Source organism: Hevea brasiliensis, chromosome 15, assembly GCF_030052815.1.
Source record: "Hevea brasiliensis isolate MT/VB/25A 57/8 chromosome 15, ASM3005281v1, whole genome shotgun sequence".
Lineage (NCBI taxonomy): Eukaryota > Viridiplantae > Streptophyta > Magnoliopsida > Malpighiales > Euphorbiaceae > Hevea > Hevea brasiliensis.
This window is the reverse complement of record NC_079507.1, coordinates 71,507,054-71,651,232: the sequence shown is the minus strand read 5'-3', so window position 1 is coordinate 71,651,232 and position 144,179 is coordinate 71,507,054. Positions and strand designations below refer to the sequence as shown.

General features: G+C 34.7%; 9 protein-coding genes, 2 long non-coding RNA genes and 1 pseudogene across 18 annotated transcripts in view; 4 read left to right on the top strand and 8 right to left on the bottom strand.

Moving 5' to 3' along the window:
- Positions 1-12,719: 12,719 nt before the first annotated feature.
- Positions 12,720-14,420, bottom strand: LOC131173888 (uncharacterized). 2 transcript variants are annotated; one of them, XR_009144193.1, is made up of 3 exons: positions 13,943-14,420; positions 13,437-13,494; positions 12,720-12,861 (listed from the first exon to the last, which is right to left on the bottom strand). It is a non-coding gene; the product is annotated as an uncharacterized LOC131173888 (long non-coding RNA). The 2 variants fall into 2 exon arrangements; XR_009144192.1 differs by lacking the exon at positions 13,943-14,420 and having other exon boundaries at positions 13,437-13,706.
- Positions 14,421-48,902: 34,482 nt separating this feature from the next.
- LOC110636268 (early nodule-specific protein 2) lies at positions 48,903-49,886 on the bottom strand. The gene has a single exon (XM_021785918.2). It carries the CDS (start codon positions 49,884-49,886, stop codon positions 48,903-48,905), a length of 984 nt encoding a protein of 327 aa, XP_021641610.2.
- A 1,796-nt stretch (positions 49,887-51,682) lies between these two features.
- LOC110635531 (uncharacterized) lies at positions 51,683-54,845 on the bottom strand. 2 transcript variants are annotated; one of them, XM_021784909.2, is made up of 6 exons: positions 54,580-54,845; positions 53,458-53,601; positions 52,836-52,903; positions 52,674-52,724; positions 52,480-52,539; positions 51,683-52,368 (listed from the first exon to the last, which is right to left on the bottom strand). In XM_021784909.2, the coding sequence occupies exons 1-6, from the start codon at positions 54,701-54,703 to the stop codon at positions 52,060-52,062; spliced, it is 756 nt and encodes a 251-aa protein (XP_021640601.2). In that variant the 5' UTR covers positions 54,704-54,845; the 3' UTR covers positions 51,683-52,059. The 2 variants fall into 2 exon arrangements, with proteins under 2 accessions (XP_021640601.2, XP_021640610.2); XM_021784918.2 differs by having other exon boundaries at positions 53,458-53,580.
- A 1,384-nt stretch (positions 54,846-56,229) lies between these two features.
- LOC110635518 (serine/threonine-protein phosphatase PP1) lies at positions 56,230-60,759 on the top strand. 3 transcript variants are annotated; one of them, XR_009144268.1, is made up of 4 exons: positions 56,231-56,976; positions 58,361-58,920; positions 59,043-59,249; positions 60,509-60,759. XR_009144268.1 is itself a non-coding variant. In XM_058136790.1 (3 exons), the coding sequence occupies exons 1-3, from the start codon at positions 56,802-56,804 to the stop codon at positions 59,196-59,198; spliced, it is 891 nt and encodes a 296-aa protein (XP_057992773.1). In that variant the 5' UTR covers positions 56,230-56,801; the 3' UTR covers positions 59,199-60,255. The 3 variants fall into 3 exon arrangements, 1 of the variants encoding a protein (XP_057992773.1); XR_009144267.1 differs by having other exon boundaries at positions 56,232-56,976; positions 60,506-60,759; XM_058136790.1 differs by lacking the exon at positions 60,509-60,759 and having other exon boundaries at positions 56,230-56,976; positions 59,043-60,255.
- A 16,764-nt stretch (positions 60,760-77,523) lies between these two features.
- LOC110635511 (probable inorganic phosphate transporter 1-3) lies at positions 77,524-81,161 on the top strand. The gene is made up of 2 exons (XM_021784878.2): positions 77,524-77,665; positions 79,305-81,161. The coding sequence occupies exon 2, from the start codon at positions 79,340-79,342 to the stop codon at positions 80,951-80,953; it is 1,614 nt and encodes a 537-aa protein (XP_021640570.2). The 5' UTR covers positions 77,524-77,665; positions 79,305-79,339; the 3' UTR covers positions 80,954-81,161.
- A 4,677-nt stretch (positions 81,162-85,838) lies between these two features.
- Positions 85,839-88,306, top strand: LOC110635503 (inorganic phosphate transporter 1-4-like; annotated as a pseudogene).
- A 1,649-nt stretch (positions 88,307-89,955) lies between these two features.
- LOC110636345 (phosphoenolpyruvate carboxylase kinase 1) lies at positions 89,956-91,190 on the bottom strand. Its single transcript, XM_021786006.2, has 2 exons — positions 90,399-91,190; positions 89,956-90,201 (listed from the first exon to the last, which is right to left on the bottom strand). Exons 1-2 carry the CDS (start codon positions 91,180-91,182, stop codon positions 90,155-90,157), a joined length of 831 nt encoding a protein of 276 aa, XP_021641698.2. The 5' UTR covers positions 91,183-91,190; the 3' UTR covers positions 89,956-90,154.
- A 1,572-nt stretch (positions 91,191-92,762) lies between these two features.
- Positions 92,763-99,578, bottom strand: LOC110635484 (cryptochrome-1). Of its 3 annotated transcripts, none has more exons than XM_021784840.2 (6): positions 98,848-99,578; positions 98,364-98,733; positions 96,886-97,107; positions 95,929-96,635; positions 94,445-95,123; positions 92,763-93,107 (listed from the first exon to the last, which is right to left on the bottom strand). In XM_021784840.2, exons 2-6 carry the CDS (start codon positions 98,671-98,673, stop codon positions 93,091-93,093), a joined length of 1,935 nt encoding a protein of 644 aa, XP_021640532.1. In that variant the 5' UTR covers positions 98,674-98,733; positions 98,848-99,578; the 3' UTR covers positions 92,763-93,090. The 3 variants fall into 3 exon arrangements, with proteins under 3 accessions (XP_021640532.1, XP_021640541.1, XP_021640547.1); XM_021784849.2 differs by having other exon boundaries at positions 98,364-99,200; positions 99,398-99,578; XM_021784855.2 differs by having other exon boundaries at positions 99,398-99,578.
- Positions 99,579-100,677: 1,099 nt separating this feature from the next.
- On the bottom strand, positions 100,678-103,948 carry LOC110635477 (actin-depolymerizing factor). The gene is made up of 3 exons (XM_021784829.2): positions 103,784-103,948; positions 102,187-102,452; positions 100,678-101,061 (listed from the first exon to the last, which is right to left on the bottom strand). The coding sequence occupies exons 1-3, from the start codon at positions 103,796-103,798 to the stop codon at positions 100,911-100,913; spliced, it is 432 nt and encodes a 143-aa protein (XP_021640521.2). The 5' UTR covers positions 103,799-103,948; the 3' UTR covers positions 100,678-100,910.
- Positions 103,949-112,754: 8,806 nt separating this feature from the next.
- LOC110635469 (transcription factor MYB30) lies at positions 112,755-114,564 on the top strand. The gene is made up of 3 exons (XM_021784822.2): positions 112,755-113,097; positions 113,326-113,455; positions 113,679-114,564. Exons 1-3 carry the CDS (start codon positions 112,965-112,967, stop codon positions 114,205-114,207), a joined length of 792 nt encoding a protein of 263 aa, XP_021640514.2. The 5' UTR covers positions 112,755-112,964; the 3' UTR covers positions 114,208-114,564.
- Positions 114,565-119,601: 5,037 nt separating this feature from the next.
- Positions 119,602-126,319, bottom strand: LOC131173995 (uncharacterized). 2 transcript variants are annotated; one of them, XR_009144345.1, is made up of 4 exons: positions 126,245-126,319; positions 125,739-125,796; positions 120,336-120,393; positions 119,602-119,758 (listed from the first exon to the last, which is right to left on the bottom strand). It is a non-coding gene; the product is annotated as an uncharacterized LOC131173995 (long non-coding RNA). The 2 variants fall into 2 exon arrangements; XR_009144344.1 differs by lacking the exons at positions 125,739-125,796; positions 126,245-126,319 and adding an exon at positions 120,841-121,158.
- Positions 126,320-140,921: 14,602 nt separating this feature from the next.
- LOC110635465 (malate dehydrogenase) overlaps positions 140,922-144,179 on the bottom strand; it is a 3,862-nt gene continuing 604 nt past the window's right edge. The window contains exons 2-7 of the mRNA XM_021784808.2: positions 143,341-143,499; positions 143,026-143,201; positions 142,029-142,306; positions 141,802-141,937; positions 141,604-141,715; positions 140,922-141,232 (exon numbers count right to left, since the gene is read on the bottom strand). Coding sequence (XP_021640500.1) covers positions 141,138-141,232; positions 141,604-141,715; positions 141,802-141,937; positions 142,029-142,306; positions 143,026-143,201; positions 143,341-143,499 — 956 coding nt within the window. The 3' untranslated portion in view covers positions 140,922-141,137. The remainder of the gene's footprint in view (positions 141,233-141,603; positions 141,716-141,801; positions 141,938-142,028; positions 142,307-143,025; positions 143,202-143,340; positions 143,500-144,179) is intronic.

Sequence of the window (144,179 nt, the reverse complement as noted above, 5' to 3'; positions counted from 1 at the left end):
GTAATGACACACCATTTGTATTTGACCAAGAGTGTTTGGATGCCTTTTGCAGGTTGAAGCAAGCTCTTATCACTGCACCAATCATGCAACCACCTGATTGGAGCCTACCTTTTGAAATTATGTGTGATGCTAGCAACTATGCAATTGGGGCTGTTCTTGGTCAAAGAAAGGACAAAAAGGCTTATGCTATTTATTATGCTAGTAGAACACTGGATGAGGCTCAAACAAATTATGCAACAACTGAAAAGGAATTTTTAGCAATTGTCTTTGCATTGGAAAAATTCAGACCTTACATTATTGACTCAAAGGTGGTTATATTTTCAGATCACGCAGCCATTAGGTATTTGCTCCATAAAAAGGAGGCTAAACCTAGACTCATTAGGTGGATTCTGATGTTACAAGAGTTTGATTTGGAGATTAGAGATAAGAAGGGAGCTGAAAATGTAGTTGCTGATAATCTTAGTAGGTTGAAATTGAATGATGAAGAATTGGATGAAATCCCTATTGATGAGTTTTTCTTGGATGAACAACTTTTCTCTCTTGTTGCTAAACTACCTTGGTATGCAGACTTTGTGAATTATCTATCTTGTGGAGTTTTACCCCTAGGTATGACATGGCAACAAAAGAAAAAGTTTTTGCATGAGGTGAAGTTTTATAGATGGGATGACCCTTTACTCTTTAGGAGATGCTGTGATGGTCTAATTAGAAGATGTATTCCTGATGAAGAGACACAGAGTATTATACATCATTGCCATGCTTCTGATTATGGAGGACATTTTGGAATCTCTAAAACAGCTAGTAAAATTTTGCAAGCTGGTTTCTTTTGGCCAAATCTTTTTAAGGATGTGAGGAAATTTGTGTTGGAATGTGATAAATGTCAAAGGAGTGGAAACTTGTCAAAAAGAGATCAAATGCCCCTAAATGGTATTCTTGAAGTAGAATTATTTGATGTCTGGGGAATAGATTTTATGGGGCCATTTCCTCCTTCATATGGTAATAGATACATCTTAGTTGGGGTTGACTATGTGTCAAAGTGGGTGGAAGCTATTGCAACTACAACTAATGATGCTAGAGTGGTAGTGAAATTCTTGAAGAAATTTGTCTTGAGTAGATTTGGAGCTCCTAGGGCTATAATTAGTGATGGGGGTTCTCATTTTTGCAATAAGCAATTTGAGAGCTTAATGAGGAAGTATGGTGTAGTGCACAAGATAGCTACCCCATACCACCCTCAAACTTCAGGACAAGTTGAAATTTCTAACAGAGAGCTTAAGCATATTTTGGAGAAAACAGTGAACAATTCTCGGAAAGATTGGTCTATCAAACTAGATGATGCTTTATGGGCATATAGGACTGCCTACAAAACCCCTATAGGAACTACTCCCTTTAGGTTGGTGTATGGTAAGTCTTGTCATTTACCTATGGAGCTAGAACATAGAGCATATTGGGCCATTCAGACCTTGAATTTTGATCTTAAGCAAGCTGGTGAGAAAAGGTTATTACAACTTAATGAGCTTGAGGAATTGAGGATGGATGCTTATGAAAGTGCCCGTATTTACAAAGAAAGAACTAAAGTTTGGCATGATAAGCACCTTAGGAAAAAGGAATTTAAAGAAGGTGACTCAGTTTTGTTGTTCAACTCAAGATTGAAATTGTTCCCTGGAAAACTCAAGTCAAGGTGGACTGGTCAATATAGAGTTTCTAAGGTTTTCCCTTATGGACCAATTGAAATTTGGAGTGAAAAATCTGGAAATTTTAAGGTCAATGGGCATAGATTGAAGCATTACATAACTGGAGACCCAATAAAGGGAGCAAGCTGTTACAAGCTCTCCAATCCCTTACCTCTTTTCAGTGAAATTCATGAAGAGTCCAGCCAAGGACTATAAATTAGCCCTCTTGGGAGGCATCCCAAGTCCTTTTATTTTGCTTTTGCTAATTTACTTTTATTTTCATTGCTTTAGTTTTTATCTTAAATCTCCCCAAATTCAATTTTTGACATTGTTAAATCTTGTCCCTTGTAGATGTATTTCAATGAAGAAAGGCTGGTGAACTGTTGGGGGAGTGACCCTTAACTTGAAAATTTTGTCCTTCAAACTCTCCCAAAAACTGATAAGTTTTTGCTGCATAATCTGTGCAGGAGCTGCAATCTGGTTTATGCAGAGGAAAAATGAAATTTGCAGCAAAGAGGGTGTCTGCAGTAGATGGCTTATGTTCTTGGTGAGGTTGGGTGTGTGACTTTTAAGTATATATGATTATAATGTTAATATGGTGGTAAGTGAATCATTTTTGCAGTTTTGAGCTTCTTTGGGTTGTAGGATTCAAGGTAGGTATGGTGCATTTTCTTGGCAAAACTTGGAGACTTCATTTCATCATTTGTGAATAGATGCAACCTTATGCAGATTTTATTGAGTTTTAATGTGCTAAATGTTGATTTGCTCAATTTGAGTCAAAATGGCATAGTTCTCAAAGGTCTTTTATGTAGGATCCATATCTACATGCTTGTGTGATGCATTTTTGATGAACTTTGTATATATTGATGTGTTTTTGGTGAAAATTCTCATGGTTTATGCTTCATAGAATTATATTTCCTCATTTTAGGGTATTTTTCACAGTTGCAATTCATGTTCCATTGCAATCTTAATCTTGTTGAATTGTGCATAAGCAACTGCATAGCTTATGCAATCCTGCATAACCACAATTCTTGCCATTTTTCACCTTTATTGCAAGTGCATAAGGAGAGTGCATAGCTTATGCAACTCTGCATAGCCTAATTTTGTCAAATTTCACATCTTTAGAAACTTACATAAGCAGAGTGCATGACCTATGCACATTTGCATAACTTCAATTCTTCATTTTCTCTCTCTGCCGAAGTTTGCATAAGGGGAGTGCATAACTTATGCACTCCCGCATGACCAAAAACTCTGAATCTCCAAACCTGCCGAGGGGTGCATAAGCAGAGTGCATGACTTATGCACTTCTGCATAACCAAAAACCCAAAAATTCCAAACCTGCCGAGGGGTGCATAAGCAGAGTGCATGACTTATGCACTTCTGCATGACCAGAAATCCGAAAATTCCAAAAGCTGCCGAGACATGCATAAGCAATGTGCATAGCTTATGCACTTCTGCATAACCTCACACTCTGAATCTCAAAACCCACCGAAGAGTGCATAAGCAGAGTGCATAGCTTATGCACATCTGCATGACCACCAACCCAAATTTCAAAAGTTGCCGAAATCTGCATGGGCAGAGTGCATGACCCATGCACTTCTGCATGACCCGATTCTCTGAAAAGCCAAATCCGCCGAGAGGTGCATAAGGGGAGTGCATAACTTATGCACTCCCGCAAGACTTCACTCCCCAAATTTCAAAAGTTGCCGAGACCTACATAAGCAGCGTGCATGGCCTATGCACTTCTGCATGACATATTTTTCTGAACTTCAAAATAGGGCAACACTTGCATAAGCTGGTGCATAAGCTATGCACATGCACTTTCCCCTTATGCAGTCTTTTACAAAACCCGTTTAAATCAAATTTTTTCCTTTCGGCAAAAATTTTTTCTTTCCCACCTTCACCCCGATAAACCCTATTCACTGTCCTTCTTCTCTCACAATACTCATTCCCGCATATCCCTTCCTCTCCCCTTCTTCTCCACTAGCATTTCCACCGCATAAACCCTAAACTTCACCCTGCATTTTCATTTCCACCCTTATCTCTCCATCCTCACCATCGGCAATGGAGTCGCCTCCCCATTCCCGTCTAGCTTCTCCTCTCGAAGTCTCGCCATTGTCAATGATACCGCCCACTCCCGATTCTCCTCCACAAGCGACACCCCCACCACCTCCCCCAACCACGTACAAACGAAAAATCTGGTCAAAATCTGTGTGACCCATGTCCTCTGCCCCTCCTCTATCCAAACGCAAAGAACCACCCACCCCATTGTCGGAACCACCACCCAAAAAGCCAAAAGCTCCAGCCTCTACACCCTCTTCCAGCAAAAAGACAATTTCGGTAGCTTCACATGTATCAAAGCTACCTTGGCCTCTTCCTGATACAATTCAAAAAGCAGCTTTTAAGTGACTCAAGGATAGGAGGGTACAACCCACTAGGTATATATCTGCTGATTCTCTACAATCTCTTGGTTTATTTGACAATGTAGTTACATATCTTGATGGTATGGGTTGGATGGAATTTGTGCATAAGCAGGAGATAGTTTATCCAACTCTAGTTTTAGAGTTTATTTCTTCATTCTCTGCTACCCTCAAATTGCATGATGTAGACCATAAGCCACTTATGAAATTTAGATGCTTGGGGCAAAATAGAGAGCTATCATTGGACCAATTTCATAGCATTTTTGGTTTTGCAATTGATGGGTTGTTTCGAGTGCCACATACTGGAGTAGAGGTAGCCAACAAGGGTATTTGGAATGCTGCCCAATTTTGGAGAATCATCACAAACCAACCTCAAACTTTCTCTGCTAGAAGATCAAAAACCTCCCAAATACTTGACCCTGCACTTAGGTTTATTCATAGGCTGATTGCTAGCACCATATTGGGCAGAGGGACTAGTTCTGGTGCTGTGGGGAAATATGAACTATTTATGTTATGGTGTGCATTTCACAAAGTTAAGGTTTCTCCTGGTTATTTCTTTTGTGAGCATGTGCTGCATATTGCCACCAAATCCATAGGTGACATTGTTTTGGGTGGGCTCATAACTGTCATAGACAAGCATTTTGGTTTTAATCCTGCAGAGCACTCAATACCAGCACTTGTTGTCACGACCCAACCTATGGGCCAGACCGGCACTAGGACCTGGGCCAGCCTAAAGCCCCTGATGCCCGTAGTAAGCCTTAACTATTCATTTACCCAACTCTAAGGCCCATTTGGGCCCAATTTCAAGAAAACAAACGGACAGAGTCCGGCCATAAAATGGACTTACCAACGGGGAGTTTTCGACTCACCCGACCTATAAACACAATATATAGTCAATTGGGGAGCTCAGCTCACCCTCCACATACTCATCAACATAATAATAAATGGGAGCTCAGCTCCCTCATCCAATCCATCAAACATGCATATCATTATACGTTTACAGGTCCAACATGATAATAATATTACAGACCATAATCAAATAAATACTTCTAACACATGCGGAAATTCTAGGAGTAAATAAAATTACACAAATATTGATAAACAACCTGCGAAGGAGAAAAGCAGGTTAACCAAAATAAAATCCTCCTGTGCTTTGAAAAATATTGAACAGGAGTGAGCGTTCGACTCAGAGAGTAAAATATCAATTTTAACCATAATCTCTATAACTATCTAAAACTAATGCACCCTGTAGAGTGAAATGCAACATCCACATCATTTTCACATCATAACATCAAAAAATTAATTTTGAGCACTCACGCACCCTGTAGCATCAATCATAACATATGGGAGCTGATCCCCTATACAGCTCTCTTAAATCCAACCTGGTGCCAGCGAAGAACTCAAGCCGGACTTTCGCTTAATAAGCCAAATCGAGGGTCCCAGCGAAGAACTCAAGCCGTGACTACCCCTCGAAGGATCGGGTCCCAGCGAAGAACTCAAGCCGTGACTACCCGTCCTATCCATAGTCCACACCACATCACACGCACGCCAACGCACGCACACTGCTCCAAATTACCACAACAACATCATGGCACTTTAACATTTATCAATGCATCATAAATCGTGCCTAGAGTTTAACTACATAAATATATGCATATAAGTGATGCATGGGCATGTTGAACATATAATAATATTGAAATTACAATTAAAATTAATATTTTACTCACAGACTTGACGACAATCACTGTGGCGGCTGGGCGGAGGAAGAAGGCTGTCCCGGCTCACTTGACAATTATATTACAATTATTTAATACAATCTGACTCAATACAAACAAAGAAAAAGACCAATTACGTCCTAAGTCGTGCCGAAAATCCCGTGAGTCTCCCCTATACCTAGGACCTACCCAACCTGCAAAAGGGTTCAAAACACACTTCTATACTCACAATCCATATATCCACAACTCAATCACATCACACAGCCCCTCCTGGGCCCATCAAATCAGTCATCCATCACAATATGCAAAATTTCAATTTTGTCCTTATTATTGATCATTTTTGCAAAAACTGCCCAAACAAGCTCTAAAAATTATAAAACTTTGCCCCGCGGTCCTTAGCAATATTACTAAGCTATTGCAAAAAGAATCGTAATTTTCTAAGCTACCACGAATATTTTACGGATTTTTAACCCTATTTAAGCACTAGAAAATTATGTAAAAACAAGGTTCGGGTTTACCTTTGCCGATTCCGACTTCGGGGACGCACTCGGGACGTCTGACAATGGGGGGGGTAGCCAAAACCTCGGTCCAATTCGAAGACTTTTCCGTGCAGTGCATGCGGCGAAATTTGCGAACTTGGCCAATCGTCGAATTTCCGCGAATCGAGGATACCTATACGAAGCCCATAACACGGGGGTTAGTACATAAATTTTTCAGAATTTTCTAAGCTCATTAAATGCTCGGAAAAACACTGCGAAGTTCCATGGGACCCACCGAAAAATGGTGTCGAAAAAATTTGAAATTTATGTCGTTGCGAAGCTCTCGACGAGTGGAGCGTGCTGGTAGCCTCGGTTTTCTCGTGGGATTCACGGTTTTCGAGAAATCTAGCCCAAAAGTCGAAATGGGCTAAAATCTTCCCGAGCAAAAATCGGACAAACCGCTCAATGGATTTCGGCGTTCTTGGTGTCTATGGAAAGCTCTCGCCGAGTAGATGATTTTAGACACAAGACCCAGTCCAATTGGTGGCCGGATCGGCCGGATTTGGCCGGGGAAGCTGAATCGACGCGCGCGCAGGGGGGGCGTTTCGCGCGCGTTTTTCAGGCCGTTCAGGCGTGGCCGGTAGGGGAGGCTGGGTGGCGCGGCCGTCGGGGTGGGCGGTGGTGGCCGTGGTGGGGAGGAGAGAGAAAACGCGAGGAAGAGAGAAGGAGGAAGGAACACGCGCGGGAGGAAGAAAAAGAGAAGAAGACCGGTCTGATTTGACCGGTCCGATCCGGTCCGGTTCAATTTGGCCGGTTCGATTCGAAATACAAAATTTTTGAATTTTTACTCTGCCTCGGGACCGAAAATGAGGTCCAAAAATTCCGAAAAAATTCCAGAAAACTCAGAAAAATACGTAGACTCCAAATATATTTTTAGTTTTGCCACGTGGTCTTTAAATTAATTTTTAAAAATCATCAAAGTTTATATTTTCGAAAAATCGAACCCGATTTTTAAAATCCGAAAAATCTCAAAAAAATTCCTAAAATTTAAATAAAATTAAAATACAAAAAATGCTCATAAATTTAATATTTTTGGGGTGTTACATTCTTCCCCCCTTACAGAAAATTCGTCCTCGAATTTTACACAAGGCAGAATAAAGCACATGATTATACATTGAACAAATAAGGGTACTTGCTACGCATGTCCCGTTCTGACTCCCAGGTGCACTCTTCCACTGACTGACTCCTCCACAAAACCTTAACCATAGGGATCTGTTTTGATCTCAGCTGTCTTACTTGGTAGTCCACTATGGCTACAGGCTGCTCCTCAAATGTCAAGTTCTCTTTTAGCTCTATCACATCCGGCTGCAGTACATGAGAAGGATCGGGAATATATTTCCTGAGCATGGAGATGTGAAACACGGGATGAACGTGAGAGAGGTTGGGTGGTAGCTCCAACCGGTAGGCAACTGCTCCAATTCTATCAGTAACCTCAAAAGGTCCGATATACCGAGGTGCCAACTTGCCCTTCTTTCCAAATCTCATGACTCCCTTCATTGGAGAAACCTTCAGGAATACATAGTCGCCCACTGCAAACTCCACATCCCTCCGTCTGGGGTCTGCATAACTCTTCTGTCTACTGAAAGCTGTCCTCAGTCGTTCCCTGATTAAAGGAACTACCTCTGAAGTGTACTGCACTAGGTCTACATCATGCACCTTCGCTTCCCCCATTTCTGTCCAACACAGAGGAGACCTACACTTTCTTCCATATAATGCCTCATAGGGTGCCATCCCTATGCTGGAGTGATAACTATTATTGTAGGCAAACTCCACCAAAGCTAGCTGCTCATCCCATTGACCTCTAAAATCCAAGACACTCATGCAAAGCATGTCTTCCAGTGTTTGGATTGTCCTTTCAATTTGTCCGTGCATGCGAGGGTGGAAAGGCATCAAGTTCAATCAGGTGCCAAGTGCCTCCTGCAACTTTCTCCAAAATCGAGAAGTGAATGGGCCCTCTGTCGGATATTATGGGCCAGGAACTCCATGCAATCGACTATTTCTCAAATGTAGAGCGGGCATCTTGTGCCACGAGTATGTAGTCTTCTGAGTAAGAAGTGAGCTGATTTGGTCAAGCGATCTACAATTACCCATATCGAATCATATCCTCACGTGGTACGAGGCAACCTATCCACAAAATCCATAGTGATCATTTCCCACTTCCATTCGGGATAGGGAGCTCTTGCAGCTTCACGACGGTCTCAGTGTTCAAACTTCACCTTCTGACAAGTCAAGCACTTGGACACAAAGTCTGCTATGTCTCTCTTCATGCCATTCCACTAATAGCTATCCTTCACATCATGGTACATCTTGGTGGAACCTGGGTGGACACTGTACAGTGTGTAGTGTGCCTCTCGCATGATTTCATTCCTGAGGTTGTCTACATCGGGCACACATATCCTAGAACCTTGTACTAGGGCGCCATCATTGGCAAATCCAAACTCACCACCTTCACCTTGTTGTACTCTCTCTATAATCTTCATCAATTGTTGGTCTCTGTGCTGGGAAACTCTAACTCTGTCCCTCAAGTCTGGCCTCACTGAAAAGTGAGCCAACAATACCCCCTCATCTGAAAGATCTAGGATTAAACCTTGATCCATCAACTCATGTACCTCTGAATCGGTGGTCTCTTCTCTCTTTGAAATGTGCCAAAGCGCGGAAGATTTTCTGCTCAAGGCATCTGCCACAACATTGGCCTTTCTAGGGTGGTACTGGATGGTGCAATCATAGTCTTTCAGAAGCTCCATCCATCTCCTTTGTCTCAAGTTCAAGTCCCTCTGCTGGAAGATGTACTTCAAACTCTTATGGTCGGTGTATATCTCGCACACTTCACCATACAGGTAGTGTCTCCAGATTTTTAGTGCAAAGACTACAGCCGCCATTTCCAAATCATGGGTGGGATAGTTCTGCTCATGCCTCTTCAGCTGCCTTGAAGCATAAGCCACTACCTTTCCATTCTGCATCAAGACACACCCTAGGCCAACTCTGGAGACGTCACAATACACGGTGTATCCTTCACCACTCACAGGTAGTGTCAACACAGGGGCAGTGGTTAGACACTCCTTAAGCTTCTGGAAACTCACCTCATAGTCATCTGTCCAAATGAATGGAACATTCTTCCTGGTCAACTTAGTTAGGGGAGTTGCTATCCTGGAGAAATCTTGTACAAAACGCCTATAGTAGCCAGCTAAACCCAGAAAACTTCGCACCTCAGTGACTGTTGTAGGCCTAAGCCAATCAGTTACAGTTTCAATTTTCTTGGAATCCACTTGAATGCCGTCACTAGAAACCACGTGTCCCAAGAATGAGATGCTTTCTAGCCAAAATTCACATTTTGAAAATTTGGCATATAGCTGGTGCTCCCTCAACGTCTGCAACACCATCATCAAGTGCCACACGTGTTCTTCCTCGGTCCGAGAGTATACCAGAATGTCATCTATGAATACGATGACAAAACGGTCCAAAAATGGCTTGAACACCCTGTTCATCAAGTCCATGAAGGTTGCTGGTGCATTAGTGAGTCCAAAAGACATCACCAAGAACTCATAATGACCATATCTTGTCCTGAAAGCCGTTTTGGACACGTCCTCATTCCTGATTCTCAACTGATGGTAGCCTGATCGCAGGTCTATCTTGGAAAAGAATCTAGCTCCTTGGGTGATCAAATAAATCATCGATCCGAGGAAGTGGATACTTGTTCTTCACAGTCACCTTGTTCGGTATGCGTAGTCAATACACAACCTCAATGACCCATCTTTCTTTCTTACAAATAGCACAGGAGCGCCCCAGGGTGAAGTGCTCGGGCGTATGAAACCCTTGTCCAAAAGCTCCTGTAGTTGCTCCTTCAGCTCTTTCAATTCTGCTGGTGCCATCCTATAAGGTGGCATCGATATGGGGTTTGTACCCGGCACAACATCAATGCAAAACTCTATTTCCCTTCCTGGTGGCAACCACAGAAGCTCCTGCAGGAAGACATCCATAAATTCTCGACAACAGAACATTTTCCATGCTGACACCTTCTACAGATGTATCTCTCACCAATGCCAAATACCCTTGGCATCCACGCCTCAACATTTTTCTAGCACTAATTGCTGACACTAAGTTATATGGAGCCACGCTCCTGTCACCATCAAAGCTAAACTCTTCCACACCAGGTATGTGGAAATACACCTTTTTGTTCCTGCAGTCTAAAGTGGCATAAGGAGTTGCCAACTAATCCATTCCCAAAATTACATCAAAATCCATTACTGGTAGAGGAACCACGTCTGCTAGGAGGATCTTTCCATCCACTAGTACTGGGCTACCGGAAAAATCATATCTACATCTATGTTATCACTAAGCGGGGTAGCTACAGACAAAGGACAGCCTAAAGTTGTAGGGTTCCTACCCAATCTCATGGCAAACACTGGGGAGATAAATGAGTGCGTAGCACTCGGATCTATTAAACCACGAGCCTCATAGAGCAGACTGGAAGAATACCGCCATAATCGTATTGGAAGCTTCGAGCATCCTGGTGGGTCGGGGTGAAAACCGAGCTTGACCCTACTGAGTGGCGTAACCACGATCGACTTCTACCTCCTGATCTGCCTCCAAATCCACGTCCCCCTTGTCCTCGGCCCTGTTGGACACTGAACTGAATGCCTGACATGTTGGAAGTAACCGGATACAACTGGCGAGGAACAATTGCAATGAGAACCACTGTGACCCCATCGTGGCTCATCAAAGCAGGGCATTCTCTAGCAAAGTGATCGGGTTGGCCACACCTGAAGCATACTCCTGATCCCATCAAATAAGGTCCTGAATGTCCTCTTCCACACTGTGCACAAGGTGCCAAGGAGGATCTGAACTGGACCAGGCTGCTGTACCACTGAGCTGTGACCCTTCTTTGGATCCGTACCACAGTGCAGATCCTCGTGGTGCGTCTAAAACCACTCTTCTTGTTCCTACTTCTTCCTCTATAATTACTCGCCACCAGCATGCGGAGTACCCATGGAAGGGACACACGAGGAACCCTGCTCTGCTTTTTCTTGGCTCTCCATTGTCATCCATGCATAGCTGATCTCTATCTGTCTAGCTCGATCAACTACCACGTCAAAAGACTGATCAGACATCATGGCTAGGTTCGCATACCTCCTGTCAAGCCCCCTTAGGAATCTCTTCACCTTCATAGTTTCTGTAGCTACTGCTGCAGGGGCATATCTGCTCAATTCGAAGTGCAGCATATTCTTCTCTGGACACTGCCATTCTATCTTAAGGACTCAAAGGCCCACTGCTTCTAATCTCTGAAGCTTTCTGGCACAAACCGATTGATAAAAAGTTCCACAAACTGAGCCCATGTCAAACCCTCCATCCGGGGTAACACGTAGTCATTCATCCATTGTCTAGGCATAGGCCCCATGACATGCTGCATACACTCTATCAATCTTCTATCAGTCAATTGTAATTCTGTTCCTGCCTGTCTGTAGGAATCCAAAAACCGATATGCATCGTCTGACACATCATAGGTACCAGGCACCAACTTCTTGAAATTTATGATCTGTTTGTAAGATTCCTCTCTTGGTGCGGTGGATCGCTGCTGTGGAGGGTGGACCATATACTGCGCCATCATGTCGATGGTTCTCTGCAGACCAGCTAGAGTAGCTGCCATGGGGTCCATGGGACCCTGTGCCATAAAGGACTGATCCTGTACTGGGGGTGGCTGCTCCTCTACTTGAGTAGCTCTAGGCCTCCTACCCTGCCTCCTCGGGGCAGGCGCCTCATCCTGTGCCGACACCTCGTCGGGCACATCTGTTACAGTGCGATGGCGGCTCTCACCTTCTATGCATTTTCTGAAATTCAAAGACATTAGCCCACAGAAATTCAAAACTGCTCATTACACAGCTCTATAGACTCATATTTATACATAACATATGGAGCAGAAACTAGAAGCAAAAATGACAATGCAAGACGAATGTGGACCCTATATTTCTGCATGTGACTCCTAGTAGACTCTTTCCAACACTTTAGACAACATTTCCTAAGAATCTGGAGCCTAAGCTCTGATACCACATTTGTCACGACCCAACCTATGGGCCGGACCGGCACTAGGACCTGGGCCAGCCTAAAGCCCCCGAGGCCCGTAGTAAGCCTTAACTATTCATTTACCCAACTCTAAGGCCCATTTGGGCCCAATTTCAAGAAAACAAACGGACAGAGTCCGGCCATAAAATGGACTTACCAACGGGCGGTTTTCGACTCACCCGACCTGCAAACACAATATATAGTCAATTGGGGAGCTCAGCTCACCCTCCACATACTCATCAACATAATAATAAATGGGAGCTCAGCTCCCTCATCCAATCCATCAAACATGCATATCATTATACGTTTACAGGTCCAACATGATAATAATATTACAGACCATAATCAAATAAATACTTCTAACACATGCGGAAATTCTAGGAGTAAATAAAATTACACAAATATTGATAAACAACCTGCGAAGGAGAAAAGCAGGTTAACCAAAATAAAATCCTCCTGTAGCCTGAAAAAATATTGAACAGGAGTGAGCGTTCGACTCAGAGAGTAAAATATCAATTTTAACCATAATCTCTATAACTATCTAAAACTAATGCACCAGCTAGAGTGAAATGCAACATCCACATCATTTTCACATCATAACATCAAAAAGGTAATTTGGAGCACTCACGCACCCTGTAGCATCAATCATAACATATGGGAGCTGATCCCCTATACAGCTCTCTTAAATCCAACCTGGTGCCAGCGAAGAACTCAAGCCGGACTTTCGCTTAATAAGCCAAATCGAGGGTCCCAGCGAAGAACTCAAGCCGTGACTACCCCTCGAAGGATCGGGTCCCAGCGAAGAACTCAAGCCGTGACTACCCGTCCTATCCATAGTCCACACCACATCACACGCACGCCAACGCACGCACACTGCTCCAAATTACCACAACAACATCATGGCACTTTAACATTTATCAATGCATCATAAATCGTGCCTAGAGTTTAACTACATAAATATATGCATATAAGTGATGCATGGGCATGTTGAACATATAATAATATCGAAATTACAATTAAAATTAATATTTTACTCACAGACTTGACGACAATCACTGTGGCGGCTGGGCGGAGGAAGAAGGCTGTCCCGGCTCACCTGAAAATTATATTACAATTATTTAATACAATCTGACTCAATACAAACAAAGAAAAAGACCAATTACGTCCTAAGTCGTGCCGAAAATCCGGCAGAGTCTCCCCTATACCTAGGACCTACCCAACCTGCAAAAGGGTTCAAAACACACTTCTATACTCACAATCCATATATCCACAACTCAATCACATCACACAGCCCCTCCTGGGCCCATCAAATCAGTCATCCATCACAATATGCAAAATTTCAATTTAGTCCTTATTATTGATCATTTTTGCAAAAACTGCCCAAACAAGCTCTAAAAATTATAAAACTTTGCCCCGCGGTCCTTAGCATATTACTAAGCTATTGCAAAAAGAATCGTAATTTTCTAAGCTACCACGAATATTTTACGGATTTTTAACCCTATTTAAGCACTAGAAAATTATGTAAAAACAAGGTTCGGATTTACCTTTGCCGATTCCGACTTCGGGGACGCACTCGGGACGTCTGACAATGGGGGGTAGCCAAAACCTCGGTCCAATTCGGAGACTTTTCCGATAACGGGTCTGTCTGGCCCGAAATTTGCAGATTCGGTCAACTGTCGAATTTCCGCGAATCGAGGATACCTACACGAAGCCCATAACACGGGGGTTAGTACATAAATTTTTCAGAATTTTCTAAGCTCATTAAATGCTCGGAAAAACACTGCGAAGTTCCGTGGGACCCATCGAAAAACGATGTCGGAAAAATTCGAAATTTATGTCGTTGCGAAGCTCTCGACGAGTGGAGCGTGCTGGTAGCCTCGGTTTTCTCGTGGGATTTACGGTTTTCGAGAAATCTAGCCCAAAAGTCGAAATGGGCTAAAATCTTCCCAAGCAAAAATCGGACAAACCGCTCGATGGATTTCGGCGTTCTTGGTGTCTATGGAAAGCTCTCGCCGAGTAGATGATTTTAGACACAAGACCCGGTTCAATTGGTGGCCGGATCGGCCGGATTTGGCCGGGGAAGCTGAATCGACGCAGCAGGGGCGTTGCGCGTTTTCGGCCGTTTGGGCGGTAGCTAGGAGAGGGTGGCGCGCCGTCGGTGAGGCTGGGCGGTGGTGGCGGGAGGTGGGTGGGAGAGAAAACGCGAGGAAGAGAGAAGGAGGAAGGAACGCGCGCGGGAGGAAGAAAAAGAGAAGAAGACCGGTCCGATTCGACCGGTCCGATCCGGTCCAGTTCGGTTCGGCCGGTTCGATTCGAAATACAAAATTTTTGAATTTTTACTCTGCCTCGGGACCGAAAACGAGGTCCAAAAATTTCGAAAAAATTCCAGAAAACTCAGAAAAATACGTAGACTCCAAATATATTTTTAGTTTTGCCACGTGGTCTTTAAATTAATTTTTAAAAATCATCAAAGTTTATATTTTCGGAAAATCGAACCTGATTTTTAAAATCCGAAAAATCTCAAAAAAATTCCTAAAATTTAAATAAAATTAAAATACCAAAAATGCTCATAAGTTTAATATTTTTGGGGTGTTACACTTGTGGACACTTTATATTTTGATACTGCACACTTAACCAAAACAGGGTTCAATTTGTCATATTTTGATACTGCCCAACCTGCAGCAGAAACTGAGCCCATTGCACAACCAGAAACCCAACCTTTCCCATCAGTCCCACAGCACCCTACTACACCTACCCCACCCCCTCAGCCTGCACAGGACACCCCAGCAGCCTCTGCTCAGCCCATACCTCCTACAGCTGAACCTTCCTCATCCACAGCCCCTCCTGCATTCAACACTAAAGCCTTATTCACCTATCTTGACAGGCTTAGTGATGATATATACTTTGTGGATAGGAAGCTCGACACTGGTCTTGATACACTCAAGGATCGTCATGATCACCTATTTGACCTTGTCATGGAAACCAGGGACAAGCAGAAAGAATTGAAGGAGATGGTGAAGCAACTCATGATCTTTCTGGGCATGCCACCCCCACCTCCATCACCTCCTCCAGCACCATCATTTCGACAGCCGGCAGCAGCCACCAGCCCCTTAGCAACATCTTTGGACAAGGGCAAAACAATAGAACTAGATTAGCTTCTGTTTTACTTTTGTTCAATCTTGTAGGACCTTTTCTTTGTAAATATGTTCATACATTTATAGTTTGCTTTGAATTATGTTTCTTTTGAATTAGTTTGTTTTAAATTCTGTTTTTCTTGAAGTTTTATTGGATAGCTATTACATTAGTCTTCTTTGATTTTCATTGCACTTATTACCCTTTTGTACATATTTGCCCATACTCTGTATATATTTTAATGCTTCTACTGCTGGTTGTACATTTCCCCTTGCCAATCCTCATGCAGCAACTTTTGTATACACTGCACAGGCTATGAATTTCCTTATGCAACTGTTTTGCATAGCCTGTGCAACCCTTTCTGCTACTTATGCAGAACTGCACAGGTTGTATTCCCCTTATGCAACTGTCCTGCATAGCCTATGCAACTCATATTGTCACTCATGCAGAACCGCACGGCTTATGCACCCTACTTATGCACTTGATGCGATAAGCTACTCTGCATAACCTATGCAGCTTCTTATGCATCCCTTTATATCTTGAATTCTCCTCTGCTCCATACCAGGTAACTCTTTCTTTTTGCTCTTAATTTTTACAATTCCTGGTCAATATTATTTGCTTTGAGTTTTGGTTATCCACTACTTGAGACATTGAGGACAATGTCCAATTTTGAGTTTGGGGGTGCACATTTTGATTTTTGGCTTTAATTTTTCACATTTTGAGTATAGAGCATCTCATCCCATTCCATCTACATATATTGTAAATATTTTACATATACATCCATACATACATATACATAACACATTTACACACACATTATACATCACTTAGAAATTGTACACATTGCATATAAATAGACTTCCTCCATTTAGTTAATGCATTACTCATTTTAGGAATCATGCATCATGCATTAAAATCTTTTGCCAAATCCCTTGAGTATTGAAAAGCTGCCTATGAGAGTGATTTGACTCACCTTTTAGTTGGGTTTGTGGATTGAAAGTTTCCTAAGAGGTGCAAGGTTTTGAAATGTCTATCCCTTGCCTATATCTTCTTAGCCAAAAAGCCACCCAATTAGTCCTTTAGAGATTGGAGTGTTTAGAGGGAGTTATTGGATATAAGGTAGTCAAATGATGTCTCACCAATCCTAGAACAAATTTTCTAAACCTTTCAAGGCGAAATACCAGCTTGTACTTGAAAAGAGAGATGATTAGGCATTCTTTGATTTAAACCTTCTCCTTTTAAACCTTTGGCCCTTTTCCTAATTAAAATTGACCATTGCAAACCCCTTTGAGCCTTTTTACCCCTAATTTTTCTTGAAATCCTTATTGCTATCTAGCCAATGAACCAAACACTCCAACCCTTTTCATGAGAATAATATTGAATATTAGGTACACTTTCTAAAAAAAAAAATAAATAAAAAAAAATTAAAATAAAAAAAATTCAATAAAAGGGAGAAGAAGTGCTTGTCATCTTGTAAAAGTGCTAGTATATGTGCTTTTTACCATTGTCATTCAAAATGAAAGAAATTCACCCAAAGTATTAAAAGAAATGAGTTTGGGGGTGGCATTTTTAGGGACAATCATCAAAAGAAAATGCAAGATACAAGTTTAAAGTATCAAAATGTCCCTCCATTTTTGTGTGTTTTGTAAACTATGCTAGCACTTGACAATTCGCATTGTGTATTTCTCTCCTCCATATATAAAAAAAGAGAAAAAGAAAAAAAATATATAATAAAGTGTACCTTATGTTTCAAAATTGAAAATATTCTCATGCTTTGAAGCCTTTTTACCCCTTTTTCTTCTTAGCCTCATTTTGAACCCCATGGCCCCATTACATCCCTAAAAAGACCTTTGATCTCTAGATAGTACTTGCTACATTAGTGGAGATAGGAGTAGGGAATTTGCCTATGGGATTGGAAAACTATTCATTCACTCATTCAATTCCATCATTCCATATAGAGACACTTTGACTATTGATTGTTCTAGAATTCCTTTTGAGCATGACTCTCTCTCTTGATTGGTTGGTTTGGGGATTTTGAATGATAATTGACTTGATGGCTAAGCGGTGAAAGCTTGGATAAGCATTAAATTCTTTGCATTTTGAAGGATGGGTATATGGATTGCTGGTATGGCTAAAAGAGTGTTAAGTTACCTTAATGGGTGATTTTCATAACTCTTTGGATAAGGCACCCCTAAAATTTTTGCATCACATTTTAAAGTTTGCTTGAGGACAAGCAAAAGCTTGAGTTTGGGGGTATTTGATGCATACATTTTGCATAATTATTTAGGTTTAATTTTATAGCCATTTTATTTGATTATTAGTCATTTTTAGCTAATTTCATTAGTTAATTAGTTAGTTTTTCATAATTGTCGATTTTGGATTAATTTATAATTTTTACTTTGTTTTGTAGGAAAAATGGTGTTTTTGAAGGACTGAAGAGAAATTTGGCCACTGAGGAGTGACTTCTACAGCCAAAGATGTCAAAAACAAGTTTTCAAGCTGAAATATGCATTGACCAAATTGTGCATAACTTGCCGCATAAGCTATGCAGATCTGCATAAGGAGAAAAATCACTGTTCCAATACCTGCCGAAATGTGCGTAAGGAGACTGCATAGCTTATGCACATTCTCGCCTCCCTTATGCACCTTCACGGAATTGTGCATAGCCTATGCACCAAGTCATGCAGTTTCGCATAAGTGAACCAGAATCAGCCGAAAACTGCATAAGGGACTGCATAACTTATGCAGTCCACTTATGCAGTCCCATAAAGAGTTCATTAATGAGCTGGCAGAAGATTCCCTCAGATAATTCCTCCTAGAACATACCATTTTAGGGCTCCATGTCAGAAAAATGCTATAAATAATCTCATTTTCCCATTTTAGAGGGAGAGCAAAAAAAGGAGCAGAAAAGGAAAGGAGAAGAGAGGCAGAATTTGAAGAGTCACTTTCACCTTCCACACCATTTTCAACCAAGATTTGCAGATTTCTTTCTTTCCTTACAATTTTTTTACATTTCTAGTGTTTAATTTCTTATTCCTTAGCTTAGATTAAAGCTTTATTTCCATTTAAACTCATTATATCTTGTAAGCATTATGGATAGTGAGTAGTTTTACTTTTGATTCTGGAGTAAGGGTTGTAATATTTGAGATATTTTGTGGATTTTGATTGGGTAATCCATATTTTGTGGTCTTAATGAGTTTTATTCATTTCTTGTGTGCTTAATGACATGCTTAGTGTAGGATCCCATTAAGTGATGTTCTTAATCCATGGTTGAAGCACCGAAAGGAGAAGGCCCTGTGATAGATAATCAAGAAATTGGACTTAATTAACTTAGACCTAGAAATAGGCTAAGGATTAAGAGGATTCACAGATTAATTAAAGAACTTAATGGGTCTTAATTAACTCTAAGTCCACGAAAGTAGGATTAGATTGATTAAGGCACTCTTTGTCTCACTCGAAAGGGAATTCAAAGGATTTAAGAATTAATCTCCTTAAAACCCATAAGTTTCATGAGATTGGATAACCAATTTAAAATCTCAAAATAGCTCGAATATAAAATCCTGAACTCCGGAATCACCTTTTTACCATTGCTAATTTTCAATTGAATTTAATTGCTTGCCATTTTAAAATCTTACCATATTTCAACTTGCTTCTTTCAATTTGATGCAATTTTAGTTTAATTAACACATTGTTGGATAGATTATTAATTTTGATCATATAGATTTCATACTCAAATACCCATCAATTTGTTACCTTAATTTCAAGAATAGTTCAATTTAGTCAACTTTTTATATCAAAAATTCAATCATTAACACAACTCCTCGTGGGAACGATATCTTTACTGTATTACTTGTACGACCCGTGCACTTGCGGTTGGGCCACATCAGATAGATACCAAGCACGTAAATTTGTGAACAAATCAGATTTACTTAATGCATTTTAGGTTGTATAAGTTATTTTCCTATCCATTCCAACCAACTGGAATTTCCATAACTCATCATATAGATCAAACTTGAAAGAGCAGAAACACATTGATATAGAAAGTAACGCGTATTCCAAATAATGACTACAAGTAGCATTCACTGCTTTCCACAAGGATAAATATAAGGACGTGCCCATTGGCTACCACTGAGTGCACAAGTACTATAGTTATAAGTTCCATGGATGGAAGGCATGATTACTTATGAGCTCTTATTTCTAGTTGCTGTTAAACTCTCTGCATCAGTACTAACTCAGTAGTCAGTAGGCATGGACTAGCGGGGGTGCCCTGTGGTGTGGACTAGATGGCTTCCTACGTGGAATGGGGGGAGGCATCAACTCCCGGGGGGGCTTGTGAGGACCTTCGCCACTCCCCATTGGGAGGTGTGCTTGAAAGTGACCATAAGCTGGAAATGGCTTATGGATTGGTGGCTTGCGTCCTACTTTAGGAGGTTCAGCTGGGCTAAAGGGCTTATGCTCTGGTCCTGGCTTTTCCTTTCTAGGAGGTTTATGGGCTGGTTTTGGCGGTTTGTGTTGTGGGACTGGCTTCTCTAGCTTAGGAGAAGGTTTGTGAACTGGGGAGCGGAAATTGTTGAAATAAAGGAATGGGACTGAAGTTATCAAGAGACATGTTAGGGCACAATCCAAGAGAGGTAAGCATCAAAGTTGATGGGTTTTATGAGGCATCAAGTCAAGCCTGGTGAGGTAATACTTGAGATGTCAGAAAAATGGTCAATGAATAATTAAGAGATAAGAGCCCATTTAGTAAGAGATAATGACAATTAGAACACTACAATAGAATTAGAGAATAGTGAAATGTGATCTATATTATGCGAAGAGTTTGAAGATTAAAATGTTTCAACCATCTCTGCAGAGCTAGAGGAGTAAATGCCTGCATCTATCCCAATATTCTTTTTTTTTTTATTCTAGTTTTGCTTGAAAATTCGAAGATGAATTTTTTTTAAGGGGGAAGAATGCAACAACCTGATTTTTTCTTAAATTATATTTTCTTAAATTCAAATATTTTTTTAATAAGATATTTTAATTGGAACATTATTTTAACCAAATTACTATTTTTTTTAGAAATTTAAATTAATGTTAAGGATTTAATTATAAACATTTCCAAGAATTTATTTAAATATATTATTATTATTATTATTATTAATAAAAAAAAGGAGGAGTTAAAATTTTTCAGGAATGAATCTAGAAAAACCAAAAAGGGAAAGAAAACGCAGTAGCATTTGTCTCCCCCTCCCCCTCATCTTCTTCTTCCTTCTCCCACTTCCCTCTCTCTCTCTCTCTCTTTTTCTGGCAACCACCCACCACTACCGCCGGCAAGGAGCCTCCCCCACCATGGGTGAAACTAGCGATTGGTCTGCTAGCTGGAGCAATGCCAGCAGCGGCGCAAATGGAGGAATTTTCTCCGAAAACGCACACACAGGTGGTCTAACTTCCAGACGCGATTTCGGCTTTATCCGACGTCCGATCGAGGCAATTCAAGTGGCGTTGGAAAGCTTGTTCTGAGAGCTTTCTTTTGATATCAATTTTGTGGCAAATGGAGGTCGGATGAGTGAGATATAGAGGAGAGAAATTTCTAGTTTTTTAAGTTTTCCAGTCCGATCTAGGACGATCCGATTGTTGGATCGACGATCCCAAACCACCTATGGACTCAGGAGGAGGAGAGGAATATTTTAGTGTGACTAGTTCTGGCAGATGTCATTAATGACTGGCGGCCAGCCACTGTACGTGCGCGATGGTTCCGGTGAGTTTTGGGGATGATTCAACTTTCAGAGGCGCCTTTTGGTGGAAAAACCCGAAAAGTTGAAAGAACTACGGGGTTAAGCGTACTCGCTTGAGAGTAATCCTAGAATAGGTGACCGGAAGTTCTCCATTACACCTATGGGACAAAACTGTGAAGCTCAAGATGAAATGAGCCAAAAGCGGACAATTTCTCTAGTGGTTGGAGTAGAGCCCTTACATATTCAATATATATATATATATATATATATATATATATATATATATATATATATATATATATATATATAAGTGATTCTTGCTTTTTCGTTTCATAAAATAAATAGAAAATTGGTGTTTACGTCGATTTCTTTCCCATAAAGACTGATAACTTGGTGTTGCTATGGTGCTATGGTAGACGACTGGCATATGAAAAACATGTGATACTTTGAAAGATTATTCAATGGAATAAGGTTCAATTTGTCCTCTGTAATTGTTGGAGAGGTTTAATTTAGCCAATTTTTAAATTTTGGTCTAATTTAACCCATAAATTTTGATTTATGCTTAAATTAGCTCAATTGATAAAAATGTGCAATTATTTAATTATTTTTTTAAATATTAAAATTTTATTTTTATATTATATAATTAATTAATAAAAATAAAAATATTATTTTTATTATTCAATATTATTAATTAAACTGAAAATATAAAAAAAATATTTTTATATTTTCATATAATTAATTAAAATTAAAAATTATTACTATTCCAATTAATAATATTGAATAATAAAAATAATATTTTTATTTAATTAATTATACAAGACAGAATACATGCATTGCAAGTTCAGTGAAGGCCAAACTGGTGATAAGGAATGAGTTAGTTTGAATGGAATGGTACTGTTCCAAAGTAATCACTTTAAATTTCTAGGCTCAGTCCTTCAAGTAGATGGGGGATGTGAGGAGGATGTTAGTCATAGGATTAAAGCCGGATGGTTGAAGTGGAGAGTGCCACCGGAGTTTTATGTGATCGTAAGATTCCAAATAAATTAAAAGGAAAATTTTACCGTACAGCCATACGACCGGCTATGTTATATGGTAGTGAGTACTAGACTAGATAAAGTCCGTAATGAAAGTATTAGAGAAAAGGTAGGAGTGGTGCCAATTGAAGATAAGTTGAGAGAAGGGAGATTAAGGTGGTTTGGTCATGTGAAGCGTAGACATACGGAGGCTCCAGTTAGACAAGTAGAGCACATTAGGTTAGAGGATAGAAAGAAAAAAAGGGGTAGACCTAAATTGACTTGGAGGAGAGTAGTACAACATGACTTAGAAGTATTATACATTTCTGAGGATTTAACCCAAAATAGTTCAGAGTGGAAAAAGCGAATCCATATAGCCGACCCCAAATTTTTGGGATAAAGGCTTAATTGAGTTGAGTTGAGTTGAGTATACAATATAAAAAATAATATTTTAATATTAAAAATAATTAAATATTAAATAATTTATTTAAATAAATTATTTGATATATAAACAAATTAATTAATTAATTATACAATATAAAAATAATATTTTAATATATTAAAATATTATTTTTATATTGTATAATTTGTATAATTAAAATATTAAATAAATTATTATTATATTATATTTTAATATTAAAAAATGATATTTTTGTTAATCAAGCTAATTTGAGCATAAATAAAAATTTATTGATTAAATTGAATCAAAAGTTAAAAATAGACTAAATTGAACCTCCCCAATAAGTATAAGGGGCAAATTGAATCTTATTCCGTTATTCAATACACTCATATTCTTTCATTCACATAAAAACAATATTCTCTTTATCATTTTATAAATTATTTATTTTAAAAAATAAATCTTATGTAATTATTAAAAAAAGATATACATACATAAAAAATATTAAATAATTTTCCTATCACATAAATATATAGAGCAATAAAACTGTTTAAAAAAATTTGACTTTATTTTCAAAATTTTTTACAGAAGATTTTAATGAAATTTTAATTCAGTGAATAAAAATTTAATTTTTAATTATACAATTATATTAATTAATCCCTTTTCTTCATCAATTGCCGATCTGATGCTGAAAGATGTGCATAAGGTTTTTGAATAAATTCTCATTTTGGTAGTAACGCACAATTTACATGGTATTTATACATGATGAAGTTGGTATGAAATAAAATTTATTATATAGTAATCCTCTAATAATAAACTCTATTATTAGTAATACTCAATTTTAAAAATGCCCCCCTTCCTTCTGAATTTTTATAATGTAATAAATTTAAGAATGTTAAATACTTAAATTAAAAGCTTGACCTTTACCCAAAAATTCTATTGGTACTTGTACAGGAGGCACATCGAAACAAATTTTTTATTTCATTACAAAAGATTTTGACGTTCTCTTTGACAGTTCAAAAAAATTTAGGCTTTAATTTAAAAAAAAAATTATTTCCAAAATTTTTTACATAAAGATTTTAATAAAATTTAATTTGGTGATTGAAAAAAAAAATATTTTTTTAATTATACAACTATAATAATCCCTTTCTCTATCAATCGTCGGTCTCATGCAGAAAATTGTGCAAAAAGTTTTTGAATAAATTCTCATGGCAGAAGCAACACACAATTTACATGTTGCTAGCTTTTACTATGAACAAATTTAATAAAAATTCACTTTTTTATTTAATTTAAATTTTAATATTTTACTTTTATTAAAATATTTTTAATTTAATTATTAAAATTTACAGCATATAATTATAATATTCTCTTTTAGTACTTTATTTTTAATAATTATACATTCAACTTAAATTTTTTAACAAAATTATATTTTTTTAACTTTTATAATTTAATTTCTATAAAAAAATTAATTAACACAAAAATTAAAATATATCATCATTTATAAAAAAAAATTGAAAAAAAAAAATCATAACAATTAGTAGATAAATAATAAAGACAAGATTTTAAAAAATAAAAATAAAAGGAAATATATGCAAGTCCAAAATTGAAAGCTATTTTTGTACATTTGCTTGCTATTATTATTATTATTATTATTATTATTATTATTATTATTATTATTATTATTATTATTATTATTATTATTATTATTATTATTATTATTATTATTATTATTATTATTTTATTTTTGTAGTTGGTGTTACTTGATATATTAGTTTTAGAATCATCGGTTGCTTTCTAATATCATAGCAAATTAGGAGTTAGCAGAAATGTAAATAAATTTTAAGAATTCAATAAAACTTGATACTTGTTATTTATAGGCAACATGTGAGGAAAATTTAAAATAAATTTAATTCAATTACCAAACAATTTTAATTGAAAAATTAATGTAATAACATTGATTAGCAATTCAAGTTCTCCTTAAATGTTCCATGGCAATTTCTAGAAAAAATTTAGTCTATTTTATAATATAAATAGAATACGTAAGATGTAAAAAAAAATTTAAGTTTAATTTAATTATCAAACAATTTTAATTAAAAAATTAATGTAATAATATTAAATAGCAGGCCAAACTTTCTTTAGATAGTGCCATGTTACAGTTTTTTTAAAAAATTTAGCATGCTTTATAATATAAAATTTATATATGATGAGTTTAATATGAAAGTTAATTTTAATAAAATATAAATTAATGTCCTTACTAAACACTTTTCAATATATAATCAGAACTTTTTCACATCTCTTTTGATTCCAAGCACCGACATAGCATTATCGTTAATTAATATTTAATTGTATTTTTTCCACTTTTTTTGTGTAACTTCTACTGATTACGTTTTAACATAATTAAATTTATTTAATTAATCTTGACAAACTCAGTGGCAAAGTTAGATATTAAATTTTGAGTGAGCTAAATATTGATTTATTATATGTGTAAAATATTTTAAAATATATATAAATAAGTAAAAACAATATTTTATTAATTTTTTAAAATAAATTTAAATAGTATTCATCAAATAATTATCTTATTGATGTACATATTCAATAAATATTATCTTAAATTTAAAATAAATTTCATTAGATAATTATTATTTTAATCCATGCATAAAAAGAAGCATAAAATCAATAATAGAAAGATATTTTTCAAGGTGAATAATGAAAGGCTTTTAATGTAATATATATATAAATTTATTTAAATTTTTAAATAAATTAATGTAAAAAACTTATAAATTGAAAAAAAAAAAAATCATCTATATTTTTCTCCTCCTTTCAAAGTGGGACATATATGCGAAGGATCAGTACCCATTTGGCCATTAAATCCATCTGTTTGATGTTGTTATTAGAATTATTACTAAGAAAAATATTTTTTTAAATATATTAATTCAAAATGTTAAAATTTAATTTAAAAATAAATTTAATAATCATAAAAATAATAAAATAATGTTTTATAATTTTTTAAACTGCATTTAAAATATTCTTTTTTCCTAAGAGGTGTTTTTTCTCACTAAAACTCAATCCTAAACGACCACTAGATGTAACTTTATTGAATTCGATCAAATTCCAAAGCCCCAACTTCTAAATATAAGTGGATCACGTTATGCAAATCTAATTGATGCGCTATTACAATATTAATTAATAATTTAGGGACTAATGTAATAAAAATTAATTTATGGATTAAAGTGTAATTTAATTTAAAATTAAAAATATAATTGCAGTTAAAATATAATTTTTTTATTTTATAATAAAAACTAAAGTAAATTAGAATCATTAATAAATAATGTGATAGATATTAATGAATTTTAATTTAATTAAATTAAAATCATTTTTAATTATTTGAAATTTAATTTAAATTCAAACTCTAATTTTAGTGAAATTAATAAAAAAATATAATTTAAATTACATATCTGAAATTTAAGTAATAAAGTGGATTTTAAAATAAAGGTTAAGAAATAGTTTTTTTTTTTTTTTGTTTTTATCACAATAAGAATTTTCTTTTTCATTTAACTCAAAATATAAGTATCAAAATTTTATTTCAATTATTTTCCATATTGTGGTAAAAATTTTACAGGTCAATTTTTAGATATATTATATTAAATTCATTTTTTCAACGTAAATCATTTACACCAAAATTATAAAATTTATAAAAGAGAACAGTACTTTCCCTATGATCTTGTGATGATTAACATCATTAGTGATAAGGCGTCCTATAGTTGTCACGAACCAACCTATGGGCCGGAGTGGCACTAGGACCTGGGCCAGCCTAAAGCCCCCGAAGCCCGTAGTAAGCTTAACTATTCCTTAACCCAACTCTAAAGTTCATTTGGGCCCAATTTCAAAAATTCAACCGGACAGAGTCCGGCCATAAAATGGACCTTTCAACGAGGAGTTTTTGACTCACCCGACCTGTAAGCACAATATATAATCAATTGGGGAGCTCAGCTCACCCTCCACATACTCAGATGTCATAAAAATAAATGGGAGCTCAGCTCTCTCATCCAGTCCATCAACATGCATAAAATAATAAGTTTACAGGTCCAAAATAACAATTTATATTACAGACCCAAATCAAATAATTATTTCTAGCACATGCGGAAATTCTAGAAGTTTATAGAATTACACAAACATGAATAGACGACCTGCGAGGGAGAAAAGCAGGTTAACTTCAAAAATATCCTCCTGTGGCCTGGAAAAATATTGAACAGGAGTGAGCGTTCGACTCAGAGAGTAAATTATCAATTTTAACCATAATCTCTATAACTATCTAAAACTAATGCACCATGTAGAGTGGAATGCAACATCAGCAATATTTTCACATCATAACAGCAAAAAGGTAATTTGGAGCACTCACACACCCAGTAGTATCAATCATAATATATGGGAGCTGATCCCTTATACAGCTCTCTTAAATCCAACTCAGAATAAATGAAGAACTCAGCTCGGACTTTCACTTAATAACCAAATCGGGGTCCCAGCGAAGAACTCAAGCCGTGTCTACCCCGAAGGACAGGGTCCCAGCGAAGATCTCAAGCCGTGTCTACCCGTCCTAGCCATAGTCAACACCACATCACACGCATACCAACGCATGCACACTGCTCCAAATGACCACAACAACATCCATGGCACTTTAACAGTTATGAATGAAACATAAAACGTGCCTAGAGTTTAACTACATAGATACATACATATAAGTGCTGCATGGGCATATTTAAACATATAATAATATCGAAATTACAATTAAAATTAATATTTTACTCACAGACTTGACAGCAATCACTGTGACGGCTGGGCGGAGGAAGAAGGCTGTCCTTGCTCACTTGACAATTTTATTACAATAATTTAATAAATTTGACTTAATACAAACTAAGAAAAGACCAAATACGTCCTAAGTCGTGCCGACAATCTGGCATAGTCTCCCCTATACCAAGGACCTACCCAACCTGCAAAAGGGCTCAAAACGCACTTCTATATTCACCAACCATACACCCACAACTCAATCATATCACACAGCCCCTCCTAGGCCTATCCAAACAGTCATCAATCACAATACGTAAATTTATAGTTTAGTCCTTATAATTGATCATTTTTGTAAAAATTGCCCAAATAAGCTCTAAAAATTCTAAAACTTTGCCCCGTGGTCCTTAGCAATATTATTAGGCTATTGCAAAAAGAATCATAATTTTCTGAGCTACCACGAATATTTTATGGATTTTTAATCCCATTTAAGTACTAAAAAATTACGAAAAAGTAAGGTTCAGGTTTACCTATGCCGATTCCAACTTCGGGGACGCGCTCGGGACATCTGACAATGGTGGGGTAGCCAAAACCTCGATCCAATTCGGAGACTTTTTCGGTAGCCGGTCTATCTGGCTGGAAATTCACAGACCCGGATAACTGTCGAATTTTTACAAATTGAGGATACCTACACGAAGCCCACAATACGGGGGTTAGCACATAAATTTTACGAAATTTTCTAAGCTCATTTAATGCTCGAAAAAATACTACGAAGTTTCATGGGACCCATCAAAAAACGGTGTCGAAAAAATTTGAAATTTATATCGCCGCAAAGCTCTCGACGAGTGGAGCGCTTTGGTACTCTCGGTTTTCTCATGGGGTTCACGGTTTGGGAAAAATCTAGCCCAAAAGTCAAAATGGGCTAAAACTTCCTTGGCAAAAATTGGACAAACCGCTCAATAGATCTCGGTGTTCTTGGTGTCTATGGAAAGCTCTCGACTAGTAGATGGGTTTAGACACAAAACTCGGCCCAAATGGTGGCCGGATCAGCAGGGAAGACGAAGCGGCCCGCTTGCGCTTCGCGTCGCTTTGTGGGACGCTTGTCGTGGCTCCGTGCGGCCGGCGAGTCAAGGGCGGTGGGAGGTACGCCGGCGGCTGGGTGGCGCGGAGGCGCGGGTGGCCGGGTGGGAGGAGAGAGAAAACGGGAGAGAGAGAGAGAGGAAGGTCGGGACACGCGCTGGAGAGGAGAAGAAGAAGAAAAAGGAGCCGGATCGATTCGGCCGGTCCGATCCGGTCTAGTTCGATTCGATCGGTTCGATTCTGGATACAAAATTTTAAATTTTTACTCTACCTTGGGACCGAAAACAAGGTTCAAAAATTTCAGAAAAATTCCAGAAAACTCAGAAAAATTCATAGACTCTAAATATATTTTTAGTTTTGCCACGTGGTCTTTAAATTAATTTTTAAAAATCATCAAAGTTTTATATTTTTGGAAAATCAAACCCGATTTCGAAAATTCGAAAAATTTCAAATAATTTCCTAAAATTTTAATAAAATTAAAACATCAATATTTGCCTATAAATAATAAATTTAAAAATTAGGGGTGTTACATTCTTCCCCCCTTACAAAAAATTCGTCCTCGAATTTTACACAAGGCAGAATAAAGTACAGAATTATACATTGAACAGATAAGAGTACTCGCTACGCATGTCCCGTTCTGACTCCCAGGTGCACTCTTCCATTGACTGGCTCCTCCACAAAACCTTAACCATAGGGATTTGTTTTGATCTTAACTGCCTCACTTGATAGTCCACTATGGCTACTGGTTGCTCTTCAAACGTCAAGTTTTCTTTCAGCTCTGCTACATCCGGTTGTAGCACATGAGAAGGATCAAGAATGTATTTCCTTAGCATGGAGATGTGAAACACAGGATGAACGTGAGAAAGGTTGGGTGGTAACTCCAACCGGTAGGCAATTGCTCCAACTCTATCAGTAACCTCAAAAGGTCCAATATACCGAGGTGCCAACTTGCCCTTCTTTCCAAATCTCATGACTTTCTTCATTGGAGAAACCTTCAGGAATACATAGTCGCCAACTGCAAACTCCACATCCCTTCGTATGGGGTCTGTATAACTCTTCTGCCTACTGAAAGCTGTTTTCAATCGTTCCCTGATTAAAGGAACTATCTCTGAAGTGTACTGCACTAGGTCTACATCATGCACCTTCGCTTCTGCCATTTTCGTCCAACACAGAGAAGACCTACACTTTCTTCCATATAGTGCCTCATAGGGTGCCATCCCTATGTTGGAATGGTAACTGTTGTTGTAGGCAAACTCCACCAAAGCTAGCTGATCATCCCATTGACCTCTAAAATCCAAAACACTCATGCAAAGCATGTCTTTCAGTGTTTGGATTGTCCTTTCCGACTGTCCGTCTGTCTGAGGGTGAAAAGCAGTACTAAAGTTCAACTGTGTGCCAAGTGCCTCCTGCAACTTCCTCCAAAATCGAGAAGTGAACTGGGGTCCTCTGTCAGATATTATGAAAGCAGAAACTCCATGCAATCTGAATATTTCTCGAATGTAGAGCCGGGCGTACTGTGCAACAAAATATGTAGTCTTTACAGGCAAGAAATGAGCTGATTTAGTTAGGCGGTCTACAATTACCCATATCGAATCATATCCTTGCGTGGTACGGGGTAACCCAATCACAAAATCCATAGTAATCATCTCCCACTTCCATTCTGAGATAGGGAGCTATTGCAGCTTCCCTGACGGCCTCTGATGTTCAAACTTCACCTTCTGATAAGTCAAACACTTGGACACAAAGTCTGCTATGTCTCTCTTCATGCCATTCCACCAATAGCTATCTTTCACATCATGATACATCTTGGTGGAACCTGGGTGGACACTGTACAGTGTATAGTGTGCCTCTCGCATGATTTCATTTCTGAGATTGTCCACATCGGGCACACATATCTTAGAACCTTGCATAAGAGCACCGTTATTGGCAAATCCAAACTCACCACCTTCACCATGCTGTACTCTTTCTATGATCTTCATCAATTGTTGGTCTCTGTGCTGGGAAACTCTAACTTTATCTCGCAAGTCTGGCCTCACTGAAAAATGAGCCAATAATACCCCCTCATCTGAAAGATCTAGGATTAAACCTTGATCCATCAACTCATGTACTTCCTGAATCAACGGTCTCTTCTTTGCTGAAATATACACCAAGCTGCTAGAAGATTTTCTGCTCAAAGCATCTGCTACTACATTGGCCTTCCTAGGGTGGTACTTGATAGTGCAATCATAGTCTTTCAGAAGCTCCATCTATCTCCTCTTTCTCAAGTTTAAATCCCTCTGTTGGAAGATGTACTTCAAACTCTTGTGGTCGGTGTATATCTCGCACACTTCACCATACAGGTAGTGTCTCCAGATTTTTAGTGCAAAGACTACAACCGCCATTTCCAAATCATGGGTGGGGTAGTTCTGCTCATGCCTCTTCAGTTGCCTTGAAGCATAAGCCACTACTTTTCCATTCTGCATCAAAACGCACCCTAAGCCAACTCTGGAGGCGTCACAATACACGGTATATCCTTCACCACTCATCGGTAGTATCAACACCGGAGTGGTGGTTAGACACTCCTTAAGCTTCTGGAAACTCTCCTCACAGTCATCTGTCCAAATGAATGGAACATTCTTCCGAGTCAACTTAGTTAAGGAAGCTGCTATCCTGGAAAAATCCTGCACAAAATGCCTATAGTAGCCAGCTAGGCCCAGAAAACTTCGCACCTCAGTGACTGTTGTAGGCCTAAGCCAATTAGTTACAGCTTCAATTTCTTGGGATCTACTTGAATGCCTTCACTTGAAACACGTGTCCTAAGAATGAGATGCTTTGTAGCCAAAATTCACATTTTGAAAATTTGGCACATAGCTGGTGCTCCCTCAAAGTCTGCAACACCATCCTCAAGTGCCACACGTGTTCTTCCTCGGTCCGAGAGTATACCAAAATGTCATCTATGAATATGATGACAAAACGGTCCAAAAATGGCTTGAACACCCGGTTCATCAAGTCCATGAAGGCTGCTGGTGCATTAGTGAGTCCAAAAGACATCACCAAGAACTCATAATGACCATATCTTATCCTGAATGCCGTTTTGGACACGTCCTCATTCCTGATTCTCAACTGATGGTAGCCTGATCGCAGATCTATCTTGGAAAAGAATCTAGCCCCTTAGAGCTGATCAAACAGGTCATCGATCTGAGGAAGTGGATACTTGTTCTTCACAGTCACCTTGTTCAGCTGTCTATAGTCAATACACAATCTCAATGACCCATCTTTCTTTCTTACAAATAGCACAGGAGCACCCTAGGGTGAAGTGCTTGGACGTATAAAACCCTTGTCCAAAAGCTCATGTAGTTGCTCCTTTAGCTCTTTCAATTCTGCTGGTGCCATTCTGTAAGGCGACATTGATATGGGGTTTGTACCCGGCAAAACGTCAATGCAAAACTCTATTTCCCTTCCTAGTGGCAACCCTGGAAGCTCCTCAGGGAAGATATCCATGAATTCTCCAACAACAGAAACATTTTTCATGTTGACACCTTCTACAAATGTATCTCTCACCAATGCCAAATACCCTTGGCATCCACGCCTCAACATTTTTCTAGCACTAATTACTGACACCAAATTATATGGAGCCACGCTCCTGTCACTATCAAAACTAAACTCTTTCAGACCAGGTATGTGAAAATACACTTTTTGTTCCTGCAGTCTAAAGTGGCATAATGAGTTGCCAACCAATTCATTCCCAAGATTACATCGAAATTTATTACTGGTAGGGGAACCAAGTCTGCTGGGAGGATCTTCCCATCCACTACTACTGGGCTACCCGGAAAAATCATATCTACATCTATGCTGTCACTAAGTGGGGTAGCTACAAACAAAGGGCATTCTAAAGTTGTAGGGTTTCTACCCAATCTCATGGCAAACACAGGGGAGACAAATGAGTGTGTAGCACCCGGATCTATCAAAAAATGAGCCTCATAGGAACAGACTAGAAGAATACCTGCCACAACTGCATTGGAAGCCTGAGCATCCTGGTGGGTCAGGGTGAAAACCCAAGCTTGACCCCTACCCTGAGTGGCAGAACCCTGATACTGACTACTACCTCCTGATCTGCCTCCAAATCCATATCCCCCTTTTCCTCGGCCCTGTTGACCACTGAACTGACTGCTTGCCATGCTGGAAGCACCAGGATACAACTGACGAGGAACATTTGCAACAGAACCCTGTGATCCCATCTGTGACTCATTGAACGCGGGGCATTCCCTAGCAAAGTGACCTGGTTGGCCACACCTGAAGCATACTCCTGAACCCATCATACAAGGTCCTGAATGTCCTCTTCCACACTGTGCACAAGGTGCCAAGGAGGATCCTGAACCAGACTGAATCTGTTGTACCGAATCGTGACCCTTCTTTGGATCCGTACTCAGTGCGAACCCTCGAGATTTGTGTTTAAAACCACTCCTATTATTCCTGCTTCTTCCTCTATAATTAGTTTGGTCACCACTATCCGTAGTATCCATGTGGGGAACACCTGAAGAACCCTCTGCTCTGTTTTACTTTGCCCTTCCACTGTCATCCACAGCATAGCTAATCTCAATCTGTCTGGCTCGATCAACCACCACATCAAAATACTGATCCGACATCATGGCCAGGTTTGCATACCTCCTGTCAAGCCCCTTTAGGAATCTCTTCACCTTCATAGTTTCTGTAGCTACTACTGTAGGGGCATTCCTTCTCAATTCCAGAAATTCTGTAGCATATTCATCTACAGACTTGTCATTCTATCTTAAGGCCTCAAAGGCCCACTGCTTTTGATCTCTGAAGCTTTCTGGCACAAACCGATTGATGAACAGTTCCACAAACAGAGTCCACGACAAACCCTCCATCCGAGGTAATACGTAGTCATTCATCCATTGTCTAGGCATAGGTCCCATGACATGTTGCATACACTCTATAAGTCTTCTATCAGTCAACTGCAATTCTGTTCCTGCCTGTCTACAGGAATCCAAAAACTGATATGCATCGTCTGACATATCATAAGTACCAGGCACCAACTTCTTGAAATTGATGATCTGTTTGTAAAGTTCCCCTCTTGGTGCAGTAGACTGCTGCTGCTGTGGAGGGTGGACCATATACTACGCCATCATGTCAATGGTTCTTTGCAACCCAACTAGAGTAGCTGCCATTGGGTCGATGGGACCCTGTGCCATAAAAGACTGTTCCTGAACTGGTGGTGGCTGCTCCTCTACTTGAGCAGCTCTAGGCCTCCTACCCTGCCTCCTCAGGGCAAGCGCCTCATCCTGTGCCGACACCTCGTCAGGCACATCTGGTTCGGTGCAGTGGCAGCTCTCCTGCTTCTACGCATTTTCCTGAAATTCAGCAGCATTAGCCCACAACATTCAAAACAGCATGTTATACAACTCTATAGACTCATATTTACACACACTATATAAAGCAGAAACTAGAAGCAGAGATGACAATACAAGACGAATGTGGACCCTATTTTCTGCATGTGACTCCTAGTAGACTCTTCCCAATACTGTGGACATTTATTCCCTAAGAATCTGGAGCCTAAGCTCTGATACCACATTTGTCATGATACAACCTATGGGCCGGACCGGCACTAGGACCTAGGCCAGCCTAAAGCCCCCGAGGCCCATAGTAAGCCTAATTATTTCTTAACCCAACTCTAAGGCCCATTAGGGCCTAATTTCAAGAATTCAACCGGACAGAGTCCGGCCATAAAATGGACCTTTCAACAGGGAGTTTTTGACTCACTCGACCTGTAAGCACGATATATAATCAATTAGGGAGCTCAGCTCACCCTCTACATACTCAGATGTCATAAAAATAAATGGGAGCTCAGCTCCCTCATCCAGTCCATCAACATGCATAAAATAATAAGTTTATAAGTCCAAAATAACAATTTATATTACAGACCCAAATCAAATAATTATTTCTAACACATGCAGAAATTCTAGAAGAATTTCTAGAAGTTTATAGAATTACACAAACATGAATAGACGACCTGCGAGGGAGAAAAGCAGGTTAACCTCAAAAATATCCTCCTGTGGCCTGGAAAAATATTGAACAGGAGTGAGCGTTCGACTCAGAGAGTAAAATATCAATTTTAACCATAATCTCTATAACTATCTAAAACTAATGCACCCTAGAGAGTGGAATGCAACATCAGCAATATTTTCACATCATAACAGCAAAAAGGTAATTTGGAGCACTCACACACCCAGTAGTATCAATCATAATATATGGGAGCTGATCCCTTATACAGCTCTCTTAAATCCAACCTGTGCCAGCGAAGAACTCAGCTCGGACTTTCACTTAATAACCAAATCGGGGTCCCAGCGAAGAACTCAAGCCGTGTCTACCCCGAAGGACAGGGTCCCAGCGAAGATCTCAAGCCGTGTCTACCCATCCTATCCATAATCAACACCACATCACACGCATACCAACGCATGCACAATGCTCCAAATTACCACAACGACATCCATGGCACTTTAACAATTATGAATGCAACATAAAATGTACCTAGAGTTTAACTACATAGATACATACATATAAGTGCTGCATGGGCATATTTAAACATATAATAATATCGAAATTACAATTAAAATTAATATTTTACTCACAGACTTGACAGCAATCACTGTGGCGGCTGGGCGGAGGAAGAAGGCTGTCCTTGCTCACTTGACAATTTTATTACAATCATTTAATAAATTTGACTCAATACAAACTAAGAAAAGACCAAATACGTCCTAAGTCGTGTCGAAAATCCGGCAGAGTCTCCCCTATACCAAGGACCTATCCAACCTGCAAAAGGGCTCAAAACGCACTTCTATATTCACCAACATACACCCACAACTCAATCATATCACACAGCCCCTCCTAGGCCCATCCAAACAGTCATCAATCACAATACGTAAATTTACAGTTTAGTCCTTATAATTGATTATTTTTGCAAAAATTGCCCAAATAAGCTCTAAAAATTCTAAAACTTTGCCCCGTGGTCCTTAGCAATATTATTAGGCTATTGCAAAAAGAATCATAATTTTCTGAGCTACCACGAATATTTTATGGATTTTTAATCCCATTTAAGTACTAAAAAATTACAAAAAAGTAAGGTTCGGGTTTACCTATGACGATTCCAACTTCGGGGACGCGCTCGTGACGTCTGACAATAGTGGAGTAGCCAAAACCTCGATCCAATTCAGAGACTATTTCGGTAGCCGGTTTGTCTGGCCGGAAATTCACAGACCCGGATAACTATCGAATTTTTACAAATTGAGGATACCTACACGAAGCCCACAACACGGGGGTTAGTACATAAATTTTACGAAATTTTCTAAGCTCATTTAATGCTCGGAAAAATACTACGAAGTTCCATGGGACCCATCGAAAAATGATGTCGAAAAAATTTGAAATTTATATCGCCGCGAAGCTCTCGACGAGTAGAGCGCTTTGGTACTCTTGGTTTTCTCGTGAGGTTCACGGTTTGGGAAAAATCTAGCCCAAAAGTCAAAATGGGCTAAAACTTCCTTGGCAAAAATTGGACAAACCGCTCAATGGATCTCGGTGTTCTTGGTGTCTATGAAAAGCTATCGACGAGTAGATGGGTTTAGACACAAAACTCGGCCCAATGATGGCCGGATCGGCCGGGAAGACGAAGCAGCGCACTTGCGTTTCGCGTCGCTTCGTGGGACGCTTGCCGGCGCTCCAGGCGGTGGCCGGCGAGCTGGGGCAGCTGGGGAGGTGCGCCGGCGGGCTGGGGTGGCGGGGGAGGCGGCTGGCCGGCTGGCTGGGGTGGGAGGAGAGAGAAAATGGGTGAGAGAGAGAGGAAGGTCGGGACGCGCGCCGGAGAGGAGAAGAAGAAGATCTCAAGCTGGACTTTCGCTTAATAAATCAAATACGGGGTCCCAGCGAAGAACTCAAGTCGTGTCTACCATGAAGGATCGAGTCCCAGCGAAGATCTCAAGCCCTTTCTACCCGTCCTGTCCATATCCAACACTATACCACACGCACGCCAACGCACGCACACTGCTCCAAATTACCACAATGACATCCATGGCACTTTAACAGTTATGAATACAACATAAAATGTGCCTAGAGTTTAACTACATAAATACATACATATAAGTGATGCATGGGCATACTTAAACATATAATAATATCGAAATTACAATTAAAATTAATATTTTACTCACAGACTTGACAGCAATCACTGTGGTGGCTGGGCGGAGGAAGAAGGCTGTCCCTGCTCACCTGACAATTTTATTATAATCATTTAATAAATTTAACTCAATACAAACTAAGAAAAGACTAAATACGTCCTAAGTCGTGCCGAAAATCCGACAGAGTCTCCCCTATACCTAGGACCTACCCAACCTGCAAAAGGGCTCAAAAAGCACTTCTATATTCACCAACCATACACCCACAACTCAATCATATCACATAGCCCCTCCTGGGCCCATCCAAACAGTCATTAATTACAATACATAAATTTACATTTTAGTCCTTATAATTGATTATTTTTGCAAAAATTGCCCAAGTAAGCTCTAAAAATTCTAAAACTTTACCCCGCGGTCCTTAGCAATATTATTAGGCTATTGCAAAAAGAATCATAATTTTCTGAGCTACCATGAATATTTTATGGATTTTTAATCCCATTTAAGTACTAGAAAATTACGAAAAAATAAGGTTCGGGTTTACCTATGCTGATTCCGACTTCGGGGACGCGCTCGGGACGTCTGACAATGGTTGGGTAGCTAAAACCTCGATCCAATTTGGAGACTTTTTTGATAGCCAGTCTATTTGGCCGGAAATTAACAGACCCTGACAACTGTCGAATTTCCACGAATTGAGGATACCTACACGAAGCCCACAACACGGGGGTTAGTACATAAATTTTACGAAATTTTCTAAGCTCATTTAATGCTCAGAAAAATACTACGAAGTTCAGTGGGACCCACAGAAAAACGGTGTCGAAAAAATTTGAAATTTATATCGCCGCGAAGCTCTCGACGAGTGGAGCGCTCTGGTACTCTCGGTTTTCTTGTGGGGTTCACGATTTGCGAGAAATCTAGCCCAAAAATCAAAATAGTCTAAAACTTTCCGGGCAAAAATTGGACAAACCGCTCACTGGATCTCGGTGTTCTTTGTGTCTATGGAAAGCTCTCGACGAGTAGATGGGTTTAGACACAAGACTCGGCCCAAATGGTGACCGGATCGGCCGGATTTCGGCCGGGAAGACGAAGCGGCGCGCTTGCACGTCATGTTGCTTCGTGCGACGCTTGCCGGCGCTCCAGGTGGCAGCCGACGAGCTGGGGCAGCTGAAGAGGTGCACCAGCGGGTTGGGGTGGCGGGGGAGGCGGCTGGCGGGTGGGCTGGGGTGGGAGGAGAGAGAAAACGGGAGAGAGAGAGAGGAAGGTCGGGACGCGCGCAGGAGAGGAGAAGAAGAAGAAAATGAGCCGGCCCGATTCAACCGGTTCGATCCGATTCGATTCAATTCGATTCGGCCGGTTCGATTCAGGATACAAAATTTTGAATTTTTACTCTACTTTGGGACAAAAAACGAAGTCCAAAAATTTTGAAAAAATTCCAGAAAACTCAAAAAAATTCGTAGACTCTAAATATATTTTTAGTTTTGCCATGTGGTCTTTAAATTAATTTTTAAAAATCATCAAATTTTTATATTTTCGAGAAATCAAACCCGATTTCGAAAATTCAAAAAATTTCAAATAATTTCCTAAAATTTTAATAAAATTAAAACATCAATATTTGCCCATAAATAATAAATTTAAAAATTAGGGTTGTTACAATAGTAACATATAAAATAATATTTTTTTATAAAAAAATTTAAAATACATCGAAAATATTAAAAAATAATACCCTTTACAAAAAAAAAAATTCCTGAATTTTAAAAAGTAAGCTTCAGATATTTTATGAGAGAGGGAGTATGAACTCCTATTACACTCAATAATTTCTAAAAAAAAAAAAAGTTGTAATAATAGTGTTGAACCTTCTGCTGCGTCCGCCAATTAATGTCAATTTCATTCTCTATTTCCATGCAGTGAAATTGCTAGATGGTGTTTGTGTCTTATAAAGATAAAATCAAATCAAGAAAGATCAAGTACGAAGATGGCATCGAATATATATATCGCAGTAATTTACATAGAAGAACAACCAACTATACAGGCTGGTGTTACTTTAATACAATCCAAAACACAAACACTACAATGAGCCACAATGAAAACAATACCGAAGACAAAACTTCTATTTCTTATTTCATAACCATTTATCTAAATAAACCAGGCTAGCTTGTTATCGGCATAGAGAAAACAGAGAATGCAAAATGAAAGAAAATACTCTCTTCTTCTATTGACGGTTACTAAATTGTTTATATACAGATTACATGTAGCTAACACTCGAAACAATCATGCTTAACAACTTGCGCCAGCTCAGCTACTTTCCTAACTAAAAACAAAACTGTTCCCACCAATAAGTTACAGTTACTCTACATCCCCCCTCAAGATGGAGATGAATCCAAAGAAACCAATCCCATCTTGGACAAAGTGCGATGAAACAGATGTGTTGTGATAGGTTTAGGGGGTGTTTAGTTTACAGCTAATAGCTGATAGACACCCAAATAGGTAAATTGTCGTGTTTCGTAAGTTAAAAAAATAGAGCTGATAGCTGATGGGCAACTGATATGATACCCATCAGCTGCAGTTTGTATAAGCTCTATTTTTAGAGCTGTTTCTCATCGGCTGATAGCTGATCTGGTTTTATTTTTTATTTTGACCATATTATCCTTTTTTATTTAACTTGAAAATTAATATTATTAATATTTTTATTTTTTTATTTGTAATTTTAATATTTTAATTAATGTATTTCAACTTTGTTAAAATATTTTTTATTAATAACATAAAATATAAAATATTTATTTATATCCAAAAACTTAAAATTAATTATAAATTTTTCTATTAACAATAATAATTATTTTATTATTTTATCTATATTTTTAAAATTATTTAATTATCTTAAAAAATAATTATTTTCTTATTTCAATAATAAAATAAATGATATAATATAAAAGATTAATAATTATATATTTATTTAAATAAAATAATATATTAATTTAATAATTATATATTTAATTTGATAATAAAATAAATAATATAATATAATAAATTTATAATTTTATATTTATTTAAATAATAAAATAACTTATATGATATATACTCTTATTAGTCATTTCACATATTAACAACAACAGCTAAATATAATTTTACCAAACACTTAATATAAAACAGCTATAATCAGTTATCAGTTATCAGCTATAATCAATTATATCAGCTATCAGCTATCAGTTGTATTCAACGGTTAATCCAAACAGCCCTTTAGTAAGAATATCTGCAAGTTGCTCCTTCGTTGCGACATGGGAAGTAACGATGAACTTATCAAGGACTTTTTGATGAACAATGTGGCAATCAATATCCAGGTGTTTCATTCGTTCATGAAACACTGGATTTTCCGAGATGTGTATAGCAGCTTTGTTGTCGCAAGGTAGAGGATCTGTCAGCAATATTTGGTTTTTTACGTGGTCATATTCCTCGCCCAGTCCCATCAGAAATTGAATTAGTTTGTCATCTTCATCAAAATCTGCAATTGCCCTTGATGCACCACATGTACATACACATGTACAAACTGGAAATGGTTTCAAACAATACAATTCATCCCACATCTTCGCTTGGTGAAATACACCATCAATGACATACTACCTTGAGAAAAAGAACCAATCTCACGTTTGATATTATATAACAGAGGCCCATTACTTTCACCAAAACGTTGTTATAATTCATTCCACAAATCTTTTGCAGTAGTCACATATAGAAAAGCATTTGCTAATTCTTTTGAAATAGAATTTATTATCCAAGAGATCACCATGTAATCTACTCATCTCCATTTCTCAAATAAAGGTGAATTAGCAGCAGGTTCTTCGACCTTACCGGTGATGAATCAAGTTTGTCTTTGGCACACAAAGCAATGATCATTGCGCGGCTCCACGTCAAATAGTTCTTGCCATTTAATGGCGCACTCACAAGAATCATCCCTGGGCTATCCGAATTTTGTAGACGAAGGCCTTCTTCCATCACTTGATCCGTTGAGACTCTTCCTTCACTCGAGTTTTCATACTCCATTATTCTGTCAGTTGTTGTTTCAGTAATCAATTCAACAGATCTGGATCTTAGTCTTTTCCTAATCAATTTGATGAATAAACGAGAATTGCAGTTTCAAAAAAAAAGCAAAAAAAAAAATTATCTACCCAGGAGCATGCTCTTATACCATGTTATCAGCATCGAAAAAACAGAAAATGCAAAATGAAAGAAAATACTCTCTTCTTCTATTGACGGTTACTAAATTGTTTATATACAGATTGCATGTAGCTAACACTCAAAACAATCACGCTTAACAACTTGCTCCAGCTCAGCTACTTTCCTAACTAAAAACAAAACTGTTCCCTCCAATAAGTTACAGTTACTCTACATAGCTAGCCAGATTCAGTTGGCTGGTCGACGCTTGTAAGGTGGCTTCTCTCCCTTTTCTTTGTGTGAGTCATTTATCCTCAACTAAAAGAAGTCCATGTGGTGGCTTATGTTGTGGAGGCAGCTTCTTTCCCTTTCGTTTGTGTGAGTCCTCGACTATTTCTTCCTCAGCCAAAAGATGTCCGTGTGGTGTCCTGTGTTTTGAAGGTGGCTTCTCTTCCTTTCCTTTGTGTGAGTCCTTGACTACTTCTTCCATAGCCAGAATATATCCATGTGGGGGCCTGTGTTTTGGAGGTGGCTTCTCTCCCTTTCCTTTGTGTGAGTCCTTGACTACCTCTTCCTCAGCCAGAAGATGTCTGTGTGGTGGCTTCTGTTTTAGAGGAGGCTTCTCTTCCTTTTCTTTGTGTGAGTCCTCAACTATCTAAAAGATGTCGGTGTGGTGGCTTTCGTTTTGGAGGTGGTTTCTCTCCCTTTCCTTTGGGTGAGTCCTCAACCACTTCCTCAACCAGAAAATGTCCGTGTGCTGGCTTATATCGCTTACCCTTATGCAAGTCCTCCACGAAATCCTCTGCTGAAAGGCGTCTATATCCTAGCAGAGGCTTATGTAGTGGAAACTTGTCTCCCTTTCCTCTAGGAGGTTTAAAAGAATCCCTTACATCCTCAACTAGAAGGTGTCCATGTGGGGTTTGATGTTTAGGTGGTGTTTTCTCGCCCTAACCCTTTGGAGGTCCCTAAAAGTCTTCTACATTCTCACTTAAAAGGTGACTATGTGATGGCTTGTATTTTGGAGTTGGTTTCTCATTTTACCTTTAGGAGGTTCTAGGCGATCAGCCAGTGCTATGGGGGTAGTGGAGAGAATCACTGCCACTCCGAGCAGGAATAATACTAGCAAGCATTTGTGAAAAGACATATTTGTTTTGGTTTTTGCTCGAGGTGCAAAACTGAGAAAGATTGGTATGCATTTTATAGTGCTACATGGGTTAGACCTAAGTCGTCACCACCCATGTCACACAGCACTTGGCGTTTACCACCCAGTGCGCAAGTATATTTTCAATTTTGGCTCGTGGGAAATTTTCGTTCGGGAGGGAGGTAATGGGTCCGAATTTGAGTTGAAAAGTTTGACAAATTAGCCAAGGTTGCTCTCTCCCCAACATAGATCGATCTTCTCATATTTATAAATTAAGTACAAATTTGGAACTAAAGCCATTGCCTGTAAGTCTTAAACTCAATAAGCTTCTTTTTCTCTAGGCAAGACTACTGTTTCCCACCTTCTTTTGTAGAAAATTTGATATCTTGACACTATAAATTCGAAGTCCAGGTAGAATTTTTTTTTTCTCAGTAGTAATTATTGTGATTAATCTGTACTGTAAAGTGTATATATATATATATATATATATATATATATATATATATCATTTTTAGTGATAATAAGTGGATAAAAAAAATTAATTTTTATATTTTCTTTGAATCCTGTGGTTATGAAATCCGTTAACTTCAGATGTTTCAACGGGTGCTAGTGTTGTTCCTGTGCGGACAGGCTGATATAGTTTTTCTATTGAATTTAATTACCCATTTACGCGATGAAATAATTTCTTCATTTCCCATTTAGGACGGTGATTTTCATTGTGTGTTTACAAGCAATAAAAAACAATTATATGTATCCATGATGGGAACATTCCACACTGACCTGAAATTTTGGGCAATATGGCAACTGGCAAGGTAGCACTAGAACATAGCAGAACCTGGGGCGGGTAAGTTAGAAAGCATCGTCACCTCATGGTTCATAGCTCATTGCATTTGAGTTTGGTTTTTATCCATTTTCCATTTGCTTAATTAGATCTTTTACTATTATATAAGATGCAAAGATAGGCAGTGGACAAAAGTTCTAATCTCTTGGTCAACGGTGATTTGAGGTTTTTCTTCTTATTCTTTGAAACATGATACCAATAGCAGATTTTGTTCTAGAAAAAAAAAAAAAAAAAAAAAAAATATATATATATATATATATATATATATATATATATAAGGCAGTGTTGATGGTACTCTCTGAATGAAGATTGTTTTGTGTTTTAAATTCAAGTTGCTAACAACGTTTTTTCTCTGATTCCCACACAAGATTTTGACCTTAAGAAAAAGAACCGAACTAAAAAACTTTAAAATTCAGGAAAAAAAAAGTAATAGAATACATTCAATTAAAGTCAAGTTAAGAGATTTATTCAAAGTACTGAAACTAAGACGTGTTTAGTATAGCATAATCAAAGTTGTAATATAATCGTGATTACATTATATATTTAATTGTATTATTTTATAACATAATAAAATTTGATGTAATGAAATGACAATTGTATAACGTAATTAATTATACTTAAAGTAATGTAATGAGCATTACATATAAAAATAGATATAATTATAATTATTTATTTTGATTTTTTTAATTTATTATCAATACTATCACTACCATTATTACTACCATTATCACTATTATTACTTTGTCACTACTACCTGGCTACTATCACCATCACTACCTCACTTTACTACAGTCACGGTCACAACCACCACCACGTTAGATGTTGTCACTATCACCTTCACCACTTAACCACCACTATCACTTGACTATTAATTACAACAACCATCACCACTTATTATTAATATTATAAATAAATTAAATATTAAAATAAAAATTACCATTACATTAAATTACTTATATTTTTATTTTACAATCAAACAGAGAAATATAATAATAACTATATTACATTACATCACAATTTTAATTACATTATATAATTTGATTATATTTTATTATATTATGTTCTCCTAAATGTAACCTAAAATTTATAATATACGTGTAACATCATCACTGTAGTAATTCTGTACATTCTACTGTTCTGGTGATCAGTGTCGGTCTGGACAGCTAGAACGTCTGGAAAAATATTTAGACTAGAGTGAGGAGTCATAAATAACTCAAATAAGTGTAAGAAAAATTAAGAAAAAATTTTAGAAATAAAATACACCCAAGTTAAATGAGCTGGTGTCCTAGCGATGGGTGACTGCACGGGAAAGTATCGTTACAGACAATTACCGACCCCAGACCCGTGAGAAAATTCATGAAATAATTTTTGGGACTCCAGAGAAGAGTCATTGAGGTTTCTATGGTATTATAATGCAAAAAAAATGTTTAGAAAAATTTTTCAATCGGTACAGACAATTTTAGTCTATTAAGCCAAACAGAGGGCATTTTGGTCATTTCGTCTTCAGAGATGATTTTTGGCGAATTTGTCCAGTTAAATAAATAATTATTATGATCTAAAATATGAATAAATATTGCTACAAATTAAATTGAAATTGAGTAGAAAAGAAAAGAAAAGAAAATGAAATTTAATTAAGATTATGACATCATGCACATGTGAGCATGATGTAATAAAAATTTGTTAGCCAATCACTATTTAACAAGCATTCATAAAAAGGCTAAAATGAGATAAAAAAAAACTCAAAATTCTCTCATCTTCTTCCATTTTCTAGAGTTGGCAGAACCATTCCTTAAAGAAAGCTCCATAGTTATTCTTTTTTCAAGCTCTATTTCTCTTAATTTCCTCCATAAATCTTCATACTCCCTTCACAAAAAATTCATTTCTAGTCTTGGGAAAGCTATTGGTAGTAACAAAGAGAAGAAATATTGAAGTTTTGGAAAGCTTAAATTGATCTCAAAGAGGTTAGTGCACTAATTTATTTCTATTTCTTTTCTAAGTATGACAAGCTTACTAAATTAAGTTAGATTGATATAAAATTAAAAGAAATTTGTAGGGATAGCAAATTACTAAATTTCAGCAGCCATTATATGAGTTGTGGTTTGATGGTTTTGAGGAAATTGTTTGTGTTTATTAGTGATATTGATGAGTAATTGTGATGAACAAATTGATTGGCATGTGATTACATGAATTGAAGAATTGTGAGTTAGGGTTTTTGACCTAACTTTGAGGAAATTGATGTGTGTCTTGAAATGGATGATGTTGAGATGATTTAATGACCATTAGAAGTGCTATATATGTCAAATGAAGTTTGTGGAGTTGGGAGAATTGAGTTTGGGAGTGTTGATTCTTATGCAGGAAAATCGGACCTTTGAGTCTAGTGCATTTTTTGAGTTATAACTGGAGTTGTGTTGCTCCAATTGGTGTGAGGCCAATTGGAGATGAAACCTAGGACAAAATGCCCCATTTTTCATGAAGAAACCATGCCCAAATTCTGTCCATAAGTTGACCAATTTACTATCCCAATCCGGATGTCCAAACCTTAAACCCAGAAAATTGACCAAATGAGTTCATTTGGCCATAACTTCTTTTAGATAAGTCTAAATGACCTGAATTTTAACCAGTGGAAAGATTAGACCTAGGACTACAACTTTCATTGAGAACACCAAGCCCAGAAATGCCTATAACCAAATGAAATTGTTGACTCAAGTTAGGACACCAAGCTGACCTGCACCATTCTGCCCAGAATTCTCTGGACTAAAGCTCACCCGACCAGTTTTGGCAAAATGGCCATAACTTGGTCTATAAAAATCCAAATGCAATGAAACAAATGGCAAAAGTTTTATAAGACATAGATATACAATATTGATCTTTTAACCAAAACCCAGAAACCTAGGGAACTAGGTCAATTGATTAGGTTAACATATAAATTCTAGAAATTTTCGAAAGAACCATTTGACCTTAGAACACACATTTAGCTATATCTCTTACTAGAAAACTTTAATTAGGTTGGGCCATACAGATCTGGAACCCTAAGAAATAGGGCTCCAACTTTGTTTTAGACTTGGTTCTCAAATTATGAACATAAGAATCCTAAAATGGGAGTCAAATTTTCTGATCTAAACATGAGTCCTAGTAGAACAGGGTACATGAGTCCAGGCTAGTGATTTGGCCATAATTAATTCTACAAAACTTGAAAAATTATAATAAAAATTTCTGAGTGACTATAAGACATAAAGAAACAAATTCTATGAGTCCTAGTAGAACAGGGTATATGAGTCCAGGCTAGTGATTTGGCCATAATTAATTCTACAAAACTTGAAAAATTATAATAAAAATTTCTGAGTGACTATAAGACATAAAGAAACAAATTCTATGAAGGGACTGTGGCCAAACAGTGGCCACATCCTAGTCAATCTGCTATGTAAATACAGTGCACCAAATCTAAACCTAAAGAAAAGTCCATAAAACAATTAGGCATATGAGATGAAATGAATTAGAATAAATTGTTAAGCATAAAAATAACATGAATTAATGAAATTATAAATACTTAATAATATTATTCTGTCCAAAGTACACCTAGACTCATTTATATAGCTTGGATCGATTGGTATACTAATTAGGGACTATATATTGCAGTACTGCCCACAGAGATAATCATTGACAGACAACATATGTCTAAGATGATTGTTCTACTGGCTTTATGCTTGCTTGATGGCCATAGTGCCAATTTTTATTATTACTGGCTTATGCCTGCCCGCTGGCCTTGTGCCTGATATGACCGTTGTATACTTGATAGACATACGGCTGTCTAACTTGTATACTCCCGTGTATCCAGTCTTTATAGTCTGTCATAGGTTACTTGGGCACAGAAATGAGTAGAAATCCTTAATTGAAATAAATATATGAGAAGATTGTTAAGGTGAACTTCATTGAATTAAACATAAGATACATGATAAAAAGACTCCGATTAATTTATTTTGTCCAAAGTTCTATAAACATGTAAAAGATCTAGAAATTCATAAAATTTTATATTTCTTTATAAGAATACACGTACAATAATTATTTCAGTTATTTGTTTATTTTTATTTTAACATATGCACCACTAAGCATGACGCTTAGCGCGTTGGTTCTTACCACGCGTAGGTACAGGAGAGCCACAACAGTAGCAGCAGCAGTAGCAGTAGCAGTAGCAGTAGAGCCTAGACAGGACTTGAGCAGATCTGCTACAATGTAGATTGTCACCTCACCAGTTCTTTTTGGTAGGGCTCATGTATAGTTAGATTTTGTATTTTGGTTATTGTATGTAATAAATCAGATTGAGATATGCAACTAAATTTTGGATTATATATAAAATTGTATATTATTGTGAGTAATGTTATATGAATAAAATGCAAGTTTATTTTATTTTATTTGAAAATTTTATGAGTAATGTTATGATATGGTACATGAACAATTAACATGAGAAATGATGTGATAGAATGAGATAAAAAAAAATTTTTTTACACATAATATAATATAATTGAATTAATATTGTACATGACAAGACAGAATAGGGTGCTCCAGCACCGAATGTAGCACACTTTGCTCGGCTACACTATAGACCGGGTAAGGGGTATTATAATACGCGTATACTTTTTCAACAGGAACAAATATATCATTTCATTTTTTTAATTGAAATTTAGATAAATTACCAAAATTCGTTGTATTCTTCAAGTAACAATGTGAATGGTATTAATAAGAAAAAGGAAAAAAGAATACAATATTCGTTGTCTTTGGTCTGCACATAGAAAAATATTCGATGTTGTTTTGGTTGCAATGTTCTGGTCTGCTGCTGGTGGTTCTGTTTTTTCTTATGTACTGGTTCTGTTTTATACGCAGCAGAACCTTGGTTCGGCACGACCTAGAAGTTTCGAAACATGTTCTGGAAATTTGACTTTTTTTTTGGCTAGTAACGGAGAGAAAAACAAAACAAAAGATTTTGACTTTCTCTTTCACAGTTTAAAAAGAAGTTGACTTTAATTACAAAAAAAAATGTCATTTCCAATATTTTTTTACGAATGATTTAATAAAATTTTAATTCGGCGACTAAAATTTATTATATAGTAATAATTAAATTTTGGTATATAACTTTATATTAAAATCATGTATATATTTTTGCCTGATGCTCTAGTATAATTTTTTTGTCTCATATTCTTTAAGGATGTAATTTATAGCGAATGAATAAACGTAATTTACTCTTAGGAAAAGTTTGAGACCCAAAAGTGAATGAACATAAGCAAATTTCTCATATAAACAAACATAAGAAAGCTACTTTTTAATGAATGTCATTTTCTTTTAACAATTCCAACAATTAAATGCAGTTTTGTTCGACAATTAATAAAATATGTCATTTTGGATCTCTTTGTAGTTTTAATGGCTAGTTTTGAGGGGCTCTTTCTATTTGGCTGGTATCTTAAGGTTGGATTCATTGACGATCAAGTGGTTGCTAGTCTTTAATCCCCATAGTTTATAAGAGACAAAGAAGCCTGAGCACTGCCCACCTCTTTTTGGCTTGTTCGGCACCTCCACGGTACTAGCTTTCCTCTCCATTAGCTGCTTGCCTCTCAGCTTGCCAGTTAATAGGGCGAACACAGTGGTTAAGAGAAGCTCTATTTTATTCGGGGATGGTTTCAAAAGCCATGCACAGATCACCAGAAATGGCTTTACTTCCCTCGATAGATAATTTCTCTCGTTAAAATGCCAAAATAAAAAATATATATCCTTGTGCAAATAGTTTTGAACCTTTTGTCATGTCCACCAATTAATGATAATTGCATTGTCTATTTGCACACAACGAAATCTTATAAAGATATAATCAAAATAAGAGAGAGATATAATCAAAATAAGAAAGATCAAGTACAAAGATGATATCGAATATATAATATGTAATAGTAATCCAAATAGAAGAACAGCCAGCTATACAACAGTGTTACACTACTACAATCCGATGCACAAACATTAAAAATGAGCCACAGGGAAACAGTACAGAAGATAAAACTTCTGTTTCTTATTTCATAACTATTTGTCTAAATACACCTAGCTAGCTAGCTAGATTCAGTTGGTTGGTGGACGCTTATGAGGTGGCTTCTCTTTCTTTCCTTTGCGTGAGTCCTCAACTACTTCTTCCTCAGCCAGAAGATGTCCGTGTGGTGGCTTGGATTTTGGAGGTGGCTTCTCTCCCTTTCCTTTGTGTGAATCCTCAACTACTTCTTTCTCAGCCAGAAGATGTCCGTGTGGTGGCTTGTGTTTTGGAGGTGGCTTCTCTCCCTTTCCTTTGTGTGAGTCCTCCACTACTTCTTCCTCAGCTAGAAGATGTCCGTGTGGTGGCTTGTGTTTTGGAGGTGGCTTCTGTTCCTTTCCCTTGTGTGAGTGCTCGACTACTTCTTCCTCAACTAAAAGATGTCCATGTGGTGGCTTCTGCTTTGGAGGTGGCTTCTCTCCCTTTCCTTTGTGTGAGTCCTCCACTACTTCTTCCTCGGCTAAAAGATGTCCGTGTGGTGGCTTATATCCCTTACCCTTATGCGAGTCCTCCACGACATCCTCTGCCAAAAGATGTCCATGTGGTGGCTTCTGCTTTGGAGGTGGCTTCTCTCCCTTTCCTTTGTGTGAGTCCTCCACTACTTCTTCCTCGGCTAAAAGATGTCCGTGTGGTGGCTTATATCCCTTACCCTTATGCGAGTCCTCCACGACATCCTCTGCCAAAAGGCGTCTATATCCTGGCAGAGGATTTTGTGATGGAAACTTCTCTCCCTTACTCTTAGGAGGTTTAAAAGAATCCTCTTCATCCTCAACTAGAAGGTGTCCATGTGGGGGTTGGTGTTTAGGTGGTGTTTTCTCACCCTTATCCTTTGGAGGTCCATGAAAGTCCCCTACATTCTCACTTAAAAGGTGAACCCGTGGGGGCTTATGGTTTAGGGGTGGTTTCTCGCCTTTACCTTTAGGAGGTTCTAGGCGATTAGCCAGTGATGTGGGGGTAGCAGAGAGAATCACTACTACTCCGAGCAGGAATAACTCTAACAAGCATTTAGGAGAAGACATCTTTGTTTTGATTTTTGTTCGAGGTGCGAAACTCAGAAGGATTGGTTTGCCTTTTATAGTACTACATGGTTAGACCTATGCCGTCACCACCCATGTCACACAGCATTTGGCGTTTACAATCCAGTAGGCGAGTTCATTTTCAACTTTGGCTCGTGGGAAATTTTCGTTAGGGAGAGAGGTAATGGGTCCGAATTTGAGTTGAAAACTTTGACAGATTCGCCAAGGTTGCTCTCTCCCCAACATAAATCTTCTCATACTTATAAATTAAGTACAATTTTGGAACTAAAGCCATTCCCTGTAATTCTTAACCTCAAGCTTCATTGTCTCTAGGCAAGACTACTATTTCCCACCTTCTTTTGTAGAAATTTGACATCTTGACACCATAAATTAGAAGTCCAGATAGAATTTTTTTTTTCTCAGTAGTAATTAATGTGATTAATAGGTGGATAAAAAAATTAATTTTTATATTTTCTTTGAATCATGAAATCCGTTAAATTTAGATGTTTCAGTGCTTGCTAGAGTTGTTCCGGACAGGCTGATATAGCTTTTCTATTGAAATTATTACCAATTTAAACGATGAAATAATTTCTTCATTTCACATTTAGGACAGTGATTTTTATTAGATGTTTACGAGCACTAATTAACAAACAATTAAATAAATCCATGATGGGAACACTCCACACTGAGCTGAAATTTTGGGCAATAACGCAACTGGCAAGGTAGCACTAGGATATAGCAGAACCTGGGGCTGGTAAATTGGAAAGCTTTATTGTCACCTCATGGTTCATTGCTCATTGCATTTGAATTTGGTTTCTTATCCATTTTCCATTTACTTAATTAGACATTTTAATGTGATATTTAGATATAATATTATATAAGATGCAAATTAAGATAGGTAGTGGACAAAAAGTTCTGATCTTGGTCAATGGTGATTTGAGGTTTTTCTACTCACCCTTTGAAACATGGTACCACTAGCAGATTTCTATGAATGAAGATTGTTTTATGGTTTAAATTCAAATTGCTAACAACGTTTTTTCTCTGATTCCCACATATGATTATGACCTTGAGAGAGGGACCGGACTGAAGACTTTTTTTTTTTTTAATAGAATAAAAACTTTTTTATTATAAAAAAAATTAGGGAAAATTTTATCAGAATAGATTTAGTCAGCAAACCGAGCCCAAAACACTCAAAGATCTATTGTAGTGACACTTGATACTTTGACAGCGCGTGATTTGTATATACACAAACATGTATATACCTTCCCAATCGGTACAAGTATATCTTTGAACTCTTTTTTCTGAAGAACAATTCACTCTGATTGGATTGATAATTTGATCGAACCATTGAAGTAATCATTAAAAAAGCAATTATTCTTAAAAAAGGAATTATTCAGTACAATTAGTGCACGTGCTCTCACTTTCGTAGAAGCGAAATCTATTCTCCTTATTTCATGGGAAACTCACTTTTATGTGGATGAAAGAATACTGAATTTATGTGCTCTCAATGTAATGTACAATTTTCCTTATTTAAATAATATTTTCATTTTTAATTGAAATTTTGATAAATTACAAAAATTAGTTGGATTTTTGGCAAAATTTACAATCGGATTCTTCAAGTAACATGAAATTTTTCAATGTGAATGGTATTAATAAGAAACCGAAACAAAGAATATAATATTCGATTTTTTTTGTCTGCCCATAGAAAAATATAACACATGAAAAATAAAAATTTAAACCGTTCGTCCAGTTGTAGGCATGGCAGATCAAATTTCTGGGATTTTAGAGCACCCTCCACATAAAAAAAGCCAAATCCTGCCACTTAATTTATGCATTGTTTCAAGCATCACATAATAACAAGTACATTCCATGAGTAACAACTTGTGCTTCAACAAAATCTGGTGAAGTCTAACACTAACAGTGAGATCCCAAGGATGCTCCAGTATTACCTTGCTCAATTTACAAGCAAATCATGTCAATAGATGCACCATTTAGATATATTCCAAGCACATTCCATGAGTTGATAGTCTCTTCTAAGTTCCAACCTGTATCCTCGCTTAGTATCATTTCTCAAGTCTAATGATTGTTCTATAATTACTGTTAAAAGTATTCACAATGCACTTTACTACTCTGCGCCTCTTGTTACAAGCCAAAAGTTCCTATTGATTTTCCCAAATTACTCATTACCTAGCATCTCTTCCTTAATTTTGTTTCTCGTTCTAGTCGAAACAGGCATATCTTCTTCTTGGATTGCTGAGTATCGGAAACTCCTCTTTTTTGAGAACTGTGCAGCAGCTGCCTGCGAGCCAGCTATAGCAGCATCAAGACTCCGTGATTCAGCCACTTTGGTTATTTTGGAACAATCATGATTAGAGGCAAGAAACCCTGGCTTCAAAGATAATGGATCTTGTGGATCTGGGAGTGGAAACTTAACTGGTGATGGTGCTTCAATTGGACAAAGACCTCTAACTGCCTCCTCATATATCTACAACAATTACAAATGGCACTACTGAAAGAAAAAGATATATATATATATATATATATATCCCTAATTAAATACTGAAATAAGGATACAAAGTCAAGTCTATATTTGTACCTTTCTTTCAAGGTTATAGATACGTTGGTACCCGCGCATCTCAATTGGCACTACCAGTTTCTGCATTGAATATAGAGATATGCTTCCATTAACATGTTCAATAAGCAGAATGCAGATACAGAAAGTTCACCCATCTTGACCATTAAGTTGCAATCTACAGATGTAATGTATTGCTGGGTCAATTAAAATTATACCCGTGGTTCTTCACAAAGCCAGCAAAAATCTGTTTGCCCTTCAAGTTTCACCTATAAAAGAGGATTCAGGTTATGCATCACTTGTGCTGAACAAAGTGCAAGCATACTCCATTAAATACAAAATAAAATGGATATAGTAAATAGAGGGTGCTGGGTGCCCACCCCTTCAGGTAAACCCTCCCAGCATACCAGCTCTTCACATTTTATGCAGCCAACAAGTTCAACACAACCTGCTATATGACCATTATATTCAGCTTTCACATAAGTTCCCTATCAATTTTACGTAAGATATTGAATGTAATCTCAAAGCACACAAATATCAGAACAGGGGAAATTCATATAAAAAATGATGATGATGACGAAGATGAAAATATTAATAGCAAATATAGTGCAAATAGACATCAGATTCTTTTAGCAGCCTCCACTTTATGAATATTTATGGCTCTTGTAAATTCCAAACTGAAAATACAAGTCCCTACTGAAGTAACTGCTTTGAAATTCTCTCTGTACTAATATTTATTGACCAGTGACAAATTTGGCACAACAAATCAAGCAGTGGGCAAGTTCATTAACAACTAAGGACACCACTCGGTTATCTAGCTCCTTCAATGCCTTCAATTTCCCCCCTGTATCTCTCAAACATATGTTAGGTTCAGATGTCAGGGAAATCACATACCCTAGTAAATCTTTATGAATCAATTTGTTAAGATTATGGTTGAAATATCCCTTGATAAAAGAGAGGATGAGGGCGCAAGTTCCAGATAACAAAGAAAATCAGCACGACCTAGAAGTTTCGAGACTGGGTAATGTTCTGGAAATTTGAGGTCTGATATCCCATCAACAGCATATATTTCCCTGTAAAAGTCCTCCATTGCTTTGATTGTGGCTGTATCTGGGACCTTACTAGCTGCATGAATCCAAAGTCGGCCTTCAATGAAAACAAAAGTTATGCATTAAGAACTAATCTGTCTATGCAAGAACCCATACAATTCAAGTTGGAGATTTGAGAGACAAAGCAAGTTAAACAAGTTAAAAATATTAATGTTAAATGTCCATGACAAAAGTATCTAAAACTGTAAGTCAATTACATTTGACAACCAGAGAAAAATCTTAACCATTTTAATCTGAAACCAATGAGTGCGAGCATTTACGTGACATGTGAAAATGCAAGACAAAGACAACATCTCTAATTACCAACATCTTCTTTCTTTTTTGAGATAATAATACCCAAGTCATTAAAATAGACTGATTCATGAAATTAGATCGAAGTGTGTTTAAGAGATGTGCAAGGAAGGATGGATCTTATTCAGAAAATTAAATCCAACTCACTGACAGAATTACAAGCATTGGTGACAGCTGAACCTATAAGACGAAGATGAATAGCATATTACCGAGTACTCTTAAAGCAGGCATAAGACATCCATTATTGGGAGCATCTACATATGCTCTCTTTCCTAACAACGTATAAGTGCTGTAAACACTAGGCCATCTCTGGGTTAATTCCCAGGGAATCGCAATGAAAATGTTGCAATTTCAGGTTAAAAATAAAAATTAAAAAAAAAAAAACCCTAGAATGCAGTTTGAGTGAGTCTGGTTTCTTAGTTCTAGACTGTCTAAAATTCTGTATGAATCCTCCTTGATCTTCCAAACAAATCAATCGCCATCTCCCATTGGCATTTTTGGTGAGCAACAATCATGGGCTCACGTAAACAGCAATCTCAAATTTACGGAATGATTTACAAAATCAATGGAAGCAAACAAAAAAACCCAACTTAATGATATATTAAAAAAAAAAAAAAACATTATGTCCAGTGGATGCAACAAAATACATAATTTATTAAAAGAATAAATGATAAAAGCTAAGTAAAACAAAAAAGGTTTCATCCTTTTTGCAGATACCTCATACCTCTAACAGAAGCAGGCCATGATCTCCCTTCAACGCGCTTAATACCATGAACAAGCAAAGAAGCCCATGGCTGATGCAGTGTGAGACATGGGATTGTGTAGTTTCCTTGATTTTTGCCTCCCATTTTGCGTTTGAATTAGATTCTAAATCGTTTTATAAAAAAAAAAAATCTTGCAGTGCCCTCTCCTTTTATACAGCAAAAAGGAAAGAAATTCTCCGACCAGGGAAATGCCCTCTCTTATCAGTGGTTATTTCTTTTCCCTCCAATTGCCAGGTATAGAAATTAGAAAGAAGGAATAATTATTGGCTAAATGTAAAATTTCACTTAGGATGTTCAATTTAATTAATTGTTAATTTTTTATCTAAATTAATTTAAAATTTTTAATTTAAATTTTATGTAATGTAAAAAATTAAAATTTATAAATTATATTTTTTAATTTTTTTGATTTAGATTAAAATTAAGAATTTTAATTATTTAATTTTTATTAATTATTTAATTTTTAGTTAAAATTTTTTATTTAATAAAATAATATTTTAAATTAATTAGGCTGAATTTGGATTTTAGAATTTAAATTCTAAATATTTAATTTAAAATTTAAATTTTGAAATTTATAAATTAAAAAAAAATTATTAATAAAAAAGTTGTGACACTTGGCATATATTTATTTTAAATACATGAGATTTTGATAAAATTTAAATTTATTTTTATTTAAAATATTTATTTAACTCAACTCAATTAAATTTTAATTTTAAAAATTTAGAGTCGATTTTAAAATATTTAACCTAAATATAAATTTATAACATCAAATTTCTCAATTCAAACACAGCATTTGAAAAAAAAAAATCTCAAAACACGATGATTGACTCTAAAATATCTTTTAACTGTAAATTAAAAATAAAATCTTCAATCCTACCCATTAATCATAAGTACAAAAAAAAGGAAAAAAAAATCTCAATTCGACTGGTATAATCCTAATTATTTAAAAAAAAAAAAAAAACTCAGTCCTATCTATTAACGAAGAAAAAAAAGGCAATTGTCCAATAAAATTAGATTTCATTAAAATATCTTATTTAATAAATATATGGACCAATTTGATAATAAATTTATTAACAAATATAAGACTAGTATTGGAAAAAAATAACGATGAGAAAGTTTCCTCTCATATAAGCCTGACAGTAATTAGACTCTAAAAATATCGAAGTAATAGGAAAAAAAATGAAAAAGAGTATTTTTATTGAATGAAAATGCTAAAAACGTTTTCTAAAGGTACTTTTTATCTGTATCCATAAAAACTTAGGACTTTTGTTTAACAATCTAACAGAATGATATGAAAACTAAGTAGGAGCATGATTAATTAGATTCCAGCAACTTATTCACAAAATTAGAGGAGCAAGACTGAGTTATCTTAGTTCAATCTTAATTTATACTTTAATAAACAAGTTTTGAAATCAAATTTAATTATTAATGGTAATAAATTAAGTAGAAAGAAAGTTTACAGAATTAGGAGAGAAATAGTTGAAATATTGGGAGTTGGGAAGATAAGATTTTTTTTCTGGTAAGGTATAGTCATGGCACGCCATCACTAGAAATGCTTCAATGGTGGAACAGATGCTCAATGTAAAGTAAATGAGAATGCTCTAATGGTAGCCATGCCCGTTCCTTGTTTACATTACTTCAAAGTTGAAAGTTTGAAACTGCAAGACCAAGACTAGTGCATGCTCACAGCTTACATGCGTCAAAAGGTGGCTGCTGCAGCCTGCCTGCCTGCAACTTTCGCAAGAGCTCCTAAACAAAGAAACAAACAAGCAAAGCAAGCGTCTCGGTCGTCTTTCTTGCTTTTTTATATTTCTCTTGATTGGCATTTTCACCTACCTACTTACTTTAGCTCTCTTTCTTCCTTTAAATTCTATACCATCTCAAAACATCACATTTTCATTTCTCAATAACACAAGAACATATTCTTTGTTCTTTTTCAAAATCAGTAGCCAACGTGCACCATTCATTCTTTGCTCCACTACAATGAAATAAAAAACACAATTTCCCATCCCCTTTAATCTTCTCCCTCTTTATAAAAAGCATTTTGGTATTTATAACAGCTCAATTGAGTCAAAGGACTTGTAGTGCTGCTGGTAGTGGCGTTGGCCCTTATTCTCCTTCTTCCTTGCTTTATCTTTTCCATCTTGTTGTTTGAAGGTTGAGAAAAAAAAGGAGGCTGGGAGGTATGGATCCTGCTGTTCTTGATGGTGTGATTAAGAGGTTGCTTGAAGTTAAAGGCCAACCAGGGAAACAAGTGCGGCTTTCTGAGACTGAGATTCAGCAGCTTTGTATCACGTCCAGGGAGATTTTTTTGAGTCAGCCCAATCTTCTGGAGCTTGATTCTCCTATCACAATCTGTGGTATTTACCCTCAAAACCTATATGTGATGTCTATTTGCATTTTCTTTTCGTCATTACATTAAAATTAGATTTCTCTCTGAAGTATGTTATTATCGATTTCCAACTGATTGGGGTGGGTTCAATTGATTGAAAGATTAGTTTGGTTTTGTTTAGTGATGAGCATATATCAAAATCGATTTCTCGGAAATGGGTCATGATCTATCTTCAATTTCTTATGATTTCTGCATCTGTTATGTCTCATATTTATAGGTGAATTGTCTTCTATTCTCGATTTTGCTAGTATAATATGCCAAGGATATTTTATGAATTTTGTGCCCATAAAATATTCCAAGTTTGGAAGTCTGTTCTTGCATCTTTTGGATCATTTTGAACTAAAAGATGTTTTTCACTGAGCTTGATTCCAGAAAGTGTGCTCTTAATAAGGATCAAAGTCAGTTTAACTAAACTGGGTTTTTAGGTTTTCTCAAAGAAGGATCCTTATTGCCTTATTAAGCTCAAGGAATGTTTGAACCAAAAATTATCAAAAATGGCAATGCAATTTAAAATATTTGAAGTAAAAAGGGCCAGTCACCTACTTCTAATCGAGGGCCAGGAATTTTAACAATCTCACTGGTTGAGTCAATTGTCATCTTCATGTTTGTCAGTTGAACAAGTTGCTAGGTCTGGTGCTGCCCATCATTCTCTCCATATTTTGTTATGCATCCACTTTCAAACTTAGACCAGTGATCAACTGATCATTAGTGTATGATTCACATCAACAAGACTTCAATCACTTGGATCCGGTCTGTATCCTAAGTTCAGCATAATTGATTAAGCTTAGCTAGTCTTGTCTATTAAAGCTTGACATCTTTTGTGTATTCATCAATCTACTCCATCTCGTGAATGAAATATCTGGGCCTGTTAGTTATATAATAATGTGAGCCAACTTGGCTACTCTGCTTTCTCAAATTTAACCTCTGCACTAGATTGTTTTCTAATATATCATCTCCTGTTCCCCCTCTGATTTTGGGTTGCAGATGTTGAGAATTTAGATGGTGAACATATTCCTTTCCCTGGTGACTTCTGTTAAGTCATGCAATAACTGATTGTGAACTGTTGTACTAGCCAAACATTTACAAACAGGAGGAAATTTTCAGTTCTTGCTTCAAAATTTTAATTGCACACTAGTGCACCAACTCAACACAATTCAACCAAATTTCAAGCCAACTAGTTAGGCTTGGCTGTATGGATCTTTTGCTCTAGTTGATTACATTTAGGGAAATTTTTCTTTAATAGTATTATTCATATGTGTCTTTTTGCTTTTAACGTTATTCATCTGGAGTATAGTATTTTCCTAGTTGGGAAAATCACTCTCATGTCTTACATTGTTTCTTTATGCCACCAGGAGATATACACGGACAATATTCTGATCTTCTGAAGCTTTTCAGATGTGGCGGATTTCCACCTCATACTAACTATTTATTCTTAGGGGATTATGTAGATCGCGGAAAGCAAAGCCTGGAAACTATATGCCTTCTCCTTGCATATAAGATAAAATATCCTGAAAAATTTTTCCTACTGAGGGGAAACCATGAATGTGCTTCTGTAAACAAAGTATATGGATTTTATGATGAGTGCAAAAGAAGATTCAATGTCAAACTATGGAAAATATTCACAGATTGTTTCAACTGCTTGCCTGTGGCAGCTATTGTTGATGAAAGAATTCTCTGCATGCATGGTGGACTTTCTCCTGATCTGCACAGTTTGGATCAGATAGTGAATTTACAACGACCTAGTGTTGTTCCAGACTGTGGTTTGTTATGTGATCTCCTCTGGTCTGATCCTAGTGGAGACGTAAAAGGTTGGGGAATAAATGAAAGGGGTGTTTCATATACCTTTGGTGCTGATCGGGTGACAGACTTTCTGCAAAAACATGATCTCGATTTGATTTGTCGAGCTCATCAGGTGTGGAAATGCCTTTTAATTTTAAACATCAACTATGTCCACACACTAGTATTAATTTATCTTGGAATGTATTATGTATTATTTATTTATTTATATTATTATTATTATTATTACTTTCACAGGTTGTAGAAAATGGATATGAGTTTTTTGCGAACAGACGACTTATAACCTTATTTTCAGCTCCTAATTATTGTGGAGAGTTTGACAATGATGGTGCTATTATGACCGTGGGTCAGGATTCAGTGTGTTCAATTCAAATACTGAAACCAGCTGATTAGAAGCCAAGCATGGCTACTGATAAGCCTGGCAACAGTACAACCAAAATCAAGGTACATCTCATTCCTTATGGCTCCAAATATAAAGAGTTACTGACCACATAAAGTTAATTAGAGAATGGCCTTTGCATGAAATTTAGTCCTTGTCATTTGTTAGTGTCTCATCTGTAGAAATTCTTGTATGACTCAGTCCACCACGTGTGAAGAGGAGCAGTTAAAATATACGAGTCAATTTCATCAATTACACATTAGCCCCCCTCACCCCTGCTCACATTTTTTCCCAATTTTCCTTTCTTTTTCTTCCCATTCAACATTGAAAGTTTGGCGCTGAGAGATGATGGGTACTGAATTTTATTCTAATAGTTGAGTTTTCACATATGCTTCTCTCTGCATGATCACATGTTCATATGTATTGCTCTGGGTTAAAAGATTTATCCTACCTAGTGTATGCATGCCAGTTTCTATATAAAGGCCACAACATAAAGTACAGGAAACACCTGAATCATTTATATTATGTTCTTCAAGTAACATGGTGCTTCACCACCGGTAACATTTTATGTTTACAATAAATATCACCTAGAACTAGCATGGACAAATCAAGAAAGTAAGCTGTGCTTATAATCATGCTCAAAAATATGTCTATATCTCAGATACATCCATGCCTAGGTAGCATCCTCAAAACATTGTTCGTTCTTCCTTGATGAATTTTGGTCTTCATTTCCTTCTGAAAGTAGCCTTCACAAAAAGTCCTCAGTTTGCACTTCTGATGCATTGCAGTGCTTAGATCATACATGAACTGCTTTCTTGATGCTGCATTCCCTCATTATGCTTCTTTCCTTTTAAAGCATCTGATTGTTCACAGCTCCCATCACACCATGAGATGAAACTAATTACTGGTCCAGTTGCACATTTAGATTTATCCTAAAAGATTCCCTTCATTGTCTTTTCCGTTTCCCTTCAATTTTTTAGCGTTTCATACTGTTTTTCTCTTTGATAAAACTTTAGCCATATGTTTAATTGGTGTTGGATTCTTGTTAAGAATAAAAGATATTTTCCTGCATTCAGCTGTTCTTGTTCTCCCAGTCCCTTGTGTCTTAAATTGAAATTCATAGTGTATAAAAATGCATTCTCTTCGTTTCATCACCCCTTAACATTTTTCTCCTTTTTGGGTTTACAAAGGAGAGGGAGTACTCGATATACTTAAGTTGAGAGACACCCACCAGGCTAAGCCTGTGGGTGCCACTCTTATCCTATTTTTAATTATGTGGGCATGATTTTCTTAATAACGTGTTCCATTTTCCTTTTCGTAGTAGCTTTTAAAAGTATAAGGAATCTGATACAGTGGAGCGATATATGAAGGAACCAGCTGGTCTGGAAAGTGACGCAGAACATTGCCAGTGTGCCGTCTAGGACTATTGTAATGGGCAACTTTGTTTAGGTAAAGATAAATATACAGAAGTTCCTCCATGAAAATTTAAGGAGGCTGTAATATGGTCTGTTATTGTTGCCTGTTGCAACTCTATTACTATCACATAATAATCACAGAGCAGCGAAGATTTAGTTCTCTGATTTCTCCAAGTTGTCATTTTCATCGTATCAAATTTACGTATATTTTTAATGTGGGAAATTTTCATTCTAAAAATACAAGAATAATCATTCTTATTTATCATTACACAAATCTAAGGCACACATAATCGCACAATTACAATCACACAATATAAGAAAAGAGAAGGAAAATAACACAAGATTTACGTGGTTTGACAAGAGAAATTTTCACTATGATGAAAATAGTAAGATACAATCACTCATAACTCTCAAATCCCAACTCCAATGTGTTTCCAGAATAATTTGCCATAGATTATTATAATATTTATACTGGCTCAGACGCGAAGCCCACTACTGACCTCACTTTCCATCCTAATTGGGTCGCAGCTTGAATCTTTCGGGTTGAGTCACAATTCGGGTCCATGAAAACATATCCAAAATTCAAGCCACATAAAAATAATAATTATTCCCCTTGAGTTGAATTCCCTCCATCATCAACAAAATCACAACAACACTCTGTCTTGCCACATGCCCTCACAAAGGCATTACTGAGTACTACAAATACCAAGCAAGTATAGGTAATGCCTAAACTTGCTGACTGAAACTCCTTTGGTCATTATATTTGTTGGATTTTCATGTGTAAAGATTTTCTGCACAACTATAGTCCCCTGAGATACAATGTCCAGAATGAAGTGATATCTAATATCATTGTGTTTAGTTTACTCATGACACATTTGATTTTTTATAAGATATATTACACTCTGACAGTCACAAAACACTGTTGGCTTATTCTGTATCAACCCAAGATCGGTTACCAAACCCTGTAACCATAAAACTTCTTTTACTGCCTCTGCTAAAGCCATATATTTAGCTTATATGGTGGACAAAACAACTATAATTTGCAATGTCGCCTTCCGACTGATAACATTTCCAAGTAGAGTAAACAAATAACTTGTCAAAATCTCCTCTTGTCTAAATCCCCTATAAAATCTAAATCCACATAGTTAATTACTAAATCACTCATCTTAGCCTTATCGAATGTCATACCAATATCTGTAGTACCCTTCAGATACCTTATAACCCATTTCACTGTGCGCCAATGCTCTTTCCCAGGACATGCTATGTATCTACTCACAATGCTAATTGCATATGAAATGTCAGGTCGGGTGCAAATTATATCATACATAATGCTATCAACAACACTCAAATAAGGAACACTGGACATATGCTCTATCTTCTCATTTGTTTTTTATGATATGCCTGCAAATAACTTGAAATGGGCAACAAATGGAATAGTTACAAGCTTAGCATTATTCATATTGAAACACTTAAGCACTATCTCAACATAGGCCTGCTGAGATAAAAAAAAGCTTCTTAACACTTATATTCCTAGTAATTTCCATTTCCAATATATTTTTTGCAGCACCTAAATCCTTCTTCTTAAACTCATCAATCAACTGCTTTTTCAAAATGTTAATATATGACATGCTTTTAGCAATAATAAGCATGTCATCCACATATAACGGTAAATAGACAAAAGAATCATCTAAAAGCTTTCTATGATACACACAACTACCATATGAACTATGAATAAAGCCATTATGAATTATGAATGTATCAAATCTTTTGTACTATTGCCTAGGCAACTGTTTAAGACCATATAAAGATTTTTTAAGCAAGCAAACATGGTTTTTCATACTTGGAATGACAAATCTCTCAGGATGACTCATATAAATTTGCTCATCCAACTCACCATGCAAAAATGTTGTTTTCATATCGAGTTGCTCGAGCTCTAGATCATGAAGAGCAATCATAGCAAGTAAAACTTTGATAGAAATGTCCTTCACAACTGGAGAAAATACTTCATTAAAGTCAATCCCCTCCCTCTGAGTAAAGCTTTTTGCTACCAATTGTGCCTTATATCGAGGTATTTGGAGTGCCTTCCTTTTTCTTGAACACCCATTTGTAACCTACTACTTTCTATCCCTTAGGCAATGTTACAAGCTCCCAAGTCTGATTCTTATGAAAAGATTCAATTTCTTCACCCATAGCACCGACCCATTAATCTGCATCTAAATAAGAAATAACTTCTCTATAATTGTTGGGTTCATGCATATCAACTGTCTCTGTAACTAGCAAGGCAAATGCAACTAAATCTGCAAATGCATATCTCTGTGGGGTCTAATCTATCTTCTCTCTCTACTAGTTGCAATGCTATATGGTTCTTATTGTTATTGCTGAGGTACATCCTCTTGTTGATTAAGATCTTGCACCTCATTCTCTGAATCACTAGACTAAACTGCTAAAGTATCAGCCTTAAGCTCCACCTGTTCTCTGACACCATGTTTTGATCCTGTTATTGACTTCTCCTTCTGACTATCCAATGAAGCAGACTCATTAGATGTCAAATCTCTGTTGATAATTAATCCTCGAGACTTTAGGTTATTACACCACAACTTGTAGCCTTTCACTTCAAATGCATACCTTAGAAATATGCATTTTCTTGCCCTTAGCTCAAGTTTGCCATCCCTCACATGAGTATAAGCAAGGCAAACAAACACTCTCAACTGAGAGTAATTAGCAGGTGAACTGGACCGGATCTCAAAAGGAGTTTTGCACTCAATAGCTGTAGATGGAGACCTATTAACCAACAAATAGGCTGTATTAAATGTTTCAGCCCAAAAATACTTTCCCACCTAAATATGAGAACATGCTTCGTGATTTGTCACAAAGCATTCTGATCATGGATTCTGCAATACTATTTTGTTATGGTGTCCTTGTATCAGCGTGGTTTCTCACTATACCTTCATTGCTGCAGAATACATCAAACTCACGATTGCAAAATTTCAACCCTTTATCAGTTCTAAAAAGCTTGACATTCTTTTTTGTCTGCTTCTTAATCATCGTCTTCTACTTTACAAATGTTGAAAATGAATCATCTTTTATTTTCAAAAAATACACCCAAATCATCCAAGAGCAATCATCAATCAAAGTCATGAAATACTTGGCACCACTATTGGGACGGATTCTGTTAAGACCCCATAGATCTAAATAGATATAATCCACTGTACCTCTGGTCTTGTGCATTGCATTTTTGTTAAACTTCACCCTAGGCTGTTTGCCAAACTTTTCAGCCCGTCCAACAAATCTCGCCTGCTCAATACAGATAACACTTTATCACTCATATGACCCAGGCACAAATGCCAAAATTAAGTTTGATTTTAATTATTACTTCTGAATGCTACTGTAGCTTCCCCTAAAACTGTACTACCCTAAAGAATATACAATCTTGAAACCAAACTTTTCATGAGTACCATAGAGCCCCTACACAATTTGAGAACACCATTTTTGCATGGTATCTAAATCCATGAGAATCAAGTGTCCTAAGAGAAATCAGGTTCCTCTTTATTCTTAGAACATGCCAACACTCCATAGTTTTGACAAAGCCATCAAACATCCTTAATCTGATGTTACTAATTCCTTTCACAGGTAGGGCTGAGCACAATACGGTTCAAACCGAAAAATCGAACCGAACCGATTCAATTCGGTTCAATCGGTTCGATTTTAAAAGTTAATCGGTTCGGTTCGGTTTTAATTTATAAAAATTTCGGTTATTTCGGTTCGATTCGGTTTTGAAGATAAAAAAATCGGTTAAACCGAACCGAACCGAATAGTGATTTATATAGTCAAATCGAACTAAATCGAACCGAATTGATTTTTGAATTAATTTATTTTTATGGAAAATTTATGAATTATATTTAATTATATATATATTAATTATTTAATTTCATTGATTAATGGTTATTAGGTTCAAACCAAAGTTAAAATTAGATCAAATAACTTGAAAATCAAGTCTAAATTAAAAAATCAATCAAAAATCAAACCGATCGATTTAAACCGAACCGAACCGAATTAAAGCGGTTCGGTTTGATTCGGTTTTTCACTAATTTCGGTTCGGTTCGGTTCGGTTCGGTTTGAACCGATTGCTCACCCCTATTCACAGGTAATGCATGATCATTGCCCAAAAACATCTTATCACTCATCTATTTGTAAGTAACAAACTAGCTTCTATGTGGACACATGTTACAAGTAGCACCAATATTAAGAATCCAAGAATTTTGCCCATGATTCACGGATAAAATTTCCCCAACACTGTCATCACCATCAAAATCACTAAACTTGTCAACCACATTCACAAAACTTTCTGGTTATTTTTCCTTTTTATTTTTTAACTTGGGACAGTCTCTTCTGTAGTGACCTTACTCTTTGCACTCAAAACATTTAGCATTTTTCATTCTTGACTTAAATCTAGCCTTACATTTTTTCCTGCTAAAAGAACCCTCCCTTAATTATGTTCTTCCCCTGCTCCCTATAACCTTTCCCCCCAACCCTTCTCTATTATTTGGGAAATTCTTTTTTAACTCCTTTGATTTTAGAGAATTACTAACATCATTTAGTGAAATACTATCTTTTCCATACAATAGAGTATCAACAAAAGTCTCATGGGAGGGTGCCAAAGAACATAACACAAAGGGGCCTGATCCTCACTAGCAATATCAATTTCAATATTCTTCAAGTCCATAATGATTGAATTAAATTCATCTAGATATTCTTTAATGGGTATACCTTTGCTCATTCTCAGATTGTATAACCTTTTCTTCAAATAGAGATGATTGGTAAGCAATTTTGCAGAATACAACTCCTTCAATTTCTTCCATGCTACAAACGTTGAGTTTTTACCAGCAATCTTGCATAGAACATTATGAGTGACGCTCATGAAAACCACATTGAAGGCTCTCTCCTTTAGATCAGCCTTGTTCGCCTCCTTCATACCTTGTGGAAAGTTATCATCGATTGTCTTTCATAGACCTTGCACGATTAAGGAAGATTTGATTTTAATCTTCAACACACTGAAACTCGATCCACCATCAAACTTTTCTACCTCATACTTTGTTGCAGACGATGCCATCTGTAAATCTTAGATTGTGCGCACAAAGCTCTAATACTTATTTATTATAGCAAGCACATAAATCTAAGACACACACACAATCACATAATCACATAGTATAAGAAAAGAGAAAAATAATAATACATGATTTATATAGTTCGACCGTAAATTCTATGTCCACGTTCACGGACAAGACGAGAAAAAGTTTTACTATGATAAAAAGAGTAAGATATAGTCACTCAAAACTCTTATATTATAATTCAATATGTTTCTCAAATATCTTACAATTATGCCATAAAGAGCAGAATATTATAATATTTATACTAACCTGGACCCCAAGCCCACCAATTACCTCACTTTTTATCTATATTGGGTTGCAGCGCGAAACTTTCGAGTTGAGTTACAATTCGAGTCTATAATATATATTCAAAATTCAAGTTACATAAAAATAACATTGTATAGTAATTCTCGTAAATTTTGTTAGCACAATTTTTAGCAGAAAAGATTAGATTTTCCAATATAAATACATATTCAAAATTCAAAATTACATAAAATTAACATTGTATAGTAATTCTCGTAAATTTTATTAGCACAATTTTTAACAGAAAGGATAAGATTTTCCGGTGGAACTGTTTAGATAATTGAAATGCAATTAACTAGGCACATTGATTTGGCATATGTACCTTTGTAACTAAGAAAAGCTTCAGTTGCAGTGGATCTCAAGAACTCGTGATCAAAGTCCTAGTACCACTTTGCATTATTCCAAAATGGACCACTGATATGCATATGAATGGCGAAAATGCTACAAGGAAATTTCATTTGGCATATATTTTTACACCTTTTTGACTTTTGGTGGATCTTAACAAGGTGTGGCTATCCCAAATGCCAAAATAGACTCTTGATTCGAACACATCTTTTAATGGGCTAAAGTGGTCCATCATTCCCATTCGCTTATGGGATTCTAATTTTAGTCTTTTTGGATCAGAAATTCTTGGTTGTCTTGGATTGTAAGGTTTTCACTTTTCTAGTTGAAATTCTCGTGCCACACAATGCATTCTTTGTGTCATAGAAGCCAAGAATCAATCTTATAATAAGCATGGCCACGGTCCTGAACCAATCGATAGTCCCGGTTTAAGATTTAATCGGTCTGAACCCAATTCCATATTGGCCCTTGCCCATGATGATCTCTATCTTACATCATGGGTCTATTTTGAGGACTGTATTTATTCCCAGCTCGAGATTTGGGCCGCTCAAAGAATCCTACTGGTCATGAAATTCTATTCTAATTGCTTTTTTTTTTTCCTTCTTAATATTTAAATATTAAAAAAATATCTATGATAACACATGTAATTATTAATAATTTTGATATATAAATAATCTTAATTTATACATTTTTTCTTTTAATTTTAATATACAAAAGAAAAAATGATAGGAAAGCATAACTACAAATATGTAGGAAAGGCAACAGATCAACGAGGATTAAGAATAATTTAAATTATCAATATTAAAAGAAATACAAAAGTAGGAAAAAAAAAAAAAGAAAGAAAGAAAGAAAAGAATTCAAGACGAAGATAGAGCTATAGCTTAATACAAAGAAATTTGTAAAATTGAAATAAACACTGCAAAATTTATTGTGTGAAAGAAATTTCGTGGGATGGCTGCTGAGTGTGATTGATGTCTACAAAACGTGTACGAACAGTGTCAAATTACAGAAACGGACATTGACTCTTATCTCTGTCATTTCCAAACAATTTTTCTTTGGGTAAACATATTTTATTAAATTAATACATCAATTAGCAACGTCATTATACCAAAATTTGAGAAAATCTTTTTGTTATATTGCACCACCTGCCACAAGACAGCAAACACAGGCAATTTCCGGTTGTGGGTACAAATGGAGGCGTGCTCAACTTTGAAAAGCTCATGTTTACTCCATTAAAATTTTTTTAAATTTGAGCTTAAAGCAGGATAAGTTTATACTTAATTTGTTTAGAAAATAAATTTTAAATGAATTAAATTAAGTTAAATTTTTTTATCAAATTGAGTATTGAATAGATTAACGATTTTCGTGAATTTTAAATTTATAGTTATAAAGTTTAAATTATATAATTTAAATAATTTTATATAAAAATAATTTAATTTTCATAGAATATTAAATTTAAATAGTAAATAACTATATTTTATAAATATATTTTATGAATATATTTTATATATTGATTATATTATAATTTTTAACAATATATTATTTTAAAAATATTTATAAATAAAATAATAAATATTTATAATATAATAAAATATAATAATTAATAAAATATTTTTATAAATAAATTTATTTATGAATTTATTTAATAAATTTACTCACAAGTCAATAAATAAATCAACTTACAAAGTTTAATTTCAACTTATTTCTTAAATAAATTTAAAAATTCAGTTTAAAATCAATTTATTTTTTAAATAAATTAAATTAAATTAAATTTTTATTAAGTTGGTTTTGAATAGTCATAAGTATGGAGTACTGGACTCGTCTCATTGGTCTAAGTCAACCTCCGAAACGCGTAACCCCGCGTCAGAGTTAACAACATTATCCGCATAACGCGCTTTCCGCGTAACAACAACTGCATCAGGACATAAATATTTTGGCCATTCACACACTTTTGCTCTCTCGGTCTCGGGCATTCGTGTCTTGGAAAATTAGCGCCTGTCTGATTGATGAGTGAATTAATCGTAGTAATTAACAATTGATTGGGTCCCTTTTGAAAAAAAATTGGTCACTGTCTATCCATTGATTTTTATAAAAAATCGACAACAACTGCTTGGCGTAGTGCGGGGTGGAATGTGGTTACGGGTTGCACTCTCTCCCATTATTTTTATTTGTCATTGAAAGTTTTTTTTTATGGTAATTAAAAAAATAAAACGAAATGAGGGTTAGCCGTTATACTTTTTTCACTCATTTTTATTTATTATTTAAAATTTTTATATAATAATTAAAGAGTTAAAATAATTATTTAATTATAATAAAACACTTCTTAATTTAATTAAATTATATTTTATCTAACTTAATTAAAAAAAAAATGAAAAGATAATTTTAAAAAATTATAAAATTAATTATTATGTATAGTAGATATACAGATAAAAGTAAAAAAAAAATAATACTCTTTAATTTTATCAAAACGATATATAATTTTAAATAAAATAATTTTTAAAAATATTAAATAAAAAATAAATAGAGAGTAAAAAATTAATACTGTAATAATTAATATTATTAATCATATTTGATATTACACATGAAAGAAGGATAAATTTTGACAACTATTCCTGAACTTATCTAGTTGTAACATTACAGTTCCTCAACTTAAAAATGTAACATAAAATCTCAGTAACTTTTAAATTTTAAACAGTAACCTCCAATTATTAATTTTTCAATTAGATGCTCTTGACAGTTCCAACATGGAGTTTAGTCAGTATTTCTCTTTTCTCTCTCAAGCCATATGTAAATTGAATCATTTTTCTCTCTATAAACAGAATAATTTTTCACGCTTAAAGAGAATTATTTTACACTTTGCATAAAAAGGTGAGAGAAAAATGTTGACTAAGTGCTATGCGACAACTATTTACATCTGTTTCTAACTGAAAAATCCATAATTAAATGTTAGAGGGATTTTACTATGCAAAATTTAAAAGTTTAGGGGATTTTATATTATATTTTAAAGTAAAATGACTGTAGTGTTACAACTATATAAGTTTAAGGACAGTTGTTGAAATTTATCCGGTGAAAGAAGAATGAAAGTTGAACTTATATAATTAAAAAGTGTTTGAGATATATATATATATATATATATATATATAAGAATGAAGTGTGTAAATTAAATTTATATAATGTTGATTAAGTATATATTAATAAAAATATTTATTATAATAATTATTTAAAATAATATTAAAAATATTTTTTAATATAAACAACATTATTTTTTATTATAATACTATGTTAAATAATGGTTATAATTGTAATACCTCTTAAGGAACTGCACCTTGTAGGAGGCCATTACTCACTCAACCTCTCAAGTTAATAAATTTGAGTGTAAGTGAGGTGAATGATTAATTGGGTTAAAAGCAGACCAAACATGGTTAATAAAAGTAATATATTCATATTAGAAGATTAAAAAAAAATTAATATTATTTTAATTATTATTAAAAAATTATTTTATTTTTTAAACTTTTTTATAATTAAAATATATCAAATTTTAAATGTAAATTAATTTATAAATTTTTCTCATTAACATATTTAAAACATTTTTTATGATAATAATTATAATAATACAATTAAACGAACCTTTATTAATAATATTAATAATGCTTTATACAATCCATTTGAATATATATATATATATATATATATATATATATATATATATATATATATATATATATATATATATATATATATATTAAGATTTAGCAAAATCTTACGTGATCCATATTTGATAACCCATGTAGCACAACACAAGTACAATACATCTATTATTTTTTATTAATATTATTTGGTTATTAATAATTTTCCAAATAGCTAAAAGTCAATTAAACTAAAAATCGTGGGCAAGGGGTGTACCATCATAATTTGACAGGTAAAATTCATTTGGATCAGCTCACAGCACTAATCCAACCATTAGCTAAAATTAAATATTATATGTATGATAATATTAATATTTAATTATAATTAGCTGCTCAAAATAATATAATTAATTATTTATTTATTTTGTTCAATGGACTGCTTAATCATGGATGATTTATTCAAGAAATTAGGTTGAGAATGAGAATTGAGGCCATGAGTGGCTCTTCATCAAGTACTTGGGCAGTTGAATAAATCCATTACATTACAGCATTAAAAAGGTCAACCAGTTGACATTGTAATTAGCCTCCCAGCTGAATGCAGAGAAACATGCTTATCATCTAGTATCATATTTGATTCCTTCAGTTCTTATATTCCATTACTCCTTGGTTGCCACTCAAATTTTAAAATCAGTTGATAATGGAAGCAAAACGGATCGTTTGAATTCACAATAATAAAAAAAATGAGTAAGGAAAATTTAGATATATAAATTTTTTTTAACGTGTGTTGTATGTTATCTAAATTTATATATAAATTAATTAATTAAAAAAATTTAAATAACATTAATTAATTATAATTATGTATGTTTTTATTAAATATTTTTTCTATAATTTAATTATAGTAATACATTAACATTTATGATTAATTAACACATTAATTTATATTAACTTAACTAACATATTAATTTAGCTATTAATGGTTAACTATTTATATAACTATTAAAACGTGTTTGGTAAAAATAGTTGTTAGATTAACTATGAGATATAAAAATTAGTCATATAATTTTATTGGATCTAATTAAAATACTTACTCAATCTCTAAAAATTAGGAGTAATTTTTTATGAATCATTCTATCAACATCTAAATATTAATATAAATACTATGTTATTAAATAATATAAATAAGTGAGCTAATATTTTGATTCTAATTAAAATATTAAATATTATCTTAAAAATTATTACCAAATAAGATTTAAATTAGTAATACTTACGTATTTATATTTTAATTGATATTGAATAAATTCATGTAAGTTTTTCCTAAACATATGTGTGTTTTCCGTATGAAAACATATGCAAATTCTCACGGATTTGTAATTGAATTCAAACGAAAATACATTCCCATTCACTATATAAATGCACCGTTTTATCTGGCAATATGTATGAATATGCAAGGAACAAACGTTATCCCAAGTCTTCGGTAAAAATAAAAATAAAAAAAAAAAATAAAAAAAAAGGTTATCCCAAGTCACTTTCATGTATGGGACAACGTAAATTCTTTGCAGCTTCCTTTTGGAAGGCCAGAGTAACTATCCTAGCCGACCACATCAATCAAATGTAATAGTATAATTATATAGTTAATTATTGTTATAGTCATACTATAGCAAAGCCATTTCTCACTTGATTAAGGGCAATCAAGCTCGACTATAGTGGGGGGTTTTGGAAACTAGCATTCGGAGTAGCAGAAAAGTCCAAGTCGTGCAACCAAATTTCTCGGATTGTTGACTGACTTTGCACGTAATGTCAGAACCCCAATCCTTCTTTCACACTTACAAATTAATTGTCTTCAAAAAAATTATAAGTTACACTCAATACATATATTTATATTATAAAATATGAGTCTCATTTCATTACGAAAGAGAGTCGATTAAAGTGTATGTGTCACATAAATTGCATCGCAACTTCAGCGATGCTTAATTAATTAATTTCCAATGGATTGCATGGTTTACTTTTGAGAAATATTTATTTACAATTCTCATAATTCTTTTAGCTGTTTTATATGTCATCTAATTATCAATTAGATTTTTTTGATGTATTTTCTCTTTAAAAAATAGGAAAAAAATGAGCATTAATTGATTTTTAAAATAATAAAAATAATTTTAACCCATGAAAATTTTATTAACATCTGAGTATATGATTAATTTATATACAAAAAAAAAGTTAATACATCACCACAATTTTAAATAGAATCTATTACATACAAATGTTAAAGTTTTTCTTTTTTTTTTTTTTTGAAAAGACAAATGTTAAAGTTAATTATTGGATTTCCCATATATTGGAAAGGCAGCTGTTAGCTGCCACTTATTTTATATTTATTTAGGGCATTTGTTTAGGAATTTTTGTGTGCATATCTGTTCTTACATTTTGTTGTATGATTCTGATATAATTTTGGTAGTTTAACTTGATTAGGAACCTATTTGTTAGCTGTAATTTTTTATATATATCTTTAATTTCTGGGACAATAAATATCAAAAATTCTTATTTCAAAATTTCTTAGTTCTTTTACATGGTATCAGAGCCATGGCTGATGAAAAGAAAAATGAGAGTTCTAGATCAGGGAAGAAAACTTCTAGTTCTTACACACTGAATTCGAATGACAACCCAGGTAACTTGATTATCCAAGTTCAGTTGAAGGGCGAGAATTACGAAGAATGGGCGCGAGCTATGCGGACTGCATTGCGGGCCAAAAAGAAATATGGTTTTATTGATGGATCTGTTAAGCAACCAGCAGATGACTCACTGAAACTCGAAGATTGGTGGACGGTTAACTCTATGCTGGTTTCTTGGGTGTTTAACACCATTGAACCGACGCTTTGCTTGACCATCTCTCACATGGAGAACATAAAGGATCTGTGGGAGGATATTAAATAGAGGTTCTCGATTGGGAATGGTCCACAAATGCAGCAACTGAGATCGGATATGGCGAATTGTAAGCAGGAAGGTCAACCGATCGTGTCCTATTTCGGAAGACTCAAAACGTTATGGGATAAAATAAACAACTATGATCAGATACCAGTGTGTATCTGTGCAGGCTGCAGATGCAATCTTACCATTGAATTGGAAAGAAAGCGTGAAGAAGAGAGAGTTCATCAGTTTTTACTGGGCTTGGATGAAGAAGGATACGGAACAGTGCGCTCTAATATTTTGAGCACTGAACCCTTGCCCAATTTGAATCGTGCCTATGCTATGGTTGTTCAGCAAGAGCGGGTGCGAACTATAACACGAACCAAGGAAGAAAGAGGCAATCCTATGAGTTTTGCAATTCGAGCAGGAAGTCGAAATTCAGGGGGGGATAAAGACAAATCCTCAATTTGTTCTAATTGCAACCGAGAGGGACATGATGCTGAAAGTTGTTTCCAGCTGATAGGTTATCCAGAATGGTGGGGTAATAGACCACGTGGAACTTCTGTTGGACGAGGAGGTGGTCAAAAGCGTGGCAATGGAGCAGGACGTAGCAAGGGAGGAGTTGCTCATGCCAATGCCACACAAGCAACTGAAGTTGATGGTGGGCGTGGAATTATGACAGATTCAGATCGAAAGGGTCTTAGTGGATTAAATGAAGAGCAGTGGGCTGCTTTGCTAAGCATGTTGAATTCTTGTCAAGATGGTGGCAATGAGAGGCTGACAGGTACGCAGATGATATTTTCTTGGATTATTGACACAGGAGCTTCCCATCATATGACAGAAATGTTGGCATTTTTTAGTGAATTGCGTGACATTGTGCCATGTTTAGTCTGGTTACCTAATGGAGAAAAGACCTTGGCGGTGAAAGAAGGAACTGTGTTGCTTGGAGGAGACTTGAAATTGCAACGAGTCCTTTATGTGCCAAATTTGAATTACAATATGATATCTGTATGACAACTACTTAATGATTCAAATTTGGTTATTCAACTCATTAACAAAATTTGTGCTATACAGGACCTAAATTTGAGGAACCTGATTGGAGCAGGTGAGCAACGCGAGGGGCTGTACTTTCTCAAGGGAGTGACATCGGTACATGCTTGCAAGGTAACTAATGTGGGGTCTTTTGAGCTTTGGCATAAGAGAATGGGTCATCCTTCTTATAAGGTGGTAGAGTTAATTCCAGAAGCTGGTAGCATAGTTAGGAAAACTAATAAAACTTGTAAAGTTTGTTTTAGAGCAAAGCAAACAATAGATATTTTCTTTTCTAGTGACAATAAAGCTGATGGTTATTTTGAATTGATACATTGTGATTTGTAGGGACCTTATAGAGTCCCAACTTCTTGTGGAGCAATTTAATTCTTAACAATTGTTGATGATTACTCTCGTGCTATTTGGATATATTTGCTGAATGGAAAACAAGAAGTAGTTTGTGTTCTTAAGAAATTTGTTGTGATGGTTAAATGCTAATTTGAAAAAAATGTGAAAATTGTCAAAAGTGATAACGAAAGTGAATTTATGTGCTTGAAAGAATATTTTGATGAACAAGGGATGTTGCATCAGACTTCCTGTGTAAGAACACCTCAACAAAATGGCCGAGTGAAAAAAAACATAGCCATATTCTTAATGTGGCAAGAGCCTTGCGTTTCCAAGCAAATTTACCCATAGAATTTTGGGGAGAATGTGTACTTACAGCCGGGTATTTGATTAATAGGACTCCATCTATGTTATTAAATGGTAAAAACCCATATGAGATGCTCTTTGGGAAAGTACTTTCTTACAAACACATTCGGGTTTTCGGTTGTTTGTGCTATGCGCATAATCTGAATCGGGATAAAGATAAATTTGGTAGTAGAAGCCGTAGGTGTGTTTTTGTTGGGTATCCATTTGAAAAGAAGGGATGGAGATTGTATGATTTGGAAACTAAAGAATCAAGAGATGTGGTATTCGTTGAAACAGAATTTCCATATGCAAATGAGAAAACAATGGGTGATAAACTCATTAAAAATGGAGTTAAGGAGTTGGGTGATGAAGTTGATGGTTTAGAGAACAACTAGAAAGGAGCACGATGAAAGTGTGGGTAGAGAAAGTGAGGTGAATCCTAAAACGGAAGTATTGATCAATGAAAACAGTGAGGGAGTGAATAGAGGTGAAGTTGTTGAAGAGCAACTAGGTAGGGGACAAAGGGCCAAGCAACCTAGTGTTCGTTTGAAGGATTATATGATAAACGCCATCAAAATAAGCCCCTCGGTATGCTCACCTTCCCAATCTGATTCCTCAGGTACGCCTTACTCTATAGCACATTATGTGGGTTATGATAAATTCTCTGCACAACACCGATGTTTTTTGGCAGCCATTACTACAGGACATGAACCAAGCTCTTATGCAAAAGTAGTTAAGGATGAACGGTGGAGAGCGGCTATGAGAAAAGAAATACAGGCTTTGGAGGATAATGGTACTTGGACAGTTGAAAATCTGCCATTTGGGAAGAAAGCAATAGGAAGAAAGTGGGTATACAAAATTAAATACAATTCTGATGGAAGTATTGAATGATACAAGACACTGTTAGTGATATTGGGAAATAATCAAGTTGAAGGCATAGATTATCAGGAGACTTTTGCTCCTACAGCAAAAATGGTTACTACGCACACCTTTCTTATTGTTGCGGCTGCAAAGAATTGGGAGCTCCATCAGATGGATGTCCAAAATGCTTTCTTACACTGTGATTTGGAGGAAGAGGTTTACATGAAGATGCCGCCTGGATTTGCTTCTCAATCACCAGGGAAGGTTTGTAAACTCCGGAAATCTCTATACGGTTTGCGGCAAGCACCTAGATGTTGGTTTGCGAAATTGGCTGCATCTCTGAAAGCTTATGGATTTCAGCAATCATATTCAGATTACTCTTTGTTCACTTTTCGAGCTGGGATTGTTCAATTGAATGTGCTTATTTATGTGGATGACCTTATTATCTCCAGCAATGATGTTTTCGCTGTATAAAAATTCAAGAACTATTTGAGTCATTGCTTTCATATGAAAGACTTGAGGAAGCTAAAATTTTTCTTAGGGATTGAAGTAGCCAGAAACTCAAATGGTATTTTCTTGTGTCAACGTAAGTATGTGTTGGATGTAATTTCAGAAATTGGATTATTGGGTTGCAAGCCGGCTAAAACTCCTCTTGAACAAAATCACAAGTTGGCCCTTACCGAGAGTGATGATGTGAATGACCCTGCTCAGTATAGGCGTCTGCTGGGATGGCTTATTTATCTAACAATAACTCGGCCCGAGTTGTCTTATTGTGTGCATATTCTTGCTCAGCTCATGCAACAACCAAAAAAAGCTCATTGGGAGGCAGCTGTTAGAGTTGTGCATTATTTGAACGGAAATCCAGGTCAGGGTATACTACTGCATGCCAATTGTGATCTCAAATTGTCTGCTTACTGTGATTCTGATTGGACTAGCTGTCATTTGACGAGACGGTCTTTGACCGGTTATTTTGTTCTTTTGGGTGAATCCCCTATCTCGTGGAAGACTAAAAAGTAACAGACAGTGTCTCGCTCATCCGCTGAAGTTGAATATCGGTCTATGAGTACTACAACTTGTGAACTTAAATGGTTGAAAGGATTATTGAATTCTCTTGGTGTGGCGCATACTGAACCTATGAATTTGTATTATGATAGTCAGGCAACTCTGCATATAGCTGCTAATCCTGTCTATCATGAACGTACCAAGCATATTGAAGTGGACTGTCATTTTATCTGTGATGAGATATTGAATGGCAACATTCGAACATATTATGTACGTAGTTCAATGCAACCTGCGGATATCTTTACAAAGGCGTTGGGAAAGGATCAGTTTGACTTTTTTTTTCGCAAGTTGGCATTCGAGATCTCCATGCTCCAACTTGAGGGGGGGTATTGGAAAGGCAGCTGTTAGCTGCCACTTATTTTGCATTTATTTAGGGCATTTGTTTAGGAATTTTTGTGTGTATATCTGTTATTACCTTTTTGTTGTATGATTCTGATACAATTTTAGTAGTTTAGTTTGATTAGGAACCTATTTGTTAGCTGTAATTTTTTATATATATCTTTGATTTCTGAGGCAATAAATATCAAAAATTCTTATTCCAAAATTTCTTAATTCTTTTACACCATATATTGATAAAAGTTTATTACCTATCAAAAAAAAGAAAATTATTCAGATGCCCAAAATGTTTGAGTAAAAATGATAACATTATCATGTCATTAAAAACAATTTCCAATTTTAGCACAAAGCTAAAAACTATAACGTAAGGAAAAAAAATGTCCATCTCATGCAAGTAAAGATAGGATATGACGATAATTTCATATAAAGAATTCTATATAAAAATGGTAAATAAATAAAATCTCAATACATAGATAAAAATAGATTCTATAAATATTAAATGGAAAAAATAAATATTCAATATTTATTTTTAAACAATTGAATTGATTTACATGATTAATTTTTAATGGTTTTTCAGTCTACCTATTATTTTTACATGGAATTTTAGCGTTAATATTTGGTAAAATGGTATATTCCATTATACTGTCATTGATTGTGGTTGGTGTACATTAGACTGCTCTTAAATAGCAAGCCATACCCCTCTCAGAATATCCACCCACCTCTCTCTCTCTCTCATCCTCTCCCCTCTTGTTGGTGTGGATTGAAGAAGCAGGTTAGTCTCTCTCCCTCCTTTTTCTTTCTTTTATATTGAAAATCTTTTTAGAAATATGGAGGATGACAAGTTCCCAGCTTCTTGCATCTGGCAACTTTAGCATAGAGTAGGTCCACTTCACTGCAATTGCACTTTCTTCACTGTGACTTTGTTTTCTTGAACTCTTCATAAGCCATAACATATGGCAATACCCAGAATGGAATATTCAGTAGGACGTGCAAAATGAAAGAAGAGTCGTAGACTCGGGAAACCATCCACACTTATTTCTTTCTCCTTCAGAAACAAAATCCCTAGCTATTCTCTTTGCAAATATCCCTTTGCACAACTGTTCTTTGTTTTTCTACCTATTTCACAATTACTTTTCAGTCCATTTCCATTTCGGGTAGCGCAAGTCATATTATTTGGTTATGTATATGCAGAATTAGTTTTACCTTTTATTCTCCAATATAAGATAAATTAATTTGTGCATGCAGAATTAAGAAAAGGAGTTTTTTTAACAGATTCATCAGGGTTTCTTGAGGACACTTCTATTTATATAATTGCAGAGGATTTTTCTAAACTTTAATGACTTAAAATCTTGCCATTTTTCAGTCTTTAATACAGTACTCTCAGCAGCCGGCCTTGTCATTTTTTTCCTTGTTATTTCTGTGCTACTTAGGCATGTTGGACACGGCAAATTAAAATTGGCAATCTATCAATGTTGAAAATCTCCTTCAGCTATTGTTAGGTTTGGGACAGCAAAACTTACCAAAATTTTCCTCTTGAAATTATTTCTCCATTCAAGGACTTTTACTTCCACCTATCACAATTGTTGATTTTTCTTCCTTCGCTGTTTAAGTCTATAGAGTGACATATTAAGCTAGCTACTATGCATATGACTGTATTACAATGGGCGCCAATCAAGAATCATAAGTATGTGTCATCCGTTAGTTCATCTGTCTAATTTGTCCATCGGTTTAGTTGACCAAAATCAAAGTGTTTTTTTTTTTTTTTTTTATTATTTTTTTTATATCTTCCTATGGAAATTAAACATGCCTCTATGCCTTTTTTTTTTTTTCCTTCGTTGGAGTAGTTATTATATTTTTTTTTATTGTACCACTTGCTGTTTCCCTGAGAAGAGAACAAAAGAATTGGACTAACATGTGATCATGTTTTGTCCTGTCTGTTGAGAGTTGATCATAAATGCACATATAATATCTTCTGCAATAATTCACAATCATCTTAAGGTTTACCTCAATTCATATAATCACCAAGCCCTACACAATCTCTGAAGTTATCAAACTAATTTATGGCCTGTAGCAGTGAGGGAATACTGACCACATAGTCATATTAATTCACGTCTATTGTTAACAAAATATCTTCTTCGCCTCTTATTTCACAAAATTTCTCTTTGAGACTTCTTTATAATTTATTAGTCTCTCTAATTTAATATCTAGATTTTAAGATTGGACTTATATTTTTAATATAGTATTAGAGTCTAATCTTTTTCCTTTGAGTGTTTCTCACATGCTTATGTGAAAGTAAACAGCTAACTAAAATTTTTCTTAGCCTTTAATTTCATATGGTCTTCTTATTAACCTGAGTCTCTTTATATATAACTTATTAGCCCTCTAATCTTAGCACCTGAGTTCTCTTGCAGGTAAATTTTAGCATTCAAGTTGGGGAGAATTGGCCATGGCCGGAGAACAATTGGGAGTGCTTAATGCACTCGATGTTGCGAAGACTCAATGGTACCATTTCACAGCAATTGTGATTGCTGGAATGGGTTTTTTCACAGATGCATACGATCTTTTTTGCATCTCCATAGTCACCAAATTGCTTGGTCGCATATACTACACTGACATTCATAAAGAGAAGCCAGGCACATTACCCCCAAATGTGGCAGCCGCTGTTAATGGTGTTGCACTTTGTGGCACTTTAGCTGGCCAGCTCTTCTTTGGCTGGCTTGGTGACAAATTGGGTAGGAAGAAAGTCTATGGGATAACTCTAATTCTCATGGTTGTTTGCTCCATCGCCTCAGGGCTTTCCTTTGGACGGACTGCTGAGGGTACCATTGCCACTCTTTGTTTCTTCAGGTTCTGGCTTGGATTTGGTATCGGTGGTGATTATCCCTTATCTGCCACAATTATGTCTGAATATGCTAACAAGAAGACTCGTGGGGCATTTATCGCTGCAGTGTTTGCCATGCAAGGATTTGGGATTCTGGCTGGGGGGATTGTAGGTCTTGTTGTTTCAAGTGCCTTCGATCACAGATTCAAGGCCCCGCCATACTCAGTTAATCGAAGTGGCTCACTTGTTCCTCAAGCTGACTATATTTGGCGCATGATCTTGATGTTCGGTGCCTTACCTGCTGCCCTCACTTACTACTGGCGCATGAAGATGCCTGAAACTGCACGTTACACAGCCCTCGTTGCTAAGAATGCCAAACAAGCCGCTGCAGATATGTCTAAGGTGTTACATGTTGATCTTGAAGCAGAGGAGGAGAAGGTAGGGAGGCTAGCTGCAAAGCAATCCAATTCGTTTGGCTTGTTCTCTAAGGAATTCGCCAAGCGCCATGGTCTTCACTTGTTAGGAACCACCACTACATGGTTCCTGCTGGATATTGCTTTCTACAGCCAAAACCTTTTCCAGAAAGATATCTTCACTGCAATCAATTGGATTCCCAAAGCACAAGAAATGAATGCAGTTCATGAGGTTTATCGGATTGCAAGGGCTCAAACACTTATTGCACTGTGCAGTACCGTGCCAGGATATTGGTTTACAGTGTTGTTTATCGACCATATGGGAAGATTTGCCATTCAATTGATGGGTTTCTTCTTCATGACAGTGTTCATGTTCGCACTCGCTATCCCATACCATCACTGGACCTTGAAGCCTAACAGAATTGGTTTTGTAATAATGTACTCACTGACCTTCTTCTTTGCCAATTTTGGACCCAATGCCACTACATTTGTTGTCCCAGCAGAGATTTTCCCAGCAAGGCTAAGATCAACTTGCCACGGTATATCTGCAGCAGCAGGAAAGGCAGGTGCTATAGTGGGTGCATTTGGTTTCTTATATGCTGCCCAAAGCCAAGATAAAACCAAGACTGATGCAGGTTACCCTCCTGGTATTGGAGTGAAGAACTCTTTAATTGCTCTTGGTGTTATCAATTTCTTTGGAATGTTGTTTACTCTGTTGGTGCCCGAATCAAAGGGTAAATCTCTGGAAGAATTGACAGGTGAGAATGAAGAAAATGTTGAGGAGATAAAGGGTGCTGCTGCTGCTGCTAGGACAGTTCCGGTGTGACTTTGACCCACTTCACCAAATGATCTTTTTAAGTAACAAGCTTTCTGATACTTATAGTATGGGTTTAATAAGTATTCTGCTTTTGTGAAATGCAACCAATATGTAGATATATACTGTATTATATACTGTATCTTGAAGGCTTTCTTAGAATTGCAACGATACCGTGTGTTCAGATTTTGATTAATTGATGGCGATATGTTATCTGCAAGGATTTGATTAAGCTTATTTTCCTCTTTATTTTTGCTGTTAATTTTCTAATTGATTCTTGGAGAAGGAAATTGTAACGCTAAGAAAAACTTCTTCAATTTTTTTTTTTTTAATTTAAACTTGGTCGATTTGTATGTGGCCGTTTCACATGCTTCGTCCATGATTTCTTTTTTACCCCTTAAGTGAGAACTGATAAATGATGTTGAAATGTAATCCACCGATTTAAATTTCTAGCCTTCCATTTTGTTTTTCCTTCTCAGCAAAGTTAGAAGTACAAAGGATTATCGTGAACTGTAAAGAAAAATTTTCAAGGTCACTCGTGAATGGGGCACTTTCAATTTTCAAGATCCTTGTTGATATTGCCACCAAAACTAGTACACTCCCAATTACAAAATAATTAATAAAGAAAGAGATAGAGAAAAGAGAACACGTGCATTGCATTATAGACTTAATCATGAAAAATTCTTATTTGTACTAGGTCTATCATGAATTCAAAATGTAAATATGTGGAACCTATCTATTTAATAGGTGAATTTCACTATACATTCTATGTCTTGGGATCCATATAAACTCGATCTAGACAAGAAAAATCCCTTAATTATTCTTTGTGTGTTTTCTTTTTGTAGAGTCCATCAAAAGAAATTGAGCAAAGCCTAATACCCCAATAATTAATCACTTTTTCAAAACTCTAAATTTCAGCCCAATAAAATAGGAATATAAGGCTAAGCCGAAGCTTAACTACAAAACTCTAAATTCCAGCCCAAACAATAGAAGGCCCAAAGCCCTTACATCAAGAAACTCTAGGACTAAAATGAATTAAAGATCTGAGCCATTTTCAACAGCTAGGTCACAGGAATGCTGCCAATATTGCCATCAAAGGACATCGGCTATTAGAAGAATATGACAATTATCGAAACTGCACAACTTGTTGCACAGTTTATGTAGCTTTTATACAGAAATTAGAAGTAATTTTAGAATTGCCGAAATCTGCACAAGGTACTACACAGCCTATGCAGGTTTCCCATGCAGCTTCATGGGAAAAATCTTGCACTTGCCGAAACTTGCACAATGTACTGTATAGCTTGTGCACTTTCACGCTTACCTTATGTAGCTTCACGGAAGGAATTTTCAAACTGTCGAAACTTACATAGCGAGCTGCATAGCTTGTACAGGTTCATTGTGCACCTTCACAAAAGACATCTGAAGTTGTCGAAACTTGCACAAGATGCTGCACAGCTTGTGCAAGTTGGTTGTGTGCCTTCACGGAAAATTGCCAAACATGCTGAAATCTGCTTAGTCTATGCACTTTCTCATTAATTGGTTGAAGAAGTAAATATTCTCACATGTGTAATGACTTTATTCCATCCCATTTTTAGCCTATCACAGGGTTTTTGCCAGGATATTTAAGCATCCTTCCATCACTTTTTGCTATAGGAGAGAGAATAAGGAGAAATGTTGGAGAAAGAAGAGAGAGAAAGATTTTTGAACTATAACAGTTTGGATTCTTATCCTTCTTCACCGTTTCTTCGCGCCATCTATCGGATTTCTTTAATTTTAGTTTATTTTCATGATTTATTTCTTCTTTTGCTTAGAATCTCTTGCATTAAATATGGATTGTGAGTAATTTTTTAAGATTTTAGACTTGGGAATGTAATATTTGAGTTATTTTTATAAATTTGAATCGCGTTAGTCCCAATTTAATGAATTTATAAGGTTTATTCCATTTTTTGTGTGTTTATTCACAAGCTTAATAAAGGACCCCATTAAGTTATGTTCTTAATCTTTGGTTGAAGCACCAAAATGAGAAAACCAAATGATAGATAATCAAGAAATTTGATTTAATTAGTTTAGATCTAAAAATAGATTAAGGATTAAGAGGGATTAATTGATTAAAGAACCTAATGGGTTTTGATTAATTTTTACTCCACAAAAGTAGGACAAGTTAATTAAGGCTTTCTTTGTCTTCCTCAAAAAAGATTTAAAAGATTTTAGTATTGGTATCATTTAAATCCATAGATTTTATAGATTGGGCTGGTTAAAGGAAATCCTAAATTGACTTGAATATGAACCCTTAACTCCAGAATCGTCTTTTATCAATTGTTGCTTGAAATTTTACTTTTAAGTGCTTTGTTAAATCTTATTTCATCAATTTTCATTATTAATATTTTCAATTTCTTTATTTAGCTAATTATTAAAATAGTCATTATTTGAATTTGGTTTTGCATTTTCATACTTTAAATTTCAAATTTCCTTTTATTTGTTTGATGACATTATAATTTTAGTAAATTTAATTGAAAACACAACTCTTCATAGGAATGACATCTTTTTTTATATTACTTGAACGAACCGTGCACTTACAGTTGGGCTACATCTGCAAGATGTAGACCAAAACCATCTTCATGATTTACGGATGTGCTGACCAAAATAAAACCCAAGCTACCCTATACACATCCCAACCGATAGGGGGCGAGGAAGGACCACCATTAGTTGGGGGAGGTGCCTTGGCAGGGAATGACCACTAAAATGGTGAACAAAAGACCCTAAAAAGAAGAAAGAAAACCCTCTCACTAAATTTGAGGGCTATTCATCTTTTTATTCATTTGAGTAGATGGCTAAAGGGGCATCCTTACTCATCACATTGATTCCATAAATCTTGATCAGAATGTCGTGACATAAGTAGATTTTATTAGAGAAGTATCCTATAGTAAAAGAAATAATTTAATTACTTTAATTATATCAATAAAAATTAAAATAAATTTGATATATTTTATGTATAATATTTAATAGATGTATATATATTGCAAGAAAAATATATATAATTTCAAAATAAATTATATGTAAAATATATTGTTTTAATTAAATTATTAAAATTTTTCTTTAATTCAAATTTTTTGACATAAAAATTTATTAAGTTATCTCAAATTTAATTTTTTATATCAATAAAAGATTTTTTTTCACATAAAGAAGTTTTTTTTTTTAGAAATACATGTGATTTGAATCATAGTTTTGACTTTTGTTTAAAAATAATAAAATTCACGTTTAAATGGATTGATTCATTAACTATTCGGTTAATTTAAAAAATTTTTAATAAATTTTGAAGGAAAATTATAAAATGCTCTTATAATAATTTATTTACTTTATAAATCATGAGATATAAATCTATTTCATTGTAAAAAAAATAAATATATATCATAATAACACCTTAAATTTAAATTTTGACCTTGATTTTTTTCTTTTAATAATGAAATTTGCTCAATTCATTAAGGCCATCGGATTCAAAGAAATTTACAAGAAAGAAAAGAAAGATTAAAGCCCGGGGAATATTCAATGTTAAAAACTGAAAGATTCTTTAACAATTAATACATTCAAAATTAAAAAAATTAATTAAAATTAATAAAAAAAGATTATTCAGTACATAAAATATTAAATAATAATATTTTTATATCTAAATAACCTTTCATTAATTAAAAATGCATATTTATATTTATGCGAAAGCAATTTTTATGCTTATTTTATATACAAAAATTACAATACATCAAAAACATTAAAATATAATATTCTCTAATTTTTCTTAAATTTTATAAAAAAGAATGGATTTTGCAGTTAATTAAGCACCGCCATTTCCCTTCTTCGCACTCTTTCTCTCTCTCTCACAATATAGAAGACGCATTGTTATAGAGTAACATCTAGTATGTAGCACGGAAACGGAAACGCGGACACGGGGAAACGCGGAAACGGACACGGGGAAACGGCATTTTCAAAAATATAGGAAACGGAAACGTGGGGAAACGCGTAAATATAAAAAATATAGGGATATATTTATAAATAAATAAATAAATAAATAAATATATATATATATATATATATATATATATATATATATATATATGAATTTGAAAGTCTTAATTATAATAAATTTAAATATTAAAAAAAGAAAAAAAATAATAAAATTAATTATTTGATTAATTAATTAGATTATTTATATATTTATAATTATAAATAAATGAAATAATAAATATATAGAATAATAAAATTAATATTAAAATATTAAAAATAAAGGTTTAAAGTTTTGATAAAGTGAAAATTGAATAAAAAAAATAATAATGATTAAAAAAAATTTTCAAATAGGAAATAATGTATTAGTCACCCATCACGGAACTGCTAGACTCTAGAGTGCTGTCAAAACATTTTAGCCCATCTCTGCCACATTGGACCCCAGAACGTCGCCGTTGAATGCATGGCGGCAAGAAAAAAAATTGCAGATAGAAAAGAAATTAAAAGGCCATCCTTGGGAAGCTAGCTCATGTTAGGATTCGGGGAAGGAGAGAGCCATCCAAGAAGGAGCAGCGCGGCAGCGCCATCGGGGACCAGTCACCTACCATCGCCGGCACGTTGCCCCCACCAGGTACACCTCCTCCTTCTCCTCTTCTTCTTCTTCTTCTTCTTCTTCTTCTTTGCCTTCTCCTTTCTTCCTGGAGGTGCGCGACTTTTTTTTTTTTTTTTTTTTAAGAAACGCGTGTCCGGCGAAGGAAACGCGTTTCCGATTTCAAGGAATTACGGAAACGGCCCGGAGACGTTTCCTCGCCGTGTCCTAACGTTTCCGGCGAGGAAACGTTTCCAGAACGGGGAAACGCTCCCGCCTCCCGTTTCCGTGCTACATAGTCATCCACAGCCTACTCCCCTCTATCTTCGTCTTCTGCACTTCTTTTTGCCTGTTCTTCTGCTTTATTTTTGGGCAAAGAAATACACAAATTCTATCACTTTTTTTTTTGAATCTCACTCGCTCAGGCTCGGCCACGGTCAAGGTCGGTACTGTTTTGCTGTTATTGTTGCTCTGTGCGATCAGAAGGTCTATTTTCATTTAAATCATTAACTTCCTTCATCATTCATTTTCTTTCATACACAAACCTTCATGTGATTATTGAAGAAACTGTTGGCTTCTTTTTTTTTTTTTTAACTTCTCTTTTTCCCAATTTTCTTTTTCTTATGGGATGAAATATGAGGGCTTTGGGTTTGTTTTTGGGGTAGTAAAAATTTTGATTTTGAATGTTGTTTACATAAAGTAGTGAGGGATAATAAAAAGAAGTAAAATAATAATAATAATAATAATAATAATAATAATAATAATAATAATGTATAATTAATATATTTTATTATGCTTAATTAATCTTAAAATTGTAAAATTTTGATAGAATGGCTATTAATTTAAGAATCGGAAATATGATTTAAAATTAAAACATTTGCATATAATTATAGATTAGCAGAAAAAAAAAATTTATAGTGATTTATGTGATTCTATCATTCTTTGTGTTATTACAATTTTTTAAAGTAGAAGGGCAGCGGAAGTTGCCTTCAAGAACTGTATAGAAGAACAATATCAGTAATTAGAGGATGAGCAGCTAACAGATAATCTTGAACAATTATTAAATTTTGGAGCTGCTTAGAGTCGATAGAGTTTGATTGTTGTCTCAGGGAATTTCAATTCCCCTTCTTCTTACGTTCCTTTCCTGAATTTCCTGCTTCACCTGTCATCATCTGTGTGTCACCTTAGACTTGTGGCGTTAATCTTTCATTCTGTGTATCTTTCATTTTATTATTTTTTATAATTTCCTTTTCCGTATTTTGGACCGATTTGTGGCCCTCATCTTTGAAACTCACTTGTTCATGCATCTGGGGAGAAAATTTTCTCTTTTTGTCCTTTTGTCAATTGGCTGATTATTATTTTTGTTAGTAAATCTTGTACTCGCACATGTCTAATTGTCCTATTCGGCCGAGTCAGCCATTTGACTCACAACATGGACTAGAAGACTAGCCTTTTCTATTGAAGGTTTTCTTATTATATGTTGATTGGCCCTTCATATTGATCTTCTGCTACTGTTTCAGGAGAAATCATGGCAAGGGAACACCTGCATGTGCTTAATGCACTTGATGCGGCCAAAACGCAATGGTACCATTTCACAGCAATAGTGATTGCTGGCATGGGTTTTTTCACTGATGCCTATGATCTTTTTTGTATCTCCCTTGTGACCAAATTGCTAGGCAGAATCTACTACTACAAGGAAGATTCTATTACTCCTGGATCTTTACCATCAAATGTCTCAGCTGCTGTTAATGGTGTTGCGTTCTCCGGCACTCTTGCAGGCCAGCTCTTCTTAAAATGGGCAGAAAACGTATCTATGGGATGACATTGATGCTTATGGTCATTTGTTCGATTGCCTCAGGCCTCTCTTTTGGCAAAAGTCGTACTGCTGTCATGTCCGCCCTCTGTTTCTTCCGCTTCTGGCTCGGTTTTGGAATCGGTGGTGACTACCCACTTTCTGCTACAATCATGTCCGAATATGCTAATAAAAAGACTCGCGGGGCTTTCATTGCTGCTGTTTTTGCCATGCAAGGTTTTGGGATCTTGGCTGGCGGGATGGTTGCTATTATAATTTCTGCAGCATTCATGGCCAAGTATCCTGCCCAACCTTATGAAAATGATCCAGTTGGCTCTACTGTACCAGAAACTGACTATTTTTGGAGAATTGTTTTGATGTTTGGTGCAATCCCAGCAGCACTTACTTATTACTGGCGCATGAAGATGCCTGAATCTGCGTATTCGTTAACCTTCTTCTTCTCCAACTTCGGTCCAAATGCCACCACATTTGTCGTGCCTGCCGAGATCTTCCCGGCAAGTTTAAGGTCTACATGTCATGGTATATCAGCTGCATCTGGCAAGGTAGGGGCGATGGTGGGTGCATTCGGCTTCTTTTATGCTGCTGATGGCATTGGTGTGATGAATACACTTTTAATCCTTGGTGGAATCAACTTCTTGGGAATGATGTTTACTTTCTTGATACCTGAGTCGAAGGGAAAATCACTCGAGGAAATTTCTGGTGAAGCTGAGGAAGAAAGTCAAAGTTACCAAACTACAAGAGTCTAGGCAAACTGTTCCAGGCTTCCAGCTTAATTAGGCTTTCTTTTTATGTAATGTCTTAGCATAATCTAGAAGACATTAACGATACATTAGTTGCATTGGTCTCAGATGCTTCATAGATACATTACAATAATTAAGCTCTTGGAACGCTGCTTTTCTAGCTTTAACTGCTTTGCCTTTGCCATAGGTTGAGACTGTTTTAAAGTTGCTCACATTCTAAGTAATTAATTTAGTTTCATGATCCTCGAGTATCCGGCATTTTTCTGATAGATATTAAATCCGTCAATCACTGACTAGCAGAACTTTTTTCACTGATTGACATTGTTTAACTAAGAAGAAAGTAAAGATTTCCACTTCTAGATTCTCTCCTCATTTCCCCCATATATTATTCTTTTCCCTTTCTTCTTTTATCTTGTCAGCAACCAACAGGGCAGCAAGTGATTTCTTTTTCTCCCTCTGCATTTGTTCCATCTATTTAAATTATCTCATGGACTTCATATTGATTCTTGAAGTGTGAGACGAAGCAATATACCATGTTGTCCCATTGACACAATTAAAGACAGACATCTACAAAAGAAAGAAGCTGGCTAGTAAGCAGAGATGACAATAGATAAGATATTTATAAAATCAATTTATCTAAATTTATTATTATTTTTAATATTTTGATTTATTTTAAATTATTTAAATGTTTTTTAAATTCAGTTATTATTATTTAAATAATATTTAAATTTATATTTTTTTTGCTAATAATTTATATTTTAAAAATATTATAATTTTATAAATTATTTAAATTTTATTTATTTAAAATATAATATATGAAAATATATAAATATTATATACTTATATTTAATTAATTATTTATATAAATGGTGCCCTTAGCCAGTGTGTCTTCTGTTTCATATAGAATCAAGTGCATCTTTGATTCTACTTTCTTTGGTTACCTTGGAAAAAACTTGGGCTTATCGCATGCTGATTTTTCAATTGTTAATGATAAGATTTAAACTCTGCTGACCGTTCTTAAATGTTTCAATTTCGCCTTTATCGTTGAGCTTAAGTTATGAGATGTTTCTGGCGATCAATTGATTGAGTCTCCATTTAACGACTGCTAATGTGATATCACATCAGCATTTAATATAAAATGACGCCAATAATTTAGTAGTTATCCAATTAAACAAAGAAGAACATATTACTATAGATCAGTAAAATTAAATTTTTTATTTGATTAATTATCAATTTAAATATGTTTTAGTTTTACATTTTATAATATTATATAAATTAATTAATTAATTAAATTTCTTTTTAAACTTCTTGAATATTAACCGAAAACTAAGGTTCAAATGCTGAATCTTTGTACAAAAGATCCCTCAATGCAGTAGGACTAAGAAGATCAATTCAATAGGATTTCTACTTCAGTGTCTAATAATCTTAGCACGCAAAAGGAGAACATTTATTTATTAGATAGCAATTTAATTAATTTTTTCTTATTTTTAAAATATAAAAAATTGAGAGATTTTAAGTTTGAATCATTTTTAAGATTATTTATTTTTATAATAAAAAAATTATTTTTATTATTACTTAAAATATTAAATTTTCTTATTTAAATTAAAAATAAAACTATGCCGATTTCATAATCCTAAATAAATAAAAAGGTTTTCTTAGGCAAAATAAAAAGGTTTATCAATAGACATTTATAGTATATGAATTGAATTTAAATAAAAATAAATATTAAATTCTAGTAAAATATAATTTTTTTTATAAATTATGAAAAGTAAATTTCACACTATATAATTAAAAAATAAAAACCCAAAAACAAATACATAAGCAATCATAATAACTTAGCAATACAAAATTCCAAATTTCATTGCATATATGCTTTTTGAGAGAAAAAAAAAAAAAAAAAAAACCTCGTAATTAAAAGAGTCCTCCCCTTTTCAAAATCTTGCTTCTTCTTCTAATAAAAAAAAAGCATCCTCATAATTAAATTAAAAGTGAAAAACTGCTAGGATACTCAGTGCGTACGGATTCCATTCCATCTATAGTATATGCATCTATACAAGCATATATCAACTCTAAGCTAGCTAGGAGCTTCCTGCTCCACTCTCTTCATTTGTTATCCATGGATGCCCTGCAAAACACACCCCACCACAATTCCACCATTAGTATCTTCTACTAATATTGCTTAATCTATTTGCTTCATCAAATTAACATCAAAATGAATGAAACCTGCATTTAATTTTCATCGCTTCAAGATAAATACTCAGAGCATTGGACTTTAATTTTTTTACAAAGTTATGCTGAGCTAGTGTGTAGATATATACTTACTTAACACTTGTTCTGCTGAAAACCTCTTCGAAACATCTTTACAGAGCATTCTCCTTAACAGATCCTTAACCGTCGGCGACACGCCTTGGAAAGTTGTAACCGGAAACCTCAAATTCCCCCTCAAAACCGCTTCAAAAATCTCCAAAGCGGTTTCACCATAGAACGGCGGAAAGCCGGCTAACATGATATACAACACCACACCAGCACTCCACACGTCCACCTTCTCCCCGTACTCTCTCCCGAGTAAAACCTCTGGCGCCACGTAGTATGGCGTCCCTACAACACCATTCATCATCTCTCCGTCCATAACCACCTCAGCGGATCCAAAATCGGCTAACTTCACCGTATTTCTGGACTCGAGCAAAATGTTATCGGGCTTGATGTCACGGTGAACGACGCCGCACTTGTGGCAGTGAGAAACGGCTCTCATAAGCTGAGTAAAGAGGAGCCTGGCTTCGGCCTCGGGAATAACGCCATTGGCGATGATTAAATTGTGAAGATCCTCGCCGGAACACAAGTCGATTACCATGTGGAGGTGCGCTTCGTCTTCATAGAGATTGTAGAGTTGGATTATGTGAGGATGAGGGGAGAGAAGGTGGAGGATCTTGGGTTCCATGAGGAGGCATTGGGCGTCGAGTGAATCACCGGATGTAAGGCTCTTATCGATGGACTTGACGGCAAAGGAGTCACCGGTGGAGCGAGAAGTACATCTAAAAACAGTGCCGAAACGTCCCCGGCCGATCTCCTCGCAGATTAGGTAGTCTCTGTTTAGCGCTTCGCTCATTACTTTGTTTTTTTAATCAGACGCTCGTTGCTTTCCTGCTTTGCTCTATTTTTTGTGTTGGTTTTTTTCGGCTGCGAGGTATTTATATACGTTGGGCTTCCTTTGCGTTCAAGGAGAGGAATGTTTTTTCGAATATTCGAATATTGGGGATTAAGCCAATAGGAATTACACACGTTTTTAGCCAAGGAGAAACTGGCCGGTCGTTTTAGAGAAATTACCTTCCTTAATTTCCGTACTGCGAGACGTACGGGCACGAAAACACCAGAGTGGGGTAGGATTTGGATTTGGGTTCATCAAATGATGGCGCCACTTTAATTCTCGCCCTCCGCGTTTCTGCTAAACTATCATATATATATATATATATATATATATATATATAAATTATTTTCGATCCCAACATATATGTATTTTGTGAGGTTTGGATTTATTTTATTGTATATTTTGTTTTACACATCTGTTCTATCGGAGGGAAAGTTCCTTTCAGGTGGTAGGAGAGAGCTTTAGGAAAAAGGGAATTGTTAGGGGAGGAGGAGGGTATTGTGCTTTTCATGACTTTTGGAAGAAGCGAAGGTTTGTGGGAGAGATGTTTGGTTGGCTAATGGCGAGGATATACAGAGAAAGGACGATAAGAAATCAGCAACTTCTAATTCTAGCTCTTTCTTAGGTTAAAAGGGTGCTTTCATTTGGACCATTCAATTCACACTGGAAACAAATCTCTCTTCACATAATGTCTCTTACCGTTGGGCAACTTTTGCTTTTCTAGGAACCCAAACAGAGCATATCCAGGAAAATATTAACAAGCTCAAAAACCACATGGAATCTCGCTTTTGTATGATCAACCTGCTTTAGAAAAGTGGATGCTTCACTGATACTTCCTGTTAGCTTGGCAAGCTAAAGAATAAAATTTTATTATGAGTGAGCGAGAATTAAGAATAAATTATATTTCTAGGAATACAGAAAAATATATCATGGAAGGCAAGAGAGAGCCGATACTTGACAGCTAGTATTTCAATATTCAAGAATTGAATTGATTCTTTCTCATGTATTAAAAAAAAATTGAACTTATAGGTCAAAATCCCTAACCCATGAAGACCTGTGCTCTTATATTTGCTTTTCTTACATAATAATTATAGCTTTGCTTAGACGCCATGCCTCATGCATATAACAAATCATGATCGACATTTTGTCTATGCTGTATTTCTAACTATCAAGGATGACACATACTATTCTATGCTCCAAAATTCCAACAACCAACAATCAGGACAAATCCTAGGAAGGCTTTGTCTAACAGCAAATTACATATTCTGCCTGCTAACTTGGTTTAGATGATGAAAATGTCTAAAACTTCCGTAAGTTTTGTCATAATCCATCACTTTTAGCTATTCATTGGACTAATGACCAAACATTAGTCCAGTGATATAAGACACCATGAATTCAAATCTTGATACTTCACATGTTAATTTCCAAAATACCATATGTGCATCGCACCCTTAACAGGCTTTTATCATATTAAGGAACACTTTCAACCAGATCCATTACATGGCAAACCAGAACATGGACAACAAGAAACCAAGAACAGATTTAGACATATGAAAGGTGCTTGCTTCATTTACTACAATAATATGAAACTACAGTAGAAAATATGTGTGTGTACATATATATAAACACATCCACACAGAATATAATACATAGCCAAAAACTGGGCCAAATGTCTTGAGCCTGTTCTCTACAACTTAGCTCCCCAAGGAGATGCAATCAGCCAAGAAGCAGACATATTAACCATAGAACATGCACTCTTAATAGTTATGTCAAATGACACTACTGTAAAAATTATAGAACATTTCACAAACGGCTCTCCTTGTCAGATAAAAAATATGGTATCCCGCCAGCTTGAGATCGATGTAGGCATTAAGTTCCCATAGCATCTGCAAATTTATCATATGAAAATTTAAGCAATGCATTAGAAACCAAAAGAGAGATTTATAAACAAAAGCAATGCTCACCCACAGATTCTTCTTCCCAAAGAGCAGAAAAACGTTCTCATAGAATCTGATATCAATTTTTATGGGTCCATTGGTAATAGTTTTCTACTTTCTGTTTTAAGAAATTGCCAAAAAACTCAAAATGGAACACTTTGTCATTTGGGTTCACGAAATTGAACATGAAGCCTACATGTATTTCCCGGACATATGAACAAGGTCTTGGCAGGGAATTTTCAATGATAGCTTGAAAAATGCCAGATAAGGCATATCTCATGATTCCAAAAACTTTCTTCTGCTGCATGACAACTTTAATCCTGAAGAATTCCAAAATGGATAATTATGGAACTTTTTTTTTCAATTAAAGTGCATATCTAATTACAGAAACTTGTTTGTTGACTTCAAATACGCAATGACCAGGTCAGCTTTCTTAATTCTCTTTCAACTGACAAAAACTTCTTGTGAAGGGCAAATATGCAAAGACGAAAACAGTTACGAAAACACGGATTGTATTTGAGGGCTCAATGGCTACACTAGATAAAGAAGATCAGGGCAAATACAAAGTAAAACCATCAGATGTGAAGTAAGGAAAAGGGCAAGAAAGGAAAGGATTGAAGGGAAGGAAAAGGCGGGAACAGAATTAAAGCTCCCCTTCTATCCAGGTACTTGGTTGTGGAAAGGAAAGGAACGGAAGGAAAGGGAGGAATGAAGGAAATAAGCACGTAAGGAACAAGGAGAAAAAGTGAGTCCAAATCCAATGTGATAAAACTCGTTACTCCATTTTCTTACATTTCTCTCAACTTTTGAAAAGAAAAATCAGTGGTTTTCTTTACATGGCCAACTCCATATTCATTCCCTCCAACGAGGTCTCATGAACTAAACATGTAGCTTCTACTCCCTCACTTTTCCTTCCATAGCTTCCCTTAAATTCCATTTCCCTCCAACCAAATGGAATGAAAATTCCAAGTCTCAGCCTAAGAAAATTTGTCAACAGAAGGTAACCATTTGTTTTAACTAGTTCAATAAATTATTATTACTAATACTGGGTATTATATTTCCGGTGCCTTATTTGTTCTCAATAATGCTTCTGATGGGCGAACAGGACAGGACAGGACAAGACAAGCCTTCTCAAGAAAGCTAATTACTTTAATGTTAAGATAGAAGAAATAAAATTCAAGAAACCAAATGCAGTTCTGGATTTAGAAATTGCTGCTCTATATACTTGTTAAAAAATTCGAAACCAGACACTTCAATCATCCAGAAAAGAAAGTTGAATAGCTTACCATCTTCGCTTGAACTGTATACCCTGTCAGTCTGTACTTGCAATGGCTGCTTAAGGTCAGATGATTCACACTCATGCAAGGGCTGGCTTTCTGATGAGGGACAATACTGGGGAACAGAAAACGAAAACCTGCTGGTTGTCTGCTTCTTAGATGCTGAAGATTCAGCAGTAGAGCATAAGTCTTCATCTGTTCTAGAGGTGCCTTCTATGCCATTAACTTTATGCAGTTTATCTCGATGTGGTCTTTCCTCTTCCACATACTTTGATCTCTTCTTATGAGCTGGACTGTTCTTGGGATTTTGAATTGTTGGTACCTTCTGATCATTAGATGAAATGGTGGGACAAGGAGCCTTTTCTTTTAACATAGCCTTTGGAATGGCCAAATTTTCATTACCATCAGTGTTATCAACAACAACTTCACTTGTTCCACCTGAAATTGAAGCCCTTGCAGCTGCTTCCATTTCCCACATCTTGAATATGGCTTCAGTCAGACGTTCTCTGGCTAAATCTAATTCAATTATAGGTTTTGGGTAGTTTTGTCCCAATTCCACCCCTGCAGCTTTAAGCACAGTAAGAGGTGCGTCCCAAGGATGATGGATCCATTCAGTTGGCATTCTGGCAAGCTCAGGCAGCCAGTGTCTCACATATTCACCCTCTGGGTCAAATTTTGAGCCTTGAATCTGACTCAAGGAAATTCAGAAAATAAGGCATATAAAGAGGCACTCAGAATGTTGTCTTAATCAATACACTCAAATTAAATGACTAAATTCTGCTCAATCAAGCAACCATGAAGGTCTATAAGCATATTATTTTCTCAATCAGGGAATCAAAAATAGTCCATTCCAAAGCATGAAATGATGTCCACTTAAGATCATAAGAAATGAGCTTGGATTGAAATGTCATAACGTTATTGTGCATCTAGTTGATTTTCAAATTTTACAGGTCTCATCTCTTGGAGAATATCATAATTTGTTGATTTGTAATAGCATTTTAAAAAATTGCACATTTGATTCCATTCAGCCTAAATAAAATAACAAATAGAACATGCAATGACAAAATGCCCCACCATCTAAGTGAGTTAGAGAACAAACGAATTCAAATATGCTAGCAGAAGCATAAGAAATCAATACAAATCATATATGAAAACAAGATCCATAGGATGTTGGTTAAATAACTGCACTTTGATTATAGCTGTGCTTTTACACAGCAACAAAATAGAAGTATACTTCATGTTTCAATTTTAATCTGTGGCTAAGCCACAACATAATTGTCTCAGAAAAATGAAACAGAAGAAATTATTTTAGATAAAAACAATAAACATAAAATCACATCATATGCAAGAGACTGTAAATTTCATTTTGCCACTAACTAAGAACAAGTAGTAGCATTAAGGCATCCAAAGTTTAACCTGTTTCTAATATGGAGGTCAAGAGCCCCACAAAATTCAGATGCAAATGCTTCAACAAATAAGGAATCACAATATACCTCTGGACTATCCAAACGTTCAAGCTCATGGCCATCAGGTAAGCTTCCAGATATGTACTGCCAACCAAGGATGTCACTTTCCAAGTCTGCATCCAAAAGTGTGTCCCAAAAATACTTCATCCCCCATCTCCATGGAAGAAGCAAAACTTTTACAGCAAAACTTGACACAATCACTCTAATTCTATTATGTATCCAACCAGTTGCCCAAAGCTCACGCATTCCTGCATCAACTAGGGGATAACCAGTTCGTCCCTGTCTCCAAGCCTTAAAATGGGCCTGGTTGACATCCCAGGGAAAGTACTTTAAGTTGCTCAGCAATGATCTCTCATGAGTGAATGGAAAGTTAAAACAAAGGTATCGGGAATATTCCCTTAGCCCAATGGATCTAAGAAACAGAGTCACGCTTTCTTTCCCTATTGAGTTCCCTTCTTTTGCCCACAGCAACTGTTTCATTCGCACACATTGGAAAACTTTCCTCACACTCAGTTCTCCAAAATGAAGATATGGGGACAAAAGTGAGCTGGAGTTCACACCAACCTTTAGCCTATTCTTTGAGTAGTCAATTAGATGATGTTCAACAAATTCAGCCAGTGCCTTGTCAGCATTGCTCCAACCTGGTGACCATCCCCTTCCTAGTAAGGAATTGCTAGATTTTTCTGTTTCATCTTCAAGATTTAATTCCTCAACTGAGCATTTCTCAACTTTTCCTGTCAGCGAGAGAGGGGAGAAAAATTAAAACAAGAAGAGAGAGAGAGAGAGAGAGAGAGAGAGAGAGGGGGGGGGGGGGGGAGAGGGGGAGAGTGGGAGAGAGAGACTCTTTAGCAATTCATCTCCCGCCCCCTCTCTGTAACAAATGTGCATGAACACAAATGCAGTGGCGATGTTGCAACATATCAACAACTGATAGTTTTTATCAGGGAACAAAATTAAGACTAACAAATATCATTGAAATATTACCTGCAGTTGCCAGTAATCGCCATGGAGGAAGATGTGAAACAGGTTCCATTTGCATGTGCAAGCACTTGTCCCAATACGAGTCAAATGTCGTAAAAGCTTGTCCACTTCCATTATATATTTCCCATGGTTCATACAACAAATCCCCATTATAGCTTTGCACAGAAATGCCAAGCTCCACCAGTTTTTCTTTGATGCTGTGATCACGAACAAGAGATACTGGATCTGGAAACATAATAATTAGCCATCAAACAAATACCTTTTATGGACAAACTAAGTGACAATGACAAGAACAACTAAGCCTTAATCCCAACCTAGTTGGGGATGGCTATATGAATCATTTTTCGTCATTGAGCTTGTTAGATACCAAGTCCGCATCAATATCCAACAATTGTACCTTTGATATTACTTCCCTTCATGTCATCTTTGGTTTCCCCCTCCCCTTGTTCACTCTGTTAGATACCAAGTGCATCAATATTCAAACTTGTAAATCCTTTGATATTTACTTCCATCCACATCATCTTTGGTTTCCCCCTCCCCTTGCTCACTCTTTTCCCTACTAACCTATTACACCTCCATATTAAGGCATTTGATTCTCTATGTTAGACATGACCAAACCATCTTAATCAACGCCCTTTCATTTTGTCTCCGATATGTGCTACATGCATTTTCTGACGAATATAATCATTCTTAATCTTATCCATTATCATGTTACCCAATATCAATCTTAACATCTGCATTTCTGTCTCAATCATCTTGTAGGTATGTTGTACCTTAGATGCCCACTCACATACAATATAGATAATGGACAAACTAAGTGACCAGTACTAAAACCACCATTCATAAAGCATTAAGGTACTATTTCAATGCCCAAAATAGAGCTTATTCTCAACTAACTACAGGTTATTTGATAAAATAGATTAGCTATATTTCCTCACTATGTATGTGAAAAATTAATTCTTGAACAGTCACAATGAAAGAAAAGCCTCTAGTCCACTCCTTTAGCTGTTGTGCTTGCAGATTTCCCCGTGAAAGGTTGGTATTAACTATTAAACTATTCAAGCTATTTAGTTTTTCTGTTACACAATCTTTAGCTGCTTTACCTTTTTCATTGTTCAATAACTTCAACAGAAACAGCATATAATCAACATTTATAATCCTCTTAAAGAAGCTGCAAAGGGATTTAAGCAGCATAATCGTCAAAATTTATAATTTCTTAAGAACTGAAATGGGTTTTAACTTAGCAAAACAAATAAAATAAAAGGAAGAAGATAACAGGTCAAACTGCAAAAGAACTTATAAGTGCACTTTGATGAAAAGCACTACTGTCCAACAAATCTAAGCTATAGGTTCACAATTCACCATGTATCATAAGACTCAATTAAGATTCTTCATCAAGTCCAACCAAGCAAACCTTGGAATACAACTGTCACAAGTCAACCAAAAAGAAAAGATTTTAGTAAACCAAAACGAAGGCATACCATAGAGATGATTGAATACAACTCTTGTTGCTCCAATAGCATTGATGCAATCCAAAAGAGCAGCGAGAGTACTATGGGTTTTGATCAAGACAAGTTCAGCCCCAAGAGATTTCAGGGAGTGTCCCAAGTGGGCAAGAGACTGCTTCAGCCACCACCTCGATACTCTACCTGGGTAGAATTGTCCTTCTTCTTGAGGACACCATATGAAGATCGGAAATACACTACCATCCCTGGCTGAAGCAGCCAATGCAGGATTGTCCTCAATTCTAAGATCCCTCCTAAACCAAACAATGGTCTTATTGCTGCCCATATTGTAATAACTCAGATCTTTGAGGATCACACTGGAGTTCAAATCTTATGATGGTTGCACCTGTTCCTCCAAATATTAGCTTCAATTTAGAACTAAAAACATATAAAAGGCTTCTTGTTGATCACAGTACTTAATCAAATAAATAAATGCTGTCAGTTTCATGAAGCAACTCACTTCAAAAACAAGGGACCCATGGAGCAGAAAACCTGCGAATATCTAGAATGGCAACAGGAAGCTCCAGCCCAAGACAACAGGACCATAAATTAGGAATAACCAGTTCAGTTAATAATAGTGAAATTTGGCTGCTATCCCCAACCACCCAAACAGCAAAGCCTACTAAACTTTACTCTACCCTCTGTTACACCTCCGTATACGTCTTGGAATCCCAACTTCTACAAGTTGCCGCCACAAGCAATGAACATATTGAAGAACACCTTTATATACACTCCCCCTAAAAAAAAAAGAGTAAACCGCTCGTGTACCTTCTTGATTCGCCTAAAGTTTGGTCAACTAACTGTAGTTTAGCTCTATAAACACAAAAAGAAAACCACGATACATCATGTGAATATAAGAACACAGATCTGGTACAGGCACCAAATGATTCCTTAATAATTTACATTAAAGAATGATACCACAAACAAAAGGAGATCGGAACCCAACAAAGAAACCAAACATCACTCGAGAAACAGAAACGATCACAAAAAAGAAAGTATTCCAACTGTACCCGGTTCTCGTTCGAGGTTGATTATGCAAGAAGATAAATGATTTACCCCTACCCAGTTAGGGCAAGAGCAGAATAGGTGCCAACCCAGTAGATATTGGTCAAAACGATCCATTGTACAGTAGTAGTAATTTAGTGCTTTGGAAAATTTTGGCGTTGGATTGAAGTTGGAATTGTCTTTATGTGATTGAGTGGGGTGTTGATATATTTACCTGAGGATCACGTGGCTATGGTGAAAATGATGGTGGTGGTGGGCCCTATCTTGTTTACTTTTGTGGATCCATGTAGTAAAAATTGAAAAGAAAGAAGATGAAATCGTGATAAGGGCCTCTTTCTCCTCAATATGGTGCGTATCCGACAGGGAGACAGAGACTGCTCTCAATATTAGACTTTTTCCAGAGGATTCATTCTTGCTGCTTCTAAACTTTGCCAGTTTAGAAAAACTCCAAAAGAGACTCCTTTTAAGCATATTCTGTCGATGCCAATGAAATTTCTGGCTTGGATCATGTAAAATCTAGCACAAACTTGACTACAAATTAAGCTTCAACCCTAGAATTTTCCCCTGCCCACGATTCTTCTATCTTCCCAGGTTCGCCTTTACGCCAAAAATTTTTAAAAAATCCCTCTTCACCTGCAGTTATATATTAAATTAGAATTATCAGACGTCAATGAAACTAATCGACATCTTCCTCGTAATTCATTTATGTTACACTCTAATTAATTGATCAAAATGCATGCACAGAAACAATCTTGTCTGCAAGATTTGCAGCCAAAAGATACTTTGGAAAAATATTTAACTTAGCTCCCAATTTAATTCATAATTTAATTTATTTTTATTTTTTTATTTAAATTAATTTAAAATTTTTAATTTAAATTCAATTTAATTTATAATTTATAATTGCTTAATTTCTTAATTTCTTAATTTAAATAAAAAATTTTAAAATTTAATTTATAAATTTTTTTATTTTTAAATTAAATTCAATTTAAATTTAAATCTTTAAGTAAAATTAAATTGAAAAAAAAAATAACTAATTAAATTTTTCCGATAAATATAAAATGCAATGAAGCTTTTTAATGCTCACTACTTTTATGCCGAATCCCGTATTATATGTCGGCAGAATCACATTCACGTGCCCCACCTTAACTGCTCCGCTTTGAAAGACTCCTTTTTTTTTTTTTTTTAATTAAAGACTCGTTGTCATGAGTATCTTCACATCTTGTCACTTTCTAAACAAAATGACAAAATAATCCAGGATTCAATTATCTAACTTGAGAAGCAAAACTTGACATTGAAAGTTTAGCCAATAACAATTAATATGTATAACCATATCCAATATCACCTGAGAAGCATCATGGCAAAAAGGAGCTCAATTTTGGCCATGAGCATGAACTCCCGATCAGCCTTCTCAGGTGTCAATTATTTAATACAATTCAGATATACGTACTAAATGAATTTCCTCCAGGTTGCACATGTGACTCCTGAAGATTTCTAACTCTTTCGATCTAGAGTGTGTGCTCAATGTGCACGGTCTCTGAGTACCCCAAGATCCATCTCAGTTGGGTCAGTTGCCTGGATTGCATAATGGATGCCTTCCAGTTCTGTTCTGACTCTGTCCTTGGAAGTTGCATAAAGCATTTTTGCACGAACGCGAGAAACATCAGGAGACCTAAAAGAAGGCATTAGATTTGAAAATAGTAAATAATTTAGAATTTGGGATACAAAAGTAAAAGAGAAACACCAGAAGATATCACATATGTCCACCTTATGAACCCATATAGCCAGACTCAAACAAATTTCCTCGCAGATAAACTCTACAGTTCATTAACTGTGTCAAGTGCAGCAAAACTATCAGCTGCTTGACTTGCTCTCCTCCAATAGGGGATAGAAAACCACTAAAATACATTCAGCATGTCAGGCAACCAGAAAAGGATAAACCACAACACCGGGACCAATCTCTCCCTCTCCCTATCCCTCTCCCTCTCCCTCTCATACACGAAGAAAGTGAGGATAAGTGAGAAGACAGACAGAGGCAACATGTACATGACACAGATAGACCCCAAAGAAACATTCCCCAGTCACATTGCATTCTTTTGCTGAACTTAGAGGACCACTCAAGAATACTCTGCTCTTGCCAAGAATGTTGGATACTCTAGCTCAAAGACAAAAAGATTTTGTTATTATACTAACAATCCAATGATCAAGCGTTTGCCTCATAATATAGAAGATCAGGAGTTTAAACCTTAGAATCCGTTCCTTTAAGAACTTCCTATGCACTAAAAGAAAATAGTTATAAAAAAAAATCTAGTTATCGAATATCCAAACGGTTCGAAGGAGATGAGCAACAAAATTGACTACCTCCATCCCTCTTCCAAGTGGACCATAGGGCTTAATGGCCTGGCCCTAGAAAAAAGTTACCCAGACAAAGCTGGAAACAGCCCAAACCTAGAAACATCCACCAAAACACAAAAGGACGAAGTACCAAAAGTAGATACCAAAGGCATTGAATAGAGTTCATAGAACAAAAGAACACCAGGATGCTCAGAGAAAAAGTGTATCAATAGTTACTTGGACGAGAAACAAAGATAACTATAAAAGAAACAAGGGATTTGAATAAGAAACACAGTTCTAAGCTTGAACAACACATTTGGGGGAAGATTTCAAGATTTGATAAAAGACTTGCATACAACATAAAACAGAATTCGCAAAATTGACACGTAAAGCAGATAAAACAAGTTAAACTACAACTGCAGTATTCTAATGAAACAGCATCCATCATGAGAAAGAAACTAACCATGAAATGAAGAAGATCTTGCTCTTTTGGCAATTCTCAGAAGTCACAAAATCAAAGTCGTAGACAGCATAACGGCAATCATTCTCAGGCAAGGAAGCAGTAAAGTCATCATAACTCTCAGCTGGCCCTCCAGTCTTCTCAACCAAAACCTCTTTCTTCTTCTCATCAATCTTAAAGATCACATAACGGTGCAACTTCTTTCTCTGCAGTTCTAGGTATGTGGCTTTGCTGTGCTCAGCAACACTTATGCCAGAAGAAGCATTTGCCTAGCAAAAACAAAAAAATACTGTTAATACATTCACTAACCAATCCACTGACCAGACCAGCTCCAGAGACTTTTATTTCCACTCCCTGCTTTTCAGCATGGAGGATTTGCTAAGTCATTGGTGTAAAATCATGATTTCCTCCATTACGATATTTGTTTTTCAAAAAACAAACAACAATGCACAAATTGCAAATGATTTCACATACAAACATACATGGATATAAGCACAGTAATCCAAGCTCTACCACAATAAAGGAATTCTCTTCATAAGAAGAATTTAGGCAAAACGCATCTTTAGGATACCAAACTTTTTTTGTTATTGAGTCCCCATAGATTTATTTGATCACTTTACATCCTTAGACTTGGGTCTCTGACATAGTTATTAAAGGAGCAAGGCGCCAAGGAGTCCTGACGCCTCGGCACAAGGCATAGGCACATGCCTAAGTGAGGCAAGGCGCAAAATATGTGAAAAATCCAGCAAAAATCAAATAAAATGCAAAATATTCCATCAGAAGTAAAATAACATAAAACTAAAGACAATAATAAAAGATAGCCCACCATACTTGACTTGATTTTTAAGTGATTAAAAGAAATGGCATAGTTTTCTTGGCAAATCTAGTGGAATAGATTTACCGAAAAGAATTATTTTGTTTTCATTGTAAGGAGGATCATATTTTTATGAAAGAGGGCACACTAAATTATGTCCTCCAGGAGTATTGTAGAAATTTCCTTCCTTCGTTGCATTTCTTAGATTGTATGCGCATGAAATCCTAAATACATCATTTCAAGAACCAACCAAACTGTGGATATCGGAATTCGTTATTCCAGTTACAATCCATAGAGCATACATGTAAATTACGAAGACAGAGAGCTATTTCCAAGGGTAAAGTTATAATTAATTTGCATCGCTAAACCAGCATACAATTCTATCCATCCAGTACACTAGACAGATCAATTACTAAAATTGCAAGTTCTCAATTACAATTCAACCACATACAAAATAAAATAATTTTACCAAAATAAAAAAGGAAAATCTGATTTTCTCTTCAATCATGACTCCAAATATCAACAAATCCAGCATGTAAATTAACAAATAAGTAACTGAAAAAATAAGAGGGAGGGGTAAAACACCGATCAAGCAAACAAGTATTTTCTCTAAAGTAATTAAATAAAAACTTTAAGTAATTACTTACTGATGACAAACACTGCAACAAAGAACTAACAGATCAGACTCAACATGAAAACGCAGAGAGACTTAACAAAATTATTTATATAAAAAAGCAGCAGAGTCAGATCTTAACAGAGTAGACATCTAGAGAAGGAAAGGCTTACCCCTCTGAAAGCCATAGCCTCTGCGAAAGAACAATCTGTAGAGAGAGTTTGTGGGAGAGGAAAACAGTAGAAAGGCAGATGAGAAACAGCCTTAGGATAGAAAGAGAGGGAATGAAAAAAAAAATCAATTAAAATAAAGAAAATTTAATATTTAATTCCTAAATTTTACTCACTTCTACGATTTAATCCCTTATTTTAAAAATTAAACTATTTAACCCTTAACTTTCACTTTCGTTAAATTATTAGGTGATTGTTAAAATTATTAGAATTGTTATTAATTTATTCAGATTAGACAATTTCTTACAAATTGCTCTTAATTTTTATTGTAGGATAAAAAGGGATAGAGGGGATTTGGTTTGTTTCTCCAGTATTTAACCCTAATTAAGTAAAGGGTATTTTAGTATTTTCACCTTTAGTTAACGGAATCTTTCTCTTAAATTGGACGGATGATCTTCAATTTTAAGAAAATAAAAATTAAAAATTAAATAGTTAAATTTTTAAAATAAGGTGACCAACTTATAATATTATGTAAAATTTATAAACTAAATTATAAATTTTTCATAAAATAACTATGAGATAGACGGATTAGGTTCTCTCTTTTTTGGGAGAGAAAAGGAACAGAAGAGAAGGAATAGAAAAATAAAAGAATAGTATGAGGAGAAGGAAAAGAGGAGCGTCACGTCGCGTCGCTTTGTGTCGTGTTGACAATGAGCGCCAGAATTATCCGGTTCTGGTGGGTCACGGTGGTCCTCCTTTAGATCTTTAGGAGAACTGATTCTTTACGGTTTGCCAAAGGATCGTCAGCTTTCCACGTGTGTGGTTTGAACTTTGATCCGACGCTCCTGTCCTCGTTGCTTCTCCATTACGGCTCATGTACAACCGGGACATCATTTTTAAATTAAGTTTTAGTATTTTTCATGAGTTAAAAAATTTAATTTTTTAAATATTTTTATTATTTTATTTTTTATAAAATAAACTGTATTATTATTAAAATCTAATCAAATAAAATAATAAATGAAAATAAATTGATTAAAATTAAAGTAATTATAAAAGTGTTATTCACAAATAATTTTGAAATAAAATTTCACTATGTTTGTTTTGGGGGAATTTAAAAGTAAAAAGAAATTATAATGAGAATTTAAATTTATAGAAATTAACATTTTGTACGGAGAGGAATGAAAGTGGTGTGAGAGGAAGTATAGCAATAAATAAAATATTTATAAAAATTATTTTATTTAAATTTAATTTGATTAATATTTTAAAATTTTAAATTTATTTTAAATTTAATTAAAATTTATTATCAATTATTTAAATTTATTTTAAATTTAATTATTATTGTTAGAAAATATTGAATCTTTTTAATTTTATATATTTTAATTAATAATGTATATAAAATTATTTTTTATTAATAATTTATATCCTAAAAATTTAATAAATTCATAAAATATTTAAATTTTATTTTATTTAAAAAATAAAAATATAAAATTTATAAATATTATTATAAAAAATATATATTTAATTAAATATTTAATTAAATAGATTTAGATTATAGATATCCAATATGTAAAATTCAAACAGATCAAAATCCATTATAAATGTTATTTTTTAAACTTAAATCTACTTCAAATTTAATTATATATTATTTAAATTTATTCTATTAATATTTAATCAGATCTAATAGCCGTAAAAAAAAATTGATATATTGCCATCTTTATCTCCATTCTTCTGTGAAAATGGAGAGATAACAAATAAGGGAAGAAATTTGAATCTTGAGCCCACCCACCACTTTCTCCCCAATTTTGGTAAAATTGACGAAAATTTATATTTATTATTTAACTTTTATATTTAATTATTTTATAAAACAAAGTGAAAGATGATATAGTAATTTAAAATAATAAAAAATAGACTTCATTTATTTTATAAAAAATAATTTATATATAAAATATATATTTATAAAAATTATTTTCTAATAAATTATTTTTATTTTTCATAAAAATATTTTTTATTATTTAGATGCAATGTTAAATTAAAGATATGTCCTTATATTATTTATATTTATATTTATTTATATATATATATATATAAATGTTTTCATATTTATATCATGTATATATAAATATTTTATATATTTTAATAAAATTATTACCAAAAAATAACTCATTTTTTTCATAAAATATATTATTTTTTTTAAATGATTTATTTTTTTAATTAATAAAATATTTTTTATTAATTAATTTTTTGAGGACTCCAAATATTAAAAAATATGAAAAACATTTTTCAACAAAATAAATAGACGTTAGTCTCATTTCTTTTTTTTTTCTTTTTTCTCTTTTCATAAAGATTTATAAACATGTAATTTTTATATGATATTTTCTAATTTTTTCAAGATAACAAATACTATCCTTTATTATGATTTAAGATTAAATTTTTATGATTTTAAATACGACTTATTATTGCAACATAACTCATAGCTGGCACGCAACTTTTTTTTTTAATTTCTTTTTATCTCACATATTATCTCATTACATATTTAGTACATTTTTTTATATATACGTCCAAAAAAATAAAGCCTTGCAATCAGTGGCGGAGCCACTTGGTGATAAAGGGGGCTCTCTGTTTTTTTTTTTATGAATATTTTAAATCATTTATTTAAAAATTTAAATAAATTTATATATGTTACTTTAAAATATTTTCATTATTCAGTCACAAAAAATACTTTTTATCATTGATTTTATGTTATTTTTATTTTACACGTTTAAATATTAAGATAATAATTAACAAGTAAAATTTTACTTTAAAGTTTTAGATAATATTTATTAAATATATAATATTATAAACATAATAATTGTTAGATGAATAATATTTAAAATTATTTTAAAATTTAATAGAACATTTTTCAACTACTTTTATGTACTTCAAAATATCTTATCTCATATATATATATATATATATATATGGTCTAAATAAAACAAAATTACAAAATCACACAACCCAAGTATAAATGGGCCTGTTTTATCTTCTTGGGTTGGTCTAAGCGTAGGGCCTAATCATGCTTGACAGAAGCTCCATTTTCCACTGGTGCATAATTAAAGTAAAAAAAGTACAGTTCTAAAGGGTGTAAAGAAAAAATGAAATCAACCCTAATCAAAGAAGATAAAGAGTAAGACTGATAGAGCAAATACAAAATTGGTTGAGTGCCAAACAAGGATTTGATTAAGTAAGATAATTACCATTTTATGGTGCCAAAAGGCTACCTACTCGCCAAATTAGACTTGGTTAATTGTCAAATGAGACTTCGTTAAGAATTGGATGCAGTCAATTATGCCCATTTTAGTTCAATCTCGAGCCTATTGGTTTATAGTAAACTTGTTCAATGACAACTCAGCCAACAAATGAAAATAACACCTAGTTGGTAACTTGGCAAGACTACAAGATAATGATAATATAATATTTCATAGTTTCTTTCATAGTCATTGAATTCAATTCAACTTTAATTTATATAAGCAAAATTAATTACTTTACTTTGATTTTATTATAAGGAGACCATTGTTATCCATACCTAATTACTTGACAAAATCCAGGACATAAAATAGTAATTGAACGATTGATTAATGCCAAATTCAATGGTCATAAAAAAAAAAAAAGAAAGAAAGTGACTAACAAATAAAAATCAACTAGTTTAGGATGTGTAGTTCGTGAAATTAGTATAAGATGAATTAATTTCAAGAGGGATGGCTACAAGCAACTTTAATGGAGTGGCCCCAATAAAAAAGCGAATTGGTGGACTAACTATGTACATGAATATCGAAATGGACCAAGTAGTCAAGGATGATACAATTATAAAAGCAACAAGGGAAAATAATTAATTAAGGATCCATTAGTTTTTAGAGTGGAAATTGAAGATCGTCGATTTTTCAAACTGTAACACTGATAATATATTGATTTAAAAAAAAAATTGTATAAATTTGAAATTTAATTAAAATCACAATTCTTCTATCTTTTAAGGATTACGCTACCACAAAAAAAAAATTGTATAAAGAAATCGACTTTTCACTAGGAAAGATAAAATAAACAATAAAAATTTATAAAAAAAAGTAAAATTAAAGAAATTATATTTTATTAAAAATAAAAGAAAGAGAGACTTACAAATGATGAATATGATGGCCGACAATTACAACTTTTTTAGAGAAAGAGAGGGGTGGCTAGCGTTTGATAACATTGTTTTAGTGAATCCCATTATTATTCAAAGTCAATAAATAAAATTTTCAATTTTGATATATTTTATCACCTATACTGCAAATCCTACGAGGAATTATGAGTTTACCACCTCACTAAAAGATGTAAAGATGGAGGATGGATTTAAATGACCTGATCATTACGATTTTGCCTTTTAGAACACCTCAATCACACAAAATGAAGTGGGAAATACGACTACCTCTCTGCGACTTTAATAATGGCGCATGCTTGACTCGATCCCTTTACCAATGGCCGCATTTTCATTATGTTGAATTATCACCATCTTGAATTCAACAAGCAAAGTGGACGACGGGACGAGGTTGTAATAAGTAGTTTGTATGTTAGATAGTAGAAAAATAAAAATTTATTATATTATTAAAATATAAGAAATGAAAAAAAAAAATGAAATATATAGAATTATATATATTTAAGTAGATATATATTATTTTATAATGGTGCTTGGTATATATATGTTTTAAAATAAAATAATTATTTTATTTTAATTTTCATAACTAAATTATAAATATATGTGTTTGTTAACAAGTAAATATGTCTGTTAACAAACCCACATGTCTATTAATACAAACAGTTACAAGTAATTGGAGAGATATTATAATAAATATGCCTATTAATAAATAGATATGCATATTATACAAACAGTCATATTTGTTAGAAGAAATGCCAATTTAAAACAAACAATCATATCTATTGAAAATAGATGTGTTTGTCAAAAAAAGATGTCATAACTTTTTATTATCTATAGATATGGATGAGTTATATCTCTAAATTTTATTCATACAAAAACTTTTTAAAGAAAATTTTTAAAAGTTGAAAAAGTCTACAGATTTATCACGTCTTAAAATCTATTCTGCACTATCTATCTCAACAGAGACAATAGTCTATAAAATATAAGCATACTTGGGCTTAGATTACCCAACGTTAAAACTAACCAATTAGTATAGTTGATCTTTCATCCTTACATACCTCTTTAAATTCCTTTTTTTCTTTAACGAGGAACTCTTGTCACTTCCCCTTAAACAGTAACCTGATATCTGATAGATTGGAATGTAAATTAAAAAAAAATAAAGAAAAAAATAAATTGGTTTCAGTAAGTTTATGAGTTTTGTATGATACAAGTTGTAGACGGAAAATAATAAAAAACAGTGAAAAAGCTAGGCAATTAGGGTTACCGAATTGGGCTTATGAATAAGTACAAAACGTAAAGACAAAAGTGTATTTGATGAAGAAAAAATTAGCCCACAAAATTGACTTTGACAAAAGGAGCACACCAATGCTCAATGCCCATTCATTATACCTTCATGTTGCTCAATTCATTGAACATTATTTTGAACTCATCTTCATTAAACTAAGACTTCATATCTCCAGTCATTTCTATTTTATTTAATCTCAATACATTGCACTTAAAAATGCACAATAAAATAAAAAGAGCTACTCATAAGATCACTTGCGCAGTCCATGTCGGTGCTAAATTTGTCTGCGTCATTTGCTCCTAATTTACTTTCTTTTGCTGAGTTTTAAGGTCTTATGAAATCGAGACATCAATCCATAGCTTTCACTTTTCCTAAAAAGCACTTTTATTTCTGCAGCAGTAACCCTACGTTAATGATTTCAGAGCTAAAAGGGACACTCGCGATTAAAAGCGGCAGCCATGTACACAGTAAAAATCATACAGAAGCCAGTCAACAGTAGCTTTTCTGTTTTCTGTTATTATATATCGATAGTGGGAGCACGTGCTTCAGGCCTATATATATATATATACAGATTGAAATAATGATAACCTGCCATGCATAATTTCAACTTTCAATTGTTTAATTCAACTTGTTTCATATTTACCAAATATTTTATAAAGAAAGATCAGGTCTAGTGTTTTTTGTCTTGAAGCTGTGTAGTCTTTTTTAATAATTAAGCCATATAAAAAAATAATTCAATTATGCTTGAATGGTAGAAAAACTAGGGCATCTAGCAAAAGAAAATATAAAAGAGATCGATGGATCCAGGTCTTATTTTATAAATTATCAGTCAATGAAAAAGACACAGATCATCAGATGAAAAGATTTTGCTGTTGGACACTTTGAAGACCATGAATGAACTCTTTAGTTATATTTTAATTTGATATTCTTCTTAAGATCTACACAACTCATTATTATTTATATTTCAAACTTTCATTTGATAAACCCTAAGACATCCTTCGCTTAATTACAGGAGAAATTAAAGATGCCAACGCTGCAAAATGCTATTTCAATTAAAAATTATCAACCCATTTAAGCATGCATTAATCTCTCTATAGATATATAATTACATTCATTGTAATGTACATATTTATCAATATTTATCGATTTTATGTATGTTATAGAGATCATAGTATATACATTTATGTGTTGAATAGAGTAATAATTAGTATTTATTTATAATTTAATTAGTATGATAATTCATATATGAATTTGATATATGAGGAATTATTATTGTTAAAAGATGTTTGTCTTAATTTATAATTGATCAAACCAGCTTATAAATTCTAAATATAGGTTGACTTGTTTGTTTATAATAATTTTAAAGGTTATAAGTTGAGTTTAACAAATAAAAAAAAAAGTTAAGGAACCTAACTTTTTATTTTGGTGTTTATAAATTAGTTTAACCAAATATTTAATTATATTATTATCATTTAATTTTTAAAATCATCATAAATATCATTTTATATTATTTTTAGACATTTTAATAGTAAATATGTTTATAAATTATTTTTTATCAAACATATTAATTATTTTTCAGTCACTTATAAATATTTTAACTAAAAATATAATTACTTAAAATTTTAAATACTTATAAGCACTGCTTATAAACTGATTTTCATAAACTAAATCAAACATCTTTTTAACAACCTTCATGCTAAACTTATGCATAAATTTTCAAACTAATTATATATATATATATTAATTAATTTGTGATGATGTAAGTTAATAAAATAAAAATTATCACGTGCCTCTTTTATCAATAAAAGTACATATTTTTAAAATAAACTCATTTTGGCATGTGCACGTCTTCAATAAAATTTGAACACATCAACCCAACCAAATTTAAAATTGATTATGATTAAATTAATTAAGGATATATTTCATATAACCTCAATTTGATAATAAATTTAATAACCGTTAAGTTAAATATTTATATTAAAATATATATATAATTAATTAAAATGTATATAATGAATATATAAATTAAAATATAAATATTTAATCTAATAATTATTAAATTTTTTTTATATAACTTGACTTTTACATAGCCACACCTTTAAATTAAATAAATAGAATGATACTAATGCAGCATATTCCTTTTGGCTTATTAAGTCTACATAGCGATTTGGGCAGATTAATTAATTAATGGTATAAGCTTAAAAAAATTTAATTAATGGTGTAAATATCAAGAAGGATGAAGCTGAGATGGTAGCCATGTGGCGAGTTGGAAAACTACAAAGTGAAGTGGACCCCACAATTTGGATTATGGATAGATGAATTAGCAATGGGCCATTGGCCTATGCCAAGTTCTTTGAACTCTTACATATTCTTCTTCAAATTCCACACTAAGTCAGCCAATGTGAACGTCCCAGATCCTGCGCCCACCTTTGATTTAATATGACGTAAATTTTAAATTTTTTTTATATAATTAACTTTCAACGAAATTTAAATTTAAGATTTTATATATTTAAAATTAAAATAAAAAAATCTATTAAATTTGGAGTAGGCTGGTAAGAAAAAAAAATGGAATTGTAACAAAAAAAAAATTATAGCATGATTAGAAAATTAAGATATATATTAAATTTTTTCTAAACATAATGGGTAAATAAAATTGCTTTTTTCCTTAATTAAAATCTTATAATTTAGAATGATGAATTTTAATTTATTGATATTAAAATTATTTATAAAACTATAAAATAAGAAATTTGAATTTTGAAGAAATCAACCAAAAAAACTTGTAACTTAGGCTACGTATATTAAATGGAGTTGGCAATTTATGTAGGCTTTTGAAAATTCTGAGACACTAATTCAAATCAATAAGACTTTTTTTTTTTTTATGTTAATAATTCAATGTATCCACTTGCAATTTTGTAACATAGAAATTGTCGAATAGTCAAACCACGCGTGCCCAGTATTGTGTGCCTCTGTGGCCCTCTCTCATTGGCGAATGAGTTCTTTGACCATATTGACTGCATTGCATATTGCACTCAATTTCATTCGTATGAATATAAATTATTAATTACATCTCATCTTTCATAATCACACGAGATTTATTTTTTATATTATAAAAAAAATTTATCTTTTTATAAAAAAAATATTATTTTTTAAAAATTAGCCTTATATTTTTTTTATTTCGTTAAGTGCTATAATTTTTTTAAATTATAAAGTATTGAGTTTAAATTTAAATAGGATAAAATAAATAAAAAATTATCATTTTTTTATTTTATAAAACGTTGTATGCATTATGATGGGATGATAGGCATTTTGGATGCATCATATTTGTCAGAGTATTCTATTAGCTGGATGCATATGAAATTTTGTCTTCTTTTACTTTAATTAATCAGTCTCAGTATGATAATTGATAATTGCTCACTCTATACTCATTAAATAATTGATTAACCAAATCTAATCTTGGTTTTCGTGAGTGTAAGCCAGCAGAGGAGAGATCCTCCTTCCTGGAAATTGCTAGTTCTTGATTTTGAATATAATATAGAGAGAGAGAGATGCCTTTTCTTGATCTTGGACTTTTCAACGAGCCCACATACATTGGCTTGTGGATCGAATATCTCAGGATATAAATACACCATCTCTGGCCTTGCAAAGTTTTAAACCAAAGAATTAATTGCTTTTGAAACATCATCCATACATAAAAGAAAGAGTGCGAGAGTGTACAAGATAAAGAACCAAGAGAGATGGTGAGGGCTCCTTGCTGTGAGAAGATGGGATTAAAGAAAGGGCCTTGGACACCTGAAGAAGATAAGATTTTGATTTCCCATATTCAAAAATATGGCCATAGCAATTGGCGTGCACTGCCTAAGCAAGCTGGTAAATTGCAAATCCTTCTTAATTTATATACAGACAAGGGAGGGGGCAAAAAAAAAAAAAAAATTCATCCCTCTCATATGACAGACAAATCTCTTCTTGATTAAGCTTTTGATTTTGTTTCAATACATGTTCAAATATGAATTAATCCATTTAAGCACCATTTTTAATTGAAATGAAGCTATTTATACATACATGTATAGTGTCTTAATTCCATTTTTGGCTCTGTAGGTTTATTAAGATGCGGGAAGAGTTGCAGACTCCGATGGATAAACTATTTGAGGCCAGACATTAAGCGAGGAAACTTCACCGAGGAAGAAGAGAAAACCATTATCAAGTTACATGAAATGCTGGGAAATAGGTATGCCCAACACCATTATTGGATTTTCAAATTCTAAGAAAAAGAATTGATGATTTTTTTCCTTTGTCTGGTCTTGAAAGATTCTTGGAATATTTCGATCTAAGTAAACAAAGAAAACTGTGTAGCAAATGCAGCTAGACGTCCTTGTTAATTAATTAAACCATTGGTAGACTAATTGATGCACATTTCTAAGAAAGAAGATTAATTTTCTTCCATTTTCCAGGTGGTCGGCAATTGCAGCGAAACTACCAGGAAGGACAGACAACGAGATTAAGAATGTGTGGCACACCCACCTGAAGAAGAAGATCAAACAAAAGCAAGATTCCAATAATCAACAACTCTATGTGACAGTACCAAAATGTGATGATCTCAGTGTCATTGACCTATCAGAATCTGACAATTCCATCATTCCAGCTCTTCCAGGATTAATTGGAAGTCCAGGGCATTCACCAATGTCCCCTCAGCCCTCTTCTAGTGACCTTTCCACCGTAACCGAAACTTCAGGTGCCACCGCCGAAACAGACAACATCAAGGTCGAAAAAATGGACTCATCGGATATGTTTTTTCCGTTGCTAGACCAAGATCTTTGGTCAGAAGCAGAATTAGCCGAGAATTCCAGCATGGAATTGGCATCAGACAGTATGGTAGCAGCAGGATTTTATAGCAACTTTCCGAGAATTGATGATGATAACGATATGGATTTCTGGTACAATCTTTTTGTTAAAGCTGGGGACATAGAGGAATTACTATAATTTTTTTTGGATGGCAAATGATTTTGAACATCCAGGGGAATCTTGCAGGCATTTATTTGACCGTTACCCTGGAAAACGAGAGTTATCCAGAGTGGGCCAAATTTGTCCAGAAGGAAGAATAAATATAGATATCATTCATTGACGAGCAGAGATTATTCTATGATTTGTGGGCGTTTTTGAAGGGAAATGACACACAGAAGAATTAAAGGAGAAGAGACGATGAGGCTGGAAAAGTTTTGTATAGTGATTATTAGATAGATTACCCATTAATTCTAACTTACTCTTCATTGAACAAAGAGATTTGAATTGAACTTGTAATACTTGTCTAATTATATTTAATGCATCAAAAATTGTGCAGGTGTGTTCTCCTCTTGCTGTTAGATGTACTCATCGTTAATCACCTTACTGCTTTGAATGTTCAATAAAAGCTTGCTAGAGCAGTTCTTAAGAAAAAAAAAAATCTTGTAATATAGCATATACGTGGGATAATCAATGATCACAATTTTTTTTAGCATTTTAATTATAATTTTAAATTATTAATTATTAAAATTTTATTGAACATATCAAATCAGTAGTTGTAAACGCAAATACTAATAAAAGCTAACTTCTAATCACTCATATAAACAAGCACTAAAACAAAACCAAAGTGCTTAATTAATTTCTCCACTTTACATCACTTCATTGGCCAAAAATTGGAATTTAAGCCATGAAACTTCAGAATTAAAATAGGAGAGCTACATAGTCTCATGACTCTTTCTTGGTGACGTCTATATAAAATGTCATCAGAGACCAGTTCATAGTTACACCAGGGACAACGACTGACCAATGAAAGAATTTACCTCTCAAATAGCTAGGTTAAATTTTCATTATCGTTAACTCTGGCAGAGAGAGATTTTTTTTCTTTCTTTTTTTTAAAGTTATCATTTGGTCTCTATTTATTTCCTTTACTCTTTAGTTTTTTTTTCCAATTTAAATAAATTCTAAATTAATCAATATATTTAAAAAAGAGAAAATTTATCAGTACAGAAACAAAATAATTTATAGCTTAGAAAATAAAGAAATTATATTGTTGTATTTTTCAAATTATATAAGGGTCAAATGAAATTCACATTAACACTTAAAATGATTGAAAAGATTAAATAGCAAACAAAATAAAATACAAATTAAATAATATATTTTTTAACATAGAAAAAAAAAATAATTACTTTCATAAAAAAGATTAAATAATAATTTTTTTTCCAAGAAGTGATAAGGGACCAAATTCTTCATTAATTGGCACACACAATACCAAGTAAAGCTTATGATCAAACTTTAACTAAAGTAAGAGGCAGAAAAGTAATATTACTTCATCACAAATTTAATATACATGCCTCTTGACTTCTCTTAATTATATTTTCCATGGTCAATTTCGGAATTTCCAGGATAATTCATATAATTATTCACACTAATATTGTTTGCGGAACTAAGCAAATATATATATATATTATTCACACTAATATATAAATATAATTGTTTGTTAAAATTAAATTATTTAATTATTTCTTTAATTATAATTATTATGCAAAACTCAAATGCGACAGATATAAATAAATGAAGAGAGTTATTAATTAACTGGATTTTTTTTAATTACAAAAAATGAGGGCTCTTTGAATATAACAGTTATAGTCCCTTAGACCCGAGGTTTGGGATTACTAGTTAACGTCATTAATTTAATCCAACCATATAGGAAGGGGTCTACCACCGAACTCGAGGTGGCATTCAATAATACGAACCATTGGACAACCCACTATCGCCTCCCATTATACTCTTAAACAGAGATAATATTTAGTTATTATGCTAATGTGAAAAGTCGAATGAGAGTAGAATAAAGCCATCTCATAGGTTAACCACCAGACTATCGTACTTAGATGGACTTCTTCATTCAATTTTGTTGATAAATGCATATAGTGTGAAGAAATTAGAAGAGGTGGATGATTTCATTATTTGGTATTTGTCATAAAAAGCCATGAATTCGACTAGCACCATATGATGATACTTGATCATAATTTTGACTTAAAAATTGTAATATGTGTCATATAATTATATGATAAGTGAAATCATCGAAGTAAATCTTGAAGATCTCTCATATGCATCATTTCCTAGAAATTATCCTTAAACTTATAAGTTATTATGGTCAAACCCACAATTAACATCTAAGCTACATCCTGATTTTTGCTTGCACGCCAATTTTCCATTTTTCAAGTCAAGTTGATTTTTTTTTTTCATGGTTGCAAATTTTTATTATTTTTTAAAGAAATATTATAGAATTTATCATATTTATAATGAGAGATTATTAAAAAAATTATTAAAATAAAGGAATTATTAATTAATTTCCATGTGAGATTTTGCAAATTTTCTTGCTACTAGAAAGATGACAATTCATTGGTATCGTAAATTAACAAAGACTTAGTTTGGGTCTTCAAACTTTTTTATTTTGTCTTCTTGATTGGTCTCCGTTTCAATAGTTGAGCCTTGACTAGGGGTGAGCATATTTCGGTTCAAATTAAAAAATCGAATTAAATCGAATTAATTCAGTTCAATCAGTTCGATTTTAAAATTCAATCTGTTCAGTTCAGTTTGATATTATAAAAATTTCGGCTATTTCGGTTCTGTTCGGTTTTAAAGAGAAAAAAATCGGTAAAACCGAACCGAATCGAATAGTAATTTTATATATTCAAATTGAATCGAATCGATTTATTTTTATGGGGAATTTATGAATTATATTTAATTATATATATATATTATTTAATTTCGTTGATTAATGGTTTTTAGGTTCAAACCAAAGTCAAAATTTGATCAAATAACTTGAAAATCAAGTCTAAATTAAAAAATTAATCAAAAATCAAAATCGATCGGTTTGAACCAAATCAAATTGAAATATAACGATTTGGTTCGATTCAATTTTCATCCATTTTGATTCAGTTAAATTTCTAAAATATATAATTCAATTTTTATAATTTAATTTTGTTAATTCGGTTTGAACCGAATACTCCCCCAAGCCTTGACTACCAACAAAGATACAAGTAAACTCCAGATAAATGAAATTTTCCAATGGAGTGGTGGAACCGTTAGCAAATAAAGAAATTCAACTGTAGTCTTTATTTAATGACCACTTCTGTAAGCATTAATTTTTTAGTTATTTTCACATCTTCTCATCTTATAATAAGTGTCTCTTTCTAATTCTGTGTGTGAATGCATGTATTTTTAATTAAATAAACAAATTAAATTAATAAAATTTATTAATAATAATTTATAAATATTTAAAAAAAAATTGGAGTCAAGGCAATTTCATTGAATAATTCTCTGTTCCTGACTTGTCCCATTCCACAATAAGTAGCCATTAGCCATTAATTAAGTGCTTATAGCACAATTAACACGAAATTATTTAGAGAAAAAGAATATATATATTGTCTAATATATATATATATATATATATATATATATATATATATATAGGGTTTCCACCTTCACTAATACGGCCAATCCGTAACTAACTCGGACAAGTGACTTAACTAATTAATTTTGTTGTTCTTGGTAGAACATAGTTAGGCAATTGTTTTCTTTTGTTTTTCAATTACCTATATAAAAAAAATATTTAGTCTTTACATTTTAACGAAATTAATTATTTAATTTTTATATTTTAAAAAATATATTATTTAACATATATATTTTCCTTTCATTCAACTATTTAATTTATTTGTTAAATTTTTTTATTAGTCAATACATGTCAAATTACTATTTAATTTGTTATTTTAGTTAAACTAATTAATTAGTTGATTCCTATAGTTTGAAAATACTACTATTTAATTTATCTATTTTAATGAAATTAATTTGTTAGTCTGTATATTTTGAAAAATATGTTTTTAGATGAAAATAAAAAGTCAAAATATGAATTTTCATTTTTTTAATTATTCAAGTATTTTCATTTAATTTCTCAAATTTCATTTTTGTGTTTTCTCTGCTGGAAACAATTTTCCTAAATTATTACCTTAATTATTTGGAAATGTAGGAGAATTGATTAACACTTTTATGCATATAGCTTGTATCAATTTCTATCAAAAGATGAAAAAATAGTGAGAGAATGGGGGAGAAGGGTGTGATCTGTGGATACAGAGGAAAAAATACGGTGAAAGAAAAATAAGAGAGCACAAGAAAAAAAATTAAAGAGAATAAGAAAGAAATAAGAGGAAGAAGGTCAGGGTAGTTTGGGTATTAAAAGATAGAGTACTGCTAAATAGCTCAATTTGAGCTAGCTCAAATGGTATTAATGTATAGTTTGACTATTATACCCTTAAAAGAAAGAGAGAAAACAGTTTAAAAATAACTTCAAAGCTTGGAGTTGGTGAAGTAGCTTATTTAATGGCTCATGCAAAGGAAAGTGTGCATGCAATAAGCTATTATTGCTTGCAGCCATGCACACCATTCAAGAACTGATAATTCGAGAAGTATGTCTATTGCATTAATGCATGCACATATGAGCTACTACATGCAGCAGTGATGAGCTAGCATAATAAATTATATTGCAGAGAATAATTAGATATAAATGTAAAAATAAATATTATAGGGCATGATATATAATTTTGACAAATAAAATTTATATTTTTGAAAAAAGTAATATATATACACATTAGAGCTTGTATAATATATATATTTCATGCAATAAAATGTTAAATGATGGTAAGTAGCCCGACTGGCATAGAAGTACGCATTCCAGCCTGGTTCAGGGTTCGAGTCCTCCTTATGTCAAATGTCATTTTTTTCATTTATAAGCGCACCTAACACAATACATTCTTTATATATGTATATATATATTTTCGTTAATTTAAAAAGCGGATGAGGGCTAATAGTCCGATTGGCACATGCTCCCAAGCATAAGATCCCTCAATTTGTCCCTTTTTTTAGGGTTCGATCCCTCAATTTGTCCCTTTTTTTTTTTCTTTTGTGATTCTTTATAATTATTTTCATTCCAAAACATAATATTAAATTATGATGATTGTAAGTATTTTTAAATCCTAATTAACATTTTTCCTTAAAATTATTGTCACGACCCAACCTATGGGCCGGACCGGCACTAGGACCTGGGCTAGCCTAAAGCCCCCGAGGCCCGTAGTAAGCCTAACTGTTCATTAACCCAACTCTAAGGCCCATTTGGGCCCAATATCAAGAAAACAAACGGACAGAGTCCAGCCATAAAATGGACTTTCCAACGGGGAGTTTTCGACTCACCCGACCTGTAAACATAATAAATACTCAATTGGGGAGCTCAGCTCACCCTCCACATACTCATATCCTCATAAAAATAAATGGGAGCTCAGCTCCCTCATCCAATCCATCAAACATGCATATCATTATACGTTTACAGGTCCAACATGATAATAATATTACAGACCATAATCAAATAAATACTTCTAACACATGCAGAAATTCTAGGAGTAAATAAAATTACACAAATATCGATAAACAACCTGCGAAGGAGAAAAGCAGGTTAACCAAAATAAAATCCTCCTGTAGCCTGAAAAAAATATTGAACAGGAGTGAGCGTTCGACTCAGAGAGTAAAATATCAATTTTAACCATAATCTCTATAACTATCTAGAACTAATGCACCCTGTAGAGTGAAATGCAACATCAACAACATTTTCACATCATAACATCAAAAAGGTAATTTGGAGCACTCACACACCCTGTAGTATCAATCATAACATATGGGAGCTGATCCCTTATGCAGCTCTCTTAAATCCAACTTTGGTGCCGAAGTACTCAAGCTCGGACTTCCACTTAATAACCAAATCGAGGGTCCCAGCGAATTACTCAAGCCGTGACTACCCTTCGAAGGATCGGGTCCCAGCGAATTACTCAAGCCGTGACTACCCCGTCCTATCCATAGTCCACACCACATCACACGCACGCCAACGCACGAACACTGCTCCAAATTACCACAACAACATCCATGGCACATCAACAGTTATGAATGCAACATAAATCATACCTAGAGTTTAACTACATAAATATATGCATATAAGTGATGCATGGGCATGCTTGAACATATAATAATATCGAAATTACAATTAAAATTAATATTCTACTCACAGACTTGACGGCAATCACTGTGGCGGCTGGGCGGAGGAAGAAGGCTGTCCCGGCTCACCTGATAATTATATTACAATTATTTAATACAAATGACCCAATACAAATCAAGAAAAGACCCAATACGTCCTAAGTCGTGCCGAAAATCCGGCAAAGTCTCCCTTATACCTAGGACCTACCCAACCTGCAAAAGGGCTCAAAACACACTTCTATATCCATAATCCATATATCCACAACTCAATCACATCACACAGCCCCTCCTGGGCCCATCAAATCAATCATTCATCACAATATGTAAAATTTCAATTTAGTCCTTATAATTGATCATTTTTGCAAAAACTGCTCAAATAAGCTCTAAAAATTATAAAACTCTGCCCCGCGGTCCTTAGAAATATTACTAAGCTATTGCAAAAAGAATCGTAATTTTCTAAGCTACCACGAATATTTTATGGATTTTTAATCCTATTTAAGCACTAGAAAATTACGAAAAAGCAAGGTTCGGGTTTACCTTTGCCGATTCCGACTTCGGGAACGCGCTCGGGATGCCTGACAATGGTGGGGTAGCCAAAACCTCGATCCAATTCGGAGACTTTTTCGGTAGCTGGTCTGTCTGGCCGGAAATTCACAGATCCGGACAACTGTCGAATTTCCGCGAATTGAGGATACCTACACGAAGCCCAATAATAATATATAAAAAATCAGGGGTGTTACATTCTTCCCCCCTTACAGAAAATTCGTCCTCGAATTTTACACAAGGCAGAATAAAGTACATGATTACACATTGAACAGATAAGGGTACTTGCTACGCATGTCCCGTTCTGACTCCCAGGTGCACTCTTCCACTGACTGACTCCTCCACAAAACCTTAACCATAGGTATCTGTTTGGATCTCAGCTGCCTCACTTGGTAGTCTACTATGGCTACAGGCTGCTCCTCAAATGTCAAGTTCTCTTCCTGTCCTTTGGATCTTATCCACTTCCCTTTTCCTATTTTTGGTATTGTTGGTATCTTTTCAACCTGCTGTACTTATTCCTTAATTTTAGTCCTATCTCATCCTTACACCTTTTCCTTCAAAGATGTCTATCCCATCATTAACTTTAACTTTCTTTTTATTTCTTAGTCTTATCTTGATTACTAGTTTCATTACTTCGAGAATTCTAACCCTATGATTTACTCCTACCAGCACATTCTTCACCTTATGTAACACTTATAATTACCCATAGAGAATTTTTTTCTGTACCCCCTTTTTTCCAACTTAACTATCAGAACATTATCATTCCCTACCAGCCTTGGTAGGAAATTGCTTATCCTGGATGAATATGAGCCCCATAAACTATAAGTTCCATCTGAACTAACACGGCTGTAGGAAATATGTGTCATGCCTTAATTCCAAACAAGATACTTAACGTGTTCATTCTCCTTAATATAATCATATATACTGCCCATAGCTTTCTAAACTTCAACCTCAAATTACCCATCAGCAACAATTTCATCTATTGAAATTCATCCATAAATAGTACTTCATCTAGCTCATAGTTTAAAACGATGCAAGCCTTAGTAGCTAACTCAATTTAACTCTGTCATTACTCGATTGTCCTTTCATACTTAACACTAGGTATGCACTTACTGTCATTCTCATATCGAAATTGTATATGAATTGGTGCCTATCAAAATCTCAAATAACTAGGTCTCCTTGCCTCGCCTCGCTCCTTATATAACGCTCTGAATCAAAAACACGAGCTAAACTTGAAAAGAAAGAAAAATATCCTCTATATTCAATCATGCTGATTGTCCATATAATAAGGTTTAACCTATGTTTCTTAGTTTTTCTCTTCAAATTTCATCATCTCCTAGCACAATTGTGCTCTACCTATAAGGTATCATCTGCATGAACCCTTTACTATACCATCGTCCTTCCTGACATAATATTTTATAATTTATTAACTTTACTTATACTCGACCTATGATTCATATCTATCATCGTTTATATTGTGCCCTTAACCCTTGTTGAATCCTGAAAGATTTCTCTCGCTAATAGATTCTTCAAACACTAATTCCACCCTTATCTATGGTCATTAATTTGATCCTTAAACTTTCTAGTGATTTATTACCATCCATACTTGTCACTTTTTATTCTACCCCTACTGTTGCTCTGTCGTTATTGCCACGCAAAGTGATTCTGTTGATCATACTAAAAATGTTTGCCTGACATTCATAACAAACCTCTAACTACCTTCTCACTATCTCAAAAGTCTAACCTAAAACCTATGTGTCATTATCTATCATTCTTTTCCTCTCATCATACCTATTTGATCCCTTAGACTGACTTTTATTCAACTTACTGCTTACTAACTTCTCTTTCTCTACCTATTTAGGTAGTCCTCAATACCATCGCACACCTTCTAACATTTACTCATTATTATTGTATTCCATACCTCCATCACTTTTCTCACTAATGTGGTCCCATTTTGGGTTTTCCATCCTTGTCATTCTCCTTGCCAAGAATAACACTTAGCCTATCCTATATCTTAACTTTGTTCCTTTTATTATGCACTCTTTAGGTTGTCCTTTCATTTATTTCCTTTGTCTTACCCAAAATAGAACTTGACTATTCTATCCCTGGTTCCATTCTTCTTCCTAAAATAATAGTCAGACTTGCTAACTATATCTTTCAGAGTCTCTATCGCGTTATCATATGTCTGTGCTACTCAGATTTGGTCCTTTGACCACTCTAGCTAGTACTTCCACTAGCATTTAGATTATATTGCATCTGCAATCAATTGTCCAAACTTTCATTCTGCACTTTCTTTATCCGTTGGCCTTCTGTGATTTATCTTCGCTAATTTATTACTCTTAACACTATTATAATTAGATTATACTATTGTTTTGAATAACTTGAAATTAGAAAGGAACTCAGCAAATTACAGTCATACTTTTATTGTATGATCTCTATTCTTATCCTTTAGCTTACATAATACCCTTACCACCTCGAGAACTGATTCTGTAGTAATTTTATTTATTTGTTATTATTATTATTATTATCCATGTTTACTCAATTAGCCAAAACTTAAGGTTCCGGGCACCCAAACCCGTCATCCAATTCAAAGGATTTACATCCATCATGATCTGATTATATATGATTCCTATAATAGAACTTGCATCCTTCGCAGGATACCTGAGCCAACTTCTCTCTACCACACTCTACAGTCCCATCTGGGGCACTATTTTGTTGGTCACCATTATTGGTAATAACTTTCGATCCCTTCTGAAAAGATAGGACTATACCCTAACTTGCTGCAACAAAGATACTACATTTACCACCTTGCCCAAAACCATGTCAAATTAATGACTCTCCTATCATATTATAACTCTGTGAATCATCAATTCATAGTTCCGACTTTCCCTAGGTAGTAGGGTTGTACTTTATTTCATACTGATACACACAAGGTATACTATTCTCACTAAGTTCTAACCAAATGTTTGTCATACTGCAAAAACCATCCAAAATTCCATACTGAATACTAGATAATCTCACTCTATAGGTGTCACCTTTACTTTGCAACTAATCCGAAACCTCTGGTCTGATGGCAATTCTTATTGTAACTCTAGCTCATGCTAGGGTAACTGAGTCACTGACTCTAGTTATCACTCCACTGTGACCTCTCAATATTCTAACTCTAGATCCCTAACTAGGAGTTCCCAACTCCTCTGCAGATATAGAACTCTGTTATGGTATTACTGTACCAAAACAGAGACTGCCTGCAAACATCCTCATCATAAGCACTACAGGGAAGTACGCAGCTCTACACAATAATCTCATGTCGGTACTATAATCTGCAGCTTACAGAGCAGACATCGAGAACATTGTATAGTTACTACAATTCGTCCTGACAGACTAGGTCTCCTAATTTCTTATCTCTCCTGAATCTTCTATTATCACAAACTTATTCTGACTGGGTCATCTACTGATGACTGCCAGTAGTGGTATCCTCATCCTTATCTAGGGCAACTGTACTTTTAAGACTCACTTTTATGTACTCGTGCCTTACACGAAATGGGCACACCATTTAAACCCATACTGACAAAAATATAACATTTCTTGGAGTACGTATCCTCATGATAGACCTCACATGTCTACTAACTCTATTTCACATTTCTGTGTACTCCACGAAAATCAAGACACTAACTGAGGTAATCTTATATTTCCCGAGGTATAACGTAGAATCTAGAAACAAAGAATTACAGGAAAAGACGAAACAGAATCCTATACTCCGCATGTGACTCCTAGTAGACTCTTCCCAACACTTAGATAATTTTTCCCTATGAATCTGGAGCCTAAGCTCTGATACCACATTTGTCACGACCCAACCTATGGGCCGGACCGGCACTAGGACCTGGGCCAGCCTAAAGCCCCCGAGGCCCGTAGTAAGCCTAACTGTTCATTAACCCAACTCTAAGGCCCATTTGGGCCCAATATCAAGAAAACAAACGGACAGAGTCCGGCCATAAAATGGACTTTCCAACGGGGAGTTTTCGACTCACCCGACCTGTAAACATAATAAATACTCAATTAGGGAGCTCAGCTCACCCTCTACATACTCATATCCTCATAAAAATAAATGGGAGCTCAGCTCCCTCATCCAATCCATCAAACATGCATATCATTATACGTTTACAGGTCTAACATGATAATAATATTACAGACCATAATCAAATAAATACTTCTAACACATGCGAAAATTCTAGGAGTAAATAAAATTACACAAATATTGATAAACAACCTGCGAAGGAGAAAAGCAGGTTAACCAAAATAAAATCCTCCTCAGAGCTGAAAAAATATTGAACAGGAGTGAGCGTTCGACTCAGAGAGTAAAATATCAATTTTAACCATAATCTCTATAACTATCTAGAACTAATGCACCCTGTAGAGTGAAATGCAACATCAACAACATTTTCACATCATAACATCAAAAAGGTAATTTGGAGCACTCACACACCCTGTAGTATCAATCATAACATATGGGAGCTGATCCCCTATACAGCTCTCTTAAATCCAACCTGGTGCCAGCGAATTACTCAAGCTCGGACTTCCACTTAATAACCAAATCGAGGGTCCCAGCGAATTACTCAAGCCGTGACTACCCCTCGAAGGATCGGGTCCCAGCGAATTACTCAAGCCGTGACTACCCCGTCCTATCCATAGTCCACACCACATCACACGCACGCCAACGCACGCACACTGCTCCAAATTACCACAACAACATTCATGGCACATCAACAGTTATGAATGCAACATAAATCGTGCCTAGAGTTTAACTACATAAATATATGCATATAAGTGATGCATGGGCATGCTTGAACATATAATAATATCGAAATTACAATTAAAATTAATATTCTACTCACAGACTTGACGGCAATCACTGTGGCGGCTGGGCGGAGGAAGAAGGCTGTCCCGGCTCACCTGACAATTATATTACAATTATTTAATACAAATGACCCAATACAAATCAAGAAAAGACCCAATACGTCCTAAGTCGTGCCTAAAATCCGGCAAAGTCTCCCCTATACCTAGGACCTACCCAACCTGCAAAAGGGCTCAAAACACACTTCTATATCCACAATCCATATATCCACAACTCAATCACATCACACAGCCCCTCCTGGGCCCATCAAATCAATCATTCATCACAATATGTAAAATTTCAATTTAGTCCTTATAATTGATCATTTTTGTAAAAACTGCTCAAATAAGCTCTAAAAATTATAAAACTCTGCCCCGCGGTCCTTAGAAATATTACTAAGCTATTGCAAAAAGAATCGTAATTTTCTAAGCTACCAAGAATATTTTATGGATTTTTAATCCTATTTAAGCACTAGAAAATTACAAAAAAAGCAAGGTTCGGGTTTACCTTTGCCGATTCCGACTTCGGGAACACGCTCGGGATGCCTGACAATGGTGGGGTAGCCAAAACCTCGATCCAATTCGGAGACTTTTCCAGAGTCGTCTGTTCGCCTGGAAATTCACAGATCCGGACAACTGTCGAATTTTCGCGAATTGAGAATACCTACACGAAGCCCAATAATAATATATAAAAAAATCAGGGGTGTTACAATTATAATATAACAAATTTTTAGATTTAAAATTATAAGATATATATAAATCATTTATTTATATATACCTAGTTTTACAGTATTAACACCACTTCACTACTATTAGAATAATCACCTATACAACGATCAATCGTTAAATTAACATCACTGCTACAATCACCACGTGTACAATATTACCACGATTATCATCACTAAATTATTGTTTTTAATTTAAATATAGAGGGAGCTAGTTAAAGATATTTAGAGAATGATAGAAATAAAAAGAGCTATAGACAGAGATGTTAAGATTATCATATATATAAAGATAAATAGAGGGAGAGAGATATATAGAAATGTATAAATCAATATGTGTTGATTTTGAAATAACTCTTGTGTGTGTGTGTGTGTGTGTGTATACAAAAATTTATCGGATGAGAGCTAATAGTCCAATTAGCACATGCTCCCAAGCATAAGGTAAAGGGTTTAGGGTTCGATCCCTTCATTTGTCCCTTTTTTTTTTTTTTTCTCTTTTGTGATTCTTTATAATTCTTTTCATTAAAAAAAATAATATTAAACTATAATAATTGAAAGTATTTTTAAACCCTAATTAACACTTTTCCTTAAAATTATAATATAACAAATATTTAAATTTAAAATTATAAGATATATATATATAAATCATTTACTTATATACACCTAGTTTTATAGTATTAACAACACTTCACTACTATTATAATAGTCACATATACAACTATCAATAGTTAAATCAGCACCACCGCTATAATCACCACGTGTACTATATTACCACCATTATCATCATTAAATCATTGCTTTTAATTTAAATATAGAGGGAGATAGTCAAAGATATTTAGAGAATGATAGAAATAAAATAAGTTATAGATAGATATATTAAGATTATCATATATATAAAAATAAATAGAGGGAGAGAGACAAAGATGTGGAGAGAGATATATAGAAATGCATAAATCAATAAATCAACACATATTGATTTATGCATTTCTATATATCTCTCTCCACATCTTTATCTCTCTCTTCCTCTATTTATCTTTATATATATGATACGTAGAAATGTATAAATCAATATATGTGTTGATTTTGAAATCAAAACATATATTGATTTATGCATTTCTATATATTTCTCTCCACATCTTTATCTCTCTCTCCCTCTATTTATCTTTATATATATATGATAATCTTAATATCTGTTTCTATAATTCATTTTATTTCTATCATTATCTAAATATCTTTGACTATCTCCCTCTATATTTAAATTAAAAACAATGATTTAATGATAATAATAGTGGTAATATTATATACGTAGTGATTATAGCGGTGGTGCTGATTTAACTATTGATCGTTGTATAGGTGATTATTCTAATAGTAGTGAAGTGATGTTAATACTATAAAACTAGATGTATATAAGTAAATGATTTATATATATCTTATAATTTTAAATCTAAACATTTGTTATATTATAATTTTAATGAAAAGTGTTAATTATGGTTTAAAAATACTTTCAATGATTACAGTTTAATATTATATTTTTTAATGAAAAGAATTATAAAAAATCATAAATATAAAAAAAGGGCAAACGAAAGATTCGAACCCTTAACCTTCTACTTTATGCTTGGGAGCATGTGCAATCGGGCTATTAGCCCTCAACCGCTTTTTAAATCAACGAAAATATATATATACACATCTATAAAGAATGTATTATGTTAGGTGTGCTTATAAATGGAAAAAAATAATATCTAATATAGAGAGGGCTCAAACCTTGAACCACGCTGAGATGCATGCTTCTATGTCAATCAGGCTACTTGCCCTCATCCAACATTTTATTGCATGAAATATATATATTATACAAGCTCTAATGTGTGTGTTTGTGTATATATATAATATTTTTTTTGAAAATATAAATTTTATTTGTTAAAAGTGTATATCATGTCAAGTAATATTTATTTTTACATTTATATCTATCTATATTCATATAATTTATAAGTAAATGATTTAAATAACGATAATAGCGATGATTGTAAACCGTGGTGATTTGAGTGTTTATGAAGTATATATGATTTAAAATATATATAGTGAAATTTATATCATATTTTAATATTTTATATACTGAAAAAATATAAATATAACTAGTTTGATCGTCACCCTACTACACTAATCAACCACCGCCATCATTATCACTCTAACACCATTATCAAATTTCAAACCAATTTTAATATGATACTTACTTTAATATCAATATTTATTGTTATAATATTTAATTTCATTTTTGAAATGCTATTTACTTCATTTCAATTAATATATATCAAATTTATATCATATTTCAAGTTAAAAAAAATAAATATAACTTATAGTATAACTTATCATTAAAAATCAATATATCTTATCTTATAACAAATATATTATATGTAATAACTTATAGTATACAATATCTCTAAATTTGTATATTTCCCATAGCATTAATTTTTAGAGTTTCAAAAACTGCTAGCATCTTAATTTGACATTGGAAAATGTTGTTTGGTGAGTAGATATTAAATGAAGAGATTTTATAGTCAAGTGGCTTATAAATGAGCTAAATGACTCACAAGTCACCATAAATGGCTCATATATTAAAAGGGTAAAATGATAATGAATTTCAATTTAATTACTAATATGCCATTTTGAGTTAGCTCAATTTGAGCTGTGTAGCATTTTTGTAAAAGATAATATGAGAGACTAAAGAGTTAACGAAATCAGATTATAGGAATTAACTAATGTATTTTTTAAAATATAGAGGACTAATTAATTAATTTTATTAAAATAGATGGACTAAATAATAGTTTAACTTGCATTAAAAAAATTTTAACAGAATAACTAAGTAATTTAACGGAAGCAAAATTTATAAATTAAATAATTAATTTTGTTAAAATATAAAAATTAAATAATAATTTTAAATATATATATATATATTCATCTTCAGCAACTCATATCAAGAAATCATTAAACCTAAAAATAAATTATAATGGAACTAATCCAAAAAGACTGCACGACACAAAATTTTCAAGGGTCCATTGTCAATGCAGGACTTTACCCTCATAGGAACTCTCATAAGGTCTATTTAAGATGACTTGCACACCACTCAGTCTCCTGTCAGCATGCAAGAAAAGATGTTTGGATTCACGTCCAGCTTCCTGGAGATTTCACCTGTCAACTTATTTACAAATTCCCAGAATTGATCAGCCTCATAAGTTTCATTCTTTGATTGACTGAATTTTTCCATTGAAAGAGAGATGAAGATGCCAAAAGGTAATCTGATTTCCAAATGCTTTTTGCCGTCTTGAGCGGAAGATGCTGGAAATTTTTTGAACCGTAACAAGCCTCTGTCCAAATACTTTTGGGTTTAATAAGACTGATTACATACATACGCCATCTTAGTTGTGAAAAAATTGCGAAATTTTAATGCTCAACAAAATTGAATGGTGAAAAATAATTGATATAATCAATTCTAACTAATTCATAATGAAAAGAATGTGAATTTGATATTTAATAGAATTGAATAGTGAAAAATGATCTATACAGTCAACTCCAACCATTTGGTAACGAAAGCTTCGCTATTGTTTTTGTTAGTCCTTATAGCATTAAATGGGAGGGGATAGGCATCTAGCTTTGCCTGTGACCAAATGTTATAAACAAGCATCCAAACGAGGGAAACCGCATTTTGACAATATTAGAGGTCCTCGGTTTTCTTCTCACTTGATTTTGCATTTTCACGTCACAACAGAAAAATGCCAATGCAACAAATACAGGGACTTTGATTAGCGGTCCATGGATATGCAATACAAACCTAAAGCAATTAGCAATTATCAATCGGATGTTTTTTCTTTTCTTTTCTTTACTATTTTTAACAGAAACGCTTTAAATAGGTAAATAGATTCCCTCACCCACTCAAACAAAATACTCAAAAACAACAACGCCCGCCCCACATAAAACCAGGGAAGAGTGGCGTGAACAAAATGAGCCACCAAGTATTGTCTCTGCAACACATAAAGCAACAATTTTATTGTTTATGCTCGATCAACTCAACCTTTCAACAAAGCTCAATGGTGTCCCTAACAGAAAAGGTGAGGGGTGAAATCCTCAAACAACTGGAGGACAGAAATGTAACACCCCTATTTGTATAGCCTGGTATATTTCACTGTTTCGGTGACCGGTGTCGGTCCGGACAATTAAGGGGATTAGAACCATACTTAAGACAACTAGAGAAATGCATAAATGATGACTTTGACCTATTGTGAAGTGAAAAATGGTCAATAATGATCAAAGGAGATGTGTGGGAATTGTTAGAATGAAAGTCAAATTCGTAGGGTAAATGGTCATGCTGTAACTTTGAAGGACCAAAACGAAAATTTTACAAGTCCAATTGATATGCCACCAATTGGGGATGAAAATAGACATAAAATGACACAATTTTCGTTAAGGAACCATGCCAAAAAACTGACTAAAACCTAGTGAACCAATTGACCAAAGTTGGTTAAGAGCAGTCTGCCACTGCACAAACTGATCAAATGAACAGTAATTGTTCATTTGGTCATAACTCGAGTTCGGAAAGTCAAAATGACCTGAAATTTTACCAGTAATTAGATAAGATATAGATCTAAAACTTTCATGAAGAACACCAATCCAAATTATGCCATTAACCTAATCAAATTACTGAGCAAAGTTGAGTTACTGAACCTGCAAAACTGCAGAATTGCTATTTGAATAGTAAAGTTTCAATGGCTATAACTCTCTCTATAAAACTCCGATTTAGGTGAATCTTGAACTTATGGAAATCTAAGACATAGTAGAACATTTCGTATAAAGAAAATTAGACCAAATTACGGACTTAACTTGATCAAATTATTGAACGAAGTTGGATAAAAAATCTGCCAGAACCAAAATTTGCAGCATGAACAGTGCACGTGAACAGTAACTGTATTTTGGCTATAACTTGAGCTACAAAACTCCAATTGGGGTGATTCAAAAAGGAGAATAAACTTAAGACAATGGGGAACATTTTTTATGAAGAAAGTTTTGCCAAATTCCAACAATAAAGTGACCAATGGAACAGTGCAACTTAGGACTCCAAAACTGAAATTTACCAAATTTGCCTAAAAGACTTAGGATTTGAGTAAACAACAAAAACTAACAAGTTTAGTGACCAAAATGTGGTATGTGGGTGAAGTTGGAGTTCCCATACCTATTAAGCCTTAGAAAGTCAATTATTTGACTTGAATAGTGTAGTGAATAGTAACCCGAAATACAAAAATTTCGAGAACGTCGAATTTAACACGTTAGAACTAGGTAAATGTGAAGCTAAATTTATTTTGGGATTTATGTTAAGTTCTAGTACTGAAACATTGTAAAATTGTGTGTTTCAGTTGAAAAGAATACCGGGAAGGAATCCGAGGAACCGAGTCGAGGCTAAGGGACGACTCGTCTGAGGTTTGTGCACAACGTATACTTTTTGTAATCATCTTTTGCATACTGTTTTGAATAATGTGAAATATTGGATTATGGCATTCTTATGATGTTTTGATTTAAATTGTTGAAAGTTATTATGTATATTGAAATGACAATGTTTAGCAAATTGTTAAGATAAGTTTTGAAACCACAGTGTCATGACCATATATTTGAACACCTCACTAGCACGACTAGTAGGGGTAATTAGTTTCGAACTTTGATTCCTTCTCTGGAGAAGTGTTGAGGTGTGCCAGTAGAAGAGGATGTGAATGGATATCCATATATTTGAGCTAGCTAGCCTTGTGATGTGATTTCTCTTTAGCCTCTGACTATTGAGATTCTATTTGTTTCGAATGGCATGATCTAACTGTGGATTTTATGAAATGTATTTTGATACTTCGAAATGAACTTGGTTTGCATTAAAATTTCATAATTCATGTTTTGTGTTTAATGCTTATGTTTAGTCAAATTTTTGAATAAATGTGATTATATTCTGCATAAAGATTATTTTAGTATGTTGTGCACCACTGAGTCCTAGTACTCAGCGATGGCTTCTATTGCTGTCGTAGATACAGAGACTAGAGGAGCAGCAGACTGAGCTGCTGAGGTGTGAGGAGCTATCAACTTAAAGTCTTCGGGTATAATTTATACCCTAATTGTAAATATTTCTTTTCATGTATGTATTGCATATAAATGTATGGACGTGCAAATGGGTCTTGAGCAGCTTGTACAAAAATTTGTATGAAGTTTGTAACAAAGTTTAGTTTGTATTTCTTTTGATGTAAATTTTGTAAGAATGTACATAAATTGTGTTGTCTCTAATGAAATATGAGTACAACTATTTTATTTAATTTAAATGAAATGTATTGCTAGTATGCTGAGTATTATTGAATTTTGAACTTGAGAAATTTATTGAAATGATTGTGAAATTGATTGAGTTTGATTGTGAAATCGAAGTAGTGGTTGAGAAAAACTTTTAGAAGTGCTTTTTACAGGTATTTGAAGAACTGGTTTCTCAAAATACAGACAGAACTCTGTCAAAATTTTTATAAAATTTGCTGAAAACTAAAATGGACCAAAAATATTAATTAGATTTACTTTTAATCATATGTTTTAAATACCTATTAGAAAATGCTCACCACTTGTCAAAAGTAAGAAAATTGTTTAAAATCCCTTGTGGAGTACTTAATGAGTTATCGATAGGTGAAGTTCGGTAGTTCATTAGGTATTCAACGGGATCATGTTATGCCTTACAGAGGGGTAAGGTGTGACATGTTTTAGTGGTATCAGAGCAAATTTTTGAAGTATGTTTTAACCTATGAATTTGTGTCTTTTCTTTGTTAAGTACAACTGCTCAATGTCCATAATTGTTACATACAGTGCATTACATCATGAATATGAACTAACGGAGGAAAATCTCCTTGTGTTACTTGTTCAGGAGATACCCTACTCCAGACTGTTATTGAAGAAGGGGATCGCTCAGTTGAGCAGTTTGTTGAAGCTGAGGCACAAGGGGAAGCCCCAGCTTTGCAGAATGTCAGTGGGTCACAAGACACCCACAAATGCCGCAGCCTCGCACACCGACAAAGAAATGGTCGCGATGTTTCAAAGAAATGGTCGGGTATGCTGCTCAAGCTCCACCCGGCACACTGCGGACACAACCACGCCTCGGCAGACAGTATGATAAATTATCAAGTATGGGGTCGAAATTAAAGGGTACAGTGGACCCTTTAGAGGCAGAGCAATGGCTTGAAAGAATGGACAGAGTGTTTAAGAAACTGCACTGCCCAGATGAGCTAAAGTTTGAATATTTTGTGTCGCTACTGCAAGGGGATGCGTATGATTGGTGGAAGACCATCCCCCACAGCTTGGTTGAACCGCCAGTGCTGACCTGGGATGACTTCATCAGAGAGTTCAGACAGAAATACATCCCAGATGCATATGTTGATCAGAAACTACAAGAATTTTTGAGTTTGAAATAAGGAAATCGATCAGTGGCAGAGTATGAGAGAGAGCTCTCCCGCCTGAGTCACTATGCGCGGAGTCTCCTTACTACCAGCAAGGCAAGATGCAAGAGATTTGAGACGGTTTTGAAGTCCAGTATAAGGATGCAAGTTGTGGGATTTCGACACAGCAACTTCTCAGAGCTTATGTCTCAAGCACTTGAACTAGAGAGAATTGAATCAGAAGCAACCCCAGTGAAAGAAGAAGTTGAGAAATCAGAAAAAGACAAGAGGGAAAAAATCAGTTGAATAGAGTTCTGGTGCTACCTCTGGAAAGAAAAAGAAGTTTAGTGGACCCAGCAGGGGTCGAGGTGGAAGATTTGGTAGAGGCAGATTTTCTGGACAGAGACCCCCTAGGTCTGGACAGCAGTCGAGCAGGGGTTCATATTATGCCCGCCCCTGTGAGACTTGTGGCAAGGTTCATGGGGGGGAATGTTATTGGGCCACTGGAGCCTACTTTAACTGTGGAGGCAAGGGTCATTTAGCAAGAGACTGCACTAGTGCTCCATCTTCAAGATATGGTCCAGCTCCTACTACTGCTGAGGGATCTATTCAGAGTCCCACTCCCAGAGGTTCACAGTCATTTGGCAGAGGAAGAGGCAGAGGTAGAGGCACTGCTTCAGGCAGTCAGGGCACAGTTGGTCAGTCGGCACAAGGGAGTGCTTCAGTCAGGGTTTATTCAATGAGACAGCGAGAAGAGGCTGAGACTTCCGATGTGGTAGCTGGTACATTCTCTATCTCTGATCAAGATGTATTTGTGTTGTTTGATCCGGGTTCAACCCATTCATATGTTAGTGCTAGCATAGTCAATTCACTTGCTGTTCCATGTGTGCAAATGGGTTTTGAAGTGCTAGTAACTAGTCCGTTAGGACAAGAGGTCCGGGTCAACAGAATCTATAGAGACTATCCTTTGGTGATCCAAGGACATGTTTTCCTGTCAGACTTGATTGAAATGCCCTTCAGAGAGTATGATATTATCTTGGGCATGGATTGGTTAGCCAGGCATCACGCCATGATTGACTGTAGACTGAAGACAGTCACTTTTAGTCTCCCTCTGTACGGTGATGTGGTAATACATGGAGAGAGGTATTTACTGCCATCAAATATCATTTCGGCTGCACTGGCCAGAAGAATGATCAGAAAGGAGTGTGAAGCATACTTGGCACATGTGATAGACACCCAAGTGGGGAGTCCAGCACTAAGGGATATCCCTACTGTATGTGATTTTCTGGATGTATTTCCTGATGAATTACTAGGATTACCTCCAGAAAGAGAGGTGCAGTTTGAGATTAATGTTATGCCTGGTGTGGACTCAATCTCCATAACGCCATATAGAATGGCACCTGCAGAATTGAAAGAGTTGAAAGTGCAGTTGCAAGAATTACTTGATAAGGGCTTTATCCACCCTAGTGTGTCACCTTGGGGAGTGCCAGTATTGTTTGTTAAGAAGAAGGATGGCACTCTCCGGTTATGCATTGACTATCGGCAGTTGAATAAGGTGACAATAAAGAACAGATATCTATTGCCCCGTATTGCTGACTTGTTTGATCAGTTGAGGGGTGCAGCTGTGTTCTCCAAAATTGACCTGAGATCAGGTTATTATCAACTGAAAGTACAAGAGCAAAGTATTCCTAAAACTGCCTTCAGAACCCGCTATGGCCATTATGAATTCCTAGTCATGCCATTCGGGTTAACTAATGCTCCGGCTGCTTTTATGGATCTGATGAACACTATCTTCAGACCATACCTCGACCAGTTTGTTGTGGTATTCATAGATGATATATTGGTCTATTCGAGGAATGCAGAAGAGCATGATAGGCATCTGCGGATTGTACTGCAGACTTTGAGAGAGAAATAGCTATATGCCAAATTGTCGAAGTGTGAATTTTGGCTGAAGGAGATATCATTTTTGGGGCACATAGTATCATCAGAGGGTATTAAGGTAGATCCAAGTAAGATTGAAGCTGTCTTTAATTGGAAGCCACCCAGAAATGTCACAGAGATTCACAGTTTTCTGGGTTTAGCTGGATACTATCGTAGATTTGTAAAGGGGTTTTCCATGTTGGCATCTCCATTGACCAAGTTGCTTAGAAAGGATGTGAAATTTCAGTGGACGGACAAATGCCAACAAAGTTTTGATGAATTGAAAAGATGTTTGACTGAGGCTCCAGTCCTGACTTTACCTACACCGGGTAAAGAATATACAATTTATAGTGATGCTTCTCACAATGGGTTAGGCTGTGTATTGATGCAAGATCGAAATGTCATTGCCTATGCATCACGCCAGCTAAAACCGCATGAGAGGAACTATCCAACACATGATTTGGAGCTTGCAGCTATTGTGTTTGCTCTTAAGATCTGGAGACACTATTTGTATGGGGAAAAGTGTTACATCTATATAGATCATAAGAGTTTGAAGTATTTGGGCACCCAGAAAGAGTTGAATTTGAGACAGAGGAGATGGTTAGAGTTGATAAAAGACTATGATTGTCTGATAGACTATCAGCTAAGGAAAGCTAATATTGTGGCTGATGCCTTAAGTCGCAAGACTATGGCAAGTCTACGGGTTACTCCTTTGTCTTTGGTACATGAGTTGAGATCATTGCATGCCAGCTTAGAGATTAATGATGATGGGCAGACAGCAGTTGCATTGCATGTACAGCCAGTGTTGATTAATCAGATTAGAATGGTCGCTCGTAATGATCAAGTATCGTGTCGCTGGAAGAAGTCGCAGGCAAGAAACCGTAATTCTCAATCGAGAGATGATGGTCTCATCGTTACACCGAGCGTAATATGTGTTCCTAATGATGTTGAATTAAGGAAGATCATTTTGAAGGAAGCACATGAGTCTCCTTTTGCCATGCACCCTGGTGTTACAAAAATGTATAGAGGGCTAAAGGAGCATTACTGGTGGATGGGTATGAAAAGAGATGTGGCAGAGTTTGTTTCTAAATGCCTAACTTGTTAGCAAGTAAAGGCAGAGCATCAAGTACCCGCTGGGTTGTTACATCCACTACCAGTACCAGAGTGGAAATGGGAGAGAATAACGATGGATTTTGTGATGGGACTTCCGAGGACACAGAAGAGTCATGATGCAGTTTGGGTCATTGTTGACAGACTGACTAAATTTGCTCATTTTCTGCCAGTTCAGATGGACTACAGTTTAGAAAGATTGGCCAAGTTATACATCGATGAGATTGTGAGACTGCATGGAGTGCCAGTATCTATCTTGTCAGACAGAGATCCTAGGTTTACTTCTAGATTCTGGGGTAGTCTTCAGAGAGCCCTAGGAACTAGATTGAACTTCAGTACTGCATTCCATTCACAGACAGATGGCCAGTCTGAAAGGGTAATTCAGATCTTGGAGGACATGCTACGGGCTTGTGTGATTGAGTTTGAGGGCAGTTGGGATACACACTTGCCTTTGATTGAGTTTGCTTACAACAACAGCTACCAATCAAGCATTGGGATGCCTCCATATGAAGCTTTGTATGGCAGAAAATGTAGAACCCCGTTGTGTTGGCATGACGTGGGTGAAAGAAAGATGATTGAACCCGAAATTGTTCAACAAACTGAAGAGAAAATCAGGGTGATTCGAGATCGACTTAAGACTGCATCAGACCGTCAGAAGTCCTACATTGATCTGAAAAGAAGGGATATTGAGTATGCAGTGGGTGAGAAAGTTTTTCTCAAAGTTTCTCCTTGGAAGAGAATTATGAGATTCGGCAGAAAGGGGAAACTGAGTCCCCGTTTCATTGGGCCATATGAGGTTCTGGAAAGGGTGGGTCCTTTGGCATATCGGTTGGCACTACCTCCAGAGTTGGAAAAGATACATAATGTCTTCCATGTGTCTATGTTGAGGAGGTATCGATCAGACCCATCTCATGTACTACCAGTAGAGGAAATTGAAGTGAATCCAAACCTCACATATGAAGAAGAACCCATAAAGATTCTGGCTTATGAGGTGAAGCAGCTACGGAACAAGCAGATACCGTTGGTAAAAGTGCTGTGGAACCATCATTCGGGCCAGGAGGCTACTTGGGAATGAGAGGAGGACATGAGGAGACAACACCCACAGCTGTTCCGAGATTGATACCAGGTAAAATTTCGAGACGAAATTTATTTAAGGGGGGGAGAATTGTAACACCCCTATTTGTATAGCCTGGTATATTTCACTGTTTCGGTGACCGGTGTCGGTCCGGACAATTAAGGGGATTAGAACCATACTTAAGACAACTAGAGAAATGCATAAATGATGACTTTGACCTATTGTGAAGTGAAAAATGGTCAATAATGACCAAAGGAGATGTGTGGGAATTGTTAGAATGAAAGTCAAATTCGTAGGGTAAATGGTCATGCTGTAACTTTGAAGGACCAAAACGGAAATTTTACAAGTCCAATTGATATGCCACCAATTGGGGATGAAAATAGACATAAAATGACACAATTTTCGTTAAGGAACCATGCCCAAAAACTGACCAAAACCTAGTGAACCAATTGACCAAAGTTGGTTAAGAGCGATCACATCAAGATAAACTGACCAAATGAACAGTAATTGTTCATTTGGTCATAACTCGAGCTAGGAAGGTCAAAATGACCTGAAATTTTACCAGTAATTAGATAAGATATAGATCTAAAACTTTCATGAAGAACATCAACCCAAATTATGCCATTAATCTAATCAAATTATTGAGCAAAGTTGAGTTACTGAACCTGCAAAACTGCAGAATTGCCATTTGAATAGTAAAGTTTCAATGGCTATAACTCTCTCTAGAAAACTCCGATTTAGGTGAATCTTGAACCGATGGAAACCTAAGACATAGTAGAACATTTCGTATGAAGGAAATTAGACCAAATTATGGACTTAACTTGATCAAATTATTGAACGAAGTTGGATCAAAAATCTGCCAGAACCAAAATTTGCAGCATGAACAGTGCACGTGAACAGTAACTGTATTTTGGCTATAACTTGAGCTACAAAACTCCAATTGGGGTGATTCAAAAAGGAGAATAAACTTAAGACAATGGGGAACATTTTCTATGAAGAAAGTTTTGCCAAATTCCAACAATAAAGTGACCAATGGAATAGTGCAACTTAGGACTCCAAAACTGAAATTTACCAAATTTGCCTAAAAGACTTAGGATTTGAGTAAACAACAAAAACCAATAAGTTTAGTGACCAAAATGTGGTATGTGGGTGAAGTTGGAGTTCCCATACCTATTAAGCCTTAGAAAGTCAATTATTTGACTTGAATAGTGTAGTGAAGAATAACCCGAAACACAAAAATTTCGAGAACGTCGAATTTAACACGTTAGAACTAGGTAAATGTGAAGCTAAATTTATTTTGGGATTTATGTTAAGTTCTAGTACTGAAACATTGTAAAATTGTGTGTTTCAGTTGAAAAGAATACCGGGAAGGAATCCGAGGAACCGAGTCGAGGCTAAGGGGCGACTCGTTTGAGGTTTGTGCACAACGTATACTTTTTGTAATCATCTTTTGCATACTGTTTTGAATAATGTGAAATATTGGATTATGGCATTCTTATGATGTTTTGATTTAAATTATTGAAAGTTATTATGTATATTGAAATGACAATATTTAGCAAATTGTTAAGATAAGTTTTGAAACCACAGTGTCATGACCATATATTTGAACAACTCACTAGCACGACTAGTAAGGGTAATTAGTTTCGAATTTCGATTCCTTCTCTGGAGAAGTGTTGAGGTGTGCCAGTAGAAGAGGATGTGAATGGATATACATATATTTGAGCTAGCTAGCCTTGTGATGTGATTTCTCTTTAGCCTCTGGCTATTGAGATTCTATTTGTTTCGAATGGCATGATCTAACTGTGGGTTTTATGAAATGTATTTTGATACTTCGAAATGAACTTGGTTTGCATTAAAATTTCATAATTCATGTTTTGTGTTTAATGCTTATGTTTAGTCAAATTTTTGAATAAATGTGATTATATTCTGCATAAAGATTATTTTAGTATGTTGTGTACCACTGAGTCCTAGTACTCAACGATGACTTCTATTGCTGTCGCAGATACAGAGACTAGAAGAACAGCAGACTGAGCTGCTGAGTTGTGAGCTACTGAGTTGTGAAGAGCTATCAGCTTAAAGTCTTCGGGTATAATTTATACCCTAATTGTAAATATTTCTTTTCATGTATGTATTGCATATAAATGTATGGACGTGCAAATAGGTCTTGAGCAGCTTGTACAAAAATTTATATGAAGTTTGTAATAAAGTTTAGTTTGTATTTATTTTGATGTAAATTTTGAAAGAATGTACATAAATTGTATTGTCTCTAATGAAATATGAGTACAACTATTTTATTTAATTTAAATGAAATGTATTGCTAGTATGCTAGTATTATTGAATTTTACATAACTCTGTCAAAATTTTTATAAAATTTACGGAAAGCTAAAATGGACCAAAAATATTAATTAGATTTACTTTTAATCATATGTTTTAAATACCTATTAGAAAATGCTCACCACTTGTCAAAAGTAAGGAAATTATTTAAAATTCCTTGTGGAGTACTTAATGAGTTATCAGTAGGTGAAATTCGGTAGTTCATTAGGTATTCAATGAGATCATGTTATGCCTTACAGAGGGGTAAGGTGTGACAAGAAAAGCTTTATCACCCCTACAAATCACCTCCAAATTCAATGCCGAAGTAGAGCCCTAGAAGTGGAAAGCAAGATAACTCCACCATTAGATAACCTGGGAAGCCACCTGCTCCACTAATACCGTTTATCTAAAGACTTCAACCCAGTTTTAAGCACATGACAGCAGCCTCCATCACCAAACAAATAAACGACCTCCCAAAAACTGTGATTGTGAGTATTCATAGATTACCCACACCACTCATGTAAGAGAGTTAGAAATGAAAAGCCAAAAATCTAGATCTCCAGAGTCGGATAAGAGAGAAAATTTCAAGAAACTGAAGAATAACATAAATCAGAAAGATTAAGCAGACGTTAAATCTCAATCCATTCAGTCATAAAAATTCAAACATCCTCATATCAGATGACGGGCAACAAACTAAGATCCAAAATACAGTTTCTCCATCAGTGATGGTTCATCTAAAACTTAATTGGCTTTATTCAAAACTGTAACTATGCCTCCCGCAACAAAAGATGAGAGAGGCCCACTTACTACAGACCAGTGATGGAAAGAGAGCATTTATGAGAGACATGAGTAAGCAAGGGCCTTCTCCTCAGAGAGCTCGTCTGCTGTCAAGTCCAACTTCTTCCTCGAAAATTCATCAATGTGAAGTCCTAGACCACATTAGAGTAAAGGGGAAAAAGTTAAAAATTTAGTCCATAAAAGCCGAAATTCAATACCAACATGGAATTCAAGCATCACATTTTCTTTCCACGAACAAGTACATAAACAATTACATATTTCCACAAAAATTAAGACAATGTAAATGCCGCATTAGATACAAGATAAGGAGTATAGTCTCTTTGAAAATTACAATAAGTTAATCAGGTAACCACGACTCCAACAAACATAACAAAATCCTACAGATTAAAATGAAATAGAAAATATCTAAATACCTATAATGATGTCACATCTTAGTATAATATTGTAAGAACTGAAATAAGCAATAAATATAGCATTTTTCTTTCATTTATAACAATCTTACCTTGAACAATTTTCCACTCTCCATTTTGGCATGTGACTGGGAAAGAATAAATCAGCCCAGCTGGTACATTGTATGAGCCATCAGAGTATACACCCATGGAAACCCAGGTGCCCTACAACCAAAGTAAAAAGAATAAAAGAAAGATCAACAGCCCTGTAGACAGAATAACACTGAAGAACAGAGAAAACATTGTCCAACCTCAGGAGTTCCAAGAACCCAATCCCGAATATGATCACAAGCAGAACTAGCAGCAGATAATGCACTTGAAAGCTTTCGAGCTTTGATAATTGCAGCCCCACGTTGTTGGACTGTAGTGATGAACTCTGCATTCAACCTTCAACCAATAAAGACAATTAAAAAAGTTCTTCTCAACATTTTCACAAAAGAAATCAACTACAGTAAACAGAAAATACAGTTAATAATACCATTCATCATCTTTAATAAGCTCCCGGACAGACTTCTCCCCAGATGGAGTCTTAACAGTAGCATGGTTGACATCAGGGTACTGAGTTGATGAATGATTCCCCCAAATGATCACATTCTTAACATCAGAGACTTGGACATTCAATCTCTCTGAGATTTGACCAAGTGCCCTGTTATGATCCAGTCTTGTCAAGCAAGTAATATTTTTCTCGGGGATAGACGGAGCAAATTCCTTCAAAATCAATGCATTTGTGTTTGCTGGGTTGGCAACAACCAGAACCTGGGAGGCAAAGGAAGCAGCAAAAATTAGGAGATATATAAACTGAAGTAGCTTCAAACACGTTGAAAGCAAGCATTGGAAATATATCAAACACTAGCTGGATAAAATAACTTGTTTTTTGATTACTTTTTTGAGAAAATAAATAATTTCTATTGTTTCAGTAGAATATTGAAAATTTAGCTAGCAATTAATTTCAAATATTTCATAGACATTGGAAAATATTAATTTTGTTCCAATATAAATATGAAAATGTTTAGACTTACAAAATTTTCATAGTTTTCTACCTGATACAATTGAATATGAAAGAAAACTACACAATAAATTAAAAAAAAAAATAAAAGAAAAGAAAAGGGAAGTTACTATCATCAATGGTGTTATTTGGGTATTAATAATTGAATTTAGGATGCGTTTGGGTTTAGATAGAATATTTTTACAGATAACCTATCCATTGCCATCCTTAAACCCAAACACTAGAAAATGTGGAAAATTTTTTAGGGAAAACATTTCCTGTTAAACAAAGTGAGCCTATATTCATAAATGGTACTGTACATCATTTAGATTTTCAAGAAAATTGAAAACATCTCAAATCATTTCAATTTCTCCCACTATGTAGATGCATGATTTTTTTTTATTCAATGAATAGCAATAGAACAATCAACTGTAAAATAATGTTCAAATAAGCAAAACTTTTTTTCTAATATTGAAATAATTGTAATCACCTTGCAATTTGCAGCTGCATGCTTCTCTAAAGCTGAAGCCTGGGACCTGTAAATTGACACATTTTTTGACATTACATCTTTTCTCTCCATTCCTTCTTTCCTAGGGAAGCCACCAACCATGACAGCAATGTTTACCCCAGTGCAAGCCTCAACAACATCAGTTGTAGCCACAACGCCTTATACAAATTAATGTTGGGTCAGATCTCATAATCACATGATTAATTCCTCACAAATCCAAAATGCCAATTTTGTAAAATGATGCTTCAACGGCTTTTTCTTGGATTTTCAGTAAAGAAAATAATAAAGAGCATACACCTTTAAGAAGAGGAAAAGCAGCATCTACTAACTCCATCTTCACACCATTCAATGCCTCTGCTGCAGGTGGGATATCAAGCATGTGGAGGATCACAGGTTGGTCAGGACCAAGCATCACTCCCCTAGCAATCATGGGGACAAGGGCATATCCAATTTGTCCTGCAAGTTCATCAAAATCAACTCACGATACTTTTTATTAAACAATTGCAAAAGCAACTAATGTTTTTGAAAAATAAAAAAGTATTCACATTATATAAATAAAATGGTAATTTTAGCAGCCTTATTTTAGAAAGACATATGATGAGTCGCAGTTAACATGAAGACAATTATCTCTCCAATTCTCAATTAAGTCCAAAGTTTAAGTCCGCAAAAGACAGTCCTCTTATGCTACAAACACCATACAAATGCGTGGTTTAAGTTTTCCCAAATGCCACAGGCTAGAGTGAAAACATTATCTGAACCTAAACCATCAATAACAGGGTTGCGCCCACACTTGATGATCAGATAAATGTATCCACTATCCACCATTAGTAATTCAAGTCAAATTACAGTGCTTTTACTATTTCCCAATCACATAGGGTAGAGAGCGAACCAAATGCCACCTGCCATGGCTATTCTTTTTTTAAAGAGAGATAAAACTACACATTATAGTTAACAAAATCGCTAGCGATCGTTGCTGTTTAATACAATTTTAGATCTGTGCCTCAGAAGCAAACAAAAGTCCGATCATTTTCAGAAAAAAATATTAAAACTGAACTAATATATACCCTATCATTTTAAGTAAAAGCAAAACTGAACAAGAATAAACTCTAAACATTATAGCAGTTGTAATCCTCGAC

What these genes read in the sequence shown, in the direction of transcription:
- LOC110635469 (XM_021784822.2), top strand. Translation starts at nt 112,965, where the DNA reads ATGGTGAGGGCTCCTTGCTGTGAGAAGATGGGATTAAAGAAAGGGCCT. An exon ending in TGCACTGCCTAAGCAAGCTG is followed by an intron (nt 113,098 to 113,325) that starts GTAAATTGCAAA and finishes TTGGCTCTGTAG; the next exon opens with GTTTATTAAGATGCGGGAAG. An exon ending in CATGAAATGCTGGGAAATAG is followed by an intron (nt 113,456 to 113,678) that starts GTATGCCCAACA and finishes TCCATTTTCCAG; the next exon opens with GTGGTCGGCAATTGCAGCGA.
- LOC110635518 (XM_058136790.1), top strand. Translation starts at nt 56,802, where the DNA reads ATGGATCCTGCTGTTCTTGATGGTGTGATTAAGAGGTTGCTTGAAGTT. An exon ending in TTCTCCTATCACAATCTGTG is followed by an intron (nt 56,977 to 58,360) that starts GTATTTACCCTC and finishes TTATGCCACCAG; the next exon opens with GAGATATACACGGACAATAT. An exon ending in TGATTTGTCGAGCTCATCAG is followed by an intron (nt 58,921 to 59,042) that starts GTGTGGAAATGC and finishes TTACTTTCACAG; the next exon opens with GTTGTAGAAAATGGATATGA.
- LOC110636345 (XM_021786006.2), bottom strand. Translation starts at nt 91,182, where the DNA reads ATGAGCGAAGCGCTAAACAGAGACTACCTAATCTGCGAGGAGATCGGC. An exon ending in TTCAGCAGAACAAGTGTTAA is followed by an intron (nt 90,202 to 90,398) that starts GTAAGTATATAT and finishes TGTGTTTTGCAG; the next exon opens with GGCATCCATGGATAACAAAT.
- LOC110635511 (XM_021784878.2), top strand. Translation starts at nt 79,340, where the DNA reads ATGGCCGGAGAACAATTGGGAGTGCTTAATGCACTCGATGTTGCGAAG.
- LOC110636268 (XM_021785918.2), bottom strand. Translation starts at nt 49,886, where the DNA reads ATGTCTTCTCCTAAATGCTTGTTAGAGTTATTCCTGCTCGGAGTAGTA.
- LOC110635477 (XM_021784829.2), bottom strand. An exon ending in AAGATCTTCTTCATTTCATG is followed by an intron (nt 101,062 to 102,186) that starts GTTAGTTTCTTT and finishes GCCTTCTTTTAG; the next exon opens with GTCTCCTGATGTTTCTCGCG.
- LOC110635484 (XM_021784840.2), bottom strand. Translation starts at nt 98,673, where the DNA reads ATGGGCAGCAATAAGACCATTGTTTGGTTTAGGAGGGATCTTAGAATT. An exon ending in GCGATTACTGGCAACTGCAG is followed by an intron (nt 96,636 to 96,885) that starts GTAATATTTCAA and finishes TCTCGCTGACAG; the next exon opens with GAAAAGTTGAGAAATGCTCA. An exon ending in AACGTTTGGATAGTCCAGAG is followed by an intron (nt 95,124 to 95,928) that starts GTATATTGTGAT and finishes TCCTTGAGTCAG; the next exon opens with ATTCAAGGCTCAAAATTTGA.
- LOC110635531 (XM_021784909.2), bottom strand. Translation starts at nt 54,703, where the DNA reads ATGGGAGGCAAAAATCAAGGAAACTACACAATCCCATGTCTCACACTG. An exon ending in CCCAGTCTCGAAACTTCTAG is followed by an intron (nt 52,904 to 53,457) that starts GTCGTGCTGATT and finishes GTCATATAGCAG; the next exon opens with GTTGTGTTGAACTTGTTGGC. An exon ending in TCTATAACCTTGAAAGAAAG is followed by an intron (nt 52,369 to 52,479) that starts GTACAAATATAG and finishes TAATTGTTGTAG; the next exon opens with ATATATGAGGAGGCAGTTAG.